Source organism: Thunnus maccoyii, chromosome 8 (assembly GCF_910596095.1).
Source record: "Thunnus maccoyii chromosome 8, fThuMac1.1, whole genome shotgun sequence".
Lineage (NCBI taxonomy): Eukaryota > Metazoa > Chordata > Actinopteri > Scombriformes > Scombridae > Thunnus > Thunnus maccoyii.
Genome location: NC_056540.1, coordinates 32,026,813 through 32,170,991, shown reverse-complemented (window position 1 = coordinate 32,170,991; position 144,179 = coordinate 32,026,813). Strand labels below are relative to the sequence as shown.

Here is a 144,179-nt window from a genome sequence, read left to right as displayed (position 1 = left end):
TGTATTTTAAAAGCTTGTTATATTATCCATTGTGTCAAATCTTCATCTGAAAAGTAACTAAAGCTGTCAAATAAATGTAGTGGAGTAGAAAGTACAATATTTCCCTCTGAAATGTAGAAAGTAGCATCACATGGAAATACTCAAGTAAAGTACAAGTACCTCAAAACTGTATTAAAGTACAGTACTTGAGTAAATGTACTGAAGAAGAGAAGAAGGAAACCAAGAATGAACCAGAACAGATCAGATCAGAACAGCTCTTTGTTATTTTTCACCACTGTTTGTGTGAATGTAGGACGCTCGCTCCTCTCTCCATCTCGACTCTCTCTTCCTCCTCCTCCTCCTCCTCCTCCTCTCTTCCCTCTCCGTCGGCTGTGCAGCCGTCAGCAGATTTTCCCAGCATGCCAAGGGAGTCAGCTGAACGAGCGCTCCATCCAGCAGCTTTTAATGAAGCAGCTTCCATCTCTCCGTTAACGACAGACGACAAAGAGTGAAGAGACGGAGGGAGAGAGAGAGGGAGAGAGAGAGAGGGAGACGCTCATTTACACTCGGAGCGACTTCCTCGCACAGCAGCAACCGTCAGGATGTAGAAACTGAGGATTTATTAATATGTGGAAGAAAGCACTGAAGTCCTTCAGCTAGTTAACTTCTTGTTCTTGTTCTGTACCTGAAGCTCAGATGAGTCTTCATCAGTCTGAGTTAGTCATATCAAGTGGATATCTGACACATTTACAGTCTTTTTAGCATCAAATTCCCTCTTTGTGTTTCCCTGTTGAGCTGCAGGTGGAAGTATAGTAACAAAAAGAGGGACTTTGGCACTAAAAAGACTGTAACGTTGAAAGATATCTACTTGATTTGACTCATTTGGACGCTGACTGGACTTGTGGATTTTGTCCTCCATCACTTCCATTGTAAGTGCATTATGAAAGTCACTATTTGGGGATGCAGGAGGATTATCACCATGGTCAGATTAACCTCCTGTGGGCCACGAGGTGAAGGTTTGTTGTTGGGTTAATATTGATCGTCCTTATATATGAGGTATTCCTCTAGAGATGAAATTATTGGTTGATTAGTCGGCATAAAGATAATCTGCAACAGTTTTTACCTGGGAGTTAGCTGGTAACGTAGCATGGAGCATGAGTTTTGTTGCTATGGTTACCACCAGTGCAGTACACCTTGCACATTAATTTATAACACTGACTGTTAACCAGAAGTATGTTGGATGTGTCCTCATTTATCATTTTAACATTCACCTGTCAGTCAATCGGACGCTACCGAGTGTAATCAGGTAAACTGTGAAACTTTATTAACAAGAGTTTAGAAGTTTTTAAGAATTTGATGAAACATCAAACCGTTTTTTTTTCCTGCAGCCTGAAATCTGATCAGTTTACAGCTGCTGTCGTTTTCAACCTCGACTTCCCTTCTACACAGGAAGCTGAGCGTCTGGAAAAACACACGGCACGAAAACTGATCTATCACCCAATACACCTGGAGGGGATCGCCTTACACACACACACACACACACACACACACACACACACACACATATGTAATCTCCGGAGACCAGATCAATCGAAACTGTAAATTGTCTTTTTCATACTTCAACGATTTTCAGATGATCTTTGGTTTCACTGAAGCTTCGTCAGTGCTAACGGTGCTAACGAGAGCTACACACACACACACACACACACACACACACACACTCTCTCTCTCTCTCTCTCTCTCTCTTTTTCCCTGCTGGTAGCTGTTACTCAGGCTTCATTCAAATGCAGCGGCTCACTTATTTCATTATCTGTCCATCACATACACTCATAGTTAAACTCCTTGACCTGCGATGAGTCACTGTGAAACTATGAGGTTTCAGTCTGAAAACACACACACACACACACACACACACACACACACACGCAGATCCAGTCTAGCAGCGTTCCTCTCTCATCTGTTCGTGGGAAGGCGACATCAGATCCAGGTCTGTGTGTCGGTATGTTAACACGAACACAAGACTTCACGGTCAACAAAAGACTGAGGATGAATTCCTCAGACTCGCTGCCATGAATAATACAATTATTTAGCAGATTGACACTTTTTTTTTTTTTGTCAGTGTCATAAAATTCTGTGTTTCTGTTACATTCATTCAGTCATAGATGAATTTTAGTGCCACACCGCGTCCCAACTGAATGAAACGAGAGCAAAATCAGTTTGACTGCTTTGTTTTCTACTGGAACAGCGCTGCGTGGTGTGATGCAGCTGAACTTGTGTCGGACGTCCTGTTTCTATTTACTTCCTGTCACTCGCGTTGAAGGCGATGTAGGACACGGTGTCATGGACGAGGAACAGCTGATTCATTTAGTTGAAATGAGGAGTTATAGTGATACGATACCTTTCACTACAAAAACCCAAAATAAGGTAGCAGCTGTCTGGAGGGAGATCACCACGGAGCTGGAAGTCACTTCCAGTAAAGAAACATCTAAATGTCACAATATAAAATGTGTGTTTTCTGTTTAAAAGGTACAAACATAGGATAGAAAGACCTCACTCATCTTGTTTACATGATATAACAGAAGGTGCATATTTAACAGATTGAGTGTGGACAGAAAGCATCCGATGTGACCAATTAATTGATTAGTCCATCAACAGAGCATGAATTGCTTATCAACTAATCAATCAATTAAGTTATTTTTTCTTGCAAAAATGCCAAAGCGTCGTTGTTTCTTCATTGCACAGTATGTGACAGTAAACTGAATATCTTAAAGATGTCACTTTGGGATTTTTTATAGAATGTGATGAGTATTTTTCTGATATTTAATGGACCAAATGATTAATCAATTAATAGAGAAAATAATCAACAGATTAACCAGTGTCACGGCTAAGCAGTAATCAGATCTCAGCAGCCAAACTACACACAACTTCTCCCCTAATTAGCAGATTTATGCATTAAAATAGATAAAAACAAATTGATTTATCAGCTTCATACTTAGGTTATGTTATAGAAACTGCAGAAACAACAAATCAGTGGTTTATTGTAATCTTTAAACTGTTTTGTTGATGTGATGTTTGAGAAACCTGATCACAGGTGAACACAGAATAATCAGATGTCTGTTCAAACCCTCAGTCAGACCTCTGCAGGTGTTTTAAAACATCTTTTAAATCTAAATTCAAATATATATATTTTTTTGGAAGGACTCAAATGTCTTGAATTCAGAGCAGGTGAGTTTGTGTTTGTGGAGGAAACGCCGCCTGAGGCGTTTTTTTTGTTTGTTTTTTTGTTTTTTTGAGGAGGAAAAAAAAAAAAGGCTGACAGCGCATCTTGTTTCCATAACAACAGACGGATCATTTCAGCTCACCTGTTGCTCTCTTCTGTGTTGTTTTGTATGTTTAAAAAGGTAAAAAAAAAAAAACCAACACCGGTACGTTTCTGAGGGAATGTTTATCCATTTAACCTCTGATTTCTGCTTTAAATCTGCCTTCAAGTCGCTTCAAAGTTTAATAAGTGTATGAAAACATCTTAAACATTCATTTTCAGCACTCAGGACTACATGTGTTTTTTTATGGCTGCAGAAATATTCTACAGGTCTTGTGCATAATTTAAAACACATCCCTGTAAATTCAGATGTGTTTGGTGCTGCCGTCAGACTTGTGAACACAAATGGACGTCTGCATGATCTCAGTTTAATACAGTGCAGAGCAGCCGCAGTCCAAACATCTTACTCTCTGGATAAAAACACTGCATGTGCAATATAGATGGAAATGAGCTAAAAACCAAATCCTGGTTGAAAATGTTTTAATTAGTTGTGGTTACTGGTAAATCAGCAAAGTGCCGACAATTTAATATTTAATTCATTTCTCCGTGGAGATGGACCAAACCAGAAGAAGAAGACTTGAGATTCTTTACTGCTGCAGCGAAACCACAATGTAAAAAAATGCTCGAGCATAAGTCAGTTAAAGTCATTCGTGTAAATTATTGATTCAGTCCAGTTACAGAAGTCTTACTTGTAAAATGTGCTCACATATCAGTGGAAGTACTCGTTCTGAGTCCTGTTCCCTTTCACCGTGTTGAATGATTGATATGTTATAACCTCAGAAACAGGACTTGAATATTTTAGTCGAATCAAGCGGAGCTCGGTCTAACTACTACAGACTGTTAGAGAGTTTAGAATAATGGCCACGTGTCACTGTCATGAGTCATGTGTCACCTTTTCATTATGCTATCACTGTTATGTTATGAATCACTGTTACGTTATGTTGTGTATCACTGTTATGTGGTTATATATCACTGTTATGTCACCAATCACTGTTACATTACGTAAATTGTTATGTTGTAATGTTATGTTTTGTGTGATGTAAATGTTATGTTGTTTATAAGATCTGCTCTCTGGTATTATTTATATAACCTACCTGCTGCTATCTGCTCATTTTGCACTATTGTATGTTGTATATATTTTATGTTTTTAACCCTTTCATGCATGGCGTCCACTATAGTGGACAGATATTTGGAAGCCATCTTGAACTATTTAAGTTGTAGTGTCCCAACTACCAGGTGTTGAACCCCCAAAGTTTTGTCTACAATTCCATCTGAATATCATTTTTGACTCTCTGTGATTTTGAGATATTGAAACATAAATTCAAAATGGCGGAGGGTGGAGGAAACGCACCAAGTAGCTCAGGAATATCTGTTAAATACTTTTATTCTCAGAGAAAAAAAAACAGTTCAAAAATATATTTTTCAACTAAATAAGATGTTTGAAATACTTTTATCAAGTTTTTTAATAATATTTTTCTTGTACATTATTTTCTGTGACTGAGAATACATCTGTCCGCTCCAGTGGACGTCATGAAACAAACAATATATTCTGTTTATTGGGCCTAAATCATGTTCTTCAAATATCCTCTCTGTTGTTGTTGTTATCTAATGTTCCTGTCTGTATTCATACAATTTGCTCTTACTAATAAAATAATATATATATATATATATATATATTAGCATATATTGATTTCCATGAATCACTTTTTACTCCGTTGATGCATGGTGTCACATTTCAAAATTCAATATGTTAAAATGTTATGTTGTTTAAGAGTAAAAATAAACAGTAAAAAAAGTTTTTAACTCTGTGATTTAATAATTCATGCATGAAAGGGTTAATGTTGTGTTGGGTGATGTGTAGTCTATGTTATTCTGTTGTACTTTGGGAAAAGTCAAAGATGAATTTCCACTGAGGTGGACAAAGTCAATAACGTCAATCAATCAAATCAATATGATAAGTTATGTTTCACTGCTTTGCTACGCTAATCTCTGCTGTGCCATATCATGCATTAACGTTACATTAAGCATCACTTCTATGTCACGTTATGGTAAATTATGATACATTACAATTACTTTACTATGTCTAATGTAAAATAAGTACCAGTAACAGCTGACAGATACATTTAGTGGAGTAAAAAACAGAATATTTCCCTCTGAAGGTAAAGAATAAAGTCTCACAGAACACAAGTAGCAAAACATAACATTTTAAATTATACTCATAGTAACTGTTATTGTTCATAGTGAACTGGTAGAAACACATTGTTGGAGTAGTACGGTGTAGAGGCGGCACTCAGACAACCACAGACAGGAGACATTGTGACATACGGGCACTCCGGCGCTGAGTGAAAAGCAGCGGGAGGGTGATCTTGAGTCGTGCGACGCCTGATGTGAAAGCTTTCAAGTTGTAACCATGGGAACCTTTCTCATCTTTACACTCTGACAGGACGTGAACGCAGCGCAGAGACAAAACAAACAGCAGCGGCGGCAGCAGCAGCAGACTGATCTCCAGTCAGACCAGCTGAACTGGTTTGGTGAAACCAGACAGATTGTCAGATAAATACACATTCTCCTCTCTCTCTGTGTGTGTGTGTGTGTGTGTTTGTCTTTGTGTGTGTGTGTGTGCTCTCTCCAAGTGAAGGATATGTCATTCTCCTTTTATTGCACCAGTCAGAGTGTGTTTTAAATATTCATTCCTTCCCACTGAAGCCGGCATTGCATTAAAATTCCCTTTGCAGCGCTAATGGCTATCGGCCTGCGAGGGGTTGGGGAGGGACGAGCGAGGGGCGAGTCAGGTGGAAGGCTAGAGGGGGGAAACAGAGAGAAAGAGAGAGAAAGAAAGAAAGAAAGAGAGAGAGAGAAACAGGACAAGACATCCAGGGATTAAATACATTTGTTTTTTCTTGTACCAAATTAGTATTGACGGCAGCTACCTCCCCTACTACTACTACACACACACACACACACACACACACACACACACACACACAGCCACAGCGAAAAACCAGCCATGTTGAAAATTAATTACTCAAGTGTGTGTGTGTGTGTGTGTGTGTGTGAGGTGATACTGCGCACACACATATACATACACACACACACACACACACAAGCACACGCACACGTATAAAAGTGAAAGCGGCACAGCAGGTTTTGCACAGCTGCTCCGCTATACACAGACAGTTAAAAGGATGGGTATATATGGGTACATATATATTTATATATACGCGTGTGTGTGTGTGTGTGTGTGTGTGTGTGTGTGTGTGTGTGACAGTTTGTCTCTGTATAGCTGCTCGGCTGTCGAAGGGAAAAAGCAGCAGGAGAGAAAGAAGACAAAGTGGCTGCATGTCAACCACACAGCAGCACACTGAGGATCCGTCCATCCATCAGCACCGTAGAACAGAATAACATGTTGTTGTTGTTTTATTTTGTTTCTGAGTGGAGTAAACATTAAAAGGAGACATGTCATGCCTTTTGTGTCATTTATATACCTTTGTGATGTCAGATGTTCAACATGATCAAAGATCCAAAAAAACTTGAAGTGAACATATGTGGAAAATGCTGCCTGCAAGTCAAAAACCAGGGCTGAAACATGCTCTGAATGCTTCGTTTGTTTTACGTGTTTTTCTACTTTCTGGTCGCCCGATGCCAATAAACAACCGTCCGGTCTGTCACCGCTGTTGCTAAGGTTGTTCCACGGGTTGGTGGCGTTGTCCACTCTCATATTTCATATCAGATTTTGGCTCCAACATGTATTTGAGAAAAAAGTAAAATCCGACTACAACTGTTTGTTTATGTCGTTGTTTTAGATATTCTTAGTCATGCCCCACTTCCAGGTTAATCATAAAGGCATTTTTATGCCTTTTACTGGATAGCGAAAGTTGAGATGTGACAGAAAACAATTAGAGAGAGAGAGAGACGGGGAATGACATGCAACAAAGATCTGCTGCTGGAATCGAACCGTTGCATTTTAAACCGGTAGGCTACCAGGATGCACCCTGACTGGGAACATCTTAACGTTTCAACCAAGATAGCTTTAGCCTCCTTGAATTAATGAGATAAATTAGATTTTTCGTTTTTTTGCATGTGTAGAACGTCTACGTCGTGAAAATCTACGTATTACAATGAACACAAAAAGTATAGTTGCAGTCAGAAAGCAACACAGATGATAGCTGGCTGCATTAGCAAGACCAAGACACCTGAACGCATCGCACCAGTTCTCAGGTGTCTGCACTGGCTCCCAGTATGTCAGAGAACAGAGTTTAAAGTACAGATGCTTGTTTAGGAAGAAAATATACGTACGACTGTGTTTTACTACCTGAAGCCTCTCAGGTCATCAGGTAGAGGACTGTTAAACGTACTAGATCATCTTCAGCATGTTTCATTCATTAAATTCTCTAAAAACGAGGCGGGTCAGCTCTCTCTGTAACCTCAGAGACGCTAATCTTTATCCGGCGTGTTGTAAGAAACCAGTTTACGGTGAAAAAAGCAGCCACAGGAAGTGTCGAGTTAACATTATTTGAACTTGTTGAACTTGTTTGTGTCTTTGTGCTAAAAGTTCAACAACAAAACAGTGAAAAACAAAAATGCTAAGGTGTGCCGGATCATTAGTGCACGTTCATCCAGATCATCATTGTCACTTTGAAAAGTTGCACACAATCAAAACAGATTAATGTCGCACTAAAGGTGTGAAATTATGTTTCTCTCTCTGTGCTGCAAGTGTTTCCAGTTTGTTTTGTTTTTTTGTCATCATCTTAACTCTGCTCGCAGGTCTCTGAGGTCATAGTGGGCGGTGGTGATGTACTGGGGTGTTCCTAATATTTTGTCCACCCCGTTAACATACATAACGGAGGCAAAATATTAGGAACCACCTCAATAATAAACATAATATAAAATTATCACCTTCCTGACAACGTCAACAAAAACTGAAAAAGCTTCATAAATGTAGAATTTGTAGCAGAGCTGTGACCTTTGACCTCTCCGTCGCTGCCTGCTGGTTGTTGACTCAGCGAGGGTGAAGTCGACTCTGTTGATATTTAACGCCGACACCTGAGCGGACAAACATCTCTCCCATTCAAAGCAGCGAGCGCTCATTTATCATCCATACAGACAGATAGACAGGAGGAGGAGGAGGAGGAAGAAGAGGAGGAAGTGTTCGGACGGACGCCACCGCTTCCTGCTGGAGGATGAAGAGAGGGGGGAGGGAGGAGGAGGAGGAGGAGGAAGGGGGGAAGGGAGGGGGGGTGGATCAGGTTCAGACACAATGTCCGACGGCGAGCGGCTGATTTTATCGACTGCTCGACATGCCGCGAGGATCGAACGGCGGCTAAATATAGATACAGGAAGACAGAACGGAACGAGCTCAGTGTGTGTGTGTGTGTGTGTGTGTGTGTGTGTGTGTGTGTGTGTGTGTGTGTGTGTGTGTGTTCAGGAACATGAGGCAGCATCTCCGGCTCTCAGAAAACATTCACATAAAGACTCTCATCATTAGTGTAGCGATGCTAATGCTGCAGTCATTAATAGCTCTCTGCTTTGTGCTGACGTTAGCGATGAAGCTGGCGCTGCTACAGGACTGCTACGACCTGCAAGCCTCAGGTCACATGACCAACATGGGCGGTCGAGTTTACTGACTGCTACTAACTGTACGAGCCCACAGACCACACCGGCTGTCGGTTTGACGATGACGGTTTGCAAGATTTTACGGTATAACAGACACATTTTGGAGGGAACTAATGATTTAAAGTGATGCTGATAATTGCTTCACATTATTCCTCTAAACTCTCTCTCATCACTTCAAAAGTTTCATATCACAATTTGTCAAAAAGATGTGAGAGAGTAAAGTCACACAGCAGGTAAGTGAACAGCTTCACTGTGTATTTTTCTCTCTCTGCTGTAGAAAGTTTTACTCATTTTTCAAGGACAGTTTTTAGTTCACTTCACTTTCTTTGCTGGCAAGACGAGCTATCAATGCTTCCAAAAAACCGGCCCATACTGATACCCTCCGCTGCCTCGCAGGTTGTAACGGATTATTGAGAGCCTCCCTTCATCAATCAGGAGATATTAATGATATTAATGCAACGTTCAGCTCACGTGAGATAGAAGACGCTGATAGGAAAAGAGTCACAGTGCGACTTACACATTGTATGACGACTTTAACGTTATTCACCACTGATGTCCAGCTGTTAAAGTGTTTTTGCATTACATGAGGAAGTTAACTTGACAAAAGCCTGAATTCAAACAATGTTTCAGTTCTTCACATAAACAAATTACAGCTAATGAACTGAACTACTTTGTTCTACTGATGTAGAATAATTGTCGGAGGTTAATTGGCCTGAGATTCGTTATCTGACTGATTAAAGAAAAAGAAAAGCTGCGTTGTTCACTATGTGTCTTCTCTTCTCTTACAATAGTTACAGAAAGCCACTTCTGTTGGTCATGTGACCCCTTTTTGACTGTATTGTGTCTCCTGGTGAAGAGGAGGAGGAGGAGGAGGAGGAAGTGAAGCACCCTCCACCACCCCTCCTCCACCTCCACCTGCTCCTTTTCTTTTCTTTTCTTTTTAAAGTGAAGCGGAGTTACAGCCAAATGAATCCACTCAACAGACAAACTCATTGAGCTTTTTCTCTTAAACTGTTCAACTCAACAGGTCAGTTAGACGTTGTTTTGCTTTCGGAGCACAGATTAAACGTTTAAACAGAACTGTAAATATATTTAAGAGGATGAAGAGGAGGAGGAGGAGGAGGAGGAGTCACCTGCTCTCCTACTGAGCAGCCTGCTGAGAAACAAATGGGCTCGACCACAAAAGGAAACCATTTGGATGAAAGGAGGATGTAGTTAGAGTAGCAGGAGGCGGGGAGGGGGGGGGGCGGGGGCAGTTAAATGTCTGGAGGGGGGGGAGGTGGAGGGTCAGGGGGGAGGAGGCATGGTAGGAGGTAATAATGAGGGCGGCGGGGTCAGATAAGAGGACGTGGGCTGGTGTTGTTTTCTCCTGCTGGTTTCTTTTTAATTGAGTTCTGCAGGATTATACAACATTTGTATCAAAGACAAATACAGTCGCCTTTTATAATGTTCCATCAAGGAACAAAGATGTATTTTTTATAAAGAAATGGGCGCCGAACCCACCAGACCTGGAACAGTAACACACATGGACACACCAGCAGGGGAAACAAGCAAACTGGAAAACAAAGAAAACACATAATAATGAAGATGTTCAGCAGCACATTAATGTTGTTCCTCTACTCATTAAAACCAAACAAAACACACTGCTACATCTTAACCCTCCACAGTTCATTTATTAGGTTGGAATATCTGAAAACTTCTTATTCTTCATGTACTTGAGAAAGGGGGACACAGACCTTGTCAAATATATTGGACCTTCTTCAGAGAGACACTCTTATGTTCAACAACTTAAGATAGTTCAGCACGTCCTGAATCTAGTGTGTGTATGTATGAGACGGGGGTGCAGATTTCCTCCTACAGGTTTCTGACGGCGGTGAAGATTATTGAGAGTGAAGACAACATGAAGCAAGTTTGAAGAAAGAGTCAGTAATCCTCTCTTCTTTTTTTTTTTCTTTCAATAACACACGTCTCCTCTCCCACCGCCAGCCAGGCTTCTGCTGCCTGCGACCGTCTCTCTATCAGACAGGAGTTAACGCCAGCAGCTTCCTGTTCGGTATTGAAACGACTCCCATCGAATGAAAGAATATAAACATATAAGCCTTAAATTTGCATCCAAATGTGGCACAAATTTTAACCGAATTTCCAGAAAATCTACAAAAAGGAAATGCAAATGAACACTCAGGCGGGTTTTTTTTTTATGCACAAATTGCAAATATGCACATAAAAACAGGTGGATGGAAATGAAAATATAATTAAAGGCCACTCTTGTGCTTCAGCTATAAAGTCAGCTGTAGTGAAGGTTAGTCTGGGAAGTAAAACCAGCATGTGGTCTGAGCTTCATTTGGTTGTGGTTTCATGTTTGCATAGCTTGCGTGCACATATATATATATGTGAGTGTTCATACTATTAAAACAAGTGAATTCAATTTAATTTTAATTCCTACTTGTAAAAAGTGTCAGTCAAGGTTTTGTTAATATCTTCAGAGTGTATTCTGAGGCTGAAATGTTTTAGTTTGGTTGCATATTTGTTAGTTAAATGATGAACAGAGTGCACATTTGATAATCTTGTCAAACAAACTGTGTTCCTGTCAAACTGCGGGACTATTGTCGTGTTGCTCAGATTGTTGTTCTGTCACTTTCCGTCCTCCTCGTTCTCCTCGCACATTCTGTTCAGCCGACAGATATTCAGATCGGTCGCAGGCTGGCGGAGAGTTTCTAAATGTAATCTACATTTGTTGTGTTCTCACTGGCAAAAAAAAAAAAAAAACGGCGAGTTTGACACACCGAAAAAGAAACATCACGTCTGGCTGGTGTACAGCGACGGCTCAGCTGTTATGTGACTGCTCGTCCACTTTATATTTTGAGGTTTTTTTTGTTTTTTTTTTTCTTTCGATGATCTTTTGAGTCACGTCTGTGTGTGTGTGTGTCGATCGGGTCCGGAGGGAACTGCCCGCCTCGCTGTCACGGGAGGACACCGGGGGCGTGCGAGCTACACTTCACACTGCAGGACAGAGCAGAGAGAGAGAGAGAGAGAGAGAGAGAGAGCGCTGATGTGCTGAGTCAGAAGAGAAAGACACCGGCGGACAGCCTCTGACTGACAGTGTTGTCCTTGTAAATCCCACATATACAGTACCAGCCGCTACTCCTACGGGGCCAGTTGAAGCATTTCTGGAGCCCTAAACAGGATTTGATAACCCAAATCCATAAATTACAGCTTCCCCCAACAGTTATATTTGTTAAAATCTTGAATTTGAGTACTGAAAACTTCACAACAGACTCTCTAATAAGCCTCACTATGACGTCAGGTTTAGTCTCTGTAACACCGTTACAGTGTCACCGTCTCACCCACTTCACCTCCGACCCCGTATGTCTGCCGCCCGGTGACCTTTGCCCTCCACCACAGACAGGAATCCGTCACCACCCGCCGACCAATGAGCCAGAGCGCGACCTTTCACCCTCGTCACCTTCCGCTGCCTCATTAGAGCATGTGTCAGAGAGATGTGAAGGGGAAACTCTGTGTGTGTGTGTGTTTGTGTGTGTTTGTGTGTGTGTGTGTGAGGTCAGCTTCAGTTCGTAGATCACACATTATTACAAAAAGCCAGTACTAAGAACATCAACAGGTCAGAGGTCACAGCAGCCTGTTGACGTCTCCGTCTGTCTTTTAAACGCCTCAGAAACTCGTCGTTAATGAGTCTCTGTGGCTCTAACGGCTTATAAATGAGACAATAAAGACAGATTTAAAGGACCGTTCTGCTGTTTTTACACATTAATTATAAATAATGTACTCTGCCGCAAATGTTCCAATCATATCTTTGTTTTTTCAGACTGATTTTATATCTTCCAGACAGCCATTAGTGCCAGTTTATTCCAGTCTGTTATCAGAATTAACTGAAAAGTTTCTACAGTCAGTTTTATTATTCGTAATTATACTGTACATATATAATTTCCTTGTTTTTCTGCAGAAATATTTTAGCCATGAGTGTATTTAGTTGGGCTGATTAACACCAAATTAAGAAGGACACACACACACACACACACACACACACACAGCCAGCAACAATTAGGCAAATTAATTCATTTGTGGGGTTCAAGTTTCAGTTTCATCAGTTTAAATTGGATAATTAACAGGCAGCTTTCTGGGGGACCTCACATTCATTTTGTATGGAAAACACCCACACACACACACACACACACACACACACACACACACACCGAGTACTTATTGTTTACCTGCTGGGGTTAATTAATGATGCAGCTTGTTTGGGGAACAGATTAATCATTAAGCCCCGCCCACCCCCTCATCAGCTATTGGACGGCGGTGAGATTGACAGCTTGTCTGTTTGCAAAACTGTCAATGTCGTCGCCAACACATATTTCCTCATCTGCTAGATTCAGAAACATCGATGCTAATCGTGCTTCCATTGGTTTCCACTAGCATTTCGCTAACCGCACAATTACAGTCACCGAGAGTTTAATATCAACTGACACAGATAAATATTATATGTCTCTTGTCTGTGTCTTCCTCCTGCACTGCTCAATCATCAAACTGCATCCAAAAAGAGGCTGTTTTCTTCTCAAAGTGTCTAATTACACATGCAAACAGTGACTCAGTGGATGACAGTTTCTATAAAGTTATTTCAATAAATTCAAATAAAACTTTAAACTTCAACAAAAAACAGCTCCGTGAATGAAGGAGCCTCTGTATCTAAACAGTGAGTCCCTTTTCCTGTTCCACTGCACCCGAACAGATGATAAGATCAGACTGAAACTGCAGCAATTTTTTTTTTGCATTGAGACACAATTTGCATTTACTCTGATGTTTGAATGGATGTAATGCACGGATGCAAAGGAGACTGAAAACACCTTCCTACAAAATAGGTCATCTGTTGAGAACATTATGGTTACTTACTTCTGCTTTAGCATTGTTGAATCAAACAGTAAATACAGTTTTATTTCCTCCCAGTCTGATTACTGGTGTAAACAGCCTCCCAATACTTTCAGGAAGGACCGCTTCCTGGGGGACTTTTTGGGGGGCAGGAACTATAGTTGAGGAACTAAATTTAGACCCTGTTTCCTCTAGTTTCTGAGAAGTTTCCTGGAACGGTTCCTGCGTTAGAAGCGTAGTACATGTAGACACCTGGGAGTCCAGTCTGCCTCGAACACTGTGTCCGTTTACCAAAAGGAGAAAAACAAGGCTAAACCCTCATTAATGTTTCAGAGTGTTTTTGTGGTCAGTTTAACATCATTTACTTTCACCAGTCAGTTAACCGCTAACAGAGCCTGTTGCTATGGTTACCTACAGGTAAAAGTGCAGTACCTTGAGCGCTGATTTACCTGGAGTCGCCTCAAATTCTGACGCTCGAGCTGCTCTGCTCCCATTTGCTGTTTATATTTATCTATGTGTTTGGTGCCTTGTATGGATGAAATGATGGACACGTAATGTTTTTGGTTACTGTGTGTGTGTGTGTGTGTGTGTGAGAGAGAGAGAGACACACTGCACACGCTCTATAAGGTTCATAAAGCCTGAAAGACACAGTTCAGGGCACATAAATCCCACGCTCGTGCTTGAAAACAATCCTTAACAGTCTCTCGTCTGATGTATCTCTGAGTATTTGATCCTAGAGTTGAACTTTGACCTTTGAGGAGCTGCAGCACATCAGAGGGCGCTCTGCATTTTGCTCAAAGGCACTGCGGCAGACTCACAGCTGCTGCTGCTGCTGCGAAACAAACTCCTCAGGCTGCTGAAGCTGAACACAGGAGGAAAACTCTCCTCTCCTCCGACCTCTCAGGGTCAGCCCGAAAAAACTCACGCCAAAAAATCATCCCCTTCCCACAATCCTCCTGGGCGAGTGGGAGGAAAAACAGCAGGACGGAGGGAAAGGGGAAGATGAAAGAGCGCAGAGGAGAGCTGCTGGCTTCACTGCCTCATTACTGAGTGTGTGTGTGTGTGTGTGTGTGTGTGTGTGTGTGTGTGTGTGTGAGACAGGTACTCAGCTTGTTACCCAGCATGCTGCGGGGGTCAGTGAGGTCAGAGGTTGTGGGTGGTCACTTCCTGTCCATTAGCAGGAGAAAGGATAAAAAAGGCCCTCATCAATCACCCAACACCTGGTCGCCGCAGGCAACGGTAACTAGGAGATAACCAGTACCACGTGCAGCAGCAACGTAACACCGGGAGCACCACGGGGTCGACCTTTGACCCCGAGAAAAGGAAGGTTTTACTTTAACTGACTCCACCGGTGGAAAACTTTTACCGTCAGCTTCATCAAACAGCTTTTTACTAACATTTCATATCGTCGTCACATCAAATACTGACCATGAAAAAACACGACGAACATTTAACTTTTATTCTGAAAGTGCATCTCTGAGGTTTTTTTTTTTTTCTCTTCATTTTATCAGCTCACTATGAAGTTTGACTTTTGTGTGAAAATGAATGTTGTGACCCCATAAAAAACTGTTGAAACATGCTGTTGTAACGTCAGCTACAGGGAGGAAGGTGCTGCTCTTCTCTTTTTTTGAGTCCAGAGTTTGTTTACATTTTTTGGCAAATCATCTCACATTAATAGTCTGCTGAATCGGCCGTTAGCGGCTCCCGTTTGGAGCGTCGCCACGGCGGATGCATGGTACAACTATCACTAGATGTGATGATTCTCAGCCAAGTTCTGAAGCTTTTTTTTTTTTTTTATCTAAGCAGATTTATGGAGGTTTATTGGCGACGGACATCAGAGATAATGATATTCTCAGGAAGCGTAAGTCACACTGAATGATACCAATATGTGCTCAGATTCGACAGTATCTTTGCTTCGCTTTCAACTCTCACACACTTTTTTGGCTTTGTCCTGGCTGAACGTCATTTCTTGACAGTTAAAAGGCCGTTTGGAACGCCGCCTCCCTCGCCTTCCTCTGTCGTATTAATCAGTTTTGAGGCACGTGAGATGAATGAATGTGTGCTGGAACTGGAGAGACGTCTATGAAATAAAAACAGATGCGAGCAAAGATTATCTGTCCGTCAAGATCATCCATCTCATGTTTTAAACAATAAAAAAGGTTGTTTTTTTGCCACAGAGCTTCTGTGCATGCAAACACATAAAAAGAGGAAGAAGAAGAAGAGGTGGTGAGTTTGAAGCTGCTTCATCCAGAGGAAAAGAAGGCAAACATGAAATGGCAATTTTACAAAGTGAGATTTAGGTGAAATGGTTTTTTTTTTTTTTTTTTTTTAAGGTTGCAGCATTTCGTATTCGTCGGTTTGAAGGTCAAAGCAGCATTCAGATGGTGAAAAATTTTGGTAATTTTCTGACTGAGGCTGTCTTTAGTCTCTGAAAGCTCTGAATCCACCTGTGGACGTGTCTCAAAAGTGACATTTCAGACCACAGTTTTTAAATGTCAACCGAGGTTTCAACACTTTTCTCTCATGATTGACAGACCAGAATCACACACCGCGTACAGCCTTTCATCCACAATCCAACATTTTTATAAATGCACTATAGTTTCAGTTCAGGTCTGATTAAAGATCTTTAGTGATCCAGTTCATCAGAGAGACCAAAACAGATATGAGAGGAACAAATGTCTGCTTGTCTCTAACCTCCATCTCTACTGTCCTTTGTTTTCCTTTATTTCCTAGTTTTTTGGGGTCAACAGTGTGTGTTTCCAAGTTGAAACTGAGGTTAAGACTCAACTTGACATATTTCTACCCACTTAAAAAAAAAAAAAACGTAATCCTTAAGGACTCTTCTCGTGCACATGCCCAGTTTGACCCTCCTGATAATCCGTCTAAGCCGCAAAATTCAGTTTTACCTCCAAATCAAGTAGTTTAGATAATCTGGATGAACTGTCTGATCGTCCGACTGCATCTGTGTTTCTTGTGATGTCATCGTGTCTCCAGATCTCCCGGATATTCACTATTAGTGTTAAAGATAAAAGAATTATCCTTTACTACAGTTCTCTATGAGGTGATGAGTGAAATATTCAGGGAACGCACACACATTTATACAACAGACCAACAAGCTGCAGGCTGATCATTTATCTGTGACACCATCACACACACACACACACACACACACACACACACACACACACACACAGAGTCACTCAGTTGTTCTGAGCATGCTCAGTGTCTCTCTGGCCCAGCGGCTCGATTGATTGATCTCCGTTCAGCCACTCAGAAACACACCAGCTCTGACCTGCTACTCAGTGTTTGTGTGTGTGTGTGTGTGTGTGTGTGTGTGTGTGTGTGTGCGCGCACGGAGGGGAAACAAGATAATCGACCAACAGCAACAGAAAGAACACACTCTGCTGTTAAACACACACACTTCCCTCCCTTCCATTTGTCTGCCGATGATGTGTTATCTCCTCATCTAAACACACACACACACACACACACACACACACACACACACACACTCTCATCATCACGGATGGATAGCTGTTCCAGGCCAATCAATATTCAGATTCCCCCCGAGGCTCCCGAACACGTGTCACTCATCCAGTGTGTTGTTGTATGAGTGTGTGTGTGTGTGTGTGTGTGTGTGTGTGTGACTGATGTGTGTTCAGTAACCCAGAAACTCGGGTCCAGAGTGTTTGTCCTGGTTTACATGTTAACCCAGTTGTTCTTCCCTGATCACAGATCAATAGCAGCAGCAGCAGCAGCAGGTCACAATTTCGTTTCCACACGTTAGCATCAGATTTACAGCTTCAGCCTGAATATCTGGAAAAAAATCTGTTAAAATCTTATTTCGCTGTCAGTACGGTTGTAAAGTTATTGCGTCTCCTGACGTCCGTTAAGAAACTGTGACTTCACACGTCTTTGATGAGTGAAATCAATCGTGCTCTGTCGAACTGGTTCCCAGTTCAGGTGAGCTCACGTATCCTCACATCAACACCTCCGGTCACGCTGCAAAACTGGATGTTATAGAAATAAGTGTTGTTGCAGCATTTTTTCATATCAGGTGAGGAAATGTTTATATTTACATTTGCAGTCACACCACGTTGCTCTCAGCTTGTCATAAGTAATAATTGATTGGTTGTTAAGACCATAAATATACCAAACATCAGCATAACACCCATTTATGATCATATTTCTATGTTTATTTTCCTCCTAGACACAAATATGCAAAATTTTAGACAAGCTACTCCACAGTCCGCCCCCCCCTCCCCCGAGAGTCAGTCGTAACACCTGAACACTTTGTCCTGTTACATCATATCAGTTTATCTTTATGTTTTCCCATGCTGTAGTTCTCTAATTTTACTATCTCGGTCTACACAACATCTATTTCTTGTCCTGGGAAAAGGACTCTGAGGTTTCTTCCATTTTTATACTCTTAAAGGTTATTGGTGGTGGTGGGGTGGGTAGGGGGGTCGGGGGGGGGGGGGAGTGGGGATTGCAGATTGTAAAGCTCCCTGAGGCAAATTTGTGATTTGTGATACTGAGCTATATAAGTACAAGTTTACTTGACTTGGCTAGAACTGCAGAAGTTCTCCCTGGGGTTTACCTCCCCCCGGTTGGGAAGCTTTGCTCTTTCGGTTAACTTTCTTTTGCACCCATAAAAAAAAAAAAACAGCATAAAAAAAGAAGTTAAGACTAAAAAATAAATTCAAACAATACAAAAAGTGAGAGGAAGGGTCGAGAAGCTGTAGTGGACGTCTACAGTCATGCAGATCTGTTTAGCAAGTACATTATGTTCACTGTTAAGCTATTGAGGCTGATGGGAATGTCAGTAGTTATGACAATTCATCCTGAGGGCAAGTTTCATGGCGATCCATCCAATTCTGGTCAAGATATTTCACTAAAAAACACAAATTTGAACCTCATGATGATGCTAAACACAAAGTCAGAGGATCTCAAAAGTTAGCAGTATTCCTCCTGAGTGGAAAATGAATGACTTAACAAAGTTTCATAGCAATCCATCCGATAGTTGTGGAGATATTTGAGTTTGGAGGAGAGTGGTGGATGAACCAGACTGACTGACGTTGCCTTAACAGGAGCCATGAAGCTAACATGCTAAAAATATTACATTTTCACAACAAAAACAAAGCGAAAATAGCCAGAATTCATTATGACTGGTAAAGTCTTGTAAAAGCAGTAAGCAGCAAGTTCAATCTCCTTTACTACAAGTTGTTGAAAGGCATCATGGGAAATGTAGGAAACCACCAGAGTGACACCAGAGTTATACGTTTACCAGCCGACGATGTTTAACATTCAGCATCGTTTCTGTTTTCCTAACCGTAAAGGAGTGTTTGTGAGAGTGACGTGAGTCCAAACTAAACACCATCTGTCACCACACACACACACACACACACACACACACACACACACACACACACTGCCCTACTTCCAGTCATTTCTGACAGCATCAACCAGGACAACACTCAGTCATACCTGTCTATCTGTCTGTCTGTCTGCTTTCTGTGGGGAAGCTGACATGTCACAACAGTAGAATAAAGTACTCAGGTCAGACGGTAGCGCAGTAAAAATACACAGTAAAATACACAAACTACACTATATAAATATACATACAAGTAACAAGGCCAGAGCCAAGACTTACTGATAAATAACTACATGTAATAAATACAGAATTTTTCCTGGATAATTCTTCAACCAAGGTGGGAAACAATCCAGATCCTAAAGTATCTACTCTGTCAACAACAATCATCTGAAAAATCTATACAGTATATATATATATATATATATATATATATATATATATATATATATATATATATGTATATATATATATATATATATATATATATATATATATATATATATATATATATATATATATATATATATATATATATATGTATATATATATATAAGAGAATACTGACTGATTTTCCCAAATGTGCACAGTCATTTATTTGCTGTTGGTCTCTGAATAATATCCAAAGATGATTATATGCATATTTTACACGGCCACCATGGCAAATAAAAGTTGCAACTGAAGTGTCCCTTGAAAATATTAAAAAAATAAATATTGTTAAAATAATCTGTATTCTTCATTCTTCCTCTCTTCCTTTTATTTCGTCCTTCGATGCAGCTTTAAGATGATTGACAGGGCTGATAATGTTATGAGAATATCACATATTATTAAGTGTGCATTGGAAGGCTATAAACTAACTCTTACCTATAAAACAACAAAGGCGTACACTTCATGGCTATCAGAAACTTTAAGAAAACAAAGCATCATTGTAATTATGAATGAAGAAATATGATAAATATCTGATAAATCAACACCTGCTGCAGCTAATTTACCTAAAACCTGCCTGGTCACTACATCAAAAACTGTCGATCACGTTGCATAACGTCAGCTAACGGGCTCAGAGTTAATTTATTTAGACTGTTATCACAGTTTAACCAACATTAGTCTGTTATTAACCTCAGTCATTTATGCATAAAAAGCTTATAAATCTAACGTAACATTAATGCAACTTGCATGCAAATAAATGATTTAATTAACATACAAATCAAACTAAACATACCTTGAAAACACATGAATCATATGTTAGTTAAATAGTAAATATAATAGTTAAATAGTTCAATAACAACACACCAAAAACAGCCTCCATCACCCAGACTGATAACCTGTGAAGATGAGAGAGATGAAGAAGAGGTCTGCCTCTTCATCACCACGCTAACTACACCGATGTGCGTTCACGTGCGTGCACTTCCTTCTCTTATAGTTTCCTCGGTTAACATCAGGAAGTGCTCGCTCTGCGGTTGTTATGGTGTTCTTGGGCGGTTGCTAGGTGAGCAACAGGTGGTTGCTATGGTGAGTCTGAGTGATTCTCAAGGTTTTTTTTAGTTTGAATGATCTTGTTACAAAGATACTTTAAATCAATTACCGGCAGAAAAGGCTGAAGCGAAAGGAAAAAAGTGTTGCTGAGCATCACTTGAAGTGTCTGTAACAGCATCTGATTCATTTATTGTGACTTCGTAGGACAAAAAATATGATCTGCAATTTCATCTTTACTGTATTTTTAAGTTATATATATTTTCAAACTGTAGGTTTTTGTGTTTTAGTTTGTTAATAAAGTTTTTTTTTTTAAGTGAGTACATGTCATCCCAAAGCCAAAAACAAAAAATATGTCTCCAACAAGTTGTGTTTGGCTTTTTCATATTTATTCTGTTAAATTCTAAATGATATTTTCTGTAATTTAAAGGTCTTAATGCTGTTTCAAAGTGATCTCCACACTCGGAAATACAGATTTTTATTAGATTTTTTTAGCCTAAAAGTATAAAAGTTGTCACATTCAAATATATCTAAATAAGTATAAAAATATGGGGATCAGCATATAAAATATAAACAATATGAAATGTATTTATTTACTGTTCAGTGGGTTAGAGTTACTGCAGCGTTTCTAATGGAAGCTGCAGCTCTGAACAAAAAAAAAACACACATTTTCATATTATATCCTTCAAGAAACTGTCAAACTGTGCTGCTGAATTACAGTTATACAGCTTGAAGAAACAAACACACACACGCACACACACACACACACACACACACACACACACACACACAGTCCTCCCTGCAGGCAGACATTAGCATTGTAAATACGACCGGCCACCCAGCAGAGCAGTGAACTCTTCTTCTTCTGCTGCTGCTGCTGCTGCCGTTGACCAGGACGACGAGGTGACGCCGGGGAAACAGGATGATGTCACAGCGACCAGAAGAGGCCACCCCCGCCTGCCCCCGACCCCCCCGTCAGGCTCCTCGTGTGGACAAATCGATGTTGGCGTTTGCTTAAAGCGCTGCAGAGTTTACTCAGAGTCTCACTGATCAAACCAGCGGTTTACTGAAGAGATTCAATATTCATACAGGCAGACAGCAGAGTGATTAACGCAGACGACGGATAATGAGAGAGAAGAAGAAGAAGACGAGGAGGAGGAGGAGGAGGGAAAACTATGAAGACACATGTATCATCCCTGCAGGACCAATCAGCAACGAGTAAACATTATAGAGACGTTTCTTTTTAAATAAAAACATAAAAATAGTTTCTGACCTCAGACGTAAATCTTTAAAAACAATTATAGCTTCATTTTTTTTTTTTTATGGTTCAGTAACGTTCTGTTTTTTTCAAACAAACAGGAGGAATAGTGCGTTTGATGGGGACTATTTTCAGCGGTGGATGAATCTACGAGTATTTCTGGCAGCAGGACTGAGTCATAATAAACTACAGCTTGTGTCTAATACAAGTTAAAGACCCTGCTGACCAGTGATGCTGAAAATAAACAGACATAAACATAAAGATTCATCGTCTGACGAGTCAACAGAAGCGCTGAGCAACGTTAAGAAGCCGCAACGTCTGAGCTCTGCTGCGGCTCTGCAGATCATCTGCTACTGGATGTTTTTTCTTCTCTGTTTGGTTTCACTCTTTGTTAAATTTTCCCAGTAAACGTCATGGTTACTGATGAGTTTTCCCAGAAGGAGGAGGAGGAGAGGGGAGTATGTGGAGGAGCTGAGATGTTTGGTCGGCCATGTTTTTTTTAGTTTGGAAAAAGTCTTAAATCACCCAGAATTCACAATAAATGAGTCAAACTTAAGACAGCTGCATGTAACAGATGAATTTAGATGTCTATCTGAAGTTTAGAGCTGCAGCGATTAGTCCGTTAATCGATTAGCTGCCAACTATTAAATCAATCTGATTAATAGCTTTGAGTCATTTTTTTTTTTTAAGAAGAAACTTTCCAACTTCTCTGATCGCAGCTTCTCAAACGTGAATATTTTCTGGTTTCTTTAGTCGTGGACTGTCGGTCGGGACGTCATCGTTGAGATCTGGGAAACAATCATCAACATTTTCTGACATTTTACGAACCAAACAAGTAATCAATTAACTGAGGAAATAATCAACAAATGAACTGATAATGAAAATAATCTCATCTGAGAACTTTTTTTTCTTTGTGAAAGCTTTTGGAAATATTTTAATTACTGTTTTTACACCAATTAACTGATGTTATTTTATCATTATTTTACTCCTGTGCATTCTATTGTCCTATTATTACTATTATTGTGCATCTTCTATTGTTAATATGTTCCTCTTTGCTTATTTTATCTGCCTTGTTGGTTTTATTTTCCTGTGTAAAGCACTTTGTAACATTGTTAAGAAAAGTGCTATATAAATAAAATGTATCATTTATTATTATTAATAATAATAATCATTACCTGCAGCACTACTGAAGTCTATTCTTTGTGAAATCAGCCCCAGAACTGTAAGAACATCTCGTCTTTATGTTGCAGGATTTCAGCATTTATCACAAACCGTTCAACACCTGAAACCGCTGTGAGGAAAACAGCAAAGACCTTCGACAACAGACTGAATGAACAGCAGAGACAAACATCAGCTGACACAAAACCAGGGTCATCGACCAGGACTCAAGATAAAGATCAAGGACCAGACCGTCTCAGAACAGAGTCAGAGGCCTCGTCTCGCCGCTGAAAGCTCACAACAAAAAAAAGGCTGTAAGTTAAAATACAAACCTGATTCAGCGTTAAAAAAAAATCATGACTCATTCGAGCTGCAACATCTCATCCCGTCAGACAGTCGCATGTCGTTAAAACACTTTGATCATAATTTTCATGCATTTTTGAAACACACAGGTTTTATTAAATACGTATGACTGCCGGCGAGAGATCAAACCGCCACAACAACAACAACAACAACAAAAACCAGCAGATGTTTCACATTCCAGACGTTTCTGTGAAAAAAAAAAAACCCTCCACTCAGCTCCAACTCAGCAACATCACACCTGACTGAAAAGCTGCAGGTCAAAGGTCGCAGCGCTCGCACAAAAGGTGAATAAACATTCCTGAAAGCTGGGAGAGTGAGTGATGATGATGATGATGGGAGGAGAGGAAGAGTTGGGTTTATGTGTGTGTGTGTGCCGCCCTGAAACCAGAGCTCATTTAAAGTTAATCAGGCACGCTGCTAACTTCTAACTTATTTAAATCTGCTGTTCTTCTTCCTCTTTGGGCTTCCTCTCTTCACTGAGAGCAGCAGGGCTCACTGATGGATGTGACACTTCAATCGAATCGACTGTAGCGATCTGCATTTTTTTTTTTCACTGTTTTTGACATTTAACAGCCCTAATCGGACAAAATTCTTGCATGTCCGCTTGTTTTTACTTTGTGATAATATTTAACATTTGAGAACTTACATATAAAAAAGGAGGTTTTTGCAGAAAAACATGTTTATATCCTTAAAAGTCGGGTATGAAAGACACATTTTGGTATCAACACTGATACTCAGGTTCTGTTAAATGATATCCAGCTCTACATATGGTTGTTTTTGTGGATCAGTGCAGTTTCAAAAAACAGAATTATGCATCATTACAGCTGTAAAAACACAGTGACTGGACTTTTATTTACTTTCATTAAGCCCCAGAACACTCATCATCTGTCTGTGTATTCAAGGCTTTCCACTCTAATACACCCCATCATCTACAAGTGTCCGTCCTCTTTAGAAAAGTCTCTTCTTGTTTTTATTGGAAAGGCCATCTTCATCGTGTTTACAAGTTCTGAAACAAGAACTGTATTGTGTTGTATGTTTGCCAAGTTGACCAATTTGTCAATTTTGTCATGTTTTAGTTGGCAAATGTGATCAGTTTCCACTATTTTTTTCCCCGTTTTCTCATTTTGTCGAGTTTGTCTGTAGCTCAGATGAAAACAAGAAGAATCTAAGTGAAGCCCAGATGTCAAAGGTCAAACCAACGATGCCTCTCTTTAGCCTCGCCGACAGGAAGGTCAAAGGTCAAGCAGCAGCGGAGGTGTTAACAGCCGTCAGCAGGACCAGCACGCCAGGCTGCAGATGATGACTGAATATAATGAGACGATTACACTCTGTCTAACTCGCCACTAATACACACACACACACACACACACACACACATTCACAGTAACACACACACACACACACTCAAGCTCGCTGGAGCAGCAGTAGAGGCAGTTAAGTGTTTCTCTGAGGCGTTTAGGGACTTTCTGCCTTTTCCAGCTGTCAGAACCAAAACTGAATGATGGACGATGATTGGCTGTGGCTGCCGAGCATGCACGCACACACACACACGCACGCACACACACAAACACACGCACAAACACACACACACACACACACATACACACAAGCTTTCCTGAAGCTGCTGGTGAAATATTCAGTGCTACGCTCACTAAAGGCAGCTCATCTGCCTCCAGACATTTACACCTCATTTTGCCAATTTAGTGTGGCATCCCTCCTCCAGCCCGACACACACGCGCACACACACACACACACGCACACACACACACAGGAACACACAGTAAAGCTAGTTAATTCCAGCCTCAGTGTACTTCTTCTTCTCTGGTGCTAAACCCACTCAGTACTTCTCTAAGGCAGCAATCGTACCAAAGCTAATCAGTGAGCTAAAATATACGCACAGTCACACACACACACACACACACACAGTCTCTGCATGTGTATTAAAGTTATGTAAAGCAGCAGGACAGACAGTTATTAAAGAACATTAAACGTCTGGCTTACTCACTCAAAGACAAACTCATCTGCCGCCATGTTTACACCGAGCTTCATCACCGGAAAATCTAACACGCAAACACGCTACTTGACCCATTTTCTAACCACCTCACCTGCTAACTAGTAAGGTTGCTCTATAAAAGTTGCTGCATCAGTAGAGAACAGTGTTGCCAGCTATTCACAGCTCATTCACGTCTTTGTCTTGCGCTTTTTGAGGAGGGAAAAGTCTCCAAAAGAGTCCTAAAAAATCTAACGAGAAAGTCTTGAGTCGACTAACGTTTCATCAGTCGAATCGTTGTCATGCTGACAGCGTGACAGGCCGTCATCTCTCACAGATTCTTGTCTCTAAATGACCTAAATACATAACTGTGATGGAAACAGAGGACAGAGCGTGACACGGAGCAACTGTTTCAGCTAAACTACTGTTTAAAAAGCCGACTTCAGCTTTATTTCTCTGACCGTGCGGCTCTGACGACAGCGTTTAAAGACGAGTATCACAGGTAGAAATGAGACTGTGGGGCAACATGAATGATACCACAGAAGAAGTATAGAGAAATATCACCCATGTGACGTTGTTTTGACCATAACTAGCATTAAACAATCTAAAACCTGTTTCACCAGCAGAGGAAACTGAGCACAAACAGGATTTTGGGGTGAAGATCAGCAGTCTGTCCACATAGCGGATCAGTCAGACCAAACTACCCAGCAACCCCTGCAGCAACAGCACACTGCCTCTGTGTGTTTATTTATCAGTTTGCCGGGATCGCTCCATTGGCTGCTCGGCCACCTGTGACATCACATAACGAGCCGGCAGGCGGGACGGACTCGACGGATGGACAGACGCCATGATGGAGGACGCAGAAAGGAGACGAGTCCTGAGAGGGTATAGGACAGGGAGGGGGGGGGGGGGGGGGGGGGGTTTACCTGTCAAGCACACATACTCACACAGTTGTCATGGAAACACACGGCTTCACAGCATGACCTCAGGCTGTATGCAAAGCTAAATGCAAACACTCATGAAAGCAAAGGAGTGTGTGTGTGTGTGTGTGTGTGTGTGTGTGTGTGTGTGTGTCCCCTGCCTGCCTGAACATGTCTCTGTTACCAAAGAGAGGTTTCAGTCCCCGACCCCTCCCTCCCTCCCTACCTGTCCTACCTGTCACCGTTACTATGGCAACCCTGACGGGGCGGCAGCGACAGACAGTTTAAGTGGTGTTTGAGTTTTGCCGACGTGGCTTCCAGGTGTTCATTCATCCCTGTCATCACCTGTTGTTTCTCTGCCTCGACAGTGTTTTTCTCGCCATCGCTTTATCTGTTTTCAGGGGGGGATGACGGAGGGGGCGGGGCCACAAAAAAACAAACAACAAACACACAGAAAAACAAACACACAGTGGACTCTCGCAACTCCCAAATCTCATTAGCAAACTTTCAAACCGGCGCTTGTAGATTAAAAACGGATCAAGATTCAGCTGCTGCTCGGCCTGATTTTCTCCTTCAGAAGCAGATTTCAGTGATATTTTGTTCTGTTGAGGTGACGTAAAGGTCAAATCCGACAAGTTTTATATATTCTTTTTTTTACTTTTTAAACAGAATTATTTATTGTTTAAACCAAGAGAAGGAATTTATATTCTAAACATAAACTAATAGTGATTTCACTGTTTAAACCAGGTTTATTTTTCTTTTGTAACCCGACTAATGAATAAAATAATTAAAAAATAAATAAAATTCAGTTACTTTTGACTTAACCAAATAATAAAACTTTCATCGTGTGTATAAAATATCATTTTCCTTTTTAAAGGACGAGGCATGATTCTATATTTGCACTAATGTTACATCATACAAGCATCACGACGGCCGAAGAGCAAAAAAAAATGCACTTTTTTAAGAAAACTAAAAAAAAACTTGTTTTCTTGCAGAATGCTATTAGTTAAGGATAACCAAAGCATAATACACTGTGTTTGGACTATATTATTATATTATGTGTTATAGATATCAATGACTCACAAAGTTGGAAGAGGTTCTACAAAACAATGCTCTAAATTAAGTTAATAGTTAAGATTAAATTAAAATAAAATTAAGTTTGTTTTGAGGTAAAAAGATGTAGTAAATGTAATAGTTACTATATTGTAGTAAACTAGGGTCAGAGTGTATTTGCTTCCTCGTCCGCTGGAGATGATGTTCAGTGATTCATGCTGCAGCCTCTCTACACATCCAGGGACTCTGAGTTGTGTTTTTGTTTTGCTGTGTTACTTTTCTGTCACCATGAAGGGCAGATTATCCTGCAGACAGACTGAATATGAACAAAACCTTCCTTGTTCTCGTCATCCAAAGTGAAATCCACCAATCAGGACATTCTGCAGAGAGGAGGATTTGCGCTTTGGCCATCGATATACAAGTCATATACAAGTAATCATTATACATATTTTTTATTTTAGTGACCATTGTTCTGACTCTGTACATATTTTATATGTATTTACATATTTTATTCACTGTGTCGTTTTAGTTTTGTGTATCTTATTTTGCCGTTTACACTAAAGTGAAATGAAACTGGAAAACAGACTGAATATGAGCAAAACCTTCCTCGTTCTCGTCATCCGAAGTGAAATCCACCAATCAGGACATTCTGCAGGAGGATTTGCACTTTGACCATCGATACGTTAGTGTTCTTATAACTTTGTGTCAACTGTTTGCTTTTGTGCTTCATAAAGAAATGTTTTTTTTCCCAGTTTGTGGTGTGGAAGAACTCCCATCCAACACTTCTGGGATGAACTGGAACCAGACTAGAGACCAGAATAAATCCCATGATGGCAGACATCACATATGGAGGTACATTTTAAGTGTCCACATATTTTTGGCCATGTAGTGTAATAGTTTTCAAAGTTTATTTCCATAAAACTAACACTTTATTTCATGATGTAGTTAGCGGAGGGAACACAGTCAGTCTGACTTCATCTTACTGTAAAAAAAAATCACTATTGATTATGTCAGATATTGATGTTGTTTGTTGGTGTTTTTCGGTGCAGAGCTGTCAGAGTCTAAACACATAAACTGTCTGCTGCCTTTCTTTTCCTCCTTTTTTTTTTTTCTCCTTTTATTTGGACCAGATCATTATAAGAGCGTTTGCTCCGTGTGGAGTCGTGGCTCACGTCCACACCGACCCCCGATCACGCCTGATCACGTCTGATCTCGGACGCTAAGCAGGGGATCGGGTTTGGTTAGTGCTCTTGGATGGGACACCGTCTGGGAATACCAGGTGCTGCCTCCCGCAGAGCACAGTCAAAGTCTGCTCCACCCTGTGTGAGCGGCAGATGCTAAGGTCAGCTGCCCCCCCCCCCCCAACAAACCACACACACACACACACACACACACCAACACAGTGACTTGCACATGGCTTCGGCCCAGGACTGCTAACTCATCTGTCCACTTCGTACCATGACCCCTGTATACTGCACTATAATATTATTGCACTATTATCAGTATCATAATGTGTATTTTCACATGTTCCTGTATTGTGTTACCTGTTAATTGTACGTATATCTCTGCAGTCGACAAATAAAGTGAATGGAATTGAACTGAAGTGAACCGAAGCCCCTCCGCTCGTCAGGTATCTGACAGCTCGCTGAACGCCGCCGTCCGACAAAAACACACCGACGACGCAGAACAGATTTGTTATTTTCTGTTTCTGAGCTTCTGTGGCAGCTTTAACAGGATTCACACACACTCACACACACACAAACCTTCAGGGAAATTTTTCAGTTCCAGAAAAAAAAAAAAAAAAAAGTAAGAAAGAGGAAAAGAAAGAAGAAAAAAAAAAAGCAAAGAAAAAGTCACAGATGTGGAGTTGTGTGTTAACATCCGACCTCAATCCTCTAATTTAACCTCCAGAGAGATTAGGACGAGCCACTAATCCAGCCAGAGCAAGAGAGACACAGAGAGACAGAGAGAGAGAGAGAGAGAGAGAGAGAGAGAGAGAGAGAGAGAGAGAGAGAGAGAGAGAGAGAGAGGGGGGGGGGGGGGGGTAGAGTCCTGGTATTTCATGTATTAGTTATGTATTTTTGTTATTTTTTTTATTTAAATATATTGTTGCTTTCCACAATAAAATCTCTCGTTTCTACCGATAAAAACAGATTGTAGTGAAATTAAAATAAAGAAAAAGATTAAATGAAAGAGCTGAGGTCAAAACCAGAGGATTAGAGAGAGAGAGAGAGAGAGAGAAACAGCTGTTTGCTGCACACACACACACACACACACACACACACACACACACACAGAAACACACACTGAGAGCTAAAGTGCTGCATTTGAGGACCCGACTGAAGCCTCCTTAAATGCTTGAATGAAGATCCGCTCCACAAACCGAAACCCGCTGATCCCACGCATGAAATATTTATAAAAAAATAAAACGTGCAGAGGAAGTGAAAAACATACATGTGCAGCACGATGTAAACGCTGCCCGTAACAATCAACACTTATAAGGCTGATGATGAGGAAGCTGTGGATGAACGCTGCAGCTTTGGGGAAATTTAAAATAAAGCTGACATCATGCTAAAGAAGTGATCCGGGGTTGCATAAAGAAGTGATCTGGGTTGCATCACCCCCCCATGACATGACAAATTAATAGGCACTGACTACCGTTTTTATGCTGATGATACGCAGCTAAATGTCCCGGTGAAGCCTGAAAAAACCTCCCTAACGGCTCGTTCCGCCGTAAATGAGTGTCTAATTGACATTTAAAAAACTGGATGTGTGCTAACTTTCTGCAGTTAAATCCAGATAAAAGTGAGATCATTATCATTGACCCTGACAATCTGCATACAGATTTAAAAAATCCCCCTTTTTTTTTTCCAACAACACTACATCTTCTGTCAGAAATCTCAGTGTCTCCTTCCATCCCTGCTTTAATTTGTCATCCGTTCAGAGCTTCAGAGACACATGCTTTCATTTCCTCACATTTAGATTACTGTAATAGACTCCTTCCAGGCATAAATCAGAAAACACTTCATACTCGACTCCGAATAATGCAGAAAGCAGCAGCCAGATTACTGACAAAAAAAAAAAAAAACAGGAGAAGATATCATATTACTCCTCTCTTAATGTCTCTACATCGGCTACCAGTTTATTACGGGATCGATCTTCAGATTCTGCTTCAACTTTTAAAAGCACTTCATGGCTCGGCTCCAGACTGTATTTCTGAATTACTCGCCCCTATCAGCCTGCACGTACTCTCAGGTCCTCAGACAGGAATTTGCTGGCAGATCTCACGTCAAGATGTAAGAATAAAAGAGGACAGAGCTCCACAACTGCAGGAACAACCTGCAGGATGAACTCAGACTTATAAAAATCAACCCACTCTGCACTCTGAGGTCGATTCTTTTTCTCTCCTCTGTTGCATTTAGTGAAGCGTAATCTGCTGTTTAAATCACACAAATACACAGCTGAACTTATTAACCACATATACAGTGATGTGCAAAAGTTTCTCCACAATGCAGCGACATCATGGAGGCGTCTGATCATCATGCAGCAGGACGACGAACCCAAACAACCAGCCAGAGTCATAAAGATCGATCTTCAGCAGCAGAGTCCTGCAACAGATGGTCTCAACATCATGGAGTCAGTCTGGGATTAACATGAAGAGACAGAAGAAGAACTTCTCCAGGATGCAGGACCTGCCGAGTCCCCGAAACACCGAGGAGAACTTTTAGGCAAAGCTGCTCACAGCAGATATTGATTTACTTTAAGTTTCTGCTGTTTACTCAACTTTGCATCAAGTTAATTGATAAATAACATTCTTTAAAAGCATCCTCGCTTTACTTTTAGCGCCTAAAACTTTTGCACATTTATTGATCGATCAGGCTCCCGGTTTCCCCTACAGGCAGATTCCCTCTCGATCGCTACGGCGAGCGAGCGGGGAAATAAAATCAGTGAATCAATAAATACAAACACTGTTGATTTGTTACCGTGGAGCCGAAACGGAAACTATTTTAGTTCAGTAAACTTGTGCTGTCGGTCAGCAGCTCACACGTCTCGCTCACTGTGTAGATTCCCAGTGTTTTAAATCCTCGTTCACTCATTCACTACTTCCTATATATCAAACAACCAGCAGCTTCCTCAGTAGCGTGCAGTAAATTGAGATTTCGGATGTTATTTTGCAGAGTGGGACATGTTGGCAGCAAAAACACTGAACTCCCTCCTCTTTATATTTATATATATTTACTTTATATTCTTGTGACTGGATACATGGAAGAGGAAGAGTAGGAAAAGGAAGAGGGAAGGGTACGGCGCTGAGTGAGAGGATGAGGAATGGCGAGGAGATAAAGGCGGAGAGGTGATAAGAGGGAGAGATAAAGAGAGAGAGAGAGGGAGAGAGAGAGAGAGGGGGAGGAGAGAGGAGACGAGTGTTTCCCATCCAAACAGACACTTCAGATGATACGCGGAGAAAACGCCTCGTAAAGAACGACAACATCTCTCTCTCCCTCTCTCTCTCTCTCTCGCTCTCTCTCTCTCTCCCTGTCTTATCTCCGCTCCACAGTCTGAGCGGAGGAAGGAGAGGTGATTCAAGGTGAAGAACGAGGCAGCCATATTAAATAAAAAAAAAATAAAAAAAACTAGAGGGAAGGGAAGGAAGGGGGGGGGGGGAGAAGAAAGGAGGAGAGACGGAGGAAAGGAATAAAGAGGATGAGAGGAAGAGAAGGATAAGGAAGAAAGTGGGAGACAGAGGAGAAGAAAGAGAAAGAGAAAGGAAAAAGAAAGGAAGGTGAAGGGAGTTGAGGAAAGCGAGTGAAGGCAGGAAGGAGGAGAGGAGAGTGGAGGAAATGAAAAAACAGAAGGAAAGATGTAAAAGAAGAAGAAGTCAGAGGAAAGAGGAAGGAAGGGAAGGAAAGAAGGAGGAAACAGAAGGAAAGAAGCAGGTTGCGATGAAGGGAGGATGGAGGTCCTCCTGTTCTATAAAACCTCTCTGAGCTCAGCCGACCGCTGCGTCATTTTCTGCCTCAGCGCTGAAGCAGTTAACCAACACACACACACACACACACACACACACACACACACACAAACACACACACACGCAAGCAAACACACACACACACACAAACTCCTCTGCCAGTCATAAAATCCCTGGACCCTGCAGGGCAGAGCATGACGAGGGCAGAGGAGGGCGTCCCAGGGTGTGTGTGTGTGTGTGCATGTATTTCTGTGTGTGTGTGAGTGTGTATTGCTGTGTGTGTGTGTGTGTGTGTGTGTGTGTGTGTGTGTGTGTGTATTTGAGAGAGAGAGAGAGAGACAAAGAGACATATAAACTAGTTGAGAGGTAAAAACAGTATTTACGGTTGAAGTCTGCAGAGTGTAAAATCCTGCCTGGCTGAGAGCAGAGGAGGAAGAGGAGGAGGAGGAGCAGGAGGAGGAGGATGAAGATTAGTGGGGTGATGAAGATGAGGATGATCATTTTATTAGATGGTAAGATGATGAAGATAAACACGACGAAGTTGGTAAAGATGAGGAAGATGAGAATGAAGGAGGGTGATGAGAAAGGTGAGGAGGATGATGAAGATAAATATGAGGAAGATTAGAGCGATGTGCATAGTTCAGATGTAGATTAGAATGAGGATGAGGATGATTAGTAAAACATCAGGCCTCATGCAAGAACATTTTCTTCTTAAACTCTTAAAAACGGACTTTTTTTTTAAGTGCCGTTTGTTTCAATAAACTCTGTGAACGTCACAAACTCGTAGTAAAACTCTGCAGGATGAAGGTCGCTCGTTCACGAGGAGCTGAACCTTCACGAGCATCATCAACACCCCTAAAACGTCCATACAAGGCGACGTGCTCCGCTCCGTTCGTGGGCGAGTTTCAATTCACAAAAATGTTCCCAAAAAGACACGTTTATCAGCAGTCGTGTCTCACTTTTAAATACGAAGTACGAGAAGTCTTAAATCACTCTTAAGAACGACTCTGTTAGTTTAAACGGTTACTGCAAGAGGCCCAATGAAAACAAACAAAACGAGAACTTTCATCGTAGCGACGTTTGCAACAAGATGATGTATGAAGACCTAAACAGAGAGAGATTTTTGAACACTAAAAGACTCTTATCAAGTCATTATGTATCTTCCAATGTTGTCAATTTAAGAACTTTCAAACACTTTATTCTGAAAAAAAAGTGTGTTTGTATTAGAAACTTGTAGATTATTCCGCTTGTTTAGAGAAACAAAATACTTTGAGGGTTTAGTGATAAACAGAAATGACGTGATACAGTCAGGGAAGGTCATATATATATATATATATATATATATATATATATATATATATATTTCTAGATTTGTACAAACAGTCAGAGTTCCTGTTTGTTTGTGTTTAAATCAAACAGTAAAAAGATGAACTCTGAGCAGACAGACAGTGATGATGAAGGCCGCTCGCTGATTCTGCTTCTTCTTGTTTATCGGCTGTGTGGCGGAGAGAGTCCAGAGCTGCAGGAAGTAAACACTAAACAGGAAGTTACAAAGACAAGGTACCGCAGCAGACCCGCATCACGTGATCAATTACTGTACAGAGACGCTGTTCTAATTAAATAAGACGAAGGAAGGGAGGAGCTGCTGGTCATTATGTTTTATTTCCTGATTGATTAAGTCATGTTTGCTCTTTCTCTCTCTCTCTCTGTCTCTCTCTCTCTCTCTCTCTCTCCATCTCTCTCTCTCTCTCTCTCTCTCTCTCTCTCTCTCTCCGGTAGCTGTCACTTCCCTCGCAGACACCTGTCAGTCAGGATGCAGACGGAGGCGGTTGCCGCGGTGACTGCCAGAGACTGTACACTTGGCAGAAGGTCCTCTAACACGTCGAGTTGTTCTGTCACTCTCTCCGCGCTCGCCGCTGACAGTCCTGATCGTCACTTAGCATCTGCTGCAAATTACTGCACTCTGTACCCTCAAATACTGTATTACTACTAGTACTGTACTAGTACTACTGGTACTAATACTACTGGTACTGATGCTGATTTCAGTACTGACACTGTTAGTGGTAATGATACTGATACGATACTGGTACCGGTACTGTTAGTAGAACTACTGCTGATACTGACTCTACTACTTCTACTGGTACTACCTCTACTGCAGTGAAACTACTACAACTAATATTGCCACTACTGCTGATACTAATACTGATAGTACTACTGTTATTGGAACTACTACCACTATGACTACTACTGGTATTACTACTGTTAATGGTACTACTGCTACTGCTGCTACTAGCAAACTTCTGCATCTAATACTGCCACTACTGTTAGTACTACTACTACTCCTCCTGCTACTACTACTACTGTTAGTACTACTACTACTCCTGCTACTACTACTACTGTTAGTACTACTACTCCTCCTGCTACTACTACTACTGTTAGTACTACTCTTCTTCCTCCTGCTACTATTGCTACTATTAGAGGAACTACTTCTGCAACTAATATTACCACTACTGTTAGTACTACTCCTTCTCCTTCTCCTGCTACTACTATTACTACTGTTAGTTCTACTACTGCTGCTACTCATGCCAGTAAAACTACTACTGATACTATGATTATAACCAGTGTTGCTGCTACTGCAACTGCTGCAAATACTACTGCAAGTACTACTACTGTTAGAGGAACTACTTCTGCAACTTATATTACCACGGCTGTTAGTACTACTACTGCTGCTATTCATGCTAGCAAAACTACCACTGATACTAGTATTAATACTACCGATACTATGATTATAACCAGTGTTGCTGCTACTGCAAATACTACTGCAAGTACTACTACTACTACTGTTAGTGAAACTACTACTGAGAATACTGCTGCTGCTGCTGCTACTTCTAGTACAAGCCCTGCAGCTACTACTGAGACTATTACTGCCAATACTACTACTGTTACTGCTTCTACTACTACTAGAACTGCTACTTGTATTATTAGTACTGCTATTACTGGTTAAACTACTACTAATACTGCCACTGCTGCAGCAGTTTAAATCTGCTTTTTCATTTTTTAACACATTTTAGTTTCTTTTCAAACTGAAAGAAGCTGAATCAACACGAAGAATCTGAACTGATTAAATATAAAACAACCTTTTTTTTTCTCTGTATGTCTGTTCTCTTGTTCTGCTGCTGTCCTACAAAACAACACCGTCACACTGCGAGTACATTAATGTTAGCAGCATCTGGACCGCTGCTGCTGCTGCTGCTGCTGCTGACAACAACACGCAGCCATGTTGTCTCTGCATGTTTGTGTGTGTGTGTGTGTGTGTGTTCCTGCAGACAGACAGAGTCCAGCAGCCCAGTGTACAGAGCAGCTGTACAGCATATGACCTCTGACCCCACCTACAGGTGTGCGTGCTTGTGTGTGTGTGTGCATGTGTGTGTGTGTGTGTGTGTGTGTGTGTGTGTGTGATGCAGGGCAGTGACCTCCTCCTCTCCTGAGTCATACCACCTGCTACCAGCCCTGTTTGAGACACACACACACACACACACACACACACACTGAGCTCCTCTCTCTCTCCATCTGTACGCATTCATGCCCCATTAATGCATGTTACTAACTTGGCATCTTCCCCGGAGTTTTGTGCTTTCTCATCTCGCAGGTGACCCGTGGCTGCCGACCGCCTTTCTGTCCTCTCGGTCCTGCTCGACGCCCACTGCTACCACTATTATCATTAGTCATATTTCTATTATTATTGTTGTTATTGTTATTATTATTGTTGCCGTGCACCTGTGTCTTTCTCTCTCGACCCGACCGGTCGAGGCAGATGGCCGCCCACCTAGAGCCTGGACCTGCTTGAGGTTCCTTCCTGTTAAAAGAGAATTTTTCTTTGCCGCCATCGCCGAGTGCTGCTCATGGCCGAATGTTGGGTCTGTATAAATTAAAGAGTACAGTCTGCTCTATGTGAAAGGTGCCCTGAGATAACTTCTGTTATGATTTGGTGTTATATAAATAAAACTGACTTCCAAAACTTGAGGTTAAAGTATGTAGAAAAGCTGCCTGCAAGTCAAAATCCAGGGTTTAAACCGGCCCTGAACACTTCATTTGCAACGTTTTTTTCTATCTTGCTGATGAGCTGATGTCAGATCGTTGCACATGCTCATAAATGGCCTTGGTTGCTAAGGTTGTTGCTAAGGTTTTTCCATGTGTTGTTTGCGTTGTCCACTCTCATATTTCGGATTGGATTCTGGCTCGAATATGTGCGGATGTATTTGAGAAGTTGACATTTTGAGTAAACAACGAGAAAAAGTAGTGACATCCAGCTACTATGGTTTGTTGACGTAGCCTGTGGATGTCTGCCAAGGGGCAGCTTCCAAGATCTGACCAATCAGAACAGAGTGGGCTCCTCGGGAGGCGGGGCCTTAAAGAGACAGGAACTAAATTGGCCTGTTTCAGACAGAGGCTGAACTGAGGGGCTGCATAAATATATAAGATTAATAAGGAGTTTTTTGAACTGTGAATCATGCAAAGATATTCTAATAGAGCCCCAGAATGAAAATATAGAACTTTAAATGTGCAGAAAATGTCGCTTTTCGTTATAAAGTCAACAGGTTGTGATATGTAGTAGCATGACAAGCTAGCAATAGGAAGTGCTACTGCTATTATACTGCTAATACTGGTTAAACAATTACTGTTAGTACTACCATTACTACTACTACTACTACTGTTAGTGAAACTACTACTAACTACTGCCTCTAATACTACTAGCACAACCACTGCTGCTACTAGTGCTACTAGCTACACAACAAGCTAGTTAAGCTGCGTTCCTGCACATGCTCAGTAGCATCTGCCTCACACAGAACTACTCTCCAGAGACTGACTCAACCGGTGCAGCGGTGCGGCTCGTTGACGTGTTTTTAACAGCTTTTGGGCGACGACGGAGGTCGACGGCACAGAGGAATATTGTTGGTTTGGTTGTATCCTTTAATGTTAGGTTTGTAGTAATCTGGGGCTGAATGAATGTAGAGCTGCAACGATTTATCTACGACTAAGATAGACAGAAAATTAACCAGCAGCTATTTTGATAATGGAATAATTTTTTTGTCATTTTTTAAGGAAGAATGCTAAACGTTTGCTGGTTGCAGCTTCTCAAATGTGACAATTTTTCTGTGTCATACATGACATTAAACTTTGGATTTTGGACTGTTGATCAGACAAATCGACATATGATGACGTCACCTCGGGCTCTAAGAAACTATAACAAACATTTCTCACTATTTTGTGACATTTTATCAATGAAGAATCACTAGTCGCAGCCTTAAATGAATGTAATGTCCTCTGAAGTGATGGAAACACAACTGTATGTGTGTGTGTTAGGTGTTTTGTACTCCCCTTCATCTCCTCCTCCTCCTCCTCCTCATTTTTTCCCTCTTTACCAAACCCACATTCCCCCTCCTCCTCCTCCTCCTCCTCCCCCTCTTCTCTCCATGGTATCTCGCCTGTTTTGTTCCTGTTTATTTGTGTGTGTGTATGTGTGTGTGTGTGTGTGTGTGTGTGTGTGTGTGTGTGTGTGTGTGAACCCTCAGGCGTGATTCCGTTCCACTTCGCTTGTGTTGCTGGAGCAGGTGGCAAGACAACACGCACACGCACACACACACAAACACACACACACACACACATAAAAACACACACACACACACACACACACTGAACACACAATAACAAAATTATGTTTCTTGTGTTTTTGATTTCTGGCTCCACATAAAAGTAAAACACACACACACACACATACACACACACACACTGATCTTTGTATTGAGTCGTCTCAGTGGCTCAAACACAATCACAGGCCTGAGGGGGCGACCGAGATAGACAGAGACAGACAGAGATGGAGAGAGAGAGGCTGAATAGGAGAGTTCCTTCACAGTTCTCGAGGTTCTGTATAGATCGGTTTAAATAAACCGCTACATCTAAATAATAGAGAGCAGGCTGAGAAGATGGTTTTTTTTTTTGTTGTTGTTGTTGTTTTGTTTTCGCTTCATGTTCTATTTTTTCCTCCGACGTTCTGCCTCTCTGAGAACATGTGTGTACAGTATGTTCTCATGAACTCTTTGCGTTCTGCTGCTGGAGTCACAACCGATCTGACACGAGTCTCAAGTCATTAAACACGAGTCTTAAATCGTTGGACGTTAGTCTGGAAGGTAAAATATTTGAGGTGATGTAGTATTTATCTATTTATTTATTTATTTATTTTGATCTCCTAGAAACACCTGATTGTCACGAGCATGCTCAGTGAAGTCGCATAAAAGACTGTTTACATGATACATTGTCACCTGTTGAACAGATTCTGATGCTGCGGCTTCATTCACCTGAGCCTGTAAGCTCCGCCCACTGTCGTCTGACAAACACCTTGCTGTCTGACACACACACACGCACACACACACACACACGCACACACACACACTGAGGGCTGAGAGGATTACATTCTGCTGAGTGATGTGATGTCGGTGTTCAGGAATGTGTGTGTTGTTGGAAAAATAATGTCGCTCTATGTGTGTGTGTGTGTGTGTGTGTGTGTGTGTGTGTGTGTGTGTGTGTGTGTGTGTTACAAAGGCCCCTTTGTGTGACCAGGTAACCCCCCCCCCCACCCTCCCTCCCCCATCACCACTGGAGATAAAGCATGTATCTCCATCTCTCCATCGTACCTGTTCCAACATGTGAATACATACATGACCTGACTGTGTACAACAATACTACTCCACTACTATAAATACTATAAAACTGATACTACTACTACTACTACTACTACTACTACTACTACTACTACTACTACAGCTGCTGGTATTATTTATTCATGAGCTGATTTAAGCAGTTTTAGATACATTATCCAATAACAGGCAGATCGAGACATTTACACCAAAAACTGTAACTAACAAAAGAAACATTAAATATTATTATGCTGGTTCTAATAATAAGTATCATATATTATAGTAATATTATCATAAGTGGGGCTATTAAACTAAATTAGTAGGCGGTTTTGCACATTCCTGTCTGTCAGATTGACCAGATTAAAATCTTTCTTTCAGATGTAATTTTCCTCACACACACACAAAAAAATACAACAACACAGAGTCATTGTGTAATATTTTGTAACTGGCATGAGACGTGTTAATGGACTTTGGAAGGGAAAATGTGAAAAGGTGGAACAGAGGTCGCCAACGGCAGAAGTGATACTTCTGAGTTTTTCAGTTCCAGTCTCAGTTTGTAACCATGTTGAAGACAACAAGTGCTGGTTTAATTTCTCTGGATATATCTATCTATAACTTGACCTCTTGACCTTCTGGTTTCATTTCAGTAACTGAAATGTGAGAAGTTTAGAGGGGGAAACGTCTCTTTGACATCTGAAACTACACACTTTGTTTTTGTTGAAAGGTGTCACAAGCCAAAAATACTTTATGAATGTATTGTATTTTGTAAACTTAAAGTCAGTACAGCTGTCAGATAAATATGGTGGAGTATAAAGTATAAAGTATCATAAAATAAAAACACTCAAATAAAGTACAACCACCTAAAAGCTGCACTCAAGTCCGACGCCGACACACATCACATTATCTATAATTACTGATAGTTTCTGGGTCTTTCATCGGGGACCAGCAGGTTCTTTTAGAGGTAAAACCTGAACAAAGGAAGTCCAGTCTGCTAACTGTGAAATCACTATTTTGTCCTGGTTTTACTGGTTTTACTTGTTATTCAGTGTACTTATAAGCCTTCTCTGCTCGCTAAAAGATTTTTTTTTTAATTTTTCTTTTCTTTTTCGCACCCCACCGGAGCTAAAGAACCAATTTTCATTCTTGTTGCGTCCATTTAAAAAAGGCAAGTAGATGTGACGTGTTTAAATGAAGATCTAATTGTTTTAAATTGATCGACGTTTCCAGCAGTACTTGTACTTGAGCTGAAGAAACGTCCGAGTATTAGTACTTCACACCTTCCTCTCAGCTGTATCTGACTAATGACAGACACTTTCTTGCTGTCTGGACTATTTTTTTAGCTGCTGCAGTGAAATTACTGTAATTTTCTGTGGAGAAAAAGCTGCTAGCCAGCCTCGGCTAATGGCTGCCATTACATTTTCTTTTTTTTTTTTTCCTGACAGCTGGACCACAGAGGAAACATAAATGTACAGGAAGTCTTGTGTGTGTCAGACTGCAGAGCCCAGACGTTTTTCATTAAAGAATAAAAAAAAAACCTGTTTTAAATCAGTGATCATTTAATGGACTGAAACTGTCGCTGAGCAAACTGATTATGAGTATTTAGTGTGAACATTAACAGGTCCGGTGACGTGGAAAATACTTTCTCGAGGTTTAACCGTAGCGCCGTGTGTTTCTGGGTGTGTCGCTCTGCTGTTGCTCATTTAGAAAAAAAAAAAAAAAATTAACCAAAACCATTTTTTCCCAGAGTGAAAACTTATGAGGAGCCTTAACTTGACTTTGTGAGAGCATCATGTTCTTACTGTCAACAAATCCAAGCCTGATATATCTTCTATATCCTCCAAAAACTAGTAACTAGACTGTGGAGCAGCTCAACTTATTTATAAGTGATTAAATTGAACAGTCTAACTCTAGATGCTGCATTGAGAGTTAGCGAGCAGATGAGTCCAAACAGAGACATAGTTAGCATAGTTTAGCTTTTAGCTGTTTATAACAGCTGGATTTCATTTTAATTGCGGCGCTGAATTGTTTTAATTTTGTACTTTGTAACACTCTTAAAATGTGCTGTATAAATCCAGTATATTATTCTAATTACTATTATTACAAACAGATGAAACAGTTAGCTAAACGTGACCGATTGAAATCGCTAAAAGTGTTGAATAAACGGTTAAAATAGTTAAAACTGTTTATAACAGTAAAAGTGTTTTAATGCTACAGTATGTAAAATACTTTGTAACTCTGTGCTATATAAATAAATAAAGTTCATTATTATTATTATTATAAACAGTTTAACTGTTTATAATCCATTGAAATAGTTTTTCTTGATGGATAATTGAAACTGAGAGGCCTGTATGTAGTTATGGTTACCGACTCTCTCTCTCTGCCTCCCTACACGGCCAGAAAAGAGGCAAAACACACAATAAACCAAGTTAAAGATGATTTGACTGATAACGTTATTTCTGAGTTTATTTTGAATTCTTTTAGCCACGATAATCTGATATCATGACGGCGTTAGAAGGATCCAGAGGTCTCAGAGCTGAGAGCCAGAAAGTGTTGAGAGACGGACGAAAACGTTACCGTTTTGGGTCTTTTTCATCGGAATCGTTGACGATAAGAAAAAACATAGAATACCAGTGAACTTCATGTTAGCCCACTTGACCTTTCCCCAGCCTGACTCGTACGGCGCTGCTCAGATACCGTGTAGCTGCGCTCGCGTCCCGTAACACATCATGAATCAAACAAAGTAAACAGCAGAGGGGGAGAAATGACGTGATCTGTTCTCCTTCAAACAGCTGATAGGCAGCGAGATATGAAGCAGGAACTGTGGTTCATATGCTGGTCAGCAAAGAAAGAAGTAGTTCCAAGATTGTTTGAAAAAGGGCCTGACAGGGGACTTTTTTTTTTTTTTTTTTTTTAACATTTTTGGACTGTGTTTTGCCTCCTATTTGCTGCAGCTCATTATGGAAATCTGCAAAACAGCCAGAGCTCATATCAACACATCGATCTCTGTATTTGTGCACACACACACACACACACACAAAAAAGAAGGAAGTTTAAACACTTTAAAAAAAGGTGTATAAATGTTTAAAACGCTCTTTTAAATAATAAAACTGAAATATTTTGACCTTTCTCTGATTGTTTACATGCAAATATGTCACTTTAAAATCATGTAATCATAGACTTTATGTGGGAGAGGAGAACAAACACTCGACTCAGGGCTTATATAAACTGACTGACAGGCAACACACACACACAAATACACACACAAATACACACACACTCGTCTCCTCAAGGGCAGAGCTTTGTGTTGGACTGGATGGAGGCGGCGGTGGCGAGGAGGGTTGGGAGGGTGGTGGAAGGGGAGCAGAGCCCACATTGCCAGGACCCGTATTTGCACACAGCAGCGGTGAAATAACTTAAAAGTACTTTACAATTATTCCAGATAAGCGTATTCATGTTCACTGAGCCGTGTGTGATAATTTACAGGAAGCTTTTGACACCAGCAGGACTCTGGAGCTGCAGATAGCTATAGTTATAGCACCAGTTACAGTAATAAATGCCAAAGAATGAAATGACTCAGCACAGCCGTGGGGGGGGGGGGGGGGGGGTTTGAGGGTTCTCCCCCAATAAAATTACATGTTATTTGACTAAAAACTGCATTTTCACATCACTTCAGTACACTCAGACATTAGCGAGAAGAAAAGAGAAACGAGTATGCTCACTGATGGAACGACGCGCGATGAGGTCATCCTAATTCAGAACAGGATTAGGAATTGATTTATATTTTAAAAATATAACTAAATATTGTTTCCAGAGCAACAACAGTTATGTTTAGAACAGCGAAAGTCACTTTATAAACTGAATATCAGTAAAATAAATAATATTTCTGACATGAACATGCTGTGTTTAGAGAGAATGAGTCAGTATCAATCCTTCCTTCTCCTACTCCTCTTCCTCACTGGTAGAGAGGGGGGGGGGGCGTCTCAGCCTGTAGCTAAGTTCACAAGAATTTGCGAGAGTTTTAAGATACGTGGCAAACTAAGATAAACCGTTAGAGAGCAGGCAGCGTTTGTTTTAGCTTGTTCGCACCAATTAGCTATTAGCTTAACCAGTGTGTTGTGGTTGTGTGAAACACACACACGGCGGTAGATGGGAAAGCCGTCGAAAATATCGATTTTTCACTGGTTTATACTGGTTTACAGGTTTTACTGCACTTACAGTAACGAGCGTAGTTGTCAGTTGGTTTAAATCGTTATGTTTCACTGATAGAACCTGGTTCTCCACTGCGGCCTCTCTGCTGCTGCCCGCTCTGTGTGTGTGTGTGTGTGTGTGTGTGTGTGTGTGTGTGTGTGTGTGCTGCTTGAAGCGGCGAAAGCGCGCCTGCTTTGCATTCGTCGTGATTGTTATGTACAATGTGAAATTTCAGCGGTGGCGACTATCATTACGCTGCTGTTGAAAGCATATAGTGGAAACACTATGGTCAGCACACGCACACACACTCACACACACACACACACACGTCGTCGTGTTACCATAGAGACGGCTGAGTTGGTCAGTATAAAAGCAGGAAGGACGCTGCTGGACTATTAATGTGGCGTCCAGACAGGCGAGGGAGTCAGAGAAAGAGGGGGGCTGGTAGGACTGTGACCTCATTAACCTTTGACCTCTTCACTCTTCGCCGCTAATAATTGTTTCTGAGTGATATTTGACCTCTGACCTCTGGGTAGGTTCTGCACCTGCTCTGTGTTGTTTTGAATTCTGTCCTTTGTGTTGTTTGCCGCAGGTTCAAAGTGCAACGTGTGTGTGTGTGTGTGTGTGTGTGTGTGTGTGTGTGTGTGTGTGTGTGTAGGCTACATGCCAACAGGTAGGATCTGTAAATTTAAAGTGACAGACTCAGACAGAATGGGTTGATGGGTTCATATGGAGCTTTGTGGAGAGAAAATGCATTCAGAACAGGTATATTTGGCCCAGAAGGAATGAACTTCAATTTGAAATCACCTTTTTTGGTCTGAAAGCAAGTCTGCAGCTAACATGCTAACATGCTAACATGCACTCAATAGGTGTGTTTCTATCTAACTGAGTGGAAACACTGAAAACTGTCTGAGGTGTAAAGATAGTTGAGTGGATAAAAAGCAAACAGACTGAGTGAATAAATGATGACGTACATGAATCATGTGACTTAAACGCCACTGAAGATCTGAAAACATCAGATCTGTGCGGAGCGATGATGAAGAGATTTAATGACACCGACTTTTAACAGTAGTGGAAGAAAATGCGCCTTAAGTTGATTTTTCTTTTCTGAAAAAATTGGTTTAAATTTGTGCTAAATTTGGATGGAAACCCAACTAAAGACAATGCTAACATGCTGATGCTAAGCAGGTGTGATGTTTACCATGGTCGCCATCTTAGTTTAGCGTGCTAGCATGCTAATTTGCTACTTAGGACTAGAAACAAAGTACAGCCTTTGTTGTTTTTCAGGTGTTTGTTCACAAACCAACTTAAGTATTTGACCATATGATAGCGCTAGATATCAAATCAGAGGATCACTAAAGTTTTAACAATCCATCCTGAGGGGAACATGAATATCTGTGATCCATCCAGTAGTTTTACATTTTACTCAAAACCATTAATGTCAACATCATGGCGGCATCAGAAGAAAAATCTGGCGATCATCAGTATTATTCATCCTCTGGTGACCGTTTGTGCCGAGCCGCTGAGTTCAGTAAATCCTTACCTGGAGGTCAGGACTCCCAAAGGGGGTTTCAAAATAAATCTGAGTGTTCACAAGATTCTGTTTTTAGACTTTCCTCATATTGTTGCTTTTTTTCATGCAAAGTACAGGACATTTTCCTCTTCGTCAGAGCTCTAAAAGTGCTTTTAAATAAACAAATTGAGGCAAAAACTCTGTTGAACTGCTCACACTGAGGCCTTCATCTGCAGGGGGGAAAGCAGAGGTCGGTTCATGGACGCCAAAATGGTTGAAGACCACTAATCAAGTAGAAATATTTAACTTGACTTGTCATTCTGGACCAGCACTGCCATCCGTAGAGCTGGCTAAAATAAAATTATTCTTGATTAAGGCTGTGAATATTTTCCTTTTTTTTTTTAAAACAAAGTAAAATATTCAGTTCACAGGAGGCACAGCAGAGAAATATATAATATTATTCTTTGTGGTAATAAAATTATTACAAACCTCACAAAGAGGAAAATCTAAAAATGTACTTTTAGTCAGATTTAAAATATTTAAACATTCATCCTGTGGTGTAAACGTGTGACAAACACATTTTCTCTCCGTGTGTGTGAAGGATGGAAATGAAAATGGAATACCAAACCAAACCAGTGAATGCACAGAGAACGGCCACTTTAACATTTAAACATGATGTTTATTGAAATAAAATCTGCTTTTAGCTGTAAAAAAAAAAAAAAAAAAAAACCAAAAGAAAAGAAAAAAAAAACACTGTACATTTATTTCCCCAGAGAAGAAGAGTACATGATCGAGCAGAGTTGATATGAGCTTTAAATCCGACTAGAATGAAGTGTGACGCCTGCGGGTTTGTGTGTTAACAGGCTAAATATTAACCCAGCAGGAACGCTAGCGAGCTGCTAACACCAGCAGGAACTCCGCTACACCCACTGAAACAAGGAAACAGTCTGAACTTCAGCTTCATATATATAAGATGGTGATGACAGTGAGTACGCAGGTGTGTGTGTGTGTGTGTGTGTGTGTGTGTGTGTGTGTGTTTGAGTCTTTGGTAACGGTATTTAGATGGTGAACACAAGAAGTCAAGGGAGAACAATGAAATGCCTCGTGTTAGCGTGCGTCACACACACACACACACACACACACGCGCACGACACAGTAATGTTGCAACATAAACAGCAGATGACAAAAAGCACAAATTAAACAAAATACACACATCGTTCACATATATGTACAGTCTGAACATCACTACAACACCTTAATGTGATTGTGATTGTCTCCACGTTTTTTTTTTTTTTCACAGTGTACGTGATGGCCCCCATCTCCACCCCAAACCCCCCCTCCAACCCCCCCTAAACCCTTTTTGTACATTAAATAGAATAGAGCAAGGCACTCTGGGTAAAAGAAGGCGAAAGCGGGCGCCTGGAAAATTACCTGCCATTAATCTGTGCAAACAATTGACTTTTTAGCCCTGGTGATTGGGAACACGGCAAAATTAAAAGTCGTATTTCAGCTGACCTGACAGGAGGTTAAGAAATGGTTGCATTTAGTCTTAGTGTACCTTTTCCTTCATAGTGTAGTAGTTTTTTTACAACCCCCCCCCTTCCCTCCCTCCCTCCTCCCTCTTTGTCCCCCTTTCTTTCTCTCTTCACTGCTTGGCTCCCTGACCGAGCTGGAATTACCTTAAATTGGTCTGAACTGGATGGTAACACTCTAAAGTGCTGCTCAGCCAGCCTAGCTTCTGGCCAAAGAAAGCCAAGAAACAATAAAAAATGGGTAAAAAAAAAAAGGAGAAACTAACTCAGGAATTCACAGTCACTCTTTGTCACACTTCAACAAGCTGATCCGGCCATAAAGCAGCTTTAAAACTCGAGTCAGCTCTCTCTCTCTCTCTCTCTCTCTCTCAAAAAAAAAAAGAAAAACACATTCAGACTTAATGAGGATGTCAGCATGAACCTTTCAATGGTCGCACAAAGAACTCCAGAATCAAAACACTTGTGAATAATTAAAAAAAAAAAAAAAAAAGGGGGGGGAAACTCATAATCTTCTTCATTTAAACCACCGTGAAAGGGAGAAACTAAACACAAATGAAAGGAAAAATATATAGAAGCTAAGGATAGACCGATATGGGATTTTTCCTACATCCAACATATCTGCTGATATACAACATAATGGTGCAATTTTCTTTGTGCTTTTCTTAAGACTTGTAACTCTCAAACTCTTTGGTTGTAATAAACAGAAACTCCTAATTAAATACTGTAAGTAAGAACTGAACATTTTGATGTACAAGTGGGGAAACACGAACAAATGCATCAACACAAACATTTAAAACCGTGTTCAGGGAATGTTCTCAATCAAGAGAGTTCATTCAAATATCAGCTGATAAATATTGGTAAACCCATATGTGGTCTATCCCTTCGTGTAATCCTTCATGGTGTGAATATTGTGATGTCCATGTAGAGATGAAAACAAATTAACGGAACAAAACAGAAATGGTGAACAGAACCAAAACAAACCAAAAAAAAAAAAAACCAAAAAGGGAATATCAGCCGTTTTTGGAAGTGGGTGCTGTGCAGGGGTATCAGTGCAGCTTTGGTGGATGAATATCGGCTGTGCCAAATAAGTCCCAGCGTGACTACCACACCCGGTTGGTCCAATAGATGTCTCTGTTGTACATTGCCGTGTTTGCGTACGGTCCTACCTGTTTGTTGCTGTATTTGGGCGGGTTGGCCTTGTAGCTGTAATCCGAATATTGGTCGGAGCCCGTGGAGTTGTTGTCGCCCGTTCCCACGAAGGTGTTGGTAGCGGGGAGGTCCTGAACGGCCTGGTGCTTCTTGGAGGCGGAGGGTGACTGTGGCTGCAGCTGGATGGAGGGCAAGGGGGAGTTGGAGCGGTAGTGACGACCCAGGTCGGGGCTTCCCGGCGGGTAGTTAAGAGGCAGGTGGATTCTGGGACTGTCGTTGACGTTGTCGTTGATGAGGTTGAACTTGAGGCCTTTCTGGAGACTGGCCTCCTCGTCCTCCTCTAGTGGCTTGGCGGGTTTGGGAGCTTTTCCCTTCTTGCTCTTTTTCCCTTTGCCATTTTTGGGGCCTTGCTTAGGAGCGTACAGGTCCTTGCTCTCCTTCTTGCCGGCCTGGTAGCCGCTCTTGGTGTCCTTCTGTAGCCGATGTCTGATGACCACCACGGCTACGATGACCAGAATGACGCCCGCGATACCCGCCAGGCTGCCATACAGGATGTTACTGCGCTGAGCGAGGGCGTTGTTGGGATCTCCGGCAATGTCCCTATCAAGAGGGGTGTAGAGGCTGTGTCCCACCAGAGCCTCGATGAGGGAGACGTTGGCCTTGGTGTCGTTGACAAAAACGTGGACCAGGGCGGTGGTGTGGCGGGGAGGTTTGCCTTTATCGCTGACTCTCACCACCAGGCGGTGCAGGCCATTGTGCTTGCCAGTGAATTCCTGCGCTAGTGTGATCTCCCCGCTGGTGGGCGAGATGTGGAAAAGGCCATACGGGTTGCCGCCAGTGATGGTGTAGACCAGCTCAGCATTGGGTCCATAGTCTATGTCCTCCGCCTCTACCACCTCCACACGAGTGTCTGGAGCGGTGACAGGTGTCAGGTATGTGTAGGAGGAGTTAGCTGGTTTGGTGACATAGGGGGCATTGTCATTCTCATCGAGGACATTGATGGTCACACCCACATAGGAGGAACGAGGTGGGTCACCAGCGTCCACGGCCTTCAGGCGGAAGGTGTAGGTGCTTTCCTTCTCGCGGTCAAAGGAGATGCTGGACAGGATGGTTCCCGTGCCGTTCTGGATGACAAACTTGCCATTGTCCGGTTCTACAAACAGCCTCACCCTGGCGTTCTCACCCTTATCAGCATCGGTGACCGTCACTACACCAACGGGATTCAGCGGAGGCATATTCTCGATGACAGAGAAGCTGTAGCCGCTCAGCATAAACTTGGGGTCATTGTCATTGCGGTCCAGAACATTGATCACCACCGTGGCAGTGCCAGTTTTGCTAGGAAGGCCCTTGTCTGCTGCAGCCACACGGAACTCATAACGCTCCGTCTCTTCCCGATCCAGCAGGTTTTTCACACGGACCTCTCCGGTGTTGGTGTCAATCTCAAAGAGCCTGGAGGCCGAGCGCTCGATGATGCTATAAGCCAGTTCTGCATTGGTGCCACTGTCTGCGTCTGTTGCCACGATATCCAGCACCTTGTCACCGGGCTGGTTGCCCTCTGCAAAGTCCACCTCGAGCATTGTAGGTGAAAAGCTTGGCGTGTTGTCGTTCATGTCGGTGACCTGAACTTTGAGGGAATTCGTGCTGGACAGGGCCGGGTTCCCAGAATCCACGGCAACAATTTCAATCCTGTAATCCTTCACACGCTCATAATCCAGCAGGGTAGTTGTCTGCAGGAAGTACTTCCTCTTCCGATCATTGGCAGACTCGCTCGCAGGTCGCAGCTGAAACGGGACATCACCGGCGACCACGCATGTCACCACCGCATTTTCCCCCTCATCACGGTCCGACACCTGGACCAACGCCACTGGTGTACCAATTGGCATGTCTTCAGAGATGTTGGCCACACCATCCTGGTGCGTCACCAGGCCGATACCTCGGATCTCGATGGCCGGTGCGTTGTCGTTCACGTCCCTGACGTTAATGGTCACCAACACTTTGGAGTTCTTGGAGTTGGGCCCGCGATCTTTGGCGACCACAAAGAACTTGAGGAAGTTCTCCTCTTCGCGGTCCACCAGACCCTTGACGTAGATGATGCCAGTGGATCGGTCGATGCGCAGTAGCCTCTGGACGGTCTCTGACGCCTGATGGAGGCTGTAGTCAATCTCTCCGTTGGTGCCGGTGTCTGCGTCATTGGCTCTGACCTACAAGAACAAAAACGAAGATTTACCCTTTCATGATCATACACTGTCCTGCTAAAACCGTGGATACTTTAACACACACAAAGGTTATTCATAGCTTTAGCTTGAAACCTTCTGGTGAGATGAAAGTCCCTCCAACTGCTATAAGTATTTTTAATTTTAGTCAACTGTCAAAAATAATATCAAAAATTCAAACCCGGTCTGCCAGTCATGACACGTGACCTGCACACTTCTAGTTTGTTTTTAGCACACGTTAGCTAGCGGCCTCCGCCTTACTGAGTGCTTCCTGTTCATCTTAATTCATCCAATCTTCAGACCTTTGACTTCACAATAAAAGTGTTTTAATTTTTGCACTTCTCCACTTCTTGTGTCACAATTAGAGCTGCAACGATTAATCAATTAATCTAAATTAACTGTTTTGATAATCAAATAATAATTTCAGTCATTTTTCAAGCAATAATGACACATTTTCTGATCTCTGCTTCTTATATGTGAAGAATTGCTGCTTGTCTTTGTCATATATGACAGTAAACTGAATATCTTTGGGTTTTGGACAAACAAAACAAGATATTTGGATACATCTCCCCGAGCTGTTGGAAATTATATCAGACATGTTTCACTGTTTTCGGACAATTGATAGACTTCACAATTAATGGATTAATTGAGAATCAATTAATCAGTAGCTTAATTCATAATAAAATAATCATTAGTAGCCCTATGTACCATAAATGTTTAAGTCTGACTCCAATTTGAGTAACTTCTGTCAATTTATAGTCACAATTGATGGTTTATGGCTAACTGGCAGCTTTAACGCACCTCATTATAACCTCAGCTACATTTTAATAGATTCTTTGACTTACAAAGACTCATGGTCATTACTACAACACTACAAACATACAACATCACAAAGCCCTTTGTGCTTTCCTGACAGGGAGGAGTTTTTCTGCTGCGTGTGAAACATAATAGACGATCAAAGCTGAGTACACACACCCACACAACAACATCTAACGGCCGTGCAGCGGGTCATTGGCATCTAATGGGCAGATGAGTGAATGTTAATGTTCCTCTCATTATCAGAAAAGCCACGGCTCCTTGGGGCCCATTAGGAGACCGGAGAGGACAGACCAACATGGCCACGATCCGGCTTCAAACGCCCAAATCCAAAGTAAATGTAGGTAATTAGTCAATTAGGAGGTACAAGCAGTCAGCAGAATATCACTTACGATGTACTCGTTAGGACGCCTTTCTATCTACACGTCTAATACTTTTTAATTGCTTTTATTCAATGCCACGGTTGCTGTTAGGAAATGTAGGTTGGCGTGTAGTTTCAAATGAACTCGCTGTTGAACAGCTGATTTAAATGTCCCAGGTGCTGCTGGTCCAGCCACAGATTTCACTTAGAGTAATGTAATTTGGGTTTTTTAAATTTTAAGGCCATTATTTCTTTAAAGCAGGACTGGATTTGGGCCGAGCTTGTACTAAATCTGCCAGAAGAGGTGAGATTATTTGAGCTTGTTCAAACAAATAATTAAACTCATATTGTTTAGGCCGAGGACACAAAAATAGAAATCAGAGTTTCCAAAGTTTCTATTCACTTTCTTGCAAGTTAGCTGAGAAGATCTATATCGATTTCATGTCTGTACGATAAATATGAAGCTACAGCCAGAAGCGAGTTAGCTTAGCTTAGACTGGAAACAGGAGGATGCAGCTAGCCCGGCTTTGTCCAAAGGCAAAAAATAAATGTTTCAGCATTCTGTTACTAGCTAATAAAAAAGTTACGTCTAGTTTGTTTAATCTGTACAACAACCAAAGTTGTGGTTTTATGGGGGGTTATGTGTGGGACTATTTCTTGGCTAGGTGCACTGATTTCCATAAACCACAACTGCTGCTAATGATTATTTTTATTATCTATTAATAAAATTTCCCATCTTAAGCTTAAAGTGACCTCAGATGTTGTTATGTCTCCTCCAACAGCCCATAACTCAAAGACATTCAGTTTACTATCATAGAGGACTAAATAAACCAGTAAATATTCACGTTTGAGAAGCTGGAGTCAGAGAATTCTTTGTTAAAAAATTACTCCAAATGATTCATTGATTTAATTAATTTCTCAACTAATTGTTGCAGGTCTACTTTTTACACTTAAACAAGATATAACGTGTTAATTAGTGAGATTAAGAGGCGCTCATAGGCCGAGTTCGTTATTTTTGGACGGGGCCAGGCTAACTGTTTCCAGTCTTTATGCTAAGCTAGGCTAACCATCTGCTAACTCCAGCGTGGTATCAATCACCAATTGATATTCAATAAAAAAATGAATAAGGCTGTTTCCCAAAATGTTGAAATCTTGCTTTAAGATACCAAATATATCAGGTTGAGTTTTGATTTCCATGTAATGCAAATTTTCCATTTGATGGGACGGTGCAGCCATAAAAACATGTTGGGTTTGAATATTTCACTCGATATAAACATCATACAGCTTCAATAAAGAGCCGGAACCATCTTTGTATTTCTCACACAAGCATTTAAGTGAACATTTACGTGGAAATCAGAGGTTTTAAAGGTTAATGCAGTCAACAGGATCTCTGAGGGATTTTCTTTCTAACACAGACTCTAGTTCGTACTGACACATAATAAATATCTGGTTTCCTGCTTGCTCAGGATCACAGACTGTGACAGACCGTCACCGGCACCCAGGTGGGGGGGTGGGGGGGTGACCGTGGAAGTCACTGATCCAAGTCGGAGAGGTTAAGGTTAAAGAAAGCATGAAAGTGAAATTATAATTTCTCCTGCCCATTGATTTCCTTTCCTCCGGTGCGGCTTCACGCAGCAGACATCACCAAACAGCGTTGAATTATTGACAGCTTCTGAGAATTGTGTATTGAACAGTTGAGCTGCTGGAGCACAGTGCCGCTGTGATGAGGCCAGAGCTGCGCTGGCTGCTCTCCAAGGCCGCTCTGTCCAAGCGAAGAACAAATATAAACACTGTTTATCTCCCGGTTAACAATTAACCAGCGAGACTGACTTGGTTTCTTAAATGAGCGGACCGGTTTTTCTGCATGTTTTTGGCTTTTTTTTTTTTTAATACAGAAAAAAAACAAATTTCTCCTGTTTTTCCCTCTCCAAGCAGCAATTTGTTTAACTTCATTTCTATTAAATCAGCTTGTACAAACTTGACACTTCAGATGGATAATCCATCAATTTTAATACCCTGACAATTACATTATAATTGTAGTTCAGAGTGTGTAGACTCTTCAAGTCATTTTTGAGCTGCCTCTTTTCAGATTAATGATTAATCAGTTGGTTGTCAAAGAAACATTTGAAGTGTTTTTATCATTGATGAGACTGTAGCTGTGAGTCATGACTGTAGAAATGACTTGACATCTGAATACTATTTACTTGTGTTCTTTGTTCTTCAATAAGCTTCTTGATTTGATGGAGGAACAATATGACACATTTGTAAGAAATGTCATGATAATCAGTCGATTAAAGGTCCTGAAAACCTTCCCTCCTCTCAATAAGACTGTTGCTACGGTTACAATCTGTTACTGTTTAGCGACTGTTAGCGATGTGTCCTATATGAACGGATGTGTTTTTCTCTTTGCTTTTCCTTACCGGTCTATAGTGGGCGGGGCTTAGACAGAACAAGATGATGTCACATGCACCTGTCTGCACCAATCAGGATTCAGCAACATTTGAAATTCAAACAGTTTGTTTGAGATGTTTTATGCTGACTGTAACGTCTGGTGCTGCTTATTTAATCATGAACATTTAATTTCATTTGCTGAGGAATACTGTGAGATGTGGTTGAAAGCTCCAAATAAAGCTAGTATTATGATTTCTTTGTCAAATTATATATTCATTAAAAAAAATAAATAAGCAACAGCCAAAGTTGAAAGCTCCAGAAAAAGTGGTCTTTGAGATAAGATTTTTTTTTTGTCACAATAAAGTCTCCGAGGTCAAAAATGAATATTTAAAGTCATGAATATTTAATGCTACCAAGAAATACTGTAAGAAAATAAATAATGGAAATAAAAACTGAGCCCTCGGGGGGGTTTATGATGCTTTTGTTTACATTTTTCTTTATATTTAATCATCTGTTCATTTATGTTATTGTGGTGGAGGATGTTCACTGCTGCTAAATGACATATTTTGTGTTTATTCGTCTGTTTTAAGATAAATATCAGAGATAAAGCGAGTGAAAGAATAACCTGATGATGTGAAATGAAGTGACTGTGTGGAAGATGGAAAATCAATCCAAAAAAAGTGATTGTTTGATTTGGATAAATGGGTATAAACATGGAAAAAAAAAAAAAAAAAGCTGTGTTATGCTCCTTTTAAAGAGTAACATGTCTGCGCCGCCATTGGACGATTTAAGCAGGTCAGGGTCGTCAGTCAGCGCCGTCCCACCGGCCTCTAAAGCATCACTCTTCAAACGCAACGTTAAGTGAAATGAATTCTGCGGCTCTCTGAAATGCAATGAGCCACATCCAGAGCAATAATACCAATAAGCCCCGTGGATAATCTCATGACTGACTCAGATTAAGTCATGCACGGCTCGCTGGAAGCCTGGCTGGTCGCACCGCAGTCATGGGAGGGATGGGAGGAGGAGGAGGAGGAGGAGGGGAGGATGATACGGCGGAGGTGGGGTTCGTCAGGACGTAGAGGAAAGCCAAAACCCTTTCCCAGCTCTCTCGCCGGCAAAACATCCAGTTCCCGACGCCTCAAAGGCGGGCTCAAAGGTGAAGTTGAATCAGTGGTTAATATGTGACTACACGCGGCGATCCCACGGCCTGCTTCACCTCCACCGCACCATCTGTCTGTACGGATAATTGAGCAGCATATTATGTGCAGTCACTGCGCCGTGTTGTCCTGCAGCTTTCAGTGTTATCACCGACAGGGCCAAAGGTTCTGTAGCAATGTTTTGGTGGACAAGAAAAACTTCCTGAGCAGCATCAGAAGCGGCGGCACTCAGACATGACGAGGGGGCAGATTGTTTTTCTGAACTTACATCTTTAATCCACAGAATCCTAATTTATTGTCATAAGAGTCAAAGATTCCTGATTTTCCCCTCAGTAGATTTCTTTACTCCATAGTCTGAAAACAACATGACAACTAAACACAACAGCTGGATTATCAAGACGTCTGTCAGCCTGTCAGGTGTCGGCTGTTGCCTGTTTAAGGCGGCGAGTGTTGTGTTTACATCCTGGGACTGATTTTGGTTGTTTTCTTGTCTGTCATGATGATATTTTGCTCGTTAACGTCAGTGCAGAGACACGTGTGTTCTGTATTTATGTGTGTGTGTGTGTGTGTACTGACCTGCAGCACCGAGTGTCCCAGCGGGCTGTTCTCCGGTAGTTCGGCCTCGTAGTGACTCCTCTCGAACTTCGGAGCGTTGTCGTTCTGGTCGGTGACGGTGACTCGCAGCAGAGCGCTGCTCGCCCTCGCCGGCCTCCCGCCGTCCACCACCCGGATGTTCAGGTCGTACGAGTCCTTCTTTTCGCGGTCCAGGTTGCCCATGACGACCAGCTGCGGCAGCTTCTCCTCCGTGTCCACGGCGACCTGCAGGCTGAAGAGCTGGTCGGCGTCCAGCCCGGTGCTCAGTGAGTACTCGGCCACGCCGTTGGTGCCGGAGTCCCTGTCGGTGGCCATGGGGATGGAGAAGAGGGCGCCGATGTGCGTGTTCTCGGGGATGGACAGGGTCAGGATAGGCGAGGAGAACTGCGGCGTGTTGTCATTGATGTCCAGCACTTCGATGCGGCCCTCGATCAGCCGCGGGCCCGAGCCCATGCCTTTCACCATGTCTGTGATGGACACCTCGAACTCCAAGAAGCATTTGTCGCCGTCAAACAGGTTGCGGCAGTCCCTCAGCGTCTCGCGATCGATGGGAATCTCGGTGGTGTAGATGTCGCCGGTTTTGCCGTCCACCCTCAAGTACGGCGAGCCCACCTCCAGCTTGTAGAGGTGACCGGTGTCGGGCAGGCCCTGGTCCGCCGCCAGGCTGCCGATCAGCGTGTTGGGCGGCTGCTCCTCAGGGACTCGATAAAGGATGTCAGATGGCGCGGCGCCGCAGGAGACCAACAGGACCGCCGCCAGGAACAGCAGAACCTCCCACCTCAGCGCCGCCATGTCTCCGCCAGACAGCACCGCTCTGAAAGACACAAACAGAGAAAACAGATTAGCCAGACCGCCCGTCACTCATCCTACATATGGCGTCCAGACAGCGCCCGAAAAACAGAAAGTTGACTCGGAATCAGCAGAGCTGCTCCTCATTCAGATTTATGTCGGCGCTGCTCAGGAATAGATTGTCGAATTTGTCTCCTTGGGGCACTAAAAGTGTCCAAAACTGTTATTTGCGAGACCTGAAGGCGACGAGGTTTGGGGCTTCGGCTGCTGTGTGTGGAGAGCAGCCGAGCAGCGCCGAGTGATGAATTCCTCCTGCTGCCAGTCCGCCGCTCTGACAGGAAGACAAACCGAGCGCTGCTGCAGGTGACACTCCACCAAAAATACTGACGAGAGGCAGCGAGAAGGAACGGGACACCTGCGAGTCTCAGTAACTTAGACTGAGGACTTTATAAGCAGAAAAACATCATGGAGGAATGCACTCATGACAAAAAACAGAACCGAACAAGTTGATTTTGTTATGAGATGATGGACGTGTTGAGAGATCACTGTGTCTGAGATGAAGGTTCAAATAGAGGTGAGGATTTCAATAGTTCCACATGACACAAATACATTTTAAAAAGAGGGAGAAAATGCTAAATGATGATAAGTGGAAAACAAAACCAGATGGAGTTCACATTAAAGTAAGAAACACTACATTCATCACTCGGGTCACCGAGTAAAAGGCTACACAAGATCCAGTGATTTTATTTTGAAAATCACTCCAAATTACCCCCCTGCATTTCAGAAGCTGAACGAGTCTGTTTCCCTGTTTAAGGCGGGAACGTCGCGCCGTTATTCCGTACGCAAGGTAGAGACGACGGCTCTTCTTTCTTTACGGCGGTATTGAAGGATCTCCTTATAAAAAGGAGGGCAAAAGTGTTTTTAACGAGCGATACGACTTTTATGGAGCCTGAGGACGGAATAAAAAGTGAATGAGATGTTTTGAGTTGTAAACGTGAGTTCTGATTTTCGAAGCCTTTGGATGGATCTTCAGGATCGTGTGAAGGAAATTAAATTTTTTATCACCTTCTGACCCATCAGGCAAGAAAAAAACTAATTTGCTATCTGCTGCTGTAAAGTTTCTTTGACTCAGATTTAAGACGTTTGAATATTTCAGCGTGGTCTTGTACTTCATACATCAGCGAAGGCCTTGAAATAAGCCTTTATGTTTATTTATAGTAGATTTGTCCAGACTCCCCTTTTTTTTTTTTTTTTTCCTCCTACCGAGCTGATGAGCACCGGCTTTCTGATCAAGGCTGAATGTTTTACTTACAAACTGACTTTTCACCCGCTGTCTGGTATTCATAATGCCACATTTGAGTCTTACTCTCTCCTCCGTCCCTCCACCTCTTTCTTCTCTCCCGTCTCTTCACTTTATATTTTCTTTCTTGGCAGTAATTCATCTCAGACACACACACACACACACACACACACACACACACACACTCCGCTGTAGGAGTTTCTCGGCTGCAGGTCGTCGGGGTTAATCTGAAGAGAGCTTTTTTTTTTTTTCTTCTCCTCACGTCCTTGATTTGGAGAGGAACACACACACACACACACACACACATATATACACACACACACCGACATGGACCAGCATACTGAGCAGGAAGCAGGAAGTCTTGGTACTCTCCTCCTCCTCCTCCTCCTCGTCCTCATCCTCTGATGACTACAACGCTGATGCACAGAGTTTACTTGTGTACTACTGAATGACGTGTGCGAGTGTGTGAATGTGTGTGTGTGTGTCTCCTACAGAGTGAGAAAGACACGTCAGGCCTTTCAGCTGCTTCTGTCATTCACACGACCGACATAAAACCAGGACAGTAAAGTTATTTCAACGCAGTAAAGACGACAGGTGAGCTGTTTTCAAAAGTTTTCTGTAGCGGAACATAAAAACATAAAGAGATAAACAGATTAAAGCTGCAACTGGTGATTTTATTCTTTCCGTGTAACTGATTAATCATAGATAATTATTCGAATCAAAGGTAATTAAGTTGACAAGGATACAGAGGAGAGAAAAAAGCGGTAAAAATCCTCCATTTGTGGAGCTTAAAGCAGCAAATGTTTGACATCGCCGGTGTTTGTCGTCCAGTTGTTCTTCCACTCTGCTCCCTGCTGTGTGTGTGACACACACACACACACACACACACACCTAATTACCCCTGCATGCATGTGAATGAGTGTGTGTTTGCATGTGTGAATGTGCATGTGAATACCTCTATGTGTGTGTGTGTGTGTTACAGTGTAAACTATGCGTGTGTTGCTTTTCTCACATTTTTTCTCCAGAGCTGCCAAATACCCCAAATCCACTAACCTCTGACCTCTGACCCCCCCTCTCCCCCCCCTGCTACATTTCACACAGCACCGTGGAAACAGAGCTGAAACAGTTTACTGGCTGACGTCCAGTCTGCCCAACACAACAACAGTCAGTCTGCACAAAACTACACCGAACACACACCCTGTATGTTGTAGATAATGAGAGCAGCGGTGCTCTAATTTAAAAAATTTCCGTCATGCATAATTCCTAAAATAATTAGCCTATACTATGATAAGTTCAATAAAAGAAAATGTAAATGTGAGCTCCGTAAACCGCGTTTTAAAAGCAACAAACAGCTTTAAAATGACAAATGAAGAAGAAGAAAACAAACACAATCACGTCCATGTTCATCACACTGAATGAAGACCGAACACGCTGTTAGAATTATGATCCATGTCCATTTGTATGTCCATTTGCATATTTGCATGAGGCCTCGCCGTCCTGACAGCAGATTTTGTTTAACAGTGACCTCATGTTTTGCCAGCAGGTGAAAATAAACCAGGACGTGCAGACGAGCTGCAGTCAGTAAGTCAGTCTGTCCGGTAAAACTGGATCAGACAGGAATGTGTTCAGGATTCTGACTGTATCACATGTTGCATAAGATGAAGATGAGTTATAGGATTTCTACATTGCATTATTCCAGTAATGTGCCAAAAATGTGTTATCTTCAGGAACTCTGGGATTTTAAATAAAGTTATGCGGGTTTGAACGATGTTTGGCTCCACAGAACAAGACCGTAAGGACCGGCGCTGCTACGTTACGAGCGGATATCGTAAAAAAAAACGTCAAATATTTTAGCAGAAAAGAAAAAGAAATATGTTGTAACTCAACATTTCACTCATACGTTCAGTATTTACAATGTTAACTAACAACATTTTCTCATCGTGGTGTTGAAATTTAGTTGCATATAAACATAAAAGTCGGCTGGATTCACCTGATTATCGACTTAGTTCATGGCTAATCACTGGAGAAGAGTTTTCAGAATGATATCATAATAATTATCAGATATATTTGTATTTATAGGTGTGGGATATTTACATTTTCATAATAGTAACGCTGATATGACAACTGAATTTCAGTCCTGAAACTACATTTTTTTTTAATACTTTTAATACTTTGAGAATAATACAAACAGTCTAAAACTCACAAAATTGTGAATAAAGTCTGGTACAAACTGATCACAATACTGACGCATCAAAATACTTCTGAGCTTCAACACACAGGTCTACATACATCTTATTAAAGATGCTATCATTTACAGCAAAATCCATCTGAAGCTCTTGAAAACTAGAAAATAAAACCGTGCAGCTACACGTGATCCCGTATTCATCGCTATATGTGTAAATGAAGCTTCCTGTCTGTCATGTAAACTCTAACATGTGGAACCAGAACGTCTGGCGGTCATGAGAAGTTCGGGGTTGAATGTCGAGAAAAGAAAAAAAAACCCAAAAAACAAAAATCAAAGTGCAGCGAGTTCCTGTTTGTTGATGTTTGACCTCACAGCTGACACGTTAGCATGTTAGTGTATGTTGTATAAGCATGTGTGTGTGTGTGTGTGTGTGTGTGTGACTGTGTGTGTGTGTGTCCTCGGGGACGGTCTCGGGTGAGCCAGAGATCGTCCAGCTCGGCCTTTTTCCCACAGTCTGAAACTTTCTCAGCGACCGGCCGCTGAGTGTGTGTCCTTCAGTTGTGTACGAGTGTGTGTTTGTGTACAAAGAGGTCGAGCCAACAAGCTGCTGGAACCGGTCTGTGTGTGTGTGTGTGTGTGTGTGTGTGTGTGTGTGTGTGTGTGTGTTACATTACAAAGACAGTAACATTTCCATGTGTAAGGGAGTCAGGCAGTAACCGTTTGACTCCCGCTCAGAGCGTCTGCTGCTGCTGCTGCTGCTGCTGGGACGGGCGAGAGACAATGACTCACAACAGAGGATGTAGAAGAGAGAGAGAGAGAGAGAGAGGGCGTGTCCAGACATCATCATCTGTACATTACAAAGCAGCTCAACGGCCTCGTTACCACCTGCTGTGTGTGTGTGTTCACTATTGATATTCAGAGAGTGTCTCCATGACGATGCCCCCCACATACATTACATCACTTTACATTAAACTACATTAACCTGCCGCTGTACATATATACAGTATATGTAAACACATACACTATATATGTGTGTAAATACCACACAAAGGTCCAGGTGAGTACTTAAAATATTAAAATTTGCAATATTTACTCAATATTCATGTTGTAGATGTTAAAATTTTATGTCAAAAGTGATCAGAAAACAAAATAAATCACACATTTGTGCACTGAAATTCACTAAAGTACTACAACGAAAATTCATCGCCAACTATTTGACAATTGATTTTATTATTTTGAGTCATTTTTTTTAAGGAAAAACGCCCAAATTGTCTGATTCCAGATTCAGAGAGTGTCTCCATGTTGATGCCCCCCACCTACATTATATCACATTACATCACATTATATCACATTACATCAGACAGACGAGCTACTGAGCTGCAGCCGCCCTACATTAAACTACGTTAACCTGCCGCTGTACATATATAGAATATATGTAAACACATACGCTATATATGTATGTAAATGCCACACAAAGGTCCAGGTGAGTACTTAAAATTAGCAATATTTACCCAATAATCATGTTGTAAAAATTTTAAGTCAAAAGTGATCATAAAATAAAATAAATCACACGTTCGTGCACTGAAAATTCATTCGAGTACTACAACGAAAATTCATCGCTGACTAATTGACAATTGATTAATAATTTTGAGTCTTTTTTTTTTAAGGAAAAACGTCCAAATTCTCTGATTCCAGATTATAAAATGTGAAGATTTCATGATACTAAACAGAATATCTTCATGTTGTAGCCTTTTGGTCTCCACTAATACAAAAAAACTTACTGTATTTAAGAGATAAACATCTTGATAAAAGCAAAACATTGGCTGACAAATTGTATAAATCACCAAATTATCAGAGTAGATACTCAACAACAACAAACTTTAAATTTCTAGAGAACATTAACAAGCACATGACGCTGACTGGACTCACATTAATTGCACAATAATTATCTACTGACCTTTGCTTTGTTTCTACTGAGTTGGTCAAACTGTAAAGATCCCGTGACACGAACGGCTGAACTCTCCTTTTAAAACTGTGCATCTTCCTCAGCGTCCACCTCCTGCTGCACCGGTGGGAGGGACTAAAAAGGTCCACCCGGCTCGTCCTATCAGATAAAAACTGATGTCTCATTGGTTTACTTTGTACCTCAGGACACGTCACTGACATGCTGAGGTTTCACGTCATCATTAAGGAAGTTATGAAACTGTTTATGAGAGCTATAAAGCATCAGCATGTCCCTTAATTCATGAAAAACAAATATCTGTTATCATGTTTTAGTGGTTTACAGTTTCAGTGATGCTCTGACGAACTTTAATAGCTTTTTAGTATCAGTTTAAAATGTGTCCAACGTCTGGCCAAAGTTTTCATGTAGTCATTTTATGTTCCAATCACAATTTTGCCAAATTTTAGTCAGTTTTCTTGCTTTTGTTTAGACGACATCTAACATTAGAGCACTCAGAGTGAGTGTGAGAAGATTGTGACCAACAAGCGTCCCTACCTCACTTTATTTCCACTAACTACTTTCTTTTCAGTCGGATCTGTTTAAACTGGACCCTTCTGTCATCTGTCTCATATAAAAGCTTGAATAACTCCCGGGATCGTTTTTAATTGCATTAATGTGTTCAGTAATTACACAGGCACATTAACAAACAAATTACAAACCATTCAAATATGACAACTACTCTGCCAACTCTGGCCACTAAAAGCTGCTGGCTGGTTGCCAAACTGGGAACCAGTTCTGAAAGTTTCTGGTCTGGCCTCATAGGTGTGTGTGTGTGTGTATACCTGTGTGTGTGTGTGTGTGTGTGTTCCTTATATAAACTACAGTAACCTGAATGTCCAGCACTCCTTGTTCACACATACCAACCCTGGCTTGAACTGACAATGACACACACACACACAGAAAATCAAAAGATGCTTTGATGGTTTTTTTTTTTTAGATCTCAGAAGGACAGGATGTTCACAGTCGAGGTGATCTCTCTCGCGACGGTCCAGCATGTGTGTGTGTGTGTGTGTGTGTGTGTGTGGTCCCCCCCCCCTCCCACCCCACCCTGCAGCACAAAGGGGATTACTCTAATGACTCTATTCACTACCATTGTTTGATCCAGATTAGCACACACACACACACACACACACACACACACATCCTCCCTATTCAGATGCAGCAGCCAACTGTTGCCGTCCTCTCTGCCTCCTGACACCACCTGTATCCGCCAAAAAGAAATAGTTCATGTTCTAATCGAATCAAAAAGGTATTTATAGTTTGTTGAAGAAAAAGGCGTAATGAAAACCGGACCGAGTGTCACAGAAGAAGATTGTTTAAATATGGGAGGATGACATGACGGTGCACATTTGCAGACTGTCTGTCTCTCCTGGAAAGGATTAGTAGTTTTGCACTGTTATGCATGAAAAGGGGACAGAAAAAGTTCAACCGTGGAAACGTGGGAGGGAGAGGAGAGAGAGGTTTAAAGCTGAGGCTTCTTACGTCGTGTCGTCCGATCACGTCGAAAGGTTTTCATAAAACTCTGTCGCCACAGAAAAGAGGGAGACGTGATGAACTGTACGAATGGGAAATAACTGAAGCCAATATCACAAATAAAAAAAAAACATCCTGTACAAGATACGACACCCTCGATTCTTAAGACTCTTCATTCCCATAAAGAAAAATTCTCCCAAATGGTGAAAAACAAGACTAAAAGTGACAGAAGTAGTTGTGTGAAGGATGAAATCTCTGCCTGAAGACGGCAAAATAGTCTGACTGTTGGTTTTGAAGCTTCCTGTTCCTTCCACCGAATCAATATTCACACACAAAAAAAAAAAAAACATCATATGAGCATCAGTGGAGGGAAAATATATAGTAGAAAGGAAAGCTGAGTGTTGCTGGTAATCTCTTCAAAGCTGAGTGTCAGTGTCGATAACTAAACTACACTTTCTTTTCAGGAGCTCGCTGTGAGAAATAAAAGTTTTTCTATGAAATATCTCCTTCGACAAAAGAAGCCAAAGTTCTCAAATATTCAATATTATCCAACTAAACAACAAGCAGGTGCACAAGAGCTTTGCCAAAACAGTTCAATATACGTGAAAAATGGTGTTTCAGTCGGTACCAGAAGAAGTTCTGAGCATTAAACGCAACATTAAAATCTCTCTTAAGCAGATGCAGCAACAATCACATTAACTACAGAAGTACTCCCGTCAAAAACATCAGTTATAATTCATACTTTTCAAATGTATAACACGCCTCCGCCCCTCCGCGCAGGCAGCAGGTGTTGTGTCATGGTTTATGAATGCGCCCGCACCTTAAGTAAATAGTCTGTGTGTAACAGAGAAGACTTATCAGGGGCTGATAATGAAAAGAACGTGACTTTTCTCTGAGGCACGAACGCACCGTGTGACTGAGGCCAGCTTCACATGACGGACGTTTTACTGTCAGACAGGAAAAAGTGGATTTTCAGACGCTGACTCACTGGTTTTAATGGTTTCAGTGTATTCTGCTCATCCTGTTGTCTGAAAAATCTTGCTCGGAGGCACTGCAGCAGTAAATCTGACCGGTCCAGGGATCAAACCTGTGACCTTTTACTGACAGGAAGTGCTGTCTGACCTCACGCACACTCACTCACACACACACACACACACACACACACACACACACACACACACTCTGATCCTCTGGCAGCAGCAGCAGCAGCAGCAGCAGCAGAAGGGGATTATGGGAGTGGATGGCAGATGAACAGCAGGCTGGTATGAAGTAAAGATCAGGCATCAGAACGCTGTTTTAAATCCACGGCAACATATTTATTCCACATGTCAGACTACGGCAGGAGCAAGAGGACAAAACGAGGGCAAACTCCTTCTGTGTCAACACCTCCGACCATCGAACCGCCGCTCAGACCACTATGATAAAGAGCGACCGTCACGTTTGACCAAACCGTGACGTAAGTTTCATAAAACGGTTTAGAGAGTCGGTTAACGATCAGTCAATCAAAGAACATCTATTAAAACAGACGCAGTGACGGTGACATCAACGTGGTCGCTGTAACCGCAAAAATTCTCCGCTAGCATCTTTTTAAATGTGAATATTTCAAAGTTTTCCTTGATAATAAACTCAACATCTTTGGTTTTTTTGACTTTTGGTCCAACAAAACAAATCATCTGAATATCTTAACGTGGGCTTCAGTGAATAACCATCAATTTACTGACATTTCATACGCTGAAAAACAAATCAGCTCAATATGAACGACAACTTGTAACGTCTTAAAACTCGAGTCCTTCTTCTAGACCAGGACCATATGATGCGGGACTGAGGTCCTTCCATAGTTGATGTTATACTTGAGTGGTACAAATTTGTGATTAATAAAATGATGTGTGGTGAACTTTTACCTCAGGAAGTCTGGCAACAGATTTGATAATAGATTAATGGTTTTAGCCGTTTATCAAGCAAACATTCCCTGCTTTTCTTCATATATATATATATATATATATATATATATCATATATTGCTGTAAACTGAATATCTTTCAAACATTTTGACACTTAAAGACGTTTTAAGATGAAATTATGATGAAAGCGAGGGTTGGTTGCCGCCCTGTATATCAGGTGATTAAAGTTCAAACTCAGCATATGTGGATGCTGCTTAACGTTATTCATATTACAGCTGTTCATGCATGATTTAAATATGCCGAGATGTTTCGCACGACGGTGTGAAATGACACGCGGTGCTCGGAGTTTGAGCGGGCGGCGAGTTTCAAACATCACACTTTAACCTCGATTTCTACACAGAGAGAGAGAGAGAGAGAGAGAGAGAGAGAGAGAGAACACACAAAAACACCAAAATCAATAGAGCAATAAAACATCCAGTCAATAAAGATGCTTTTAACAGCAGGAAACGACGACATCTGTCCATCTGTCCATCTGTCCAACATGAAACTACCTGTGGATGTTTACCGCTCCCTCGGGACGACGCTTCTTCTTCTACCTTTTTTCCTCGTTTTTTTTAATCAAAACTAAAATGACGACAGTCTCCTCGGGTGAATGACATCAGATGTTATTGCAGCTTTTGGCTGAATTGGATTTAGTTGAGTGTTGAGTGTTGAGTGGCAGCTGCCTCCAGATCTCATAGGTAAGATTTTACTTTTTTTTTTCATCATTTCCTACAAAAAAAAAAACTTTCTCTCAGATTTGGTAAAAGCTTCTACTAGCGCCACCGTCAGGTCAAAATCTGCACTCACACACGCGCGACTCAGCGAGCGACGCGACGGTTTCATGCTCCCGAGTTCTGAGACGCGACTCCTCAGTCTGCACCCGTGTTTCACTGAAGCCACACAAACAACAACACGTCTGATTCTATGAGAAGACAGAAAACGTGGAGGAAAAACGCCTCAACACCGTTCATCCTAATATGAAAGATGCATCTACAGTCTGAATGACTGTAGTTTCAGGCAGCATGTTTTAGCTGTAAGTTAAAGACCTCAGTGGAAAAAGACCCGGATACAAAACAATGAAATTAGACATAAATGTGATTAGTTGATGTCACTGATCACACACACACACATATACACACATATATATATATATATATATATATTCCTCATTTCCTGCCTCTGGTTATTTGGCAGATCTGTCGCTGGTATAATTAAAGGGAGCTGTGATTCCAGTGTTCGTTCAATAACCCTTCAAGGGATCCAAAGATAATTTTGAGGGGTCACCAGATACTATAAAATACATTTCATCTGTTTTTTTGTTTTATTTTCCTTGTGAAATACTAGATTCTTTCACCTCTTCAGGCCTCAAAATCAAACAATGTTGAACTGTCGGTGACTCGTGTCCAAACATTAACTGTAAGAGGTCACAGGTTGAGTTGATTTAAAGGGCTTATGAGCCAAAGAGATTGCATGCAAACGGTCGGAAAGTCATGTGATAGGTGTTCAACTCACCTGTTCAGCATCTATTTGAACATGAATCTTGTGTTTTCTGGATAAATAAAGACACCAGATTATTTTTTTTTTTTCCCTCCGTGAATGAGAATCTTAAAAACTTGAGCTACTACTGAAGAGCAAAGTGTGTTTCTGAATATTACCGAGATGTCAGAGATGTGACAAAACAGCTCAATGAAAAGATTTTGAAGATCCTAACAGCTGATTAGTCGACCGATCAGCTGAGTCATTACAGCTGATGGTGAACGTCAACGCTGCTTGTGTGAGTCAACATGACTTTTTGACTTCCTCATTCTTCTGGCTTCTGGCTTGTTGTCACACCTGAACTCAAAAAAAAAAAAAAAAGGAGAAACCTGCCGTGTAAACTCTTCAATCGGAAGCGTGGACGCCTTTTTTTTTTTTTTCCTGCGGTGAAGATGTGAATGTGTGTGTGCGTGTGCTTCCATTTCACACACCGAACCCATTTCCACTCTCCCAGCTCCCATTTTAATGACGGGCATTAACAACACGGCTCGCTCAGATCTCCAATTTTTACGCAGAAATGTGCAGAACGGACTCTGTTCGACCTCCCTCCCTCCTTCTATTCCTCCTCCTCCTCCTCCTCCTCCTTCTCCTCTCTATTTCTTTTTTTTCCTTCATGTCATCCTCTTCCTCTCCCCGCTGACTAATCCTCCACTTCCAACCCCCTCGCCTTCCCACAGAGCCGTGGGTGACCCTGACGTTTGTCTTTGTTTTATCTGGTCAAATTTGAACGGATACGCCTCCAAATTACAGGAGGCAGAGAGAGTAAATCCCGGAGCCCCGGTATCAAACCTCAGACCTCACCCTCGGCTCCGCGGAGGCAGCGGCTTGGCTCGGGTGACAGCGTGGCACCGCCGTCCAAACCGGCCGCAAACCTCAGTGAGAGTATCTCCACTTCAGCCACTTCTGCTGCAAAATAAACCTCAATATACATTTACAGCGGCAGAAATCAGAGTGGATGTCTGACACCTTTGCACAGAGGAAACCCCCCCCAGAAGCTGAACCCTCAGGAGCTTTAATGAGCTTTTTATGTGTTTGTAAAACATTTCTTGAGCTCTAATATGGAGGAAAGATGTCATTTAAAAGCCACAAGCAACACGGCTACGTCTATTTTTTTGAGAGATTTAGAGAGATTCAGATTCTCGTTTTCGACAGAAACACTAACGACACGGCGGCTGAGCTCCGCAACGTCTCTCCGTTAAGACCGGTTTTGATGTGACGAGGAGGTCTCTCACGAGCCGAGTCTCAGGTGTTTTTTTTTTATGTCAGAAACGATAAGGAGCGGGATGAAATAGGGAAACCGGGTCAAAGGTCAAGCGTAGGAAGTCAAGTGTAGGAACAGAAACACAACGCCCGTTTCCCCCCCCCCCCCACCGGCGCCCTACCAAACATCTGGCGGAGAGCAGAGTTCTAGAAATTTTGGATGTTTGAGAGTGCACCACGGTGGCAGCGTTTACTACCAGAGCTCACTCTCTGTCAGGGAGAGGCAGATGCAGTTTGCATGTAAATACCAAACTCCCACACCCTCCCTCTCTCTCTTCCTCTCTCTCTCTCTCTCTCCCTCTCTCTATCATGTAGAGCAGGTCGGACGCCCACCCTCTTTTTTTTCCCCCTCCTCGCTGTCTCTCTCTCCACCACAGCAGAAGGAAGGAAGGCGGACTGGTAAGCCGGAGACTGGAGAGACCGGACGGACTGGATTCCCCGGTAGTGACGCACCACTGGCTTCGGCGGAGGATATTCATCATACACCTGCCTCTCGTTCGTCCCTGCTTTTACAGTTTACACTGAAACTCCTACGCCTTTATTTGGTTTTAAGCTCATGTTAACAGCACACACACTCATTACAAGGGGAGGGAGGAGGAGGAGGAGGGGGGGGGGGGGTAAACATGAAGGGAAGGGGTGTTAAATTTGATGCTACAGGTGCCCAGGAGGCCTCAGGTGCTGTGTGAGGGTTTACAGAGGAACAGATATGGAGAGAGAGAGATACGTGCTCCCTCGCCTGTGTGACTGGTTTATGAGCAGCCTCAGATGAATGGACTGTTGTATTGTTGCTTTAAGCAGCCCCAGGAGTCCCTGAAGGAAGATTAGCTCTAATATTACAGTGGGAAGACAAACCTCTGATTATAATGACGAGCTTTTTTTTTTTTTTTTTTTTTACTGCCGTTGTATATTCTTCTGTATAGACTGAGGGGTCCCTGCAGAACTCTTAAAGCCTCAGATGGAGCTATAATGACACCCCACTGTGACGATGCTCCTATATGCACCATAGGGAGCGGTGCACATACAGTAGTCCCCTCCTGGAAATGCATTATACAGGATTACTGTAGTGATTTTTCAGTTTCAGAGAGGTTAGGAAACCCGGAGTGACCCACAGGAAGCTGTATTTTATTACTGTCAGACATGGAGGTAAGGTTGAGGACGGAGAGGGATCGATACGGATCAATAGCACTATAGTGTAATATAGGTAAAATACCAATCTGAGGAGATTAGACGCTGGATATGAACATCATATCGGTTTTAATGGTTTATTTTTACCAACAAGTGTTTTAAAAACAGCTGTTCGATCGTTACAAACGCCTTCAGAGATTGATCCTCCATCGAGTATGTGTGTTTTTTAATTAAGGTACAAGTGCTCATCCAGATGAAATTGGTAATAAAGTGAATATAGTCATACTGTTCTCGTGCGTAAAGCGTCTCCTAAAGACCAGCAGACTGGTCTGAGGATTTTGATGAAAATGTTTGAAACAATTTCTATGAATGTGCATATGAATAAGATGATCTGGTGAATGATATTCTGCGTGGACCGGGGTCTGTGGAGAGAAGTTCCTACCTGGACCGGGTGAGAGCCGCGCGGTTCCCCAGCTCTGAGCGCTCCAGCCCGGCTACAGGCGCCGCTACTCCTCGGTACCCAGACGGAGCCGCTCCAAACCTCCGGAAAGAAAACCCCGAAATTAAAAATCCACAACGTTGAAAAAAAAAAAACAACACCTCAAAACAAATCAAACAATCCAGTCGGATAATTATCCCTCCAATTCCTCTCACAATTTCTGTCCACTTTTACTGTCGTGACCAGCGCTGCGCGTTAAACCGGCGGTCCTTCCTCTCTCCGGGGGAACGGCTAGAGCTGGAGCCCAGCCGGGGGAAGACCCGTCCGGACTGGGGGGGGGGAGGGTGGGGGCGGGGGACGGGGGGGTCACTCACTGCTACTCCGTGGAGGGGTGACTGTTACCACCGGGCGGTGTGTGCCGACAGCAGCATCCTCCGCTGATGGCACGCTTGGGGAGGTAGTGGGGTGGAGGTGCTGGTGATAGTGTAAGCGGACGGAGCACCGGGATGAGGGAGGAAAAAATGTACAAAAAAAAAAAGAAAAGAAAAAAGACAAAAAAAAAAGAAAACGGTTAAAAATCACCCAAGCAAGAAACACTAGGTCCGGTAGGTCCGGGAGTTTTACCACCAGCGGTCGTCCTGTTAGTTTCCACCCCGACGCGCGGTCACCGCTCTGCCGCTACAAACTCTGTCCGCCTCCCGGTCCAGCACGGAGCAGGTCGCGCGGCTGTACTGTCTGTGATGAGAAAGTGGAGTGATTCCAAACGGCTGCGCTCGCGCTTCCCTCCCTCTCTCTCTCTCTCTCCCTCTCTCTCTCTCTCTCGCTCTTCCAACCTCTCCCCCTCCCCCCTCCCCCCTCCACTCTCTCTATACACTATACAGGGGGGGCGGAGCGAGCATCCACCCCAACAACAACTCTTCATGGATTTCCCAACATTTTCTGTCATTTTACAAAACGATATGGCGACTTCTTTTCGCTGCCATTTGTGAACAACCGGTGCTTGTGTCTTTTTTTTTTTTAACCGTCTAAACTGTGACTGTATACGGCAGCTCGGAGCCACAGGTCCGAGTCTCCATCACCTAAAAACATTCAAATAAAAAGAGTGTTAAAGGGATGAAAAACACTCAAATACTCACATATTCAAACGGTCGAAACCTCAGACTGTCGGATTTCTCTCTCCCTCTATTTCTATTTACCCAAATATACAGTAAATAAATGTCTCTCTCTCTCTCTCTCTCTCTCTCTCTCTCTCTCTCTCTCCACCGCTGTATTCCTACCTCTCTCATCCTCCCTCTCTACCAGCTCCGTCCTGCCACAGAGAGGCGGGAAGGAGCTGTCTCTCGCGCTCTGAGCGCCACCTACAGGCGACAAGCGGCACGTGGCGTTAGGGCTGAGTGAGGCAGAGCACGAAGCTCAAGGTGCAGGCTTTTTTCCCGCCACTGTGAAGCAAAGAGCAGCAGGGGAAATGTAAGAAAATAGAGTCCGTGGTGTGAAATATACTGATATTTATATTTTTACTGTTGTTCCACCGGTGGCTGTTATATGAACACAGGGCAGCATGTGGTGGATAGAGGCTGTTATCTAAAGCAGCTTACTGTACTCTAACATTACATACAACACATATGGATTATGATTTTGCATATGGCTGCCTCCGTTTTGGCGATCTGCTTAAAAAGCTAATCCAAATGCATCATTGAAAAAGAATTAAAGCGTATTTTATAACACTTAATGTCACCTTTTGCTCTTATTAGGAGTAGATAGATAGATAGATAGATAGATAGATAGATAGATAGATGGATAGATAGATAGAGTACTTTATTAACTCCAAAGGGAAATTAAAATGTTACAGCAGCCACTTGACATCAATCAAAATACAAAAACAATGAGGTAGGTGAAAGAAACAAATACAATTAAAAGCTAAATTATATACAACAACTATTAGAGACATAACCATAATTATAATACTATTTGCTGTGTATAAACTGATCAGTGATGTTAATGTGCTATATAGTATAATACACTAGTGCAAGTCAAGTGGGTGAAATATCCTATCAAGTGCTTTTTATCTGAATTTATTTGTTAAAAAGTGAAAAAAAAACCTACCAGTGCTTTAAAACTTATTTTAGCATGTCCCTGTAGCCTAGATACCCAACAAAAAAGAATAGTAATGCAGGTTGCGGCACTAGAATCAAGAAAAATACAACCTGATTTTATGAAAATATTTGACACAAGTTGGATTTTAATGGAAATACACTATAATAATATCACTGAACCGCAGTATTTTCTATCACTTCAAGTAAATATGTCTTTTCGACACAACAACAGACAATGGTGACATTGACATAGGGCCTGTAGAAGAGAAAGTAGCGATACCATGATGTAAAAAGTAATAGTACAAGTTATACATTCAACATTTTACCTAAAAGCACAGAAGTATTATCTACAAAATGTACTCAAAGTGTCAAAACTAAGAGTATACATATTGCAGTATGGCCCCTTTCATAGTGTCATGTTATTGAATTACAATTACTGATGCATTAATTTGCAGTTAGTATTATAATGTAACTGGTGGTGCTAATTTCAACAACTTTATTTCACTGCTAGACGGTTTTTCTTTAGTTTGTCGCCAGAATAATCCAATTATCACATGTTTTTCTTGGGTTTCCTGATTAGCTGTATAATATATATTTAACTCTCCGGAGAGTTATAAACATTAAATACCAGTTTCTAAGTGGATTTCTTTTCCTTTTTGCTTGACATTTCTGAGCGATGTTTACTGTGTCTACTTTGCCGCCTGGCTAATCAGGTCTCTGTAAATAGCAGTTTGTACTTTTGGTTAATTACAGAGACATTAAGATCACAGAAACGGGAGGGTTGATGAGCATAGCTGCGGCTCATGTGCCAGGATTCACACACCCTTAATTTACCACGACATGCATGATCAAAATATTACATCATACGCTGAAGCAGATGCAGTTGTCATCTCTGTATTTTAGTGGTTTTCTTATATCTACAATCTTTGGTTGTTTGGACCAAATCACAGGGTGATGAAACAGCAATACATTGATTTTGGATTTTTGAATTTTAGAGGTTGTTTTTTTTGTGTTTGGGGGAACATTTTTAACTGGATATGTTAACTTTTAACTTTAACTTTAACCATAATACTTTTGTGAAAGAAGGATGTGTATGATCTGGTTAATGAAATGTTTTTGTCTTGTGTTTCTTTTTTTTTTTGTTTGTTTGATTTTAACTTGAGCGAATTAAAGGACGGGTTCACAATACTTCAAGTGAACAGTGAAATATGTTTTTCTTGCTGTAATCATTCCTCCTGTTCATACTGACCATTAGAAGATCCCTTCATAATGACCTTATCTGAAGCTAATATGAAGCTTCAGCGTCCAAATGAGTCAAATCAAGTTGATATCTTTCAACATTACAGTCTTTTTAGTGCCAAAGTCCTTCTTTTTGTTACTATACTTCCACCTGCAGCTCAACAGGGAAACACAAAGAGGGAATCTGACGCTAAAAAGACTGTAAATGTGGCAGATATCCTTTGAAATGACTAACTCACACTATCGTATCTCACTTCCTGTTTGCTCATTTCAATTTCTGAACCAAAATTCATGAGAATCTGTCTGTCAAATGTCAAGAAGTATCACATGTTCTTTTAATAGCCGGTATTACAGCGAGCAAAACCTCTTTCATTGTTCATATGAGAACCTGACGGTTGTTTAAAGACACACTGGAAAAAAATGATGAAGTATTATGTGGTCAGACATGGTCATATCTAAACAACAAACGGCTGCAAGGTCTCCAGTATTTCCTCTACTGTATTTGTAATGAAAGAAATGTGATAAAGTCCTCTTTCACTGTCATTGTGAACATTTACCTTGCTTCTGTTGAACACAGCGGTGCGTCTGGGCTCTGTCTGTTTTCTCAGTGTGTCAAGGTTCACTTGTACACCAGCAGAAAATACACGTTACCTTTTTTTTAGATTTTTTTGCAATTTCTGACTCACTTTTCCATTTTTCTTTCCTTTGTTCCACTAAGATAATGAAGTGTGTTTCTTTTGTGTTACAAAAACAATTACAACGAGCAGTTTTTTTTTTCCCAGGATGGTAAGACAATAGAAGACAATCATAGAGATATAATAATCCAAGGTAAAATTGTCTTCCACTCAGTGCATCTTTATTTTAAATCTTACAAGGAAGTTGAAGACTTGATTATACATATTTACAGGGTATTGGAGCCGCAGGCATAGAGCTTCATTTTCATTAAAACACATTGCCCAGTTTTCCTATGAAGAGGCCCAGGGGCAAAAACATTTTGCTACTAGGCCCCTATTGACCTCCTGCTTGTCAACCCCCCCCCCCCCCCCCCCCCCCCCCCCCGAGCCTTATGTGCATTGTGTGAGTACAGTGCACAGAAACATCAGTACTCCTGTTTATGTGTCAATTAGTTTGTGGTAACTTGGTTAAAAATGAATAAAATGAATGCACTGGTCAATGCGTTAATGTTATTAAGAGATCATTAAGACACATGCTATATAACTACAACGTCCCTATAATAAAAAAATATTAAAAAAAGAAAGAATGAATGTATTCAGGGGTGATGCAGCATGTTCTAACTAAAGTAATAAAGGTAATTTTATACAAAAACCCTTTATAGGACTGAACCACAAGATCAGGTCTTAATACAGGGCCCACTTTAGGTTATTTTGAGACCAGGTCACACCAGAAAGTGGCACCAAGTTCCAAGAAAAAAAAAAACACCAGCACTAGACAATCACAATAGCTCTCCAAGCTGCTTTCTTTCTCTGTACTGTGCAGTTTACTGACATTTTGTTCTCAGGATTGTTACATCTTTTCATTCAATACGGAGTTATTGAAGGCTGGAAAAAAACAAACAAAAAAAAAAACGCTCTCAGTGTCAACAAGCTTTGCTAAATGACAGTTAGCAAACCGGCTAAATTCACACAGTTTGTTCAAAAAATGTATCTGTACTATTGACTCCTGTCTCTTAACTGACTAAAGCACATTTCTTCTTCGGTGGAGCAGTTTATACCCTGACAGAGGAGGGTTCAAGACAACTAATAAGTTCACAAATTTGTGTGACGCAAAATATTCATGTAGATTTACTTCACATATCCATCGATTGCGGCAGTTCAATTGTAATAAAATGCTGGAGTGATCGAGACATAATGATGCAACTGATCAAACAGCAAGGTAACGTACGCCTCTGGGTGGATGCCTTAACCTCAGGTGCTGTTAAGAAATGAACTGAAACACAGAATTTCTTTAGAATACTTTAATGTCTGTCACGAGGAAGTGAAAACTTGCTGCATGTCAGGATTCGGTTTTATATGACGGTGACGTTGTGAAAGAAAATTGAATAGTAGGTTATCATTTTATGAATCTTTTGTATATATGTTACAAATGTTTTCAAACTACGGAGTCAATGTTTGTTATCAACTGAATGTGATGTAATGTCATCGTCATTTCGGGGATACATGTTGGTGAAGAAATCCTTCTCCTAGGCTAGTTGAACTCTTGAACCTGTTTCTATCTGAGGGTTGCTTGCTGACCTCTGGGGTTAGCTAGAGATATCTTTGTCTTAAGCCTACTGTTTTAGAGACCATGCTTGTTTGTAAGAAGGTGTAATGGTTTGTGGAAGTGTCCATTTAGGGACCAGACTGTTAATCTTAAAAGTGAAACATGACAAAGCAGAATGAACTAAACCAAATAAAATACATGAACATTATACGGGTTGTTTCCAGATGAGGATAAATATATATATTTTTTTTAGTGGATGTCTATCTGTGACACTGTCACTGGTGTTGTTCTGTGTTAACAAACCCCACCCGTCTGGCGCCAACAGTGAGTTAAATCAGAGCAGAAAACGGTGTTGTCAATACCGTTTAGTCTCTGTCTGTTTCCTCGGCTTGTTTTTCCTCATTGTCTTCCTGAAGACACGCTGTGACAGATTTGTCTCCAGAGGAGTTTAAAACCTCTGTGGTCGCCTTCGTTTCCCAGCATCCCTCTCAGTAATTAACCCTCCGGCCTGTGTGGACCCTGACTGATCAGCTGTAATATCCTTATCAATATTCTCTGTCTGTCCTCTGCAGATCAGCCCCTGCTGCACTCACACTCATAATCATAGTTATGAAGTTAGTTCACAGTGTTGAAAGTTTGCTCGGTTCTTAACTTTCTAATTGTTAGATATGCACTATCTGATCATTTGATCCTACAAACTGTCCTTTAATCATTTTCCAGATAGTTGCTGCACCAGTGAGCGTTCAAAAGCCTCCATATGTCCACGCTGACATGTCACTAACCGAACAGAAACATTTCTATTTCAATCAGTGCAGCTGCCTCCACAGGTAATGGCTCACATTTCGCTCACGCTTTACGTGCGTAACCGCAAATTTAAGCTTCAAAGCTTCATTTTTTTTTCTAATGTAAGTTCAAGCAGGAAGACTATGTATTACTCATACATTCTCACCTCCCTCTCTCTCTCTCTCTCTGCCACCGCCTCTCCTGCTCTCGTATCAGCTGATCAGAGGCGTTACTTTGACTTAACAAACCAGATTCTGACACAGTTTCCATCGGCTTGTCACGTCTGAGCTGCCAACTTTTAAATGTGTTCTTTTCTCTGTCGATGTCAGCTGTCATTTCACCTTCACCTCCGCTTCGTCACATCAGAAGCCTGCTCCTCTTCTCATTATCCAGATCCCAGTATTCCCAGATTCATCACCACCACCAGTTTACAGACTCCATTCCACTCACGCCTTAACTTCCTCCTTGTAGATATGATGACATCACGATAGGGTCTAATCGCCAAAGACTTTTCACATTTTCATCTCATTATGCATGTTGAATAAAATGAAGTCTCTCCTGATTGAATTTTACGTATGTTACTACACCGATTATGGATCGGCCTACGCTCAATAAGGAGCATGAACGCATCGTGTGTAAACACAGACGGGAGACTGAAGCTGCAGCTGATCTGCAAACATGCCGGACGACTTTCTAACCCAGAAAAAAGTTTTTTGATCTCTAGAGTGGATAAATCTGAGCAGCAGCAGCAGCTTTAGCGTGGATGAGAAAAACCCTGAGCCTTCGGTGACGTCGGGTCTGCTCAGACATGGCCGAAGGCTGTGTGGCGATGTTGCTCTTAATCCTCTCTGTAAGCGCTTTTCCATCCACCTGTGTTTGTCGATTTGCATGTTTAAAAACCTGAGTGGAAACATAGAAAATTTGCAAAAAATGCTTTTAGGGTAGGTACAGATTCTGGAAATTCACTTAAAATCTGCACTAAACTTGGATGGAAACCTGGCTGGTAATAACTCATATTAAAAGGTCAGATGTTTAGTTCTTTGTTGACCAAAAGAAGACAAAAAAAGAGAAGATTTAAGGCGTCAATATGCTTCAAACGAAGGACTCGGTGGGATATCTACCAGCCTCTGAAAACATCTCTTTAGAGGACTGCATCCTGCAAGTTTTGTAAGTTTCCCCCCCAAAAAAAGGCCTGATATTCACATCCACACTTCACACAACTACTTCCGTCACTTTTCATGTGAACGACCGAGAGCAACACCATGATTTTTTTTTGTGAAACTGTCATAAAGTGTGCGCTGTTATCCCCACTGTGCGATTGATTGCGTCTCATCCCACTCTGTGAAAACTAGCTCCCCCCACCCCCCGCCCCCTAACTTCAAATGTGACCATTCAGAACAGATAGAAAAACTTTTTTTTACCATCAGATACCGTCGGACGACACGTTGCGGTTAATTTCAAGCAATCTGAACTCTTCGGTGTTTTTCCTCTCGTTTATGAAAAACAAGCTGAAGACACAATTTGTTGTTTTCACACGTTAAACAGCTTTGCAAGTTTAGTGAAGATATTGTGTAATTCTCTGTAATATTAGTTGTTCGTTTTAACAGTAATAACAGTAATTTTCTAGGAGCAGTGATACAACTTCTATTAAAAATAATAAAGCATCAGGTTTTTCATAGAAACGAGACAAAAACAGGTAAAGAGGAAGGACGGGAGGTTTTTTTTTTTGCATTTTTACTGACCTTACCTCCTTTTTTTTTATTAGTTTCTTTTCATAGTCGTCATTTTCTGTGTGTTTCCTGTGACAGGAGGCTGAGGACAGCTGTCAAACCTGCAGACAGACGGACTGGAAGCGACACGAAGCAGGAAGAAGACACACCGACAGAGGAAATTAAGCTGATTAAACTTGGTATAAGAAAAACAACAAGAATCATTATAATCCTTCCTCAGATAATCATCATTAATCATCAAACAAAGAGAAACTGTTCCGATGAAACAATTCTGCTTCGTTGATTTAAAAAAAAAAAAAGTTGAAGACTGTACTTGAGGAGAAAAGTGAACTATAATAGTCCCAGAGAGCATTGCTGTAGGAAACATCCAATCAGAGTTCCAACAAAGTTAAACTGCATTAATCCAAGTGGGCCAAACTGAGGGTGTCAAGGGGACACGGACAAATGGAAAGAAGCTGATAACAATATTAATTATTGAACTGAATTATTGAATTATTAATGTGAGGGAACGGACAAAGTAATTCAATGGTACAATGTGTGAAAGCAAGGGGAAAAAAAAAAAAAAAAAAAAAGAGTCCCAGATGAGGATTTTGAGGAATGATTTGTAATTTCAGTGCACAAATGACTCATTTGAAGGAACCTTTATTAAAAAAAAAAAAAATTTCCCTCCAGACACCTGCAGTCTGAATGCACCCATGTGGTCTGAACATTTAGATTACAGCATATCCTCAAGACGCACTTTAGTGCCCCGCTACACGGCCAAAAGTATGCGGATGCCTGATAGTTTAATGCGATTCTGATGCCACAGGCATTAATCTGCTGCTAATAACAGTCTCCACTCTTCTGGGTTGCCAGCAGACGTTGAAACCTGGCTGCAGAGATTTTTTTTTTTGCTCCTATTCAGCCACAAGAGCATCAGTGAAGTCCAGCACTGATGTCGGGTGATAAGGTCCGGCTCGCAGTCGGTGTTAGATGAGGTTGAGGTCGGGGCTCGGTGCGTTTCTTCCACAACAAAAATGTTGTTGTTTTTTTTTATTGACCCGGCTTGTCATGTATAAACAGAAAAGGGACAAAAACAAAATGTTGCCACGAAGCTCACTGTTGTCACCCTGGGGTTGTGACCCCCCCCTTCCTCCTTCCCTCCCCCCCTCACCCCGCCCCCTGAGAGCTCGAAAAAAATGATTAAATGAATAAGAAAGAAAGAAAAAGTCTGTTTTTGTTACTTTCTTTTCTTTTAATATGCTGGATACTTTCACCTCCTCTGGCATCTCTGGCCTCTAAAAACCCTTTAAAATCAAACAGTCTGAGAAGGAAGAAAAATCACTTTTTGGCTCACAGCCTCGCGTCCACACCGCTGTGATATTACTTGATACTAAGAGGCCACAAGCAAGAAAAGATCAGGAACCGCTGGTTTAAAGTATCATGTTATGCTGTAGCATGTCCCTTCACTGGAAGTAAGAGACCAAACTAACAGCCCAGAGTGGACACACACAGTATACGGACATACATATATATACATATATATATACATATATACATTTTTAAGATGCTAAGCACAGATTTGGCTGCTGTGAGGGTTTGGAGGAAGGCTGTTCTTGAGTCAATCAGAGTTGTTAGATCCTGGATCTTTGTTTGTTCTGGACTCTGTTTGAACATTTCAGTCAGAAGTAGGAATGTTTCTTTAAAGGGGCGTATTCGCCAACACCAACTCATATATTTTTATTTGAAATATTTCTATATTTGAGTGCAGAACAGCTCTGATTTCAGAAAATATAACCTGCGTTACAGGTTAGATTGAGATACAGTATTTATTGTGATATGAGGGGAGTGTCAGTGTGAATCAGCAGTGGCGGGAAACTCTGGGAAAGACTTTGCTTTTCATCTCCAGCAATAACAAAATACTGAAGTTTAGGATGTGTTTTTAACCAACAGCAGAATGTTAGCAGTCAGGTTAACTTGTGAAATAACACAATAAAGAGTGTGGTGGGGTTGCTCTGATAGGTAGGAGCCCTTTGTCTCATAATGCATCCATGATTGGAAACACATAGAAGAAACTCTTCTCATCTGACTCTGGGTTGGACAAAAAACACTCGCTAAAATGCTGGCGTCAAGGAGCCAGATGCATAAATGATACATACACACAAAATCCATGCAAATGCACATAAACTGGTTTTTATAAACAGAATATGTGGTAAGAATGAGCGCACCTCATGCATGCTTTAGACCTAAAGCATGCATTAGACCTTAGGACGTCCGGCCTCTGGGTCGGCCCACAAGACCGTTTGATCCGGCCAATGAGGCTAGTCATAAATACAAAAAAATATCTCTGGACAAAAATGCATCACATGCATCATGGCGACTGTCAAGAAGAGAAAAGAAGATGCAGAATGTCGAGCTTTCCAAGAGAAATAAACAAACAATTATTTATTTGTCGAAGTAAAAGGCGAGTCAGTGTACCTAGTCTGTGGTGAGTTTGTGGCGCTCACAGTGATTAAAAAGCGTCATTACAACTCAAAACATGCTCAACTGGATGACTTGCAGGGACAAATGCGTTTGGATAAAGTTTCGGTGTCCAACGAGCAGCTTTCACAAGCTTTGTGGTGAACGAGCGAATCACCGAGAGGCTGAAGAACTTGTGAAGGAGAGCCTTGTTGCTGCTCTGGAGTCGCCAGCACCGGACAAAGTTAAACCGATCCAAAGTGTCAGTTTGTCTCGAAGAACACGCATAACACACGCTGCCAAACCAGCCATAGAGTTTGATACGAGGGAGGAATTGCCGTCTTTGCAAACCATGCATGGCTCTACCGATGGTCAGGATTTGTTTCAGCAAGTTGTTTTGGCCGTGAACACATTTGAACAACCGTTTGAAAAGTTAAGTGGCCTTACCGCAGATGGAGCCCCGGCCATGGTCGGTCTGCAGAAAGGATTAACTGTATCAGCCATAAAAGAAATGAGTCGTCTCGGTCTCGATGTTGTGATTTAGTTGTATGCCGCCGTATTATACATCAGGAGAGTCCCTGAAGTTCAACAATGTAATGACAGCTGTCGTCTCCACCGTGAACTTTATCAGAAGCAGAGAGCTAAACAGCTGCCAGTTCAAGGAGCTACTGAGTGAGCTGTAATCACAGTACGGAGATCTGGTTTACCATAATGAGGTGCGACGGCTGAATCACCGAAATATGTTCACACGGTTTTACAAACTGACAGAAGAAGTAAAACGATTCATGGAGACGGAGGGAAAAGTTGTCGTGGAATTCAGAGATAGCTCAAAGTTCCCGACCGGCTTCTCAGCTTTCTGCTTTCAAAATTAAAGCTGTGGCAAGCGCAACTATAAAGGTGAAACACTGTATTTTCCAACTGTGCAAGAACAAAAGCCTGCTGTGACATCTGAACATGCCGGCGAGTGTGTAAAACTCCTTCAGGCATTTGGCGAGAGGGTTTCAGGACATGAAAAGTAAACAGAAGGATCTGAGCATATTTGCTACGCCCTTTAATGTGGAACCAGCTGATGCACTTGACAACCTACAACACCAGCTCAAAGCCAGGTACAACAACCTCCCTCTGCTCCTCTTCCATAAACCGTATGTACATCCTGAGGATTTTCCCCCGTTCTGAGGAGAGACATGCATCTCTGTTTGGGACAACCTACTGCTGTGAGCAGCTCTTTTCCAAACTGACTCTTGCAAAGACTCAGAACCGCTCAAACCTGGAAAAACAGCTGCGAGCATCATCATCATCACGACCACCTGACCTCAAACGCCTCGCCAAGAGAAGCAGTTCCAGCCGTCTCATTAGAAAGCTTAGTTTGACCAATAAAAAGCAATAAAAAGCATGTTAATTCAATATATTTTACTACATTTTAATAATAATAATAATAACTGTTAACATTAATAATATTAAAATATTAATAAATGAGCGATCTGAGGATGATGTGATGAGGTGAAGATGAGATATAAGATGAGAGACGATAACTGATAATATGACAACCAGCTACACTGATTGTATGATAAACGTAACATTGAATAATTACTTTTGTGTGATTAATTTTTATCATTCTTTTAATTCACATAGGAGTCCACATTTTATTTTGCTCTTAATATTGTTTTTATTTTATCCTGAGTCGTATCGCACCTTGTAATGTCGGTTTAGTTTAGTTTAGAGCGCTGCAAACGAATCATTGATTACATTTACATACATTATATGGACGGTATAAAGAGCCAGAGTAATGATAGACGGTACTGCTTCTTTCCTGTTTGTCTCATCGACAGGCGTCCAGACCGGTGGAGCAGCCGGCGAGTTGATATGAAAACGTCCGGTTCAGGGCGTCTTCATCCGTTTATGACCGATTGTTAGAGTGGAAATGAGGCTCCTGCATGCGTTCGTCAACACATCTTTATAAATCTGATGTATATTTCTGGCTTTGTGCAAACACACAGTTTCATGCATCCGGCTCCTAGCCTTCCAGATGAGTGTCTCCTTTGACCTGAAGTCCACATGGAGGTCAAAGGTCACCGAGGCAGGAAGGCAGATAGCTCAGACGAGCAGCTTCTTCCCTTTAAGCAGAAGCTGCTTTACATTCAGCGAGCTTGTCTCGTCTCGCTTTGATGAATAGACTGTAATCTGTAATCTGCGGCGGCTACCTGCTGCTAACGAGCCAAATTAATTAGACACTGACAGTAAACATCTATCGATAAGATCAGATGAAACTTTATTGATCCCTGAGGGGGGAAATCGGCGCGTTGTAGCAACAAACAGTAACAGGAAACCACAGAAGCAGCGAGCAGGAGAGACACAGCTACAGTGAGAACGTACAAACTGAGAAAAAAAAAAAAAAGGAAAATAAATATTAATCAGAGCTTTTAGTGTTCAGTGTTACAGAAGAAGAACAATGGAATGAAAAAAGACCAAAGCTGTGACAATTAATGAAATACTTGCAGTATGAAAGAGTGACAAATTGCTTGCAGAAACACACACACGCACACTCACACACGCAGTTGACAAATTAGATTAACCTCCAGAGGTTTATTTAGAGAACCTTTGGTGTGTGTGTGTGTGTGTGTGTGTGTGTGTGTGTGTGTGTGTGTGTGTGTTTGTATGTATTTGTGTTTGAAGCATAAATAACGAATCACTGCTGGAAGTTGATAACACTGAGGGCTCTGGGGTAACCGCAGCGGGATGTGAGGTATCATGACTTGTGTTTTTGTGTTTGCGGTATCTCTGACGCGTTCACCATATGGCCAGAAGTATGTGGACACGTGTCTGTTATATTTTCTGTTCTTTCGGACTTTTTTCCTGGTTTGATCTCCTTAGTTCCCATGATGATGTTATTTTTTTAGACAATAGTGTATTTCCAACTTTGGGTCAACAGTTTCTCTTTCCTGTTTCAACATGACAAACAACCTCATGTATAAAACCAGGTCTATAAATAAGAATAATAATCTTTTTTGTACAAGTGCATCACACAAGGCAGCAAATTAAAATCAACAAATTATAAAAAATGTATTTTATTTGAAATTTTAATTTGAGTATAAATCCCTTGTGAAGCACCGTCTCGTTTTCAAAGAGGGTCCTTCAACACAGAAAACATGAAAATGAAAAAAATAATTGAACAAACAAATAAATAAATAAATAACTGTGATAATAACAAAAATAATTAAAATGCACAAAACAGCTGATATAATAAACTCAATAAAGCAAAAAAAGACAAGAAAATAAAGCTTTCACAGAATCAAAACATCTTTATAACAAGACTAAAAAATAAATAAATTTCAGACTAAATAAAACTGTCAGTAGTAGTGAGTCTACCAATAAACACAGTTTCATGCATCCGGCCCCTGGATTTCCAGATGAGTGTCTCCTTTGACCTGAAGTCCACGGGCAAAATAGTGAAATAAAAAAAGAAAGGAAAAGAAAGTAAACTGATAAAAAAAAAACAATTCCAGTAATGTAAGAACAACAAAAGAAAATGAAAAAGAAATAAAAACTGAAATAAAAGACATTTAAAAGACAATAAAAACTCAACTTTGCCTTCAACCGGGAGGAGCTCGGCGTCGGCTGGAAGTAGCGTTAGCAGCTAACGCTAACAGATCTCACCTCGCGTTGAAGCTCCTTTCAGTAACTTTTCTGTCAGTGTAACGGAGTTACATAGCTAGCCATAGCTAACCATCTTGCCATGTTTTGTTATTGAATACGCACTGAATCTAATGTATTATTAGTTACCAACTCTTTTAATATTATGTTATTTACTTTGTTACTCTTACAATGCATAAGCTACTACAGAATCTTATTTTTGAATGTGTACTTGAACGCCTCTTGAACGGGCCCTTGCAGACTTCGCGGTTGCACCCTGTGTTCGGTCAGCAGTCTGCTATGCCCAGTGCCCGTACTAAGCTCCGTTCATATATTTTATAACTTTGTTTTATGGGTAAAAGTGTGTTTTATTTGAATGATATGTTGAGATAAGCTTTCAGTAACCACAAGTGTTGGTAACAATGTGAACCAGTTGTCGGTGATCTTGCCAGCTCAATGTTAGCTCGTAGCTACTGCTCGTGATGCAACTGGATATCGGCAGCGAGTAATTAATTTTGTTTTGTTTCAGTGTGTATTTTCTGCGACCAGAGTTGGCTGTGGAGAGCTAACGCCACTGTGTTTGTTACCAGAATAAATCCGGGACGGAGCTGAGAAGCGACTGTGTGCTTGTCATCCTTAACACAACGCACGAGAGAGAGTACATCACTGCTACATCAGCACACACATCGCCTTCATGAATTAGTATCAAGATGGTTTGGTTCATGTTTTATGATACCAATGTGCAATTTGAAGACTGTAAATGTAAAATGAATCTTGACCAGGACACTCTTGACAAAGAGACTTTTACTGTCGATGATGTTTTCCTGGTTAAATAAAAAATAAAAGCAAAAAATAATGCTGGGATGCTCCATTGTCCACATACTTTTGGCCATGTACCTGTCTCTTTTCCCCATTTTTCTTAACATTTTGTGTCCCTCTGTTTATCTTCTGCTCTATAAATAACATTCACTTGCCTGTACTGAATTACAAACCTATAGTATCCCCCCTTTTTCTTATTCTCTCCGTGTGTTTTCAAGCAGCCGAGCATGTACAGATCATTACTCAATAGAATAATCTGCTCCCTCTGAAAAACAGTTGAAAAGGCTCTTAATGAGTCACATTATAACGAAGCAGTAAACTATGAGCAGCGGCAATCAGCGTTATTCTTTCTCATGTAGTTGAAGAGAATGTGATGCCATGGGCAGCAACGGGGGGTTGATTGAACTTAATATTGTGGATTGTGTGTCACATGCCTACATGTGTGTTCCCGGGTTGTTCTTTTTGTTTTCATGGACCCCAGGAAGGGGGAACCGTCACAATGGTGCATTAATGGGGTTTTGAAATAATATTAACAAATTATCAACAGTAGCAGTTTATCTACTGGAACGCCTGGTTCACAGGAATCTTTGAAGATAATAAACACAGACTGAAAAAGCTCTCAAGTGCTCAAATTTGCATCAATAAACCGAAACGGACTCATTCTGAACACATATGTGACGGGCACCCATATAGAAGTGGGAGAAACATTTTCCTGATATGAATTTCAATTCCTAATTTGTTGTTTAATCCACTGAAGCCAACAAACACAATGGTTCTCTTGCAAGAAGTACTTGTACGAACAGATTTGTTCTTAACATGGACATATTCTGCATATTTTTAGGTCTATATGTTTAATATGAGGGTCTACTGGAATAGCTCTGCATGATTTAGAGTTAAAAACTCCTTATTTATCTTAAACTGGCCCTTTATGCAGCTCCTCAGTTCAGCCTTTGTCTGAAACAGGCTCCTGTCTCTTTAAGGGCCTGTTGTGGAAAATCTTCAGATGGGCCAATAAATCTTCAGGTCACTCACAATTTAATATTAAACTCAAAACTTATAAGAGAAAGACTCTGGAAGCTGGTAGAGTTCAATGTGAGTATGGTTACTCTGCATAAAGAGCAACACAAAGCAAACCGAGGCCTTGATCCCGGGATAAAGAACCTAATGAAAAATCATAAGACATTAAATTATATACCTCTCATAACACCTCCTAATGTGGGGCTTATTCGCTGAGCCCCATCCTGTTTGATCTTAACACTTTAATAATCCAAACATGACTCATCTTCAGAAACCAACGGTGTCTCACACTTCTCTAACATGTATCAGTTGTACTTGGTATCTTCCGCATTTCTCCCAATACACATGGCCACGCACAGAAAATTAAAATGTGACTCACTGATCCTCCCCTTCCGAGTTCCCTTGGGAACTATCTCTTATTGACATAAATGTTATCTTTGCACAATTACTGGCCTATTCATGGAAAGGCAGTTTTCCACCACAGGTCCCTTCCTGAGGAACCCTCTGTGTTCTCATGAAAAGTGAAGCCTTAAACCTGCATTATATCTAATGGCCAGCAGGGGGCGACTCCACTGGCTTCAAAAAGAAGTCTGATTGTATAGAAGTCTATGAAAAAATGACCCTACATCTCACTTGATTTATTTACCTCAGTAAACACTTTCCTAATGAGTTTATGGTCTAAATCGCCTGTTTCAAGTCTTCTTCAATACAACATGATGTTCATTTTGTAAATTACTGTTTAGAGTAAAATAGACGATAAAGCAGCATATGCTTTAGGTTGTGGCTACCTGTACTAGGACCCTGGGGAGCTCCTCCACAGCTCTACACTCTCGCCCAAATATGGTCACTTCTCATCGCTTCTGGCTCCATAAAACGAGGCTTCAAAATGTGAGTCTACAAACCAATGGGTGATGTCATATCACATCATGTTTTTTGACTACCTTACACCAAACTATCAAGATGACGGGAATGCACCACAACTCTATCAAAACTCATTGAAAATTTGTCTGCAACAGTGAAATCGTGAAGTTGTTTGGTGTAAGGCCGCCATAAGTCTTGGCTAAAAAGTCTTGTGTCCAACTACAAGTCAACACAACCCCTAACCCTAACCAACCCTAACCCTAAAACAAATCATCATGCACATTTTAACTAATTTAATGCAACTACAGTAAAGGTCAGAAAATCTTCTTTGGTTCGAATTTAGAAAACAGTCAGAAAACTGAATTTCCAGGTAGATTTTTGGACCTTTAGAGCAGGAAGCTGATATTTACCATTTCCCCCAGATGTATTGAACGCCTCAGTATCTCGGAGCACCCTCAGAAACAGGAAGTGAGGACTTCTCTTGGCGTCCCATTGAACCCTGGAGGTTTCACACTGGTTGAGCGTTCAGGAGTGTCTCAGGGGTCGCTGGGTCCATCAGCGGCGGCAAGGACATCTTGCCTTCAGTCCGCCACATGAAGTGTCCCCCGGTGGAGCCCACGCTAATGGTTCCTGGATGACATTTAGATAAAGGTGAGAGGGAAAAGGTTCAGCAAACCTGCCGTCGACCTTTAACCTCCCACTCGGGAAGTCAACCTGCAGCCAGTGAGCCTGACATTTCCTCCGCGGAGCACTTCATTCAGCTAATTAACCCGTTAGCCGGATGACCTGCAGCACAAAAGGAGGGAGGAAGAAAAGATGAGACGGAGAGAGAGACAGAGAGGCAGTCAGAGTCAACTGTTGTTGGTTGGTCGTTGTTTAGTCATTCCTTTTTATTTATACGGTTGATTTTACCTATTTATACATATTATTTTTCTCTTCTTGTATTTACTTGTGTATTTTTCTAGTATTTATGAGTCTGTTTTATATGTTTTGTAACATCTACGTTCTATCTTCTATGAGCTGTTGCTGTCTTGGTCGGGACATTCCTCTGAAAGAGATTTGGTCCATCTCCATCTCCCGAGATTTGTCTTTAATACTTTTTATATTTCAGCCACTATTGGATGGATTGCTATGACATTTTTTTTTTTTACAGACATCCATGTTCTCCACACGATGGATCCATCCGACTTTGGTGATCCCTTGACTTTTCCTTTTGTGCCACCATGAGGGTGACATTTGTGTCTTCGAGCGAAATGTTTTAACAATTGTTGGATGTATTGGCATGAAATTTTTGTTCCCCAGAGGATGAATTCTAATAACTTTTGGTGATTTTCACTTGTCCAACACTTTGGTTTTTGACGGAATACCTAGAAAACTAATGACATTCCCATCAGCCTCAGCAAATGTTAGCATGCTAACATGCTCAGTGATGATGGTGAACATAGTAAACATTATACCTGCTTAACATCAGCATGTTAATATTATCAGTGAGCTTGTTAGCGTGCTGATGTTAGTAACACTGTGTCTGCTGGAAGGTGAATGCAGCTTTACAAACTTCACATTATTATATCTCATAGTGTTGAGTCATTTTCCAGTAATCAAATCCAAAAATTATACTTGCAAAAGTCAGTAACTTCACATTTAATTTCCAACTCTTGTCCTGTGTTCGGTGTTTGAACAGAATATCTACAAAACACGACCAAAATATCCTTCACGATGTCCATGTTTGATTTTTCTGACAGTGAACCTCATCAGTACAACGCTGTTCAGCAGTCAACTCACAAAGCTTAAAATTATGCACCTAAAGGGATTTTTAAAAATCAGTTCCTGCTTTTGAATTTGATTAAAAGTTCATGGATTATCTTGTTGCAGCGAGTTTCAAGTCTCTCAAACTGATTTTCAAATGTTTTTTTGTTGTTTTTTTTTTTTCAAAAATAACAGCTGCTTGGAAAGAAAGAAAATTAATTCATTCATTCTTTATTTATGAAAGGTGGTCCGGTGAGAGCAGAATCACTCAGCTTTTTTGAACATGTACACAGGACAATAATAACAAAACTGTCACAAAAGCAAAAAGAAAACATTTGGACAAACATTAAAACTTATAAAATGCAAATAAAAGATAAGGATGAAATGATGAAAATAAGAACCAGAGTCAACCAGCAGTAACAGACAATAAATCTAAAAAGTTGTGCTGAAAAATACACAGTTTTAAGAGTAAAAACACCAGAATGCTCCTTTAATGTGTTGAAGTTGCAGCTTCGACGTGTTAAATCAAAAGGTACTGAATGGGTGCTATTTTATTGGCACAGTAACCATGGCAACAGTAGTCATTTCTGCAATGAGGGGTTCGTGTGTTTGGTAAAGGCACATTTAAAGTATGCAAATAAGCATTAATTTGTGTGTGGAGAGAGAAGGCGAAGTGGTTTAATTAACAGGGTCAACCAATCAGACGACAGGAAATAAAACAGCAGGGTGACGGTGGGCGGGGCTCATGTAAACAGAGGCAGGTGTAAAAATAATGGTTGACCCCCCCCCTGTTGTTTGTCAGGTGACCTTGGATCCCTCTTAAATGCACCCTGTTCACCGTCCCATTAGTACAGCAAACACTGGAAACAGAACATAGACGCGCGCTCGTTTATTCTCTCTGATGATCGCGACTGTAAACACACACGCAGGAGCATTTTAAAAGACATTGAATCTCTTTCTTCTCGTGGTAAGTGGGCCTGAGAGCCATCATATACTCCCACATGTTCTCACATAAAGAAAATAATGGAACACATGAAGAAACACTACATGTTGTGGTGTCATTTAGCTTCATATTTTAAATGAAGCGTTGTGTTTATTCTGTTTTAAATCCATGTGCATACACAACACAATCAAAAAATAAATAAAAGAAAAGAGATAATTGTGTGCATACAGTAGAAGTCAAAAGTTTAGATGCATTTACTCATTCAAGGGTCTTAATTTTATTAGTTTAAATACTGAAGACATCAAAATGATGAAATAACACACATGGAGTCATGCAGTAAACAAAAACATGTTAAAAAAAAACAAAATATGTTTAATATTTTAGATAATTAGATATGTTTCATATTTGCACACATGGAGCGGTTTTCAATTAACCTTTTCATGCATGAATTATAACTAAAGTGTTTTTATTCTCCTTTAGGAAATGAAATGAAAAAAAATATTTGAACTTCATTTTTTTAAACATTTTTCAAGGAGTTTTTCACGTCTACTCAGGTAGACAGCATGCGTTTGAGTTTTCAACTTTAGGAGTATGTATTTAACAAACCAGTGAATAAAATGATATATTATTTGAAAACTATAATTAATAATTAATACTTATTATAAACTATAATAATATATATTTTCAAAGCTGTTAAACTAATTTTTTAACATATTTCAGCATATTCTAATAATGTTCAATGCAATGCAAAAACACTGAACATTGTTCCTGACTCCTCAGCCTCTCCCCTCTGTCTTACTGCATTTATTAGCACATGAGCTACAGATGACTTGAAATGCAGAAGATCCTTCTTTTCTGATCCAGACATTCTTTTGAGGTGCCGGGCATTCACTCAGCATCCTCAGCTACCTCAGCATCCTCAGCTCCCTCAGCATCCTCAGCATCTTCAGCTCCCTCAATATCCTCAGCATCCTCAGCTCCCTCAGTATCCTCAGTATCCCCAGCATCCTCAGCATCCCCAGCATCCTCAGTATCCCCAGCATCCCCAGCATCCTCAGCTCCCTCAGCATCCTCAGCATCCTCAGCTCCCTCAATATCCTCAGTATCCCCAGCATCCTAAACTTCCTCAGCATCCTCAGACCCCTAAGCATCCTCAGCTCCCTCAAAACTGCAAGTTACATTTTAATAACATAAATCAATTGATTTACAGTCAAAAAAGTTACTGCAGATGAAGTATTTTCAAGAACAACAAAGTTGCAGTAATAGTTTAATTGTAGTTAAAATATAGTCAGTGATGCACGATGTCCAACTTAGTGGACAGATGATTAATCGTTATTTTCTCCCAACATACAATCAATACTTGGAAATTTTAACAATTGTATTACTCCTTAGTTGTTACAAAATTGTATTTACCTGCAAAGGTCTATTACTATAGAAGGATTGGCAAGATATTCCTGAGCTGCTGAGTGTTTCCGGCCGGCAGGCGGCCATCTTGGTTTTGAGTAATTTGTGTTGCACTTACAAAGGCTGGCCAGTGGATGGCAGTGTATGGGACGACACACTAGAGTCCACTGTGGTGGCTGATGTGCAACTATACCATTAAAACCCCATGCATATATAAGAAAACAGCTTTTGAATAGCTGTCCACTGTAGTGACCACTATGCATGAAAGGGTTAACAGGTGTGCCTTTTTAAAAGTGGTGAAAAATGAAAATTTGTGGGATTTCTCGCCTTTAATGTGTTTGAGACCATCAGTTGTGTTGTGCTGAGGTAGTGCTGGTAAACAGCAGATAGCCCTGATCCACTACTGTAATAATCAATATTACGGCAAGAAAACAACAGCCCATCATTACTTTAAAAACGTGAAGGTCCTTCAATCCGGAAAATTTCAAGAACTTTGAAAGTTTCTGCAGGTGCAGCAGCAAAAACAATCAAATGCTACGATGAAACTGGCTTTCCTGAGGACCGCCTCAGGACAGGAAGAGCAAGAGTAAAATTAGGTTCGACATCACACCAAGTTAGTCTTCTACTTTCTGACAAGTCCTGCGAGTGAGAGAGGAACACCGAATAAAGGATCAGGAATCGCCTCCTTCTCTCTCTCTCAGTTTTGACGTGTGACACAGGTGATCAGATCAATACCTATCAGCAGAAGGATCACAGCTGATACACAGTCGATACAGTTAACTAGATGGGACTGTCAATAAAGATTTTGTCTCTGTCTACAGCTCTGTCACACACAAACACACACCGAGGACTCAGCCAACATACAAAATATGTGTGTGTGTGTTTATTTCTCATATATATGTGTGTATGTTTTCAAAATACATCTAAATATCTATGTACTTATATAAGCTGTTGAAACAAAGGATATTACTCAAACTAAGCTTCTTATAACTTGAACTAAAGCTGAACAGATGCACTCTAGTTAAGCCGGTGAAACATCAACATACACAGATGAATTTTACACTCACATATTGATGAAACAGAAGACAACACTGGAGGACAAGTACACTGTGATTGAGAGTCACGTTGCTATAGGCAACCACCGAAAAATTCCTGTGCAAACACCAGTTCTCCTGTTTGACGGTAACAAAACAGAAAGAGACATCTATCTGTCTAACAGTTTGTCTTGTTAATTTTATGTTGACATCTGTGTGGAGAAGGAAACTGAAGCGAAATGTTAAATTCAGATGAAGAGATGACTGTAGAGAAACTGGACTATAAATACACAGGGAGTGATTGCAAATGAAACACAGGTGAGGGGAAAACGAGACACAGGTGAGACACACATGAAATCATCAAACACAGGAAGTAAAGTGACCAGACACAAGGAGGAAATATTTCAAAATAAAACAGGAACTAAAATAAACAAACAGGTGACACAAAAAAAAACACTGGAGGAACACACAAACCAGGAAACAAATGCAACACAAATGAAAGAGTCCCTCAAAAAGTCCAACTAAAAACAGAAAAAGTCTGAAGGATAACAAAAACCAAGTCCCAGTAGGACATGACACTATCATCAGTTTTTAAGTTGATATGTTGAACTTGTTAGCAAACAGTTGTTTATTTCCACATCCAGCAGTTACGGAGCAACATTATCATTCATTTGGAGTCGTGTTTCTGTCCACCTGGTGAATGTAAGTCCAATATTCACTCTCTTTTAGCTCTGTTTTTACTCTCTACCAACTCCTGAGGGAAATATCTGGCTCTTTAGCTGCTAAATGCTCCACTATGTTCACCAGCTAGTCTACAGCTAACTGTGTCTGTTGTTTGGTACTTTATTTTACTCTTTGGGAACATTTTTTGGGAATGAAACACAGCGGAAGAGGTCGCCTTAGAAGTGTTGATGATGCTAATGATCAAATGTAAGGAATGTTCACCTGCTCGTTAACAGGTGATGTTCATCAGGCTGAGAAGAGCGATTTACAAGAAGTTTTCCAAGTTTGGAGAGTTTGTTGAATCAGACTAGGAACACTCATATGAGCAAACCTCACAGAAAAAAGTCAGAGTCTAAGGAGAACAATAAGAAATGTATAAATGCCATCTGGTGAACAGACACTGATCAGATGAAAGTCATCCTGCACCAGAAACAAAGTGATAGGTTGAATTGACACAGTTGGTGGTTGTCCTCTTAACATCACTTGTCCTCAGCCGAGCCGAGCCTGGGCGGACTAATGTTTACAGATTTTATCCTCTCTGGAGAGCGTTTTCCAAAAAGCTTCGTTTTCAGGTGTGATAGACGGCGTCGTGGTGTGAACAGAGAAACAGAAGAGACAGAGAGAGAGAGAGAGAGAGAGAGAGAGAGAAGATGTGTTTTAAAATTTAAAACAGCTCAGTAGATGTACTCTCCTTCTCTGTCTCCCTCTATCTCTCTCTCTCTCTGTCTCTTGAACATCTGTTACCATGGCACCCATTGGAAAATATTGCCAATCAATCTGGCTGCTCCGCCTCTAACATGAAGCACAATTACACACACACACACACACACACACACACACACACTAATATGCTGCCAGCTACAGAGCCCTTATGCTTGTCTAAAATGAAAGGAAACACACACACACACACACACACACACACACACACACACACACACACACACACACAGCTATTTAGCATCCTCTCTATTGTGTATGTTGTTGGCTCCATGGCCACAACAAGGTAAACCATCAACAGAGAGCTGATTACCATTAATTATTATTTATAATTCATCAAGAAGGCTTCATCCTCCACTCTATCTATCGATCGATTTATCTATCAGGCATCATATGATGGCATCATCTGGCATCGTAATAAACAAATTCAGGGTTCCTACAGGTCTCGGGAATCCTGAATTATGTTATGCAGCTTCGTCTGGCCGCAGCGTTTGTCTGGCGGCACTGTGAGGCTGTAAGATAAATAAAGAGAGAATCAAAAGATGGATAAAAGTTGAGGTCCAAATTTGTTCTTGATCCTTTATAGCAATCATTGTGGAGTAAATTAAAAAAAAAAAAAAAAACCTGGCCAGATGGTGATGTCAGATAAATGAGCCCTTTATCAAGAGGGTTTATTATGCTGTGAGCATATTTAACAATGGTGCAAGACGACAGTCTGTCTGTTAAGCCCCTTGTGGGATTTTATGATATCATCTGCAAAGTTATTACAATCAATTCAGTCGGGAACATAAATATCTGTAACAAATTTAATGGCGATCCAGTCAATAGATGGTGACGTTGTTTGCACCTGCCTGTGGCGCTAAAGGAAAAGTCAGGTGATCACCCGACTCCGTCCGTGGGATTCGTCCTCTGGGGAACGTGAATATCTGCACCGTAAATCATGCCAGTCCATCCAGTTGTTGAGACATTTCAGCAGCTGGAACCAAAGAAGTGGACTGACATTGGCAAATCTGTCACTAGTGTGCTATTTAACAACCTGATGTTTTTATTTATAGTCAATTGCTTTCACAACTGATTTATCTGCAGATCATTTTCTCAAGTAATCAGTTAATAATTTGGTCTATAAACATAATAATATCTAAAATTTCTAAAATAATGGTAATTGCAAGTTCCCAGAGCTCAAGGAGATGTCTGCAAATTGCTTCTTTTGTTGGATCAACAGTGAAGAACCCAAAAATATTCAATTAACTATCAAGTAAAACACAGAAAAGCAGCAAATTCTCACATTTGAGAAGCTGCAACCATCAAATGTTTGGCTATTTGGCTTGAAAAATCACTTAATTGATAATCAAATAGTGTCAGTGGCTGGAATTTAAATGACAGGTTCATAATGTTTCCAGTAAAACCAGCAGTCAGGTGTCCATATGAACAGTGAAAGAGGTTTTCCTCGCTGTAATCATTCCTCCTGTTCATACTGGATAATAAAAGATCCTTCAAATGTACTTTCAATGGAAGTGATGGAGGCCAAAATCCACAGTGTGTCCACACAGTCATTTAAAAGTCTCTGTGAAGCTTCTATTCAGCTTCATCGGTCTGAGTTAGTCATATCAAGTGGATATCTGACACATTTACAGTCTTTTTAGCATCAAATTCCCTCTTTGTGTTTCCTCGGACAGTGTTTCCCTGTTGAGCTGCAGGTGGAAGTATAGTAACAAAAAGAGGGACTTTAGCACTAAAAAGACTGTAACGTTGAAAGATATCTACTTGATTTGACTCATTTGGACGCTGAAGCTTCATATTAGCTTTTAAATACATTTTTGTACAGAAGGAGGACTGTGGATTTTGTCCTCCATCACTTCCATTGTAAGGTCATTATGAAGGGATCTTCTAATGGTCAGTATGAACAGGAGGAATGATTACAGCGAGAAAAAATTAAACATATCTATCTATATGTATGTATATATACGTTTACACACATCAGTGTTCATTTAAAAGCTGCTGTCAAAGGTTAATTAAGACTATAACTCATCAGAGTGAAATTCATCAACAAATAAAATAAAATCAGCTGTTCTTTACACAAGAATTATACATTTCTTACTTCTAGCTCACTGTAGGTTGATCATGAGCGATTTTTCTGTTTTCTGGTGTGTTTTTAACCACAAATATGCAACAGAGCAACAGCACAGATATTAGCTGTGGCACACAGTGACTTTTACATGTTTCTAGCTAACTACGGCTAATGCTAAATACCACGTTTCAGCTTTTCATAATGAAAGAAACTGGACTGATAGAAAAAGAAAAACATCATCCGTTCTCATTCTTACCAAGAACGTCTAATGTTTCTCTGTGTTATTCATGCTCACTTTCATTTCAATACATTATTGATGAATAGTAACTGACCATGACCTGAATCAATAACCGAGAGCTCTCTTGAGACATTTTTTATTTATGCTTAGGCCGAGATCCTCCAGAGCATCCTTGATCCCACGTAAACTGTGATGAATCCTTCCTGATCTCCATGTGTTCATACTTCATTCATTCAGTCCGCTCATTTGTTTTCATGGCTAACATTTCATATGTTGCCACTCGCTCACGCCACGTTATCACCTCCTTCCCTTCACCTGGTTTCCCTCATTAGTCCCTCAGCATATATAGGGGAGAACGGGGTAAACCGAGCCACCCCCTTTATCTAGGTAACCATAAGCAAAAGTAATCATGTGACCACAAATTAAGACAGAACAGTTCACATTACTCAATCCATCATGGACTCAAGCACATCGAGAGAGTGGTCGGCAAAACAGAGTCATGCCAAGTGAATTCATCATGTTACTAAAGTTATCAGTCTTGTATCTTAGTTAAAAAAATGTTTTGGATATTATTACATGTTAATTGAAGTCAGTGTAAACTACAAAACAAGGTCATAAACTCAGCATAATTGTGGATCTGAGCCCCTGTGTGAAACAGTCAAAATGGAGGTAGTGGAGTAAAACATGCCAGTGATGTTGGGGCAAGTTGAGTCAATTTACCCCTCAAAATGATTTTCTGATATTCTAAAGACTAGAAACACTGTTGATCCCTGTTACAAGTGCTAAGATGTTGATGAATAAATGCCTAGTTGTTGACTAATGTTAAGTTTAAGCCACAAACAAACATGCTGTACATACAGACGGGTGAAAAATTAAAAAAACAACATAAAGTGTCTCAGTAAGGCATCAATGTGCCTTGGCATTGATTCTACAGTCTCTAAACTCTACTGGAGGGATGAACACCATTCATCCTCATCTGGTGTTTTGATGATGGTGGTGGAGAACGCTGTCTAACACGTCAGTCCAAAATCTCCCATAAGTGTAAAATCAGGTTGAGATCTGGTGACTGTGAAGGCCACAACATATGATTCACATCATTTTCATACTCATCAAACCAGTCAGTGACCCCTTGTGTCCTGTGAATTGGGACATCGTCATCCTGGAAGAGACCACTCCCATCAGGATAGAAATGTGTGAGTAGGATAAAGCTGATCACTCAGAACTACTTTGTATTGATTTGCAGTGACTCTATCCTCTAAGGGGACAAGTGGACCCAAACCATGCCAGCAAAATGCCCCCCAAAGCATAACAGAGCCACCAGACCCCCTCACAGTGGGGGTCCAGCATTCAGACCTGGACCAGATTTTCCTTTAATTTTGAAAATGACACAAACATATAATTTTACTTAAAAGTTTTTGCCTTTGTTAAATTGATGGCATTAATAAAGTTCAAAATTATTTTTAATTTTATAATTAATTTGTTTGATTTTGTGTAATTTATATATCAGTATATAATGGTAGCACTATTTACCCCATACTCATGCTCATTTTACCCCTACCTTGGGGTAAGTTGTGCCATTGGACTGACTTTTTTCGATGGCTCATTGGTCTTAAACCATAATAATTAGATAACTTTTTTTAATTTCCATGGGTACACAACAACCTGAAGTATATATAGTAACTATTATTTGAAACAAATACACTTTTACTTTGCAGTAAAATCATAATTTGTAAAAAGTGGCTCATGGTACCCCATTTTCCCCTACCGGTCATCTCCACAAGATCCAAGCTTTCAAGCACTTAGTACCTGATTCCTGAACTTCAGCCTGGTCCACTGGACCCTGGTTCTGACCCTTTCCTGTTTACCTTGTGAGCTTTGATTTCTCACCTGATCGTTTCTGTGTCGTGACTCAGTGAGCGTTACAGAAACCCCCGTTTTCTGCTTTTACTTTCACAAAAAAAAACCAATGTACTACACTGATGTCTTTAACTGTAGTGAATGAAATTATTTCAGCCTTTATTCTATAGTCATCTTAGGAATGAACTGTACTCACTGGCGATCAATAACCATCATGTTAGAAAATTCTATCCGTCTACAGTGTTATTCGCCGGTGTCATGTTGTCGTTGTTCCTCCTGGCATGAAATCATTTTGCTGTTAAACATCACAGTCTGGAAATGTAACATGTGTGCTGCATGCTGGAGGGGAGGTTTTATTTGAGATACTGATACTTTATTGTAACTACCGTATTCCCCCTAATATAAGACTAAACTAAATATAAAATAACCTCAACACCTCTTTGTAAAACTACATTTTTTTAAGATATAACACACTTTCACACTCGTTCTGCTGTCGTCCTCCTCGAAGACTTTTCTCTCGTAAAAGTGAAATACTTCCATTAAAGCATGACGTAAATCTAGATTCATGTGTGTCTTGTCACTCACTCACACTCTCTCCTGTCGACTTGTTTTTGTCTTTTTGAGCTCCTCGTCATCTGTCACAGCGGTACAGAATCATCAGTCTTCATTCAGTCTTCAGTCCATTTAGACATAAGAGGATGTTTTGGACTCATTTTCACTTGTCATGAATTTATTTCCTCCACAGCAAAAAAAAAAAACATTAAACGAGCCTTCAAAAACTCTTGTAGGTTAAATTGAGCTATCAAAACACTTTTAGTGCTGATTGACTCTGACAGACTCAAGGTAAACAGACTGGAAGAAGCTCGCTAGCGTAGCAACATGAAGGCTACAAACTGTAGGAGCCTCCATTCAAAGTGGATCTCTGATCTTGTGGACATGTAAGTTTCTAGTCCTCAAACATATTTTTTCAAATCTTATTTTTTGTCTTATATTCGGGTCAATACAGTAATTTTTAGCCATGCTAGCCATGTGGCTCTGGGTAGCAACATTGGTCAGTTCACCACTTTGGTGAAGACCGAAATATCTCGACAACTATCAGATGTGTTGCTATGAAATTCACCTCAGACATCGATGATCCTCAGAGGATGAATCCAACTGGACTTTGATGATCCTCTGACTTTCCCTCTAGCGCCACCAGCAGGTTAAAGTTTTCATTCATGCTGTGATATATCTCAACATCTACTTGATAGATCGGCACAAAGTTTGGTTCAGACATTCATGATTCCCAGATGATGTGTTCTAACGACTTTGATGATCCTCTGACTTTTCCTACAGCGCCACCATGAGGTTTCTGATTTGATTTGATTAATATCCAAATGGCTTCATCATCTAGGGATCAAGAACACTGATCCACTTCTGATTACAGTTAGTCGTAGTTATAGAAATATCCGTCTATCTGTTGCTCGGCCCAGTGTAACCAGTTGACTCTGCGTTGTGTCGTAAGGAAGAGGCTCAGACGAGGGTTTCGTTGGAGGCCGCCATTTATTTCGGCAACTGACAGAAGTAAATGAAAAGAAAATATCCTCCGGTCAGTTGTGACGCTAACTCAGGCCCCTACACAAATTAAATTACAGAATTGTATTACCGTACTGTACAATAAGTCCAAGCTGATAAACAAACTTCAAAAAAGGAACATTGCTTACCTCTCCCATGAATTATGACAATAAAAGAACAAAAGGGGAGAGGTAAAGGGGGGGGCACCCACAAAAGTGAACGTAGGGGTACAATGAACTGAGCCTTAAATGTTCCACCTGTTGACCCTGGAGGATTAGCACGTCAGGATTTAACTATTTACAAATTTTGTGTAATTATAATACATATGCTGCACAGTTGACCCTGTTACACTAGCAACAACCTGAATCCATACCCCGTCTGTTACCTCAGCACTCCATATTTTACTACATATTCGCTCACGTAGCGTTACCGTTATCGCAAAATTCAAAAACTCAAACATCCTTTTTTACAGGTTATCCTGCAGCTGGTTGCATCTTCAGAAGTATTTTCATGATCTGACAGACGTCGACAGTCCAGCTACAATCATGTTTTCATGATGTTGACAAGGCAAATAACATATCTTAGCAGTAGAGACATAGTATTTGTGTAGTGCAGCAACCATTGACCAGTGATGCAGACTGTGTGTTTCCATTCGGGGGGGGGGAAACCTGCATTCAGCATTACAGATTTGGTGCTGTGAGCAGGATCTTTTGGTTAGCAGGTGACACATACTGGTGGTTAACAACACGCATCAAAACATCTATTTTCTCTTCAAGAATCCAAAGTGAGTCCAGTGTTGTCCTTGACTCAGCTCTTTTAGATATTAATAACAGAGATTTACATGATGAAGTCATAACCTTTAACTCAGTTTGATGCTGCAAGAAAAAATAACAAAGCATTTTTGAGTACACACACATACACACACATTTCTGGAAGCCATTTTGTTTCTTTGGGTCTCCACTGACAATATGGCTGTCAAGATGACTGACAGCTCTCTGTGTGGTGGATTGAGGCATCAGGTGACGCTCTGAGACAAGCTGACAGTGTGTGTGTGTGACTGTGTGTGTGTGTGTGTGTGTGAGATACCATCAACAAGTGTAAGTCTGTCAGGATTTGACATGTCAAGATGCTCTGACAGCGTGACACACTGAAAGCTCTGTGGTCTCTGTGTGTTTGGTGGTTACATCATCCAGCTGATTCTGTATTTTTATTGGAAAACAGAAGCTTTGCTGTTCAGCTGCAGGAAACTCAGAACAACATGAACCAAAAACACGAGGAGCAAGACTTCTCTCTCTCAGGATTCTCACCTCCAGATTTACAGATTAAAACATAGATGGAATCTTATTAAGCTGCTACACAAATGTGAATTGAGGATGCTTTTCCATTTACAATTTACCCGACACCTGGGTTCTGTTAGATACTGTGTGTCTACTAGGGATGTGTAGAGATCCCAGTATTTGTATCTGTATTTGTTGAGGCAGCGAAATTATTTGTATTTGTTTTTGTATTTGAATAAAAGTGGAAAGAGACTTAAAAATCCTGTTGTTGTTTTTATTACACTTTTAATTTTAGAAAATTATTATGATTACTGAGCTAAAACTTTACTCATCGCCTCATTGCAGCCAGACCTCTACCTATTTATACACCCATAACACAGAGACAGCACACCGTGTAACATGTAGGGAGGAACTTCAAAGGTGATTATTGCTTTGCATTTTTCATTTATTGCCTAATTTTTACAACCTAACTTTGTGGAAAGGAGAAGGGGAACAACACGTTATGGAGAGTCTCTTGGGAGCACTTTGCTTGTGTCAGTAGCTCAGCTTTATGTCTGGGGAACACCCCCAACAGATAACTTTTAAGATATTTGTATGAAACAAATATTCGTATAAAGCCCACTATTTCTGCTTTGCTGAATAATGTATTTGTATTTGGGCACAACCCCTAGTATCTACATCAAGCCGGCTAAATTCTAAAACGCTGTTTTTGTGCAGAAACAAAACCAGTTGTATCAGCTTGTTTCTGCAAATACCTCCATCCACTGGGTTCAAATTTTTACCCAGTTTGGGTCAATATATAGCACAGATACAAACTATGCTTTAACTTTACTTGACCGGTGTTAAACACAACAAACTGTCACAAATGTTTTGTTTCTTGTGCAAAATAATGTACTTAGGACATTCAAACAATAACAAACTGTGACATGTACATTTTTTAAAAAGTAGAGTGAATTATAACAAGCTCTGGTTGTTTATCTAATGTTTATAGTGTAACGTTTGCAGATTAAAGGTAAAATATTACTGTGAAAGTTGTAGCTTAATGGTTTTATATTGATGTTTTATGTTTATATCTGGATCCGATTTAAGTGTTTAAAGTCCATCATTTCAGCTTCAAGTACAGCTGAGTGTTGCTGCAACTTGCACTATCATATCCTTCACTTTATCATAAAGTAGCCTTGAGTCACTTATATAGAGGTGATAATATGTACTTGAATGATGCTTGAGGAGCAAACTGTAATAATTACAGAAGAAATGTGATATATATATACATATATATATATATATATATGTAGAGAGAGAGAGAGAGAGAGAGAGAGAGAGAGAGAGAGAGCTATGAAGACATTCTCTGAAATGTTGTGGAGCAACTGGATTGTTAAATGGATGTTTTAGTCACAGTTTTGGGCTGAAACAGAGACTGACACTCAGAGAAATGTTGTGTATTGAGTGAGATGCACTTCCCAAAAACTGAGGCAATTATCTTTATCATCCAAAAGAGGAGCCAAATTAAAGTTTTGGTAGTTTTTGGTAGTATTTACAGTCTAAATTTGTGTTTTTTTAATAGTATGGACCATTTGAAAGCCAAGTCAATCTGTGATTTTTCAGAGAATTTACTGTTTACAAATTGAGCCAAAGTGCATTTTTCATTTATTCATCATCCAAAATGAGAGTTGAAGAGTACTTTCTATTGTATTTATTGTCCTAAAGCTGAACCCAACAATCAATCAATCAAACATTGTTTTATTTGTACAGCACCTTTCATACAGGTTAGTGTTTTTCACAGCCTTTCACAGGTGACACTAATGCACAAGAGAAATAAAAAATATGAAACTCTGATAAAATAAAATTGATATGAAACTATAATAAAAATAGAGTGAAATAAAAATGTGATTAATAAAACTAGATGGATACAGACAAAATTGATGAGGGAAAAAATAATATTAGTTGTAATAACATAAGTAAACTGTAATAAAATAAGTAACATATTAATTGTAATAACATAAGTAAATTGTAATAAAATAAGTAACATTAATTGTAATAACATACGTAAATTGTAATAAAATAAGTAACATTAATTGTAATAACATAAGTAAATTATAATAAAATAAGTAACATATTAATTGTAATAACATACGTAAATTGTAATAAAATAAGTAACATTAATTGTAATAACATAAGTAAATTGTAATAAAATAAGTAACATATTAATTGTAATAACATAAGTAAATTGTAATAAAATAAGTAACATTAATTGTAATAACATAAGTAAATTGTAATAAAATAAGTAACATATTAATTGTAATAACATACGTAAATTGTAATAAAATAAGTAACATATTAATTGTAATAACATAAGTAAATTGTAATAAAATAAGTAACATTAATTGTAATAACATGAGTAACATTTTACAACATGAATACAATAGAATAAGTGGATATAATAAAGTAAATAATGTCTATAAATCATTTATTGTCATTCACTCATTCATTCATTTAAAGATTTCAACACTTCCAGCTGCTGTTCCAGCTGCTCGCAGCATAAAAACCTAAAAGCTGCTTCGTCAAATGTTTTTGTCCTGCACTTTAGAACAACTAATGCCGACCTTACACCAAACGACCTTCAAGCGATTTCACTGTTGCAGACAAATTTCCAATGTCGGAATAAAATCCTGAGAGTTTTGCTGGAGCTCTCATCATCTCCATCGTTTGGTGTAAAGTGATTTTAAACTCAGTCCGAGCTGTCTGAAGTCTTTTTCTCATCTTGATGTTCCGATTAAATCAAACCTGTTTAATATTATTGGAAGATTTTAGTCTTGGCTCATGCAAATAGTGAAGTTAAATGACGTGAACATTGTCAACAACCAATAGGTGCGCTCTCTCCGGCACCAAACAGGAAGCAGCAAAGCGGGTAGATTGTAAACATGGCGGGGACAAGTTTCGGTTCTCTTGGACTGTTGAAAAGGAGGAGAAACTGGTGAAGCTGTGGAGTCAACAAGACTCTTTGATGCGTCCACCCATTTGTACCACGATAGAGTGAACAAGTGTCCACATTGTGCGATGTCTTCTCTATTTCTTTTTCTGGCTGGTTTTTCAAAACAAACCACTGCACACACAAGCGGCTTCTGTTTCTGCTCCATTTTTCCACCAGGAGCAGGATGGAAAATTATAATCTCCAAAAGGAATATAGTTGTAGTTTTGCAAATAGCGACCCTGCAAGATCTCCAGTCTTTGCTTCTGTGATTAAAGACTCAGTGACTTCTGACACATTGTCTTTAGATGTGAGACGGTGTCAAACTTCAGTCTTTTCAAAGTCTTTTCAAAGTCTTCTAGTGTTTGATAGGAACTCGTTCCAGAGGACCTGAGGGCAGCATGTGAGCAGTGGTGGAAAGTAACTGAGTACATTTACTCAAGTACTGTACTTGAGTACAGTTTGGAGGTACTTTTACTTTACTTTATACTTCCACTCCACTACATTTATTTGATAGCTTTAGTTACTTTTCAGATGAAGATTTGACACAATGGATAATATAACAAGCTTTTAAAATACAACACATTGTTAAAGATGAAACCAGTGGTTTCCAACTTTTTTGTCTTTTGTCGTCTTACAAAAAGCAGTGTGTAGTCGGGGTCACATTTCACATGTCTATGAGTTGTTAACAGCTCCACCAAATAGTGATTTTTCCCTCTAAACTTCTCACATGCTTTCATTTCAATAAATGTTCAAATGATCCAATATTTCAGCAAAGATCAAAGATTAGAGAAAAAGTCCAAAAACTGAAAACAGATTTGTGTATCAGAACTTTGTTTTTTCTTCTTTCCTCTCCCATTAATCATCTCACAACCCCTCAGATTTATCTGCTGACCCTTTAGAGGGGCCCCGACCCCTAGGTTGGGAACCACTGGACTAAACTAGCTAACTGTATATAAAGTAGTGTAAACTAGCTCCACCTCCAGCAGCTACAACAGTAACATGCTGCTCTAACACTGATGCTTCACTATTAATAATCTAATGATGTCATATATAATAATATATCAGTCAGAGGGACCAAACCACTACTTTTACTGCAATACTTTAACTACATCAAGCTCATAATACTTATGTACTTTTACTGCAATACTTTAACTACATCAAGCTCATAATACTTATGTACTTTTACTGCAATACTTTAACTACATCAAGCTCATAATACTTATGTACTTTTACTGCAATACTTTAACTACATCAAGCTCATAATACTTATGTACTTTTACTGCAATACTTTAACTACATCAAGCTCATAATACTTATGTACTTTTACTGCAATACTTTAACTACATTAAGCTCATAATACTTATGTACTTTTACTGCAATACTTTAACTACATTAAGCTCATAATACTTATGTACTTTTACTGCAATACTTTAACTACATCAAGCTCATAATACTTATGTACTTTTACTGCAATACTTTAACTACATTAAGCTCATAATACTTATGTACTTTTACTGCAATACTTTAACTACATCAAGCTCATAATACTTATGTACTTTTACTGCAATACTTTAACTACATCAAGCTCATAATACTTATGTACTTTTACTGCAATACTTTAACTACATTAAGCTCATAATACTTATGTACTTTTACTGCAATACTTTAACGACATCAAGCTCATAATACTTATGTACTTTTACTGCAATACTTTAACTACATTAAGCTCATAATACTTATGTACTTTTACTGCAATACTTTAACTACATCAAGCTCATAATACTTATGTACTTTTACTGCAATACTTTAACTACATTAAGCTCATAATACTTATGTACTTTTACTGCAATACTTTAACTACATCAAGCTCATAATACTTATGTACTTTTACTGCAATACTTTAACTACATTAAGCTCATAATACTTATGTACTTTTACTGCAATACTTTAACTACATCAAGCTCATAATACTTATGTACTTTTATTGCAATACTTTAACTACGTCAAGCTCATAATACTTATGTACTTTTACTGCAATACTTTAACTACATTAAGCTCATAATACTTATGTACTTTTACTGCAATACTTTAACTACATCAAGCTCATAATACTTATGTACTTTTACTGCAATACTTTAACTACGTCAAGCTCATAATACTTATGTACTTTTACTGCAATACTTTAACTACATTAAGCTCATAATACTTATGTACTTTTACTGCAATACTTTAACTACATCAAGCTCATAATACTTATGTACTTTTTTAAAATTTTGTTTTGTCTTCCTTCCTCTTTCTCTCCATTGGACTAATCTATCTAACCATATATAAAGTATTTAACTCCACCTGAAGCTGCTATGATATGCTGCTTACATACTGATGCTTTAGTATTAATAATCTAACAAGAAAAAGAATTTTAAAATCAATACAGAAACTGACAGGCAACCAGTGTTAAGACTTTAAAACAGGTGTAATACGTTCTCTCCTTCTGGTCCTGCAGAGTATTTTCTTGTAATATTTACAGAAAGCTGAAAGACATTTTACTCACAGGAAACTAGCTTTTACCATCTCTCCCAGGTGCCTTGAATGCAGCTTGAGCCACAGCTGGATGAGGTGCGAGGGTGGCATGATGGGAGATGGAGGCCTCTCTGCCTGCGGCTGTGTTAGAGCACAGGTCTGTAGTCCGATTCCCACGGGCGCTCATTAGAGAGCCGCCACTCAGAAAACACACCTGCCGGCAGCCAATGAGATTCTGCCCTGCAACCCACACAGGTCCCGCCTACACACGAACCGACGCTAACACGCTCGCTAACAGAGCTAAAACACACACACACACACACACACACCTTCAATAGCTGTGAGCGAGGTCTGCTCAGAGTTTGGCCTCCTGGTGCTAATCTGGTCTGTCAGCAAGGTAAAAAAGAAAAAAAAAAATCTATCTATTACAGACAGACATGATGGATATCTTCATCCCTAATGGGGGAGAGTCTTCCTCAGCGCAGGTCAGGCCATCAGACTGTTTCCACATTAAAACAGCTCATGCACATTTATATCTTAATGTTCAGTCGCCTACGAGCTGCTGCATCCGCACCTCGGTCCATCACCGGAGGACAAAGAAGAACAAGCTGCTGTGTGTTCGCCTCACGATATAAAGTCACATTTGAAAGTTTATTTTTAAAGTAACATCCAAACATTTTGGGAAATCCTCTCGTTCTCTGTTTTCCTCACAGTCAACAGTAATCACATCAACTCACAGGCCGATGCCACACGCGTGGAAAGATGCAAAACCTCTTGTTTTTTTTATGTCAAAGATCATTTTTTTCTTCTTTGGTGTCCTTGTTGAAGAGTAATCTTTAGAACTGCATTAATCAGCCAATTGAGAGAAAATTCATCAGCAACTATTTTTTATAATTGATTTAATCATTTTGAGTCATTTTTTTTTTAAGAAAAAATGTCCAAGTTCTCTGATTCCTGCTTCTCAAATATGAATATTTTGTGGTTTCTTTGGGTTTGTGTGTTGTTTGGGACAAAAGGAGACATTTGAAAACGTCACTTTGGGTTTTGAGGAATCAACATTTTTCACCCTCTTCTAACATTTTACAGACCAAACAACTAATTGACTAATCTGTTGATTGTTTTTTCAATTAATCAATAATGAAAATAATCGTTAGTTATAGCCTTAAATTGATAAATTATATCTGTAAAACGCCAAATATTTGATGGTTTCAGGTTCTCAAATTTGAGACTTTGCTACTTTTCCTCGTATTACATGATAGTAAACTGAATATCTGTGAGTTTTGGACAAAATAAGACATTTGATGACACCTTCATCATCATCACCTCGGGCTCTAGGAAATTGTGTTGTTTTATAAGTGAAACTATTAATCAGAAGATTAACCTAATATTGAAAATAATTCTTAGTTACAGCCAGAGTAACCTCTATAGACAGACAGAAATGAATGAATAAATACATGAAAACAATGTTGTTTCTTCCTGTTTACCCCTCATGGATCTGTGATGATGTCTGGTGAGTCCATTCACAGCTTAAACAGCTGCTTTCTAGTGACTATAACCAGGTTTCCATCCAAATGTAGAGCAACATTTAAACAAAATCCCACAAAATCAGTAAATGAAAATGTTTCAATGGTCAAAGAGCAAAACCTCCCATCTGAAAAATGCACTTTTTTTGAGAAAACTAAAAAAAACTTTTCTTGCAGAATGCTATTTGTTAAGGATACCCAATACATAATATATTTTGTGTTAACAATACCGACTAGGTATTAGTGCCTCTGAAAGTGCAGATATGAGATTTTTCCCCACTTTTCCTGGATCATTTTGCAGATAGGAGCTTTTGCACTTGGTGCAAGTTGGAAGAAAATGAAAAATAAAAATAAAATTAAGTTTGTTTTCAGGTAAAAAGATGGGCCAGTAGGGATGTGCAGAGATCCCAGTATTTGTATTTGTATCTGTATTTGTTGAGGCAGCAAAATTATTTGTATTTGTATTCTAATAAAAGTGGAAAGAGGCTTAAAAATCCTGTTTTTGTTTTTTATTATTATGCTTTTAATTTTAGAAAATTAGTGTTACAATAAGTGTTTATGAATAAACTACCTTATGAAGGAGGTCCCCACATCGAGTCTTGAACTGGAGTCTCTCAGATCATAGATGAATGTGCTGACTACTGACCTAAAACTTTACTCATCACCTCATTGCAGACAGACCTCTACCTATTTATACACCCATAACACAGAGACAGCTCAGCATGTAACATGTAGAAGAACTTCAAAGGTGATTATTGCTTTGCATTTTTAATTTATTGCCTATTTTTTACAACCTAATTTTGTAGAAAGGAGAAGAGGAACAACAGGTCATGGAGAATCCATTTGGGACTCACCCCTGATAGATGTAACAACGGAGCAGAGGAGAGAGACTGAGATAACGATGTCACCAATCTGCAAACTGGTATTTAACATGTTTGTTTTTTTCTTTGTATTTGTATTCGGGCACACCCCTATGGGCCAGTGTAGTAAATACTCAGCTCGGTCTGGTGCTGATGCAGACAGGAGGTTTTGTTTTGCAGGATTATCTTGCAGACAGACTAAATATGAGCAGCCTTCCTTGTTCTCATCATCCAAAGTGAAATCTGCAAATCAGAAAATTCTGCAGATAGGAGGTTTTACGCTTCAGCCATCGATTGGCACTTTGTCACATTTTGTTTTTTACCAAAGCACCGACTTTTCTGACATTTCCACTCTGGTTTCTTTTATGCTCAAATTGAAAATATGAATAATACACATAATCGAGAGCACAAATGAGTTTTTTATTTACTGTGTGCAGGTGGAGTATAATTGTAAGAATGATACACTGCTGTCATATATGTGTAAATGATATGCAGACTGCTGCCAGATGCAGCAAAGCATCATTTCAGACACGCCGGAGGCACTTGAGGATGTTTTCCTGTGACTTTACACCTCTGACTGACAAAGGGGCGGGGCGGCAGACTCTTACTTTGGGAGGAAGATGATGATGATGATGATGATGATGATGATGATGATGATGATGATGATGATGATATCCTTGCCTCAGAGGGAACCTGTAGTTGTGATGAGGGAAGAGAGAGAAGAGTGAATATGAGGGGAAATAGAGAGAGAGAGAGAGGGAGAGACAGGGAGGAGAGGTCAGAACTCCTTTCATCTCTCCATCTCGACTTCAAAGGTGACATCGATGCTGCTTTGATTCCATCAGCACCTCCAGTCTGAGGATGAGGAGGAGGAGGAGGAGGAGGAGGAAGGGCAGAGAAACAGGTAAAAAAAAAAAGGCAGGAAAGAGACGACAGCATCGATTGCTAATGTCTATCTATATTGTTTTGTATTTTATCTGTATCAGCCACTAATTAATCTACACGTTGACATCCATAATAAACCTACCTGAGCTCAATGTGCATAAAAAAGAGAGAGACTATGATGTTGATGGAAAACAAGCTCTCATCATCCTCTGACTGATCTATGATTACAGAAAAGAATAACAACTTTTCAACGAGCATCATCAAGGCCACTCACTCAGAAACCTGCAGCTTCTGCCTGCTCTCTGCTTTCATTTCATTTCATAAAGCAAATTAGCAAAAAACATTTCTGAAAGTAAAACAAAGACATGGATGACTTTGACTGGAGTCCTTTTAATGAAAGAAAAAAATAATGATTTTCATTTGAAGAAAATATATATATATATATAACAATATTATACTATTACATGTACCTCCAAAACTTTGCACTATATATTTATCTGTGGTTGTATAATTGGGCAGCGTCTAAAAACAACTGCAGTAATTTAAGCCTGCACTGCAGAGCGGCTCTGCATTCGTCATAGATGTAAGAAATACTTGAAGCGTTCATTTGCAAAAACAGATAAAAGCCATTCTTGAAATAAATAAACACACACCTGTTTGATTGATACTCCCTGGAGTGCACACACACACACACACACACACACACACACACACACAAAATATGATTTAGGATAATATATGTGTGTGTGTGTGTGTGTGTGCACTCCAGGGAGTATCAATCAAACAGGTGTTTGTTTATTTATTTCAAGAATGGCTTTTATCTGTTTTTCTAATTGAACTCTTCACTTTCTGTCATTAAAAAAATGCAGAAAACATCATGAAGCTCATATTAAAAAGCACACACACACTCTGTTCGCCTCACAGTGAAGTCACATATGAAAGTTTATTTTTAAAGTAACATCCAAACATTTTTTTGGGGGGAAATCCTCTCGTTCTCTGTCGTCCTCGCAGTTAAAGGTAATTACACATTGTTTTTAATAGTTTTTTGAAGGAAAAATATAAAAAAATCAGCCAAATCTTTGAATGTTTTTGTACAGACAAGCTAGCAAGGCTACCAGGAAGTAGCTTACTGATGACCTTGGCTGTCTACTGCAGTCATGTGACCCTCATGTTGCAGGTCGTCGCCATCTTAAGTCTCGCACGTTCAGAAAATCAACCTGAAACTGTAGAAGTAAATGAGGCAAGATTAAGATTTTAAAAAGTGGGAATTACTCTCTTGATGGCAGGAATCCAAATAAATAACATCCTTTCAGTGTTCATTTCAAAATAAGTGCGTTAAGAGAAGTCTTTACTCTAAAAAACCTGCACGCTGTGATGTCACTATGATGTCACACTTCCTGTGCAAACGATCCTTCCTGTGAGTCAAACGAGCTTCTTCATATGAAGTTTGCTCAGCGTCTGTTCAATACGTGAGCGTTATTATTACAACAATAATGATCCAAATGACAACATGTGTCGTCTTTTATTTTGTGGATAATTAAAAGTAAACTGTTAGAAAAACAGACCTGAGAGAACAGATGTTTTTTTTTTCTATTTCGGTCCTCCGTACTGTTTGAAATGAATCAACAAGGCGAATCCAGCGCAGTAATAGATTTTCCTTTATTAACTCAAACAATCATCACAGATATATTTAGCCAGAATAAACAGAATTCATTTCCAGAGTCTATGTTCAGACGGCAGAGAAGATTGTCTTTTTTTTTCCAGCTGCTGTTGATTTTCTGTCTCTCGATGAGTCCCGAGATAGAAACCAGGAAGAGAAAAACATTAAAATGACTTTGAGGGTAATTACATTAAAGGCTGTAAATGGTCAACTGAACCAACGTCATGTGAAACATAATATTTCTCTGCAGTTTTTTTTTTTTACCTTTTCCATCCATCTGTGTGGGCTGATGTTATGTCTCTGTCTGCCGTCTGTCACTCTTCACTCCCAGACTTCTGTCAGTCACTGTCATATTTCTGCTTTCTCACGCTGTCGACGCTCAAAGCATCATCGTATCTGACAAAATATCTTTTTGAGTGATGGATGCTGATTGTACGTGATATGAGAATTTAACAATGAAAGGTACAGTACAACCCTTTTATTTCCAGGCATCTCCATTTATGAAACAAGGATAAAGGAAACCTCCTAGATAAGAAAACAAGGAAGGAAGAAGTCTGTTTTAAAACAACAGTCAGGAGCCCAAATGATCACTGAAACATGTTTTTCTTGCTGTAATCATTCCTCCTGTTCATACTGACCATTAGAAGATCCCTTCATAATGACCTTACAATGGAAGTGATGGAGGACAAAATCCACAGTCCTCCTTCTGTGCAAAAAAATGTATTTAAAAGTTTATCTGAAGCTAATATGAAGCTTCAGCGTCCAAATGAGTCAAATCAAGTAGATATCTTTCAACGTTACAGTCTTTTTAGTGCCAAAGTTCCTCTTTTTGTTACTATACTTCCACCTGCAGCTCAACAGGGAAACACAAAGAGGGAATTTGATGCTAAAAAGACTGTAAATGTGTCAGATATCCACTTGATATGACTAACTCAGACTGATGAAGCTGAATAGAAGCTGTGTGGACACACTGTGGATTTTAGCCTCCATCACTTCCATTAAAAGCACATTTGAAGGATCTTTTAATATCCAGTATGAACAGGAGGAATGATTACAGCGAGGAAAACCTCTTTCACTGTTCACACGGACACCTGACTGATGTTTTAACCCTCCTGTTGTCTTCCTGTCGACCATGCAACTTTTTTCCTCCCGTGTCAATTTTGACTCAGGAGGACAAAAGTCCACAGATGCTATAAATTTTAATAAAAATTCAGTGAAAGTGGTGATCATTACTTTTACTTGCAAAGTGTGTGGTGTGGAACCATCCATGTGATTTTCAGGCAATTAGATGAAAGAAATCTATATTTCTGATATAAAAACATTTGAAAATGGGTCAAATTTGACCCCGAGGACAACAGGAGGGTTAAGACACTCTGGAAAATCATGAACCCGTCCTCTAAGCAAATGAGTAATTACTGTACTTTGGCGGTCAGACATGATAATATCTAAATAACAAACTGCTGCAAAGTCTCCAGTACATCCTCCTAAGACACACTCGAAACATTTTGAACCCATCCTTTAAGGAGAGAGGAAGCACTCCAGTTACCACTTCATACCAAAATAATACTTCAGTTTCATGCAAAGTAAGGCCAATATTAATACAATTTATTAAGGGTGAGTCTATTTTGTGTAATTATTTTTATTTTCATATTGCATTGTTGTGGTTACTATGTTGTTTTTTTTAAGTACAGGATAGAGACAGCACATTATATTAATAGTTAACTATTAAAACATGTCAACATGTTCCACAATTCTGATATTCATATTTTAACACACACACACTAATGACGTTTCCCACAGTATTTACATAAATGATTCATACAGGAAGTTGTATCCTCAGCTGGTTCCAGTATAACAGTTACACATCCCACTAAACCAAAAGCAGCAGGAAAATGAAACTGAGTTAAAGTATTGCAGTAAAAGTACATAAGTATTATGAGCTTGATGTAGTAAAAGTATTGCAGTAAAAGTACATAAGTATTATGAGCTTGATGTAGTTAAAGTATTGCAGTAAAAGTACATAAGTATTATGAGCTTGATGTAGTTAAAGTATTGCAGTAAAAGTACATAAGTATTATGAGCTTAATGTAGTTAAAGTATTGCAGTAAAAGTACATAAGTATTATGAGCTTGATGTAGTTAAAGTATTGCAGTAAAAGTACATAAGTATTATGAGCTTGATGTAGTAAAAGTATTGCAGTAAAAGTACATAAGTATTATGAGCTTGATGTAGTTAAAGTATTGCAGTAAAAGTACATAAGTATTATGAGCTTGATGTAGTTAAAGTATTGCAGTAAAAGTACATAAGTATTATGAGCTTAATGTAGTTAAAGTATTGCAGTAAAAGTACATAAGTATTATGAGCTTGATGTAGTTAAAGTATTGCAGTAAAAGTACATAAGTATTATGAGCTTGATGTAGTTAAAGTATTGCAGTAAAAGTACATAAGTATTATGAGCTTAATGTAGTTAAAGTATTGCAGTAAAAGTACATAAGTATTATGAGCTTGATGTAGTTAAAGTATTGCAGTAAAAGTACATCAGTATTATGAGCTTGATGTAGTTAAAGTATTGCAGTAAAAGTACATAAGTATTATGAGCTTGATGTAGTTAAAGTATTGCAGTAAAAGTACATAAGTATTCTGAGCTTGATGTAGTTAAAGTATTGCAGTAAAAGTACATAAGTATTATGAGCTTAATGTAGTTAAAGTATTGCAGTAAAAGTACATAAGTATTATGAGCTTGATGTAGTTAAAGTATTGCAGTAAAAGTACATAAGTATTATGAGCTTGATGTAGTTAAAGTATTGCAGTAAAAGTACATAAGTATTATGAGCTTGATGTAGTTAAAGTATTGCAGTAAAAGTAGTGGTTTGGTCCCTCTGACTGATATATTATTATATATGACATCATTAGATTATTAATAGTGAAGCATCAGTGTTAGAGCAGCATGTTACTGTTGTAGCTGCTGGAGGTGGAGCTAGTTTACACTACTTTATATACAGTTAGCTAGTTTAGTCCAGTGGTTCCCAACCTAGGGGTCGGGCCCCTCCAAAGGGTCAGCAGATAAATCTGAGGGGTGGTGAGATGATTAATGGGAGAGGAAAGAAGAAAAAACAAAGTTCTGATACACAAATCTGTTTTCAGTTTTTGGACTTTTTCTCTAATCTTTGATTTTTGCTGAAATATTGGATCATTTGAACATTTATTGAAATGAAAGCATGTGAGAAGTTTAGAGGGAAAAATCACTATTTGGTGGAGCTGTTAACAACTCATAGACATGTGAAATGTAACCCCGACTACACACTGCTTTTTGTAAGACGTCAAAAGCTCAAAAAGGTTGGAAACCACTGGTTTCATCTTTTTATTTATTTATTTTTTTAATTTTATTTTATTTGATAGGGACGATGCAATTTAACATAGTTCCAATACAGAGCATGAAACTGATGTACTGCATTTATAGCTATTGCTAATCTTCAACTCTTGTCCCTAGTTGGTCTTTACATATTCAGTCTAATTAAAATATACGGCTTTCATCATCATAAAAACCACAGTGTACCACAGATATGGAAGTACAATAAAATACAGATACTGAAATACAATGATTGGGATGTACAATTTGAAAAAAAAATAAAATTACAAAACAATACAATTAACTAAAAATGGGTACAGCTCTGGTTTGCTTTCAGCCAGCACTTAACCTTTGTTGTAAAAGATTTTATATCTGGGATTAATTTGACTTCAGTTGGTAATGTGCTCCAGACGGAGAAGGCTGATTGTCCAAAACAGTTGTCATCATACTCCTAGTTACTCTGGTACTGTCTTGTCTTCGGATATATCTGGAAAGAGGCTCAGGGGATAAACCGTTGACTAAACTAATTTAAGAAAACAAAGATGAGTAAAGCTCTCAAAACTAAGTAGATTGTATTTTTTCAGTGTGTGACAGTGATGCCACCGGACGGGCTTTTCATCCATTATTTTCAGTGGCTGATTGTATGAAGATGTGAGGTGTCTGATTGTGGATGGTGATGCTTGAGTCCATACTGTCCATACAATATGAGAAATGAGAGAAAATCATAGCGTGCATAAATAACTGAGCTGCCTGAGTTGTAGTAACTAACTTTAACAATGTGTTGTATTTTAAAAGCTTGTTATATTATCCATTGTGTCAAATCTTCATCTGAAAAGTAACTAAAGCTGTCAAATAAATGTAGTGGAGTAGAAAGTGCAATATTTCCCTCTGAAATGTAGAAAGTAGCATCACATGGAAATACTCAAGTAAAGTACAAGTACCTCAAAATTACATTAATTATATTAAAGTACAGTACTTGAGTAAATGTACTTAGTTACTTTCCACCTCTGGTGCAATTTAAAATAGTTTTATTTATTTTCTCTGTATTTCTCTATATGAATAGAGTCTCAGTGTTCCAGAGATATAAAAACCATGTTGACATTCTGAGTCTCTGTAAAGTCACTTCTATTGTCACTATGTCATCTTTTGATGATAAGAAATATATTAAAAATTGATTGATAGACCTGAAACTGAAGTCACACTGAATCTAAGATGTGTATCATGTCTGAGTTATGATTGCTTGTTAATACAAAATGCATCCATTGGATGCAAAAGGGTTAAAAGAACTGTGTTTATTTACAGCAGTTTTCACTACAAACACTCAGATCACAACAACAAACACACCTATGAGAGAATTTTACCAGTAAACAAAGAAATCATAAAAGTCAAATCAGTTTTGACTTGAAAAACACCGATAACAGACGGAAAGCTAATGCTTTAATGTAAAATATGTAGGTTAACAACAGTATTAATGTAAGTATGGTAATATGATAAAACTAAATAATCCAAACAGAAGTATTTATGGATTTCGTTTCAGAGCTGAGATGTGCAGTAATCCTGCAGCACAGACAGATGTCGACCCCCCCCCCCCCTTCAGCAACATCAGGTTTATGTTTTAAGTCATTTATGATCTGTGTTTAATCTCCGCTGACGGACGTTTTTATTTTCATCAATTTATCAGAGAAAAAAGCTCAAACACTCGTTTACACAAATTTACTGTTACTTGTAAAATGAGACGGTGTTAATTCAAGATGCTGTGACCAAGAAACTAATCACACAGTGTTTTATCTGTGTACTTAATAATAAACTTACTGCAGTGTCGCTTGACAGTTGATACGTTTCCACAAATGTTCCCCAAATTTTGAGTAACTTTTTTTAAAAAGTGTTGTGTATGTTTGAATCAAGCAGACTCGGTCCCAGTGTCCCCCCCTCTCACAGATCAGTGGCAGAGAGTTCAGGACTGTCCCGCTGTGACAACACACTGCTGCAGGGCTCTCAAACTTTTTTCAGCTTTTCATGTTCCTCACTTTCTGAACTCCTGCAGCGCTGCACACTGCGCCTGAGGGGCGACGCTGGGGAAAACAGGGGAAAGTCCAAATAATATTATATAAATATATATATATATAAAGTAAGGAGAGGTTTGCAGGTAAATATGAGTAAAATATATTTGTTTTTATTCCATGAATACATGCTTTTATGTTGAAATTTTGCAAGTGTTATAAATTTAGGACCAATTTTTTATGTGACAACCCGGCAAACCAACACACGACATGACACAGAATACTCTTGAAAACAAACAAACAAACAAAAAAAACATAAACCAGAGTTATGTGCGCTGTACTTAATTTATGGTGTATGTAACACTGTACTGTGTACTGTCTATAAATGTACTTTTCATTGTATATAAAAGCACTGGTGGCATTTTAATCTACATGGCATTTATATTGTAGCGTCTGGATGATAACATGCTTACAGCTACAATGCTAACATGCTGATAGTTAGCAGGTTAGCATGCTAATATTTGCTAACACAGCTAAGCTAATGTCATTAGTCAAACCAAACGATTGGACAAATTACAATCTTGACCCGATGATGGCGTTAAATGCAAAGTCAGCCTACGTTTGATGGGATTGAGGTTCTTCTCTGAACCACATTTTATGCCAATCCATCAAATAGAAGTTGAGATGTATTGCAGCATAAGTGAAGAGTTTGACCCCTTGGTGATGCTAGAGGAAACGTCTGAGGATCACCAAAGTCGGCAGGATTCTTCCTCTGAGGAACGCGGATATGTGAACCACATTTAATGGAAATCCATTAAATAGTTGTTGAGATATTTCAGTTTGGACCCGAGTGATGGACCAACCAAAAAGGTGGTCGCTGTGATCCTTAGAGCCAAAAGTAAAGGAATATTAAATTTAATTTAAAAAATACGTACTCTGAGGGAACTAACAGTCTTTATTTACCACTGTGACCTCTGCCAGAGACCCAGGAACCACTTCAGAGACTCGATTTGACCGGAAGTTTAGTTAGTAAGTCAAACACAGACCTCATGGCTGCTACAATTTATGTACAGCTTCATTCACACTGTTAACGTACTATAATAATAATCTGTCCCTCCATAGTAAACTGAAAGATCAGTAGAATAACTGTGTGAGGCAACAACAGGACACAAATGTGAAAAAGGAAATGTTAATTCCTAGTTTAGATCCTGTGGTTCCATAGTTTATGAATATGAATATTTTACTGGTGTGACAAACAATGAACCAGTAAGAGCTCTGTTATTGCACAGTATGTAGGGGCCCAGATGTGGACAGATGAGCCGAGGTGAGCAGAGGTCTAGAAATTTCCCGTATTTCACTGCTGCTTGTAGAGAAAAGAGAAAGAAAAGTTCACTTTTAAAGTTCACTTCTTCCAACTTTTCTGACGCAGAGAGGATTAGAAACTAACAACATCCATTTCCGTCCGTGTTCTCTGTGAAAATGAATGTTGAAATCAAACACAGGGTGGAGGGTGTGAGGGGGCGGGACCCCGGACTGAAGGTTAGCGATGTGAGCTAACCTTTAGCCTCGGGGGCCACGCTGAGCCACCAGCTGAGTTTGTTGTGTGTTGCTGTTGTTCTAATGAGAGCAGCCGGGGTCGAGGTGAGCCGCTGTTTCTATGGTCAGCAGAAAAAAAAAACACACACACATTAGTCCGCGTAATGGATTTGGGACACCTCGCTCACATTTACAGTGTTTGACCTCCGACCTCTGAGTGCGCTGAGCTGCGAGGCCGGGGATCATCAGATGAAGGGAGGTTTTTCACAAATGAAATTCTCGGTTCGGGGTTTCATTACTGCGGCAACCTCAGGGGTGCAACTGAGGAGGCGGGGCCATGGGGATCCGCCGCATGTTCCTCCATCTATCTCGCCTCTGAATGGATAAATAATTATCTTTGCTTCCTTTTCTCTTCCTCCCACACAGGGTTAAAGCCACCGCACCTCACCTCGCTCAGCACAGAAGAAGAAAAAAAAAAACTGAGATGCATTCAGGAAGGCTGCGGAATTACAGCGCCGCTTCTCTGTCCTCTCTCATCCTCCCTCACAGCTGACCCTCATTGGAAATGGACAAGCTGGGAATCACAGAAACACACAGCAGCTTCACAGGCGAGAGGGCAAAAACAAAAACTCCAGCAGAGGAAGAATATGGAGCGTTTTCTACAGATGTGGGCGGAATTTCCTTCATCACCAAAACACTGAAACGGTTCCTCCGATGATCCGATTGGTCGTCCGTTTCTCCCGCTATCACTGGACTGACTCTGTGAACGGTCGATGCGATGTCAAACAGCCGTTCAACATTTTCACCTCCACCGGCTCTCCCTCTCTGCGCTTCACAGTAATCTCGCTCGCCCACTGATGCACAGAGTGACCACAGACAGAGATGGAGGCAGAGAGCGGCTCACAGTGGGAGTTGAACCCTCGGCATTTGCTCTGCTCACCAAGATACATAAAAACTGCTTAAAGTCTGCTGAAATATTCCAGCTGCAACAGGCCTCTCTTACAACACACATTCTGACTTATAATAGTAGTTTTGTAAAAATGTCTTCTATTAAAACTGTTTTATCTTTTATGTTTGATGCTTTTTTTAATAAACAAACTATCTTATGTTGGTAGTGTTTGGTAGCTTCCTTGTTTGGGATCAAAGGAAGGAGGAAGTAAGGAAACAAACTTTCTCTTACAGGAGCAAAGCAGAGGAGGGAGGACCTTGCTTAGGAGCAAAGACACTTTCTTGTCACAGGGCAAAGAATCTTTTTTTGAAAAAGTTTCCTCGTTGGGAAGAAAGGATAAAAGAAGTATCTTATGTGAGGAGAAAGATAAAAGGAAGCATATAAGGAAACAAGGAAGGAAGGAAGCTTCATAGGAGGGACATCCCTCGTAGGAACAAGGGTGAATAAAGGTTCCTAGAAGAAGAAGAAAAGAGAATAGAAACACTTTCTATTTAGGAGACAATGACAAAATAAGCTTCCTAGTCAGGAAACAAGGATGAAGGAAGCATCCTAGATAGGGAGTATGTTGAATGAAGCTTTGTAGCTTGGAAGCAAAAAGAGCGCCCTGTTTAGGAAACAAAGACAGCAAAAGCTTCCTGGTTTGAAAACAGGGATAGAAGGAAGCATCCCGGGTAGAGAGCAAAGCTGAAGAAGGCTTCCTTGTGTAGGAGAAGGACACTTTCTCGTTACGAAGCAAGAAGAAGGAAGCTTCTTAGTTCCTAGAATAAGGAAGTTTACCAGCTGGGAAACAATAAATAATTAAGCTCCCTTGTCAGAAAGCAAGGAAGCTTTACAGTTATGGAATAGGATGAAGCTTCCTAATTAGGGAGCAAGGAATAAGTGAGCTTCCTAGTCAGACACAGGATAAAGGAGGCATCCTAGATAGGGTGCAAGGAAGAGGGAATCTTCATTGTTTAGGAGCAAGGACAGTCTCTTGTTATGAAGCTAGAAGAAAGAAGAGTCGTAGTTATGGAACAAGGGAGAGGGAAGCTTCCTAATTAGGGAGCAAGGAATGAGTGAGCTTCCTAGTCAGCACGTTAGGAGGAAGGAAGCTTCCAATTTAGAAAGAAAAGAGGACTTTAAGAAAAAGAAAACTTTGTAAGGCTTCTTATTTAGGAAGCAAAGATGGAGAAAGTCTCCTAGTTAGGATTCAAGGATAAAAGAAGCATCCCAGGTAGGGAGCAAGGAGCAAGGAAGTTTCCTCGTGTAGGGGAAGGAAACTTTCTTAGTAGGAAGCAAGAAGAATAAAGCATCCTAGTTAGGGAGAAATGTTTAGCAAGTAAAGAAAATCAAAGCTTCCTAGTAAGGAAACAAGGATACAGAAGCTTCCTATAACTAGGAAAGAAGAAGAAGCAGCACATCTTCCTTATTCGGAAGCAAAGAAAGGAATAAATTGGGCTTTCTAGTTAGGAGCAAGGATGCTTAACGAACCAAGAAGGAATTTAGGTTCCCATTTAACAAACAAAGAAGTGACAAATTTCCTCTTGTTGGGAAACAAGGATAAAGAAAGCTTCCAACTTTGGAGTGAGAGTAGGAGATAAGAAAGGATGAAGTTTCTAAGTAATAAGACAGTTAACCTTTGGGGATCCTACGCCATAAAAAGGTCGTGTTTGTCTATGATTCAAACATGTGAAGCTGGAAGTAGGAAACACGTCTCTCTGATTCAATCTGACGCAGGTATTCAGCTATGTAGGTGAGATCAATATATTCAGAAAGCCACCAAAGCATGATCCTCCTCCGTCAATATTTAATCAGGAAGAACAGCGTTGGCGCGAGCTAACATTTCATATAACACATTAACTTCATTCAGCGAGCCCGGCAGATTAAAGTGGATAAACAGAGGGGCGAGGGGAGTCAATAAATTGGCGCTATTGGAGCAGGTAATGGGACAAAGTCTTCACAGAGGTAGGAGAAGGTGAATAAAGAAGATATAAAAATGTAATTAATACCATTTCATCCATTCATAGAGGAAATACACAATGAATCTGATGATGATCAATTGTGTGTCTAAGTGAAACCGAGCAATGATCGGTGTTTTTAGTGACACCTGCTCTTTTCTCATCTTTTTTGTAATAGCAGGAAAAGTCTATTCAGAGCAATCATTTCCTCCACAGCCAGCTGGAGCTGACACAAGAGCCGCAGGTGGGAAATAATTACAGAAATTAAAAGAAAGCAGCTCCAATTAATAGATGAAAGTAAGTCCAATTTCAGTTCTGAATTTGGAAGTTGATGCCTCAATATGATAAAACTCAAGCTGGCTTCTCTGGCTGATACTGCAAGCAGAAGAAGAATTAGCTGCTAATTAGTAAATAGTACAACAGGATTTATCATGACAATTGAACCACTAGTAATTGCAGTAAGAACCCATAATAACATTTCAGGAATAACCATAGGACAGCAGGAGCACCGCCTGGCTTTATATGCAGACGATGTCATTATCTTTCTCAGAGATATAGTGAAATTTATCCCTGCCCTCGGAAAGATCTCAGGCTATAAGATAAACACATCTAATACCTCTGTTATGCTACTGAAACATGCAGAAAGGAAAAAACAGACCTGAAGAAGCTGCTCAACTCAAAGTTGCTGATTGTTTCACATACTTGCATTCAAATTGTACCATGTCTTGAGAATATTATACAAGCTAAAAACAGACCAGAGGTGCATGAAATCTCAAATTTGGTAGATAGATGGACATTAGAAGGGAAAAAAAATATTCTCAAAAAGAACGTACTTCCTAAGGTGTTGTATTTTAAAATGTACCACTACTGCTACCCAGTAATTTATTCTCTGGCTTTTCATCATATTTTTATGGAACAACAGACGTCCCAGGTTGCGACTGTCACTGCTGTACTTACCTTAATGTAGATTAATGAATGAATGCTCTGGTATTACTGGGCAGCACAATTGAGAACCCTATTGTTCTATTTTTACAGAAGAGGACGCCCCCTTATGGAGGGAGATGGAAGGCCACCTACTGAGTTTACAGTGCAAAGCCCACCGAGGATATGGGTGATAGGAGAGAATAGAGACAATATACTTTTGCACTTTTTATCTTCCCATAGGCCAACCTATTTTCCATTCCCTCCTGAGTGTATACATCTACATACCCACAGTCACCTACATCTTCAGTACATCATAACTGGAGCAAAGTGTAAATTAGTATCAGTGGGACATGTATCTATGGGACACTTTAGCCTGTATATAGTACCAAGGTCCACACTTGATACACGAGTAGGTGAACCTTTCCCTCAAAGGGAGAATAGTTACTTCTAGCCCGAGGAGTTTTTAATGAAAAATGAGAAGTGAAAAACCATTTACCTAATGAGATGTTGTCACGGTCAATGAAGAAAAGTACCACTTCTTGATGAAAGAGAAATAGTCTCTTTTATGTGAGTATTACAATATAAGTGCTATTCAAAATCCAAAACCAATACAGAGTTTCAGTATATCACACAAAATTATCTTAATCTAACTGTCCTTCCCCGAAGAGAGAGAGAGCCTATTTTCCTTCTTTTTCTTTTTATACCCATCCGACATGACCTGATCTTATGACAGTCAGTGATAACAGGATACAGAAAGCTCATATATGGACATGGGCTCTCTGGAAAGTGCTGGAAATAACACACATACACACACACACACACACACACACAAGGTAAGCTGTGACCTTGAATCAAAGCAGGCTGTAACTGGTTTAAACACATCCACTTTTCTTCAGAGGAAAATCACTCAGAGCATAAAGCAGGGTTAATAAAGTTCAACAGAATCACTCGGAGGATACAACAGAAGTATTATAGTTTACTAAAAGCTAAACTAAGTGTGAAAAACATTTTATTCAACTAAAATAAAAATAAAAACTGACAAAAAAAATATATACAAAACCAATAAGTCTGGCGTAAAGAACAGTCAGTCAGGACTTTTAACAAGGCCCTGGCCTTGAGTTCATTGTAGTGCAAGACATCCAGCTTTCTTAACAGCCTCTTCCCATTTAGTTGTGCTTGGCTCATGTTAAAAAGCTTAAAAAGAACATGATTGATGCGTGGCACCAAGTCAAAAAACATCTATTGGAAACTGCCTCTTTCTCACTGTTTAGCCCAATATGAGAAAATTATTTTTCCACCCAGGAAGGTCTGATGTGGGATTTCAAATTTGGGCTTAAAAGGGACTAATCTTTGAGGAAATAGCTGATAGGTAAAGCATATCCCGCAATCAGTTCTGACCACAGACTGTATAAAAATATGGACGTAGTCACCGTGACGTCACCTGTTGGGTTCTGAAGAGCGGTTTTGAAGCTCAAAGTGAGCTGCTCCGGCTGTCGCCATCTTGGCAGTGCATGATGCTGCCTAACTCCCAGCCAATCAAAAATGGGTAAAGAGGCGGGGCCGAATGGCTGAAACAAGCCACCTAGCGGCTGGGGGACCTGTCACTCAAAGCAGCCATGTCCTTCATTATGCAGAACTTTACAGCTTAATAAAATTTAAACGGGTGAGTTATAAAAAAATCCCCCCCCCCGTACAGTTGTCATGAAAGAGGAAATTAGCTACAGAGACCAAAACCGTTTTTTATACCAGGCTGTAAACATGTTTATTTCTGCTGTAAAGTTGGGCATTTTAACATGGGGGTGGCCATTCAAGGAACTGCAGTTTTTGGCACTTCTTCACCGGCTTCCAGAGGTTGCCGCTTGGTTCTGTAAATACTTACAACTGAGAAACCTCATCAGAACACAACAACATCAGTCACTATCCATCCTCCCTTATCAACAATAGAGAAGGTAATGGTGATGGACTGTTTCTCCAACATATATGACCTTCTGGTAGGCGAGTTCTAAAAATCATCTGTAAAGAGGGTAAAGGCATGGAGAGAGGACTTACATGAAGACATCATCATCGAGGATCGGGAGAGGTCACGTACCAAAGCACAATCACAAACAATCAACACATGCCTTAAATTTCTGCAGTTTAATCAGCTGATGCAAACGTAGCCCTATACCTGATATATGTATCAAGTAAGAAAAGGAAAAAGGTACACTTTTTCTCTGTCTTTGGCAGTGCAATCAAATAAAAAAGCGGGAGGCAGTAAGAGAGTGTATCCAGGACATATTGTTCATACAAATACCTCTAGACCCAAAGCTTTTCATACTAGGATTATATCCAGCGATTTGTAACATTAGGAGGAGAAATACATATATTTATTTGCCAAAAAAGTTATTGCTCTATCAAGGAAAAAGGTCAGTAGGCTGAGTATAGGTAAATGGATTTCTGAATTATCTACAACTCTGCCCTTAGAAAAAATTACATACGCTTTCAGAGGTAATCAGTCTCAACATTTGGCGACACAACATGATAGAAGCACCTGGAGATATAGAAGGAATCCTCCGCAACATCCAAATCCATCAAAGGTTATTTCACCATTTGTATATTAATATAAGATGTACTTACACTGAAGTTTATCACCCTAATACCATTTTTTTGAGGTGAAGTGGGGTGGATTGTATGTATGGGTGGAGGATATTGTGGTTAAATCTTCGGTTGCTGTATTGGAGATTCTGTTCGTGTGTTCTCGTGCGTATGTGTATAGATATATATACATATACTGGTACCTTTAACTCTGCGTGGAGCAGCGGTGAATCCTGCAGTTGTTGTCATTAGTTACAGTGATCTGCTGGAAGAAAACGACAGAAGAGCAGGACGCCAGGAACCACAGAAGAAGAACAAAGAGCCGTGGTTAATGCTAGCAACCGTCCCTTTGGTTGGTGAATTAAAACGCCGCCACCGAGCTTCGTACATGACGTGTCACAGTGAGTCAGACGTTTGGCAGCCGGTGGGAAAACACTAAACATGACTGGTACTGTGCATATAAAATATGTTGTAAATACACTTCTGATTCATCATCTCGGACATTTTTTTAAACAAATTTGATCTTATTTTTGTAGCTTTGTTCTTAAGAGAAAGGCGAAAGCAAACTTTCTTTTAAAAGATTAACATCACGCTCCTATGAGATAAGACTGTTGATCTCAAGATGGACAGATTTTTTATTAAATGAACAAAATCAATGCAGCAAACCCAGAGAGATCAGGTCTTTCTCAATACAGAGTATGTGAGTTCGAAGTTGGAAAGTTCAACTCAGGAGTCCAAACTCCCGAAGACAGAAGGACGCAGCAGGTTCAATCTGCTATTGGGCTTTGGCGATACATATACAGTACAATAAAACATAATGTAATCTCTCATAATACCTTGAGGTTTTCATATATGTATATATTTATTATCTTTAAGATATTTATATGTATATAGCCTATATTAAGTATTCCAAGATCTGTACATATAAAAAGCCAGTGGTGTTATAAAAGTTGTGGAAAGTCTTTGTTGTTGATGAATGAACGAAGGGTAACAAGATAATATAGAAAATGTATAGAAACGGATCACACGCTGGTTGCTGTTGGGGTTGATATGTTCTTCCAAGAAGCTGAAGAGGAAGCTGAGCAACTGAGGAGATGAATCCAGGAAAGAAGAACCAGGATGTGGCGTAGGATGGACAGGAGATATTAGCATCTCTCTAGCTTTGTATGTTTGTCTAAACATTAATCTATTTTCTTAACCTGTCTATCCATTTATGTGTAGTGTGTATGTTATATACACATATACTCACTTGACAGTTTAATAGGTACAGCTATATAAAAACTATGCAGTTTAATATTGTATAACATCTCTATTTAATCTGTTAGAGGTGTTGATTTTATGGTCACTTTGTAGTACTGTTGAACTTTGAATGGTGTTTTTCTAATATTTAGTCTATCCTAATTTGTATAAATGGGATGTGAAAAACACCGGAGGCGCATTTCTGAACGTTTACATCGGCAATGCAGGATCTGTTCATGACGCGCTTGTCCTCCTCAGATCTCCAATGTACAGGCAGGCCTTGAATCCAACGGCTGGGTACTTTCTTCTGGGAGATGAAGAACGACTGCAGCGTCATGTTGCCATGATGACGCCATACCGCCAGCCTATAGCGAGTAAGAACTCTCTCTGTTTTCTACATGAATGGTGATGAACAGGCAAGGTTGAAGGTAGGTACAGAACAGATGTCACACGTAGACTAAGAACATTATTGATCGCACCTTTGAGATATTGAAAACGCGTTGGCGGTCCATCTTCCTGAGGGACATTCAGCCTCTGTTTGCCCACCAAAGGTGATGAAGGTACGCTGCATCCTCCACACCATGTGAGTGGCAGCAGATGATATCATGGAGGAGGAGGAGGAGGAGGAGGAAGAGGAGGAGGAGGAAGGCTAAGGCCTAGATGACAGAAATGATGACACAGACAACCAGGCAAGGTCCTGGTTTCTGCACGTCTGAGTGAACATGACTACATCTGGATAGTAAACCTCTCCAGATAATAGTCATATTCACTAGAAATATTTACATCAGCATTTCTCCTGTAGAGTCAAAAAACCTCATTTTTACATAAGTTTGACAATATCATCTATATTATTACTATTTTATATATAAAACTTAACTGTATGACTGCAAATACTTGTAAATAATTGTAAAATATAGCAAAAATGTGCACAATACACCTTTGTTTTTAAGAATGAGTTGCCTGTTTATCGCTTCAGTCACAACTATTGAAGCAGCCACAATATAGATAGAAATAGGGTTTTATTTCAAACTCAGCAACATTTATTTAGAACTTATTGACAAGCGTCTTGACACACAGACAGACATCACTGCTGTCCTCTCTCCTCTTGAGAACCCGACTGTCTCTGAGCCTTTTCCTGCGTGGTCCCGGCCGGTCCCGGGTTTCTTCTGCAGGGGTCAGAAGACCACCGGTGTAGTAATGAAAAATTTTTCTACAACAGCCAGAGCCGGACTGATTGAACGCCGTCCCTGGAGTGCAGCATCCATTTAGACTGTAATTATATGGCTCTTTCTAGACTTTTTAAAATGTTATTGTACCAAATGGATCGACATTAAACTCAGTCTGACTGTTGTCACAATATTTCACTCAGTGTGAGTCCCGGAGCAGCAGGTAGAGCCGACTGTCAATCACAGCTGTCAATCAAGCCCCAAAGAGAGGACATCGAGGCTACTATAAGTCTTCGAATCTTATTAACAGAGCAATTATTTCCAAAATAAAAGGCCTGAATTTAGAGATTGGGACCATAATGACTCATTGAGGAAAATGGGTGACATCACTCGAGGCAATCTCACAGACTTCAAGATTATATTTTTATCATCTTTCAGAGCTTTTAGCGACTCTGTTACATGTTCTTATGCTGCTTTTATGTTCTGGTGAGTTCCTGTGGACAATTAAGTTTTTCTATTTATTCACTTATTAGGTATAATTCTCTAGACATTTCTCACAGGGACTTAACATCACTTTTCAGGTGTATTTACCTACTTAAATTATATGGAAATCTCTCCTGCATGGAGTTATATTCAGAGATCTAATCGCTCCTGTTAGGAAGAAAAAAAAAGTATCAGATATCTGCCCTGCTGTGACTTGATCTGTGGATCAAACTTTATGTATATACAGGTGTTAAAACACAAAGGTGTAAAGGTTCAGTGTGTGTGTGTGTGTGTGATGGTGTCAAAATGTTTCCTGCTGTCAGACTGAAACTACAGGTGCTGTCTCGTCACTCATTCTCACACACACACACACACACACACACACACGCAGAGAAACCTGATGCTTTCTAAAAATAATAATCTCTATTCAATATACTTCATTGTTTCATTAGTTTTCTTGGGCTCAGTGTTGCTGCATTGAACAAATGTCATTCTACATTTGACATACAAAGTACGTGAACATGTGACACAGTCAACCACATACTAATATTCATATATTCATACTAATATATAATATTCATAACAGTGTCTCTGTGGCCTCTATGGTTCATACTATGTCCTCTCTGTTTAATCTGTTAATAGAAAAAAAAAAAAGGCACAAATGAGTTTTTAAAACGATTAAGTCACCACTTGGGTACTCCATATCATCTGCCAGAGGGTAACAGCTCGTACTCAGAGTGGAGGGACATGGGATGGATCAGCTGGTATTCTCTGTGCTCCTCTGATGTAACATACTGATCAAAACTGGGAAGGGATAGGTCGAGAGTTTTCAGTGGTTAAGGTCACCCAAAATTAAAATGAGGGGCCCCAGGTGTACGCTGCAGCTGATGGTGAATAGTGGTGAAAAGGAAGGTAGTTTGAAGTCAGAATTCTGAGTTTAATCTTTTCACATGTGGCCTTTATCTTCTTCCATACATGTGAACTATGGAATACTTGTAAAATTTAATAAATGTTAAAAGTTCACAAGCCGCTGTAGCTACAAGTCGTGGACGGACAGCGCGTCGCTAACAGGGATTTTTGAAGAGCAACGACCAAACCAGCATCTAGCGGGTCTGAAGTGACGTCTGCAGGTATGTTTACAGGCTGTTTAATGTGATGCAGCTGAGCAGCTAATTAGCATCTAGCTGCTAACTGATGTTAGCGGTGAATGTTTGTTTGGTGGCTCGTTCAACAAGCTGCAGGACGAGACGTGTTCATGTTTGTAAGTTATTATATTTCTTCATTCACTACCATGTTTGAAGGAAGACGGCATCAGGTTTTATTTAAACATTGGACATCTTTAATGTTTCCAGTGGTAAAAGTTTCTTGCATTAAGTGTTTTACAGAATAAATGGAAAGCAAAGTTATATTTGTTTACCTTTTTTTTTGCTGATCTGAAAAATGATCCGATCCGTGACTCAAAACCATCCAAACTGTGAGTTTTGTGACCCGTCGCGCCCCTGATGGTGAACACAGTCTGCTATGCGGGCCGCAGCTCTTGCCTCATCCCTGCTGGGTGAGACATAGACCGAACCGATGATAATGTTCCCAAACTTCCTCGGGAGGTAAAATGATCTCACACAAAGAAGTTCAACATCAGAGTTACGGACTGTTTCTCTAACTGTGTATTGTTTGTTACAAACAAAACACACTTATTTCTGTCTGCACAGGTGAGAAATAAACCCTCAAGTTCCTCCATTTTGCTTCTGACTGACCTCGATGTACAGTATCATGAAGGGCGACGGAGGTCTGTTTCGTCGTCTGAGGCGCTGTGTCCTCCAAAACAATCAGCATCATGAGGAGAACTTGTGCAAAAGTCTCCATGAAGTCCTTAACTTAATGTTGCTCTCACAAAATCTAACAAACTATTGCAAGCAATCAAATATGGCACTAAAACACTCAAATAAGCACATAAGCCTGGGTCGCAAGTGGAGCAGAGTCACCAGAAGTACTTACTGATGGAGAACCTCGCACATTAGCCTGAGACTTGTCGGGGTATGCGTGTCTGACGAGTGGTGTTAATTGGCAGCAGAACGATCATGAAGAATTCATGCTGGAATAACAGCGGATTTCTCTGGTTTAATTAAAGATGCTGCGCCGCCGTGGCTGCATGCATATTTAACGAGCAACATCACCAACAGAAACTGATTACTGAGCCTCCCAACATGTGACGACGCGCGAGCTAACAGCTGCTTTTAACACACACACACACACACACACACACAAACACACACACACACACACACAAACACTCTCTCTCTCTTTCTGTCCACTGGACCAGTTGCCATCCTGTAATCTGTTCATCTGTTTTCATGTTCACTGCCTGATATATTACTGGTGATATCAGCCTCTAAATATTAACACTCACAGTGGCTGCGTTTACAGAAATGATAATCAGTGTCAGACCTCATTGAGGATGAAACTGTAAACATCTTCATCACAGTAAACTGGTTCATTCTGACAGAAAGGAAGTTTAGAAAGATCAAGTTAAACTATTCAGAAACTGTTTAAAGATTAAACCGACTAGTCTTGTAAATACTCGCTGTGATAACTTTGTATTTTCTGTGTTTGTACTCGCTTTCTGATCACGCTCACACACCTGAATTCAGACTAAAATGTGTCTTGAATGCCACTCTTAACCACTGTCTGTCATTTATATGTTCTCTGTACCACTTTTTCTGATACAAGTTGTGCAAAACGGCCCTGTCACACATTGAATCATGGTGAAATATGTGGTTGTCAATTCAAAATGGTGGTCCTGACAGCTGAATTGGAGCTTTGGCAACCAAAAACACAGGCTGAGGCAAATTTTAGTACCAAATTCTCACAGTGTGTCTGCTGCTACAAATCAAACCAATCAAAATACAACACAAAATGATGTAGAACACACTGGCTGGTGCAACATTTTCTTCAGTGTGATTTGGTGGAATAGTGGTGGAATATGGTGAAATAAAAAAGTTTGTGGCAAAGAGGGAAACCTGTTGCTGCAAAAACCATGTTTGTACGATCCAGCTGTCATCCAGCTGCAATAATGACAGGACGAGAAATGATGCAGCGTGCAAATGAGTTTTGCAGGAAAGTGTCAAATATTTCTTCCTGAATATTACTGAACATAGGAACTCAGGACTCTCCTGGATAATGCTACGATCCTATAAGTTTATATTATGACTATCAGTTGCAACTATTTTGTTCCTGAGATATCTGAGATAATACTACAGCACCTTTAAGCCTCAGCCTCAAGTCAGAGGTGTGATTCAGAGTGGTAATTAATTCAAAATGCTTTACTATATTTGCTGAATTCACTCAAAAGTGACCCTGAACTGAACTCAACTTTTTAATCTGCGGATTATAAAATATATTTTCAACACCATAATCTTTAGATTCCACCAAGCAGCAACCTCCGGGGCTGTAAAATGAAGCCAGTGAAGAAGTGCCAAAAGCTGCAGTTCCTTGAATGGCCACTTGAGGCTCCGAAAGCGAGTCAATCCCCATAGACCCCCATGTTAAAATGCCCAACTTTACAACAGAAATAAACATGTTTACAGCCTGGTACAAACAACAGTTTAGGTCTCTGTAGCTAATTTCCTCTTTCATGACAACTGTACGGGGGTTAATTTTTTTATATCTCACCTGTTTAAATTTTATTAAGCCGTAAAGTTATGCATAATGAAGGACATGGCTGCTTTGAGTGACAGGTCCGCCAGCCGCTAGGTGGTTTGTTTCAGCCATTCGGCCCCGCCTCTTTGCCTATTTTGGATTGGCTGGGAGTTAGGCAGCGTCACGCACTGCCAAGATGGCGACGGCCGGAGCGGCTCACTTTGAGCTTCAAAACCGCTCTTCAGAAACCAACGGGTGACGTCCCGGTAACCATATTTTTATACAGTCTATGGATAAACTTCATTTTAAACTCTGTGATTGGCTGTTTCTTGTTGAAATGCACCTTAAGAGTCGTATTTAACTTCTACTTTTCTAACACAGTTGTTCATCTTTTGTTCTAATGATCCTCGGGAGAGTTTCATATCGTTTAAAACTGTACATGTGCTCAAACTGAGTCACGTAACGTTGTCTAAAGGGACGATGAACAACAGGAGTTTTGCTTACAGAACCAGAGGGATGCCTGAAATAGCTTCTCTTACTTTGCAACTCTATTGCATCAGGATGCACCACTGTCCTATTTTCCCAGCTTAAACACCTGTCAGCTTGTGTCTTGCTTGTTCAACAACAGAGGCCTCAAACTTACTCACCAGAGGAAAAATGGTGCCTCAGAGTTTAGCCAAGTGAGATAAGTTTATGATATTTTCTTTTTGTTTTGAGTCGGGATCTCTGAGGATATTTTTGAGATATGGCCTCCTTTTTTTTAAAAATTTGTTTAGAAAATAAAAAGTGAGAAAAGGACTCATGATATGAGCAGAATCCTCCCAGCTGGGGAGATGAAATGAACACTTCTTGTATAATACACTGTTGGGCTCTTGAGCTGAGCATTTTGTCTGTGCTTCTTTGTATTTTGATTAATTGCTGATTTATCCTTTTAGAGTTTGTTTTGAACAAAAAATACTACTAATAATAGTCATTTTTGTCAGAATATAAGTGACTGACATCCATGTTTTAAGTCAAACTGCTGCAATAATATGTTAACATGATCTAGTTAACAAGTTTAGATGTTTACATGCAGTATTTTCTTATAAATCAGCCTCTTTGGAAACTTTAGGACGCTGCCTTGAATCTTAAAATATAGTTCACAGAGTTTGCAGGGAGCGCCGACGTGCAGCATATGCAGCGATGGAGCCACCGGTGGATCCGGAGAGAGAGGACAGAGATTAACCGCTAACGGCAAGAAAACTGACCTGAACCGGGGCCCCCGAGTCTCCCAAGGACACACGTACCTGAAACTCATATCTTCTGACTCACTGCTCATCTCAGTGAAAGAAGTTTTCCTAAAAGCCTGATCATCCCAGCAGCAGCAGCAACCAGGCAGCCAGAGCTGGACCCCGACATCCCAAAGCTGCTTGAAGTGAACCGTTAATTCTGCAGTTCGCACGTAATCATTTCACGTTAGCAGAAGAAGAAGAAGCTGTTCACAGTCTTTTCCCTTCTCCTGGTTTTGTGTTTGCAGCTGCTGTTTGTTCACACATGGAGCAGATGGTGGATTTATTTTTGGGTTCACTGAACTGCAGGTTTCTTTTGGCTGAAAAATGTTAAAAGTTTAATAGATGAGAGCTGCATCCCAATTCCACAGTACAGACTACTGCACTGTGTAGACGTTTTCATATTTGAACTGTTTAATAAGATAATATACAAGAAACTAATATGCTTTACTGCCTTGAACTAACAGATGAAAACATTCAATATCTGAAAAATGAAAAATATATAAAAAAAATAGACAAAAACAATTAATTGATTAGAAGATATCTGAAAACATCAAACTTGAGCTCCCAGAACCACTGATGGTCATTTTATACTTTTACAGGTTTCTGGTATAAAACAAGCAAGGCAGTGAACGCACCACAGGGGCGCAGAAAGCATGTAGCCACAACGTCCTGATAGCTTTTCTAATTGTTTTCAGTATTTAGAATTAAAACAACTTGCTGGAAACCATTAAAAAAAAAAAATACTGATTAGAGGTGAATTTGTATGCGACATTCATCCCTGCGTTTACAAAAGCACAAACCACCTTTAACAACGTGTGACACATATTCCAGTTAGAAACAGCAGCCAGTAGCGGTATTAATACTAACACAGAATACACAGAATTAGCTCCACAAGTAGTGATAATTAACCAAATGTGTCCCAAACATCAACCAGCAGCCCCGGTTAAAAGCACAGAGCACCCCCCCCCCCCCCCCCCCCTCCCAAACACACACACACACACACACATATCATCAGTATGAAAACAATAAAGTAACAGAAAGCAGAAAGATACATAATACAAGAATATAAATTGATAAAAAATAATAAAAAAATAATACATCATTAAAACATTTTCATCATAAAAAATATATCATAAAAAACGCTACAAAACCACATAAATAAGATTTAATTAAAAAAACATACAGAAACTCATTAATTGTGAAATCTTCATTCATGCTCATGATAAACTTTGGAAATAGAAAATCCAAAATGCTTCTCTCCTCTTGGGCTGAATCACTTCTATGCCTGTGAAAAATAAAGATGAGATGTTGCTTTTCATTGAAATGTCTCGCAACAGGGCTGCTTACACCCCCCCACCCTCCCCACCGCCCCTCATCACCTGCCTTGACGACATCCAGAGCTGGATGAGCAGGAACTTCCTGAAGCTGAACGGCAATAAAACCACCGAGGCCCTGCTCATCGGCTCCAGATCCCAACTCACCCCAGCTCCACCCATCATCATCGTTGATGGATTCCCTGTACCCTTTGCCCCCTGAAGTCAAGATCCTCGGCGTCATTCTGGACAGCACCTTCTCATTTGCACCCCATATTCAAAACATCACCCGGGCTGCCACATTCTTCCACCTTCGCAACATCTCCAGACTCCGCCCATCACTGTCCCAATCCAGCACCGAAATCCTGGTTCACTCATTTGTCACATCCCGCATCGACATCACCGGACTCCCCACCAAACTCATCAACAGACTGCAAATGATTCAGAACTCGGCTGCCCGGATCATCAACCGTACCAAATCATCCGACCACATCACCCCCGTTCTCATCCAACTTCACCGGCTCCCTGTACAACACCTACAAAAACCTCCTCCTCACCCATAAAGCTCTCCACATCCTAGCCCCGACTTACCTCCACGACCTCCTTCATGAATACACTCTGTCCCTCACCCTCCGCTCTTATCCATCCCCACGTCACACCTCAGTACCATGGGTGCCCGAGCCTTCAGCTGCTCAGCACCCAGGATCTGGAACTCTCTCCCCCCCCATATATAAGACAGTCAGACTCCATCACCTCATTTAAGTCCCACCTCAAAACTCCCCTGTTCAAACTGGTATACTCTCTATAACTGGACACTGTGCACCTCATCTGTTTTTATGCTGATGTTTTGTTTTAATTGATGTTTTTTTGATTCTTTTATGCTTTTATTTCTTGTAAGGCGACCTTGGGTGACTTGAAAGGCGCCTCCAAATACAATGTATTATTATTATTGTCCTTTCTCTTAGTAGATATGCTCTTTAAGAGAACGAGATGACTCACCTATATATATTTTACCACATGGACACTGTATCATATAGACATATTCTGTTTTACAGGTAATAAAATCGTCAATGTTGATTGTGTTTCCATTGGTAGAATGATTAAAAGACTTAAGGTTTCTGGTATATTGGTAATTTATGCAGGATCCACACTTACAGTTGCCTTGAAGAGGTTTAGTTGTGAACTTTGACATGCTCTAACAACCCCGTCCCTTATGTTTCTTCCTCTTTTAAAAGTTACCATGAGTAGATCTTGCGTCCTGGTATTAGTTCACTTCCTGCCGCTGACGGCGCCGTTAGCCGGAGAGAGATGATCACATCGGATGTTAGAGACGCTGGTACGTGTCTGTTTAAACAGGAGTTTAACCGACTTGACTGTATTTAAAACCAGAGCTGAAAGCAGGAAACAGTCACTCAGCATCGCGCTGTCCTCTTGTTTCCATCACAGTTATATTTTTAGGTCATTCAGAGACAAGAATCTGTAAAAGCGTACAGTCTGTCACGCTGCATTACTCTGTGTATAATGACATGGCAGAAAAAAAGGGCAGCGATTCAACTGATAAATGCAAGTCAACTGAAGCCTTTATCGACTGATGCATGGACTCAGCAACTTTTAGGGGGGCAGCCCTAGTTTGCACCAAAGAGACAACTTGTAAAAGTATGTGAGAAAAAGCCAAAAAATCATCTTAAATCACTCGTTTGTGCCACTTAAGAACATGGTTGCTCCTTGCACGAGGCCCAAACTGTCAAACCATTTAAATAAAGACGTTTAATTACAAAGAAACTGAACTGCCAAAGACATAAACCAGAATTTCTAGCCAGTTAATAAAGAAAGACACCAGCATAGATCATCTGTTGTCCACCCGCCTCCCAAATACACCACGTCCAGATACACTGCATGTGCTGATTGAGATGCATTTTCCATCTCGTTACAGCTTCCCGTCAGTCCTCCAGACGGATGTCACTGTGTGTGTGTGTGTGTGTGTGTGTGTGTGTGTGTGTGTGTGTGTGTGGACTCAGTAGGTGGTCTTAATGGCGGCAGCATATGTCATCGTTAATCTGATTTGGGTGATTCACTGGACAGAGAAATGGGAGGATGGAGGGAACAGAGAGAGAGAGAGAGAGAAAAGAACATACATAGAAAGAGAGGGGAGGGTATTATGGATGGATGGATAATAAAGGGATGAATGAAGGGATGGAGGATGGACGGTGTTATGGATGTAGTGGTGAGGGGGTTAAGACAGATTGTGTTTCTCTGATTTGCAGGCCGATAAAGTGTAATGTGGGTCAGCTCTCAGTCTGGTGGCTGAAAGGATCAGACACGATGACACGCACGCACACAGACAACACGGCTTTGGAGTTGTTGGAAGGTGTATTTTTTTTTTCCTCTTTGGATGGAGCTAAGCTAGCAGTTTCTCTTTTTTGCTAAGCTAGGCTAAACAAACATTGGGTTTCTCTTGACCAGTTGCAAACAAATCCTCCAAATTAAACGACCAAACACCTGGTTTGACCACGTGACGCCAGAAGAAGATGATGGTTTGGGTTAAAATGATCACTTTAAGGTTAGAGAAACATGTGGTGTGGGTTAAAGGTACTACTTCCTTGAAGTTAGGTGACATTTGTCGTCATGGCTACAATAATAACAACGGGGTTAAGGCTAGGGGACGATCATAGTTCGTGAGGAAATGAGTCACCTTATATAGACGTCGTCCGGTCTGCTTCACTTCTCTACAATACAGGAAGAAATGAGAAGGTCTTTTGTGGAAATAACAATAGCATAAAGTAGCATGCTGCACTACAGGAAATTAAACAAAAGAAGAAGAAAAAGAAGGTCTAATGGCATCACTTATTCATTACATTCTCTTTATTTATATAAAAACTTTCCTTCCCCGGCTGAGACGAAAAAGATTGAAAAATATGCTGTAGATCAATTTTTCACTTATAATTTTTTTTTGCTAAAACCATTATTGGACTCGGTTGACGAGTCACTTAAGTTCAAAGTATAAAGAGAGAAAACTGAAATAAAAAAAAGTTTTAACAGTAAAACCTGACATGAAATACTTCAAGAAAGCTTTATTATTGTCTCCTACAGCACAATGTTCAATCTAAAAGTACCAAATATCAAATTTAACAAGAAAGAAATACAAAATACCATTTAGATATATTCAAATATAAATAAAAAAACACTGTTGTAGATAATCATAGTGAGCTGTGAAAAATAAATATGTGACTGAAAATAATACATAACAGTTCACTTGTATTATGTCTGTTTTTCTCTGCGGAATAAAATGTAAATAGAAACAGCTTCCTGGTGATTTCCCTGCTGTTATTTCCTGCCCCGCTAATGTTTAACCAATATTTTTCTGACCTGTCTGTCATCTCGGATATCGTTGATCCCCACCCCCGACAACCCCTGACCTCCAACAAAATAAGCATCTGGATTAATCATCCCCATGGCAGGCAGATGAGGTGGTAATCCGCTCTAATCCGCCACATTAGATACCAACACACTCGTTTTTTTTTTTTTTTGGCAGCGACGTGGCCATTCTGCTGTAATGGCCATCGTGAGATTAAGTGAGAGCGTTAAGCCACTTCTCGCTGACAGAGCGCCGTCAACTGCAGCGTGAACAACAGTGATTTAAGACCTCAGTGGGAGGCAGAAGGAAAAAACAGACATTTAGATTTAATAAGGTGACACAACAGGAAAACAGACAGTGTTTACAGCTGGAGATTTGGGGGGGGGGGGGGGGGGGGGGGGGGGAGGTTAAGGTACAAGGCGTAATCCTGCCACAACAATACGGCTCACACAATTAAAACTACAACACCGTCTGTCAATATTAGTATGAAGACAGATAGCAGCCGTCATGTCTCTTTAATCCCTGATAAACCTGCCTGTGTTAATCCCTCATTAACTGCCGTCACTCCCAATACACAACACAGCCGTCCACATATGAGTTTATTTACTTTTGTTGTTAAGTCCAGAAAGTTTAGTTTTAAATTTAAATGTTTCTGTTTTTCTTTACTGGAGTGTTTTTTAAATTTAAAACAGGTTAGTTTCATTTAGCCAGGACGCTTTGTTTTGAAATTCTGGTCAAATCTAGTGTGTCGTTCGCAAACATTTGTTCTTAAAGAACGGATCTTTTGGATGAATGGACTGAACTGAGCATGTGAGTTTATTTACTTTTGTTATTAAGTCCAGAAAGTTTAGTTTTAAATTTAAATGTTTCTGTTTTTCTTTACTGTAGTGTTTTTAAAAAAAAACAAACAAACAAACATCAGGTTAGTTTCATATAGCCAGGGCGCTTTGTTTTGAAATCCTGGTCAAATCTAGTGTGTTGTTCACAAACATCTTTTGGGTGAACGAACTGAACTGAACATATGAGTTTATTTACTTTTCTTATTAAGTCCAGAAAGTTTAGTTTTAAATTTAAGTGTTTCTGTTTCTCTTTACTGGAGTGTTTTTTTTAATTTAAAACAGGTTAGTTTCATATAGCCAGGGCGCTTTGTTTTGAAATTCTGGTCAAAACTAAAGTGTCGTTCACAAGCATCTCTTTGGTGAACGAACTGAACCGAATCACTTCCTGAAACAATCCGCTCATTTCTCAGTCAGCTGCGAGTGAACGTGAGTCGTTGGCAGGGATACACTCGATTTCTGAGTGATTCAAGTCATTCGTTCGTAGGAGGAACGGCGTCTGTTCAAGACAGCAAATACACAGCTGATCCTGATTCAGGATGCTAACATTTAGTCGCAATGATTCAACAACATTGGTGTTGGACTGCAAGAGCTTAGCTTTGTATTTTGTATGATGTGTTCTGTGTGTTTTTTTTTTGTTTTTGTTTTGCTTTGTACTGTTTGTTGTTGTGCTGTTGTATGTTTTGATTGTGGGGCGCTACGGATGCAAATTAGCTTCAAGCTAACTCCGGTGCAGTGCATCTTTTATGCTTAAAACTGCACAGTGTCCCGGTCAATCAAATCAAATCAATCAATCAATCAATCAATCAATCAATCCAGATATTTATCATTATCTGGTATGATATATGTGTTGCAGCCAAGGATTCAGGCAGATGCAGGACTGTCGTGCAACTAGCAACGTCTTTATTTTTGCTTTTAACAACGAAAACAAAGCAGTATATGCTAACTCTCACAGTCCGGCAGCACACTTTCTCTGCTGCTAAAAATGATTGTCTTCTTCTCTCGGCTACAATGGACAACAACAGTTTTCTTCTTCTCCTTCACAACTCACTTTTTTCCGACTCAACAGCGTAACCTGGTGGCGGGAGCCAGACAGCGCATCGACAAACAATACTCAATGAAATACAAACTCACAAACACTGTATCCTGGAAAGACATTTAAGATTATCTACATTTCCTGCAGTTTAGATTTAACCCATTAGATTAATTAAAATTCTGCAAATTAACCTGTTAAACTCTAAATTACAAAAGAAAATAAATTGGGGGGGATCTCTGATTTAACAGTAGGGGATGCCCTCGTTAACAAATATAAAATATCTAACTGATATCCATTGACCCCTCACATATGCATAGACTAACACTTAAAGTTACTGCACGCCGAGTTGCTTGTGGGTGCACACAAACACGATGTCACTGTTTTGAAAAGGGGGCAGCTGTAAGCACTAGGTGATATGAGTTGAGATGATATCTACCTTGTTAGCAAAATGTCTGAAATAAACCCACCCCCCCCTCTCCATCCCCTAGTAGCAGAGAGTGCAGAGGCAGAGGGTTTGTTTAGTTGAATATGTTGGTTTACTCTGCCTGACTCATTGATCCTTTATCTGACTGAGGTTTGTGCAGGTTAGAATCTATGGCTCTGAAATATCAGTAGCCTAACTGTGCTGTGTATTGATAAATCCCGCCTGTCTGTCAGTTTCTTCTAGGATCTATAATATTCTCTAAACTATATGCTATAAATACTGATTTCTGCACTATATTGCAGCCTATACGCTCTATAGAGTGGTGTCACCTCTGTGATCAAAGTGACAAGTAGCAACGTGTCGTCACAGAAGAGCGAGAGGATCATAGAGACGCACTGCTGCCTGGTTTTCACAGAGAACACAAACTTGTTGTTTATTTATGCTGCCTGCTTTATATTTGATTTTTGATCCTATGGTTGCTTGTTTGCTTATTTTTATGGATTACATGACTTTTTTTTGTATTTGCTTATAATATGTGTTCGTTCTGTGAGGCCTCTAGAGGTTTTTTTTTTTTTTTTTTTCTAAATCTCACCTGCACAATTTGCTTCTTCTCTTTTGTTGTTGTTGTTTCTGCTGCTTTGTTTTACAGTGCAAATAAATAAATAAATATTCATGGATTACACTCCCTTTGCTGGTTATTTTAGGGGTGTAAATATTTCATGTTTATTTTCAGTAATGTTCAAGTTTTTTTTTTTCTGAGAAGAGTTTTTTTTCCTGACCTTAACTAACTTTAACCGGCTATATTAGGCTATCGTGTTCTCTTTTCTATTTTGCACAGTGTCATTATGTGTCCTTCAAGGAATTTAGATGGTAAAATATTCCAAGGGGGTCATGTGGGTCATGTGATTTAAAATAGCCCTGCTTGTAGTGTATTGTGAGAAACATGAGAAAACCCTGGCTGGATAAACTCAGTCTGTTGAATACAGTTTAAAGGTATATTTACTCATTATGTTAATACACAGTTATAGAAAGACAACTGAAGTAGGGAAAGAAGGAAGATAACTGGATAAAATGGAAGAATTAGAAATGTCACAGTTATGGTTAAGGCCTCCTGCAACAATGTCCTTTGGGAGACGTCTATGGGTGTGTGTGTGTTGGTTGGTGGTGTGGTGGCAGTTGGGCGCTCCCATTGGGTAACACCCCCCCCCCCGTTAAAAGTGAACAAATCACCGACTGGCTATAGAACAGTGATTCTCAACTGGTGGGTCACGGACAGCTGGTCAAAAATAAATAAATAATATTCAATGCATATCTGATGTTGGACTTGTCTTTTATTTTGAAAAACATACAACATTTTTTTGACAGGCATGCGTGAGAGACGTGCAGCAGTCTCGCGCCGTAGCCATGGTAACCATCATTTGAAATAAAAATAAGAAAATAAGAAGAAAAAATAAGGCATAAATTATTTAAGATAGTATAAAATAATTTAAAAAGGTAGATTTTTTTTGTTTTGCATGTACAGGTTTAAGGCGCTTGGCTGTTCATGAGTCTTACAGCTTGTGGAAAGAAGCTATTGCAGATTCTGGCTGTTTTAGCTTTGATGGAGCGATATATATAAGTATATAAGTGAAAATATCTAATTTTGTGGCCTTATTTATTTTGTGTAGTTATGATATGTATTTTAGTGTACATGCAGTTGTCACAGTCCTCCTCAGTTTCTTAATAATGTGCTCTGAAATGCATTTTGTACATGTAAATATAGGTATTTATGTTAAAAAAAAAAGATGCTTGGTTGGTTTGAATTCTATAAAAGTGGGTCGAGACCAGTTGAGAAGCCTTGCTATAGGATACACTCACTGCTAATCTGTATATAATAAACAAAAAAACTTTTTTTTCAGAATAAAAGGCAACTTGGAAGTACACCACAAGCCGGTCTCAACACGCTCCTTGTTCAGCTTTAGGCTATGTGAACTTGTCACCCCTTTGGTGATTGTAACAAGGTAGGCAGTCAAGGTTGGTGGGTACTGTAGGTACTTTATCGATTGCTTTTCCACAGCAACAACACAATAAAACACCTCACGAGTAGAATATAGAACCAAATCATAATAGAACAAAATATGAGTATATGAATGTCAGAACACAATATGAATAGCAGAGCAAAAAAATGGCAAAAACAGAAAAATAATACCAATCAAATACAACGTAATTGTTCTCATCTTCAGTCAGTGCAAAAAATAAAACAATTTTAAGCTTTTACTATACTCCTGAAAATGTATTGCAGTATAAACTGTATGCACTTCTATATAACAACTTTTTGTTTTCTTGAGTTTTGTTTCTGAAACTACTTGTCACCTGGTCAGCCATTATTCAGGAGGTGTTACCACACACACACACACACATACACACACACACACACACACACATTTTCATTGACTGTTGTCAACCCCCTGTCCTCCCCAGGTAGGCTCAGGGCAGGAGGAGCACAAGCCACCCTCACTCATTCTGTGTCGAGGCTTATTGACCCGCTGAGGCAAAGGGCATCGGATGAGGTGCTTGCAAGAATAATTGCAGGGGATGTCGTTGAACACACTCTGTCTGGCCGAGTCGGAAAACATTGTCCAACACAATTATTCCAGATTTTTACAGGAAGACACGAGAAGATCAAGAAATGAGTGGATAGAGGTGAAGCAGTGTGTCTTACTACAGACTTCTGGACGTCCATAACCACACCTCCCTCATTTCATTGATGACTTTAAGATGGTCTCCGTCCTGCTGGGGTGTTTTAGGTAACAGGCACAAGGCTGACAATCTGGTGGACCGACTTTTAAAGGTTGCAAAGGAAGTGGAACATTGCAGATGAAGTCGCTGCCTGTGTTTCTGCTGTCAGTGTTGTAAAAGCCACTCAGAACATAGGTTGGCTCCGCCTATTCTGCTACCTTGAATGTAATTGTTCACAGCGGCGTTGCTGCCATTAAACCTACAGTGGACAAAGTAAAGGTCATAGCTGAGTACATGCACAAGAGCACAGTTGCCTCTGAGAAACTGCTCAAAACCAGTTGGAGTTTTGCCAGAATTATGTCTCAAGCAGGATCGTCCAACTTGGTGGAATTATTACATGCTGACGAGAATATTGGAAAACTATCACAACTCTGTGCTTAACTGATACCACTCTGGTCACCGTGTCTCCGGAGAGGGGCGGGAGGAAAAGCAACAGGTCTGCGACACGCTGAAGCCCTTCGAAGAGATCACAGGTCAAATTAGTGGTGAAGGGAATGTGTTTAATGTTATTATTGCATTGTGTTGTGATGATGCTGCGATGATTTTTGGAGGCCTAGTAGTTTTCATTTGCACAGTCACATCAAAACAAATTCATAAACCTGTCAATCAAGCTTCAGGCTACTGCTTGTCTGGCTTGACCTAGGCCGTTACCGTGGGAACTTGACTTCAGAGGAGCTTCATAGGCTTTAACTTACTGGTTCCCAGTTAAGATGTAATTTCTTTGTCACTGTAATTAAAAGGAGAATAAAACTATCTAGAACTTGTGCATTGCTATACTTATTGTATAACATATAATAATTACAATAACAATATGCATATCATTATTAAGAGGCCTAATCTTTCTCTTTCTCTCAGTTATGTGACTGCTTCAAAGGTGATTCTTCTTGCAAGATGTCTGCAAAAATGTTAACTGCAAACCTCCAGAGAGCCTGTGAGAGAATCAGTGGACAACAAAACCGAGTTTTTGTGTGCAAATGATTTGTTCTCAGAGGCAGGAAGCAGCAACTGGACCTCCAGGGTTCAAGAAAACAACCTTCCGGCAGGACGAGGTCACTGCTGAGGGCCTGTCGACGCCTCTGCAACGGAGGATGACGACGAGGGAGAAGAAGAGGGAGCAGCAGCACAAGAAGCGAGCTCCACATAGGAGAGTGCCATCTGGAGAAACTTCCAGACTTTGCAATAATATTGTTCAACTGGCTGACGTAAGCTGACCTGCCTGCTACAGTCAGGTTATTTATTTTCTTTTTGATAGCTTATTTAAGTTAATAATCTTGATATTTATTAAATGTACAGTGTTGTAAATAGTTTCTATTTGTATTATAGCTCGCCAGTTATGCTCTTGATTTAATATTTGTTTTTCCACTGCAGTTGTAGTCTATATTTATTTTTATATTGTCTTGATGATAATGTTTTCATTTGTCATTTATATTTCCTGCTTCACTCAACAGGATTTTTTTTTTTAGAATACTGAAGAAGAGTATGTCAAACAGGATGAATTATTTTTTCCAGGAGGTATAAATTCTTTCTTTTTTTTTTTTTTTACATTTTACCATTTCAGGTCATTATAGCATGTGCCATCCTCCACGACATCTGCCTCGGAGCTGGTGACATCATTGCCCTGGAGGATGAGCCTGAGGAGGATGAGGAAGAGGATGAGGATGAGGATGAGGGGGCTAGCTGACCAGCTGTCTGCAGAGGTGTCTGCCCTGGAGGAAGTATCCTCTTATCATGACTATTTTAACAGGTAAATAAAAGAATGGTGAAGCTATGATTCATATGAATTTAAAACGTTTTTGCCTGTTAAAGTATTTTGAATGTGTCTTTTATTCTTGCTTCTTTCTTCTTTGCAGCCCTGCAAACCCAGCCGATGGACGATGTGGTGGACGGTGGAGAGATGCATCCCATAATTCACTCTGGAGACCACCTCACCACTGACAGAAGACACCAGAGTCCTTATTGTGGCAGCAGATCCTGGTCCAGCAGCACAACCTGAGACACTCTGCTCAGAAAATGCAGCCTGTTTTAGCATGAAAGGTTTTTATATTTATCCATTTAACGCTTAAATTGCTTTGATTTTTTTTTTTTGCACATAAATGTACATATTTTGATAAACGATTAATCGTTCTGAGTCATTAAAGCTGCGTTCAAGAAGTTCCTCTGTGTTATTGCTTAAAAGGTTCATTTGAAAAATATATTTCCCTCCTCAGAAGAAAGGTTTTACTCTTCAATAAAAAAAAAAAAAAAAGTCATTTATCGGTATCCCTAGTGTGTAAATGTCTTTTTCGTCTCAAAGTGCACAAGCTTTTAGTGCAAATCTTTTGTGTTTCTGCATATTTTGTACTGAACGTTTCTTTCTTTATCGGTACAAAGGACTCAGTCAGACATGAAACCAAATGTGTCTGTGGCCTCTCTGGCTATGAAATCAATGCCACATCCAAATCCTCTGTTACTGTACTTGATTTGTGTTGTAATAGTTGTAAAGATGAAATATAAGATGTTTTAAATGCATTCATATACAGTATTTATGTGTGTGTGTGTGTGTGTGTGTTTTAACTAATCTCTCAAAGTGAGAGAAGAGTCTGTCCATTCTGCGTCTCTCTGCCACCTCATGTCTTCCTTCATGAGCTCAAGAAGCTCATCATCTCTTCCTCTCTTTCTCTTAAGCGGTTCTGGCTTGCTTTCCTTCTCTGGCTGGCTCTCCTCCTCCTCCTCCTCCTCCTCCTCCTCGTGGTCATCCACTGCTGTACTTGGCCCTGGTGTATCCTCAGGGATGGAGGCAATTAGGACGGGGGATGTGGTGAAATGCCTCCATCACGACACCTCATCCGTGAGGACGAACCGCGGCCAAGTAAGCAGCGGTGGCTCACGCCGCCTCCCGACCCCGGACCCCGGCAGTCCTACGGCAGAGGAAATCAATCATTTAACAACAGCAGCAGCAGTGGTAGCAGCAAAACAAATTTCAACAATTTAAAATCACATGTATGTTTTTTTTTTTTTTTTTTTTTTTTTTAAATTGTCCCATTTTTTTGGCTTTCAGATGAGTCATTTTGTCCAGCAGGTCTGTTTCCTCTTCATCACAGAGAAGAGAGAAAAGGGAAACACTAAAAAATCAGCTAGGCAGACAAAATCCACCAGAATCCATTTACTTGATGCCTTTTTTTGGCTTAAAGAAAAACAGTGACAGTCACAGCTCGCAGGTGACGACGCTACAAAAAACTATCTACTGGTTGTTTATTATTATGGGATTTGTAGAGGAGGAGGGCTAATTTAATGTAAACTTAAATACAAGACGGACAAATGGAGATTTTGTTGTTTGGGCTATCGTTGCGTTAGCTCTAAGCTACGCTAGCTGAACTTTTGGTCCTGGTGAAGAAATGATCTTTTCCCTCCCTCAGTTTAATAAACTGAGCAGTATGATCCTTTCTCCCTGAAACAACATGAAACGTTAGAGAAAAGTTCATCTTCACACCATCAAACAAAAGCTGCTTAAGTAGTAAAATAACCAGCTTCAGGTTGACGTTAGTAATCAATCCCAACGTTTGTCTGGACTTTGAAAGTTAT

At 40.2% G+C, this 144,179-nt stretch overlaps 1 protein-coding gene and 2 long non-coding RNA genes across 9 annotated transcripts; all 3 read right to left on the bottom strand.

Moving 5' to 3' along the window:
* Positions 1–46,359: 46,359 nt before the first annotated feature.
* On the bottom strand, positions 46,360–70,560 carry LOC121902454 (protocadherin-1-like). Of its 7 annotated transcripts, none has more exons than XM_042419769.1 (5): positions 70,141–70,226; positions 69,008–69,106; positions 61,185–61,331; positions 54,936–55,767; positions 46,360–49,622 (listed from the first exon to the last, which is right to left on the bottom strand). In XM_042419769.1, coding segments are annotated over exons 1-5 (3,330 nt in total). In that variant the 5' UTR covers positions 70,143–70,226; the 3' UTR covers positions 46,360–47,372. The 7 variants fall into 7 exon arrangements, with proteins under 7 accessions (XP_042275703.1, XP_042275709.1, XP_042275707.1 ...); XM_042419775.1 differs by lacking the exon at positions 70,141–70,226 and adding an exon at positions 69,220–69,353; XM_042419773.1 differs by lacking the exons at positions 61,185–61,331; positions 70,141–70,226 and adding an exon at positions 70,282–70,560.
* Positions 70,561–82,748: 12,188 nt separating this feature from the next.
* On the bottom strand, positions 82,749–91,134 carry LOC121902462. The gene is made up of 3 exons (XR_006097554.1): positions 90,996–91,134; positions 86,246–86,621; positions 82,749–82,933 (listed from the first exon to the last, which is right to left on the bottom strand). It is a non-coding gene; the product is annotated as an uncharacterized LOC121902462 (long non-coding RNA).
* Positions 91,135–109,787: 18,653 nt separating this feature from the next.
* LOC121902471 lies at positions 109,788–115,227 on the bottom strand. The gene is made up of 2 exons (XR_006097564.1): positions 114,974–115,227; positions 109,788–110,208 (listed from the first exon to the last, which is right to left on the bottom strand). It is a non-coding gene; the product is annotated as an uncharacterized LOC121902471 (long non-coding RNA).
* Positions 115,228–144,179: the final 28,952 nt, after the last annotated feature.

Excerpts from the sequence above, each read along its gene's own strand:
- LOC121902454 (XM_042419769.1), bottom strand. Across the intron at positions 61,332-69,007 it reads GCGGCTCTCACCCGGTCCAG|GACGAGCCGGGTGGACCTTT; the intron begins GTAGGAACTTCT and ends TTTATCTGATAG. Across the intron at positions 55,768-61,184 it reads TCAGTAGAAACAAAGCAAAG|AGCGGTGCTGTCTGGCGGAG; the intron begins GTCAGTAGATAA and ends TGTGTCTTTCAG.